We start from the raw sequence: 139,880 nt of genomic DNA on the forward strand, positions 1-139,880 counted from the left end.
GAAGTCCTCTTCGGCCGATGAAGACTGGACGGACGATGACGCCGACGACTCAGCCACGCAGTTCTCCACCGGACCGAGCATGAAGACCCCGCCTTCTCCAGCCCAGGACTAGATTGCCTTCCTTTTTGGTGTTTTGTTGCCAAAGGGGGAGATAGATAGGGGGAGTAGAGATAGGGGGAGCTTTGGTGGTTTGTGGTGTGTTTGGATCTTCATGGATTTTATGTATGGATATGTTATTTGGATATTGTGTATGCTCTGTGTTAACATGTCTATACATGTGTTTTATTTCAAATAATGCATGTTTGTTTATCGCTTTCAATTTTATATCTTTGTTTCTCTACTTTGTGTTGTCATCAATCACCAAAAAGAGGGAGATTGAAGCGCATCTAGGCCGATAGATGCTAATGGTAAGTTTCGGTGATTAATAACAACCGTATGCGACTAACGTATGTTTTGAAGGAAAAATCAATGATTGGTTTAGTCTCATATGAAATGTGAAAAGAGACTCCTAAATTCGAAACAATCATGCATGCCAAGGACTCAATTTCAAAAATTAAGGACCTTTCTAGTCTCAAGTGACACAAGGAGATAAAGGACACTTGATTTAGCTAGGTTTTATAGTTTCTAGTTCTTGACCGTACTATTAAGAGGGGTTCTTGAGTTAGTAGCTTGACTAAAATTGAGTTAGCCTTAGAAATCTTGCACACTCGCTCAAAAACAGCTCAAGATAGTCAAAACAAGTCAACACAACACTTGGAAGAAGAAACAATCGAAGTTCAAATCAAATCCAAGTCAATTCAGCTGAAAACAAAGAAAATTAGTAGCACCGATTTAACCGATGCCCTAGCATCGGTGCATCCGACGCTTGGAGGAAGTTCCGACGCCCCTATCGGTCTATCTTCTCTGGATGCAAGCAGAAAGCAAGTCAACAAACTCTATAGCACCGGTTGAATCGATGATCAAAAAGATAAGCACTGGTGCAATGGACGTACTTTGTTCCAGAAAGCATGTTTGGGTGGCTGTGATTCGCCTTCAGCACCGGTTGAACCGACGCTTCAGAATCAACCATCAGTGCATTGGACGTACTATGTTCCAGAAAGCTTGTTTGAGTTGATCAGTGAACCTCTTCAGCACCGGTTGAACCGAAGCCCCTTCGGAGCATGCACCGGTGCAATGACGCAAGTCTGGATACTGTGTCAAAACCCCCAACGGCTACTATTTGGACACAGAGAGACTGGTTGAACCGATTCCCTCGACTTCTAATCCGTCGGTTCTTTCGATGGTCACGATTTTTCTGCAATGGACTTCCAACGGCTATGTGACCCTCTCCTCTCTATATAAGGGCACTCCCTGGATCATTTGAGCTGTCTTTGACGCATTGAATACCTGAGGCCACCCTTGAGAAGAAGAGAGAGTGCATTGAGCAAAAGAGTGATGATCTAGAGCCCGATAGTGTTCAACACTTGAAGAATTCAACCTTTGCAAGTGTGGAAAGTGAAGGCTTAGGAGCTTGTTACTCTTGGTGTTTGATGGCACCTAGACGGTTTTGGTGATAGGAAGGTTTTTGGTGAGCTCTTGGAGTTTGTGGGAGCCCCAAGAAGTGAAGTTTGTATACAGTGTGAAGCTCGCCGTTCCGGAAATGGAGAAGCAGCATTCTTAGTGATCACCTGCTCCTTGGTGAAGCAAGGGAGCGATACCCTTATATGGGTGCTCCAACATGAATTAGGGGGGAGCGTCAACTCCTCGATACCACGAAAAAAATCCGGTTGTCTCGTGTCCTTTGCATTTACTTCAAACAATTAAATTATTGTGTTCTTGCTCTTGTTTGGTTGTAGTTTGACTAGGACAATTTGCATGGTAGTGTGAATCTTTGTTTAGGACTTGTTGTTGCTAGTGTGGTCTTCCCTAGACAAAATGAGCATGTTAGTGTGTTTTCCTACCTAAGGATCCTTTGGTAGTGTGCTCTAGTCATTAGATTTCAAATTTGTAGATTGGACAATACTAGTCTAGGTTAAGGACCTTCTAGAAATTTGAAAAAAGTCCCAATTCAACCCTCCCTTCTTGGGCCTCGATCCTTTCACCTTCTTGTCAGAATTTATCAACCCAGCTAACTTTTGGTAAAATATACTCCCATGGCCATGCACTTATCCGCGATAATTTAATCGATCAGCTTCAAAATTGCTCGCCCCTCTTGCGCAACGCAAGTATATCGTGGCCACAAACTCCTGTCCCTTGCCTCCCCTCATTCTGAAAGCGATCGGGTGCTCTAGCCTAAGAGGGGAAGGGGTGAATTAGGCTCTCTAAAAACCTTAATCTATGGCTCCAACTAGTTTGCACAAAACTTAAACTAAAACAAGTTATCTAGATGTGCAACTACGGTTCACCTTAGTGTAAAACCCTCATCCCAAAAGAGTTTAGCAACCTATAGCCAATCCTATCAAGATACTACTCTATGAAAGTAAAGGCACACAAGTTGCAATATGAAATGCGGAAGCTTAAGGAGAGGAATAAGAGGAAGCGAACTCTCGACACGAAGATTTATCCCGTGGTTCGGATTGCCACAAAGGCGCCCCTACGTCCACGTTGTTGAAGCACTCACGAAGAGTATCGCTTCCCGGCAATCAAGTCTCTTCCGTGAACACAATCACGGTCACCTTGATCCCGATCTTCACTAAAGAAGATTGCCCACGAAGGAGGGGCCTCCGTCCCCCGCACAAAGTTGTCGACGCCACTCCACATCAAACCGGAGGGTCGTAGACTTGCCGACGAGCCACCAAAGCTCCAAGGAGGCCGGCACACTGAGATACACTTTTGGTTCACTCTAGAACCAGCCACAAGGATCTAAACCTTGCTTGTACACTTACTCAAGAGCTAATCTATCACTTTATACTCACAAAGCTAGTCCTAAAACCTAAGAATATGATCACTATGCTCTTGTATGGCTTAGAGGTGTTCTAGGGTGTGTGTGGGATGTTCAGCAACTCCAGCAAACTCAAAATGGCCGGGATGAGGCGTACATATATAGGCCACCAAGTCGAACTAGCCGTTTGTAGCCGTTAGCAGTTTTTCTGCGTGTGCATCGGAACTTCCGGTGCTTCTGCATCGGTTCTTCTAGTCACTCACAAGCTGAAACTAGCCGTTGGCTTCTCTGACGCTTCTGCAGCTGAGTTGGCACCCGTCGGTTGAACCGATGCTATGGTGTCGGTTCAACCGGTGACTCTTGATCATCTTGTAGCCGTTGTCTTTGTTGATGTCATTGCTCTGACGTCTTGCTCCGACGCACCACCGGTTCAACCGGTGCTGAAGACTTCGCTTCTGCTCGCTTGACATCGTCTCTGAAACATAGTACGTTGAATGCACCGATGCTTGACTTAACACCGTGAAAGGCCCTTGTTTTGGTAATTGAGTGACAACTTAGGTGGACTAATAAGTGTTTTTGTTGAGATACACAGAAGATTAGTCCACACAAAGACACTAGTATGAGCAACATGTGTCATGGAGGAGAAATGGCTAAGGGTTGATGCTATGCTCATATAGTGTGATCGAGGAGCTCATTGCATATGAGACATGACATGGAGTTATGTGACCAAAGTGGAGAAGACCAAGACAAGGCTTGGCTTGATGGACCGGTTGCAATGGAGAAGGGTAAGTCAAGGCTTTGAAGCGAGGTACCGCGAGGCGGTGAAGCTTGGGCAAGATTTGGCGCTGATGGACCGAGACAACGGTGAAGAGCGAGCAAGGTCAAGATCGATGAACCAAAGAGGTCATGTGATGATATGGAGTGGATCATATCATTTAAGAAAGATCAAGCTAAGTGTTGACTCATGATGATGATCAAAGGGCTTGATGGAGTTTGGTGCTTGTGTGGCATCAACATTTGGGAAGATGAAATGGAATGCGCAAGGCAAAGGTATGACTTGTAGGGCATTTCATTTCACCGGTCAAAGGTTGTGTAGAGAAGTGCATGACCGGAATTAGGATAGATGGCCGTACTATCAAGAGGGGCAAACTTGTTTGCATATCGGTCATCTAGTGCCACTTGAGCGATCTAACATTGCGATGTTGCTAGGATCGAGTGGCGTGGTGAGATCAAGTGAAAGTTCTTTGAAAATGATTGTGAAATGCTAACACACATGCACATGGTGTTATTCACGTGGTGGTGTTGGCACATTTGCAAAGGAGAAAGAGTTGGAGTTGATGTTTATCAACTTGGGGAAGCAAGAAAGGTTTTTCGGTGTTCTTCGGAGATTAGGTTGGCTCTTGAAGTGAAATACTGCTTTGATCCATTGTGTTTTGGATCAAATATTCAGTTGGGTTGTGTAGCCCTCTGAATAAGCTTTCCATAGAGTCTAAGATCACCAAATTTGGACATCGGAGCTAAGAGTTATGGCCGTTTTACCGAGGTACATTTCTGCTGGAAATAGACCTGCGGACGGTCCGCTCCTGGGGGACGGACGGTCCGCCGTTATCTCGGTTGTGCTCGTGCAGAACCGTTTTTGGCTCTGTTGGTGGTCCAAAATGAACTGCGGACCGTCCGGTCCATGGGGGCGGACGGTCCGCCTTTAAAAGCTGAAATGGACGCAGAAACTTGGTAGTTCTGTCTAGGGTGTCCAAATTGTACTGCAGACGGTCCGGCCCTTGGGGGCGGACGGTCCGCCTCCTACTGAAAATTCTGAGACAGAAACACTGCGGTTTCTGTGTGTGCTGACCTTTTAAACGGCGGACGGTCCGCCCCTGGGGAGCGGACAGTCCGTCGGTCACTTCCAGATTTAGTCAGAGACGTTTGCGAATCGGTTGGTTCGAAGTTTTGAACCGCGGACGGTCCGCCCCAGGGGTGCGGACAGTCCGCCCGGGGCTCTAACGGTCGACTCTGACACATAATCATTGCAGTTCTAACCGTTGGTTTTGAATGGCGGACGGTCCGGTCTCTGTGAGGCGGACAGTCCGCGAAATCTCTGTTTTCACGGGATTTGAGTGTAACGGCTAGTTTGGGGCCTCCCTCTATAAATAGAGGGTGTGGCGGGCCATTTGAGGTTGCTGAGCACCTTGGGGACTTGGTGTCCATGTGTGAGAGTGCTTGAGAGCCATCTACTCACTCTAACTTGATAGTAATCATCCGATCGAGTGAGAGAGCGATTCTAGTGCGATTGTTTTGAGAGATTGCATCGAGTGGCACTAGGTGATCGTGTTGCAAGCCGGTGTGCTTGTTACTCTTGGAGGTTGCCACCTCCTAGACGGCTTGGTGGCAAGAGGCTCCGTTGAAGCCCGCAAGAAGATTGTGCGGTGCTCCGGAGAAGAGATTGTGAGGGGTATTGTGCTCACCCCGCGGGAGCCGCGAAGAGCAACTCTAGTTGAGCGAGACGTGAAGAGCAACAAGTGGTTAGGCCGGATCATATGCTAGAGCTCGGTGTGAGCACTCCCCGTGGGAGAGTGTGACTTGAGAGTCACCACTAGCAAGAGGATCGGCGGCAACCTTGGAGCTTCTCTCAACGGGGATTAGCTTGGTGGCAACCAAGTGAACCTCGGGATAAAAATCACCGTGTCAATTTTGTCTACTCTTCTCGGTGGTTTGCATTCTCCAAATCACAAGCCTTGTATTTACATTCATCTATATCTTGTGCTTGTGTAGTTGCTCTCTAGTGTAACTAGTTAGCTTGTGTAGCTTAATTAGTTGCTCTTGCTTAGATTGTGTAACTAAGCAAGTTGAGCTCTTGGATTTGGATTGAGTATCCTTGTCCTTGAGCATCGAGTGAGCTTAGGTTTGGCTTTGTGCTTTTGCTCATTAGAATTGTGTAGGAGCTCTCCCGGTTTGTGAAGTACTAGTGCTTAGGCTTGTGTGACTTGGCATTAGATTTGTTAGGAGAGCTCTTAGTAGCTTGGCACTCCATTCGCTTTGTGTAGGATCTTTTTGGAGGTGGCTTAGAGTCATAGTTAGAGGGGTGAAGTCTTGGCTAAGCGAATAGTTTCAATTCCGCATAAGTTTCGGTTAGCCGGCGCAATTAATTTTAGAAAGGACTATTCACCCCCCTCTAGTCCGCCATCTCGACCCTACACACCGTCGGTTCAACCGGTGCTTCACTTCTTTCTTCACTTGATATCCAGAGGCGCTCGGTCTTGCACCAATGCCAGGGCGTCGGATCTTCCGACAACCATTGGATGCACTGATGCTATAGGCATTGGTTTTTCTGGTGCTACTGATTTCAGTAGAACTCATTCAATTCAGCGTTTCTTTGAATTCTTTCTTCGTGTTTTGCTTTGCATGGGCTTTTTACTTCATCTCTGGGATCTAGAAATATTCACTTAACAAAACCATTAATCTCATTTATTGTGTTATCATACAATCACTAAAATCACTCGAAATGACATAAATAATGTCATATTCGTTACACATCCGCCACACGAAGCTAGGAGCCACACAGCAACAGCTAATACCGCAGTTACTTTCCATCGATTCCATGGCGATGGTGACACGACTCGAGACCGATCGAGAGCTCTAGCAGCAGGTACCAGTAACCAGACAGATGCTCGTCGCCACCTAACAAGCGACGACAGCTGATCGGCGAGTCCTGCTGATGCAGAGGAGCACCTGCGTGCTCTGATCGGTGAGGCCTGGCGTCAAGAATGGCGCCTGATACGCCTGCCATGCATGTGAGATGTTCCAAGGCAGTAACAGTATCGTACTATCGTTCACCGCCCCTGCAGCGCACCGCCACCGGCCGGTCGGAAAAGCGGCGAGCACCGACGTTCGCCGGACGGTTTGGATTCAGCCCGGATTCGACGGATAGAGGTGGAGTTCAATAATGGTTTCAGGCTTACGCTCTCGTCCGCGCGTCTGCCTGACAAAGCCAACGGCATAATTGAGCTCGAATCTGTACGAGATCTGTCGATCGGATGTGTAAGTCATACGAGCATGCACGAAAAGCGATTGCTAGTACATGGTGCGCCTAATTGCCGGTTGGGAATACATTGGACAATTGGAGCATAGAGGGACAAGTTTAGTGCGCTCCGTTTAGCCTAGCAACCGACTTCTCCTGCTATCAACTGTAGGTACGCTGAAGGACTGACTGCATGCTGTCTGGCAGTGCTATAGCTGCTTACCCTGACCGACAGTTGGTGAGTGGTGACTGGCGGCACACTTTGTCGAGAGATCGATCAAAACAGAGTTAATCTCTGCATGTACGCTGGTACTCCTTAGAATAGAGCAGAGCACATACGTATCGCTGCATATATGCAAACTTGGATAGACCGGGATGTCTAGATGTAAAGGCTCAGGACAAATACATCATGTCATTCCGAACAAAAAAAAAAAAACATTGGAGCACAGTGGAATCTGTTGACGTGGTCTGTACATAGCACTGGCGCGTACATCATTTCAGAAAATCTGCTCGGAACTCCGGAAAGCAACAATTTGTACATATACTCTAGTCATCAGGCTCCAAAACATGAAAAAAAAACATATAAAAACAAACAGAGGAACTGACCAATGCAAACGTAACTTCTCAATATGTTTATTCCTTTACGAACAAGATGAATAAGTAATTGTAAGCACACAACAAAGACTGTAGAGTTCAATTAAACATACAAGCATAATACTCAGTCATATATACTTAGTATTTATCTGCATCGCACTTCCTTTTAAGACCCGATGTATTGATGCATACGCCTCACCAGTGGCCACCACCAGCGCCACCGCCGAAACCTCCACCACCTCCACCACCCAAGCCAGCGCCTCCTCCCGCACCTCCGCCGAACCCTGCACCACCTCCGCCACCACTTCCGGCACCACCGCCAAACCCTCCCCCAGCACCGCCTCCTGCTGCACCACCAGCACCAAACCCATCGCCGCTACCACCACCAAAACCTTTGCCTCCCCCAAATCCGCCACCTACGTCGGAGCCACCACCTAGACCGCCACCACCTCCGGCACCACCGCCTCCTGCTCCACCACCAGCACCGAACCCTCCACCGCTACCTCCACCAAGGCCTCCGCCAAAACCTTTGCCTCCTCCGAATCCACCACCTATTCCAGAGCCGCCACCAGCACCGGCACCACCACCACCACCAAAACCACCACCTCCACCGGCACCAAGGCCACTCCCTCCACCGAGACCACTTCCAGCTCCACCGCCTAGCCCACCACCTGCACCGCCACCAAGGCCGCCCCCTCCACCTAGGCCACCTCCAGCACCACCTCCAAGCCCTCCTCCTGCACCACCACCGAGACCTCCTCCAGCACCACCACCTGCGCCAGCACCTCCACCAAGACCGCCTCCGCTGCCCAAACCACCACCCGCTCCACCGCCTAGGCCACCTCCACTACCAAGACCTCCGCCACCTCCGAGGCCACCACCATGTCCAAGCCCTCCACCGAGCCCGCCACCCGCTCCACCACCCCCGCCAAACCCACCTCCTCCTCCAAGACCACTGCCTACACCAAGACCTCCACCCTTCCCACCTCCAAATCCACCGCCAAGCCCCCCACCATGACCAAGCCCTCCGCCAAGCCCACCGCCCGCACCACCTCCTCCACCGAGTCCAGCACCACCGCCAAAACCGGCACCTCCGCCGAAGCCGCCGCCACCACCCAAATTCTGGGTCTCAAGGAACCGCGCCTGCACGGCCACCCCGAGAACCAGCGCCACGGCCAATACCGCGAGCGCCATTCCCCGCACACGCCTCGCCACCCTCCCCATGAGACACCGAATGGAAGTGAATTGATCTGTTGCTGCTGCTGTGTTGATGCTCGGAGCGAAGGACGCCGCACGCTTATATAGCGGGAACCCGACGGATCAAGTGAGCGAGTGGGCACTGGGCAGTGGAGAAAGCTAGCAGGCTGCATGTGTGCGTGACAGCGTGAGTCAATGCAGGTGGTTGGAGATCGACCAGGCTAACTAGGCTAGCGCTATATCAAAAGTCACGTCTCAACTGTCGCGGCCTCAGCTTCCAAAGGCAGCCAGCCAGCTAGCGATCAGAGGCGACGCGCTGCGCCGGTCGAGCGCGAAGCAGGAACGAAGAAGCCAGCCATGGCCTTGTTTGGATGAGCTAGAATTCTAACACGCACACATCTCGAAAAAAGAATCTCGCATGCATGAAGCACTAAATGAAGTCTATTTGCAAAACTTTTTTAGGGATGTGTGTAACTTTTCGCGACGAATCTAATGACGGTAATTAAACGGCGATTTCCTACAGTGATACTACAGTAACCATTCTCTAATCGCACGGTCAAATGCCTCGTTAGATTCTTTATAGTCACTAGCGCAGGGGTTCTGAAGTTGATTTTGTAAACTGACTTTGTTTGACACCGTAATTAGCGGTCAAAATTTTTACTATTCACTAGTGCTAGAAATCTAGCACCAACCAAACAAGAAGGCCATGGGCATGGAGCGACAGCGAGGGGCAGATCGAGCACGAGCATGCATGGGCGTTCGCAGCCAAGTTGATCTGGTTGGTGAGCTATGACTCTCCGATGGGCAGCCGGCGCGGCGCCGAGGCGGAACAGGGGGCGCCGCACCGGTGCATTTATGTTCACGCGCTTGACCGGGCGGGCCGGCAGACGGGCGCCGCTCAACAAACTAGGCGAGCCAGAGCGAGCGCCAGTGCGCGAGGGCAGATGCATGTTACTACCTCGCGCAACGGTGAACGAGTACAATGTTAGGGATGGGATACGGTGCCCACGCCACTGTGCTTGCTGCTGCCGCGGCGCTTTTCGTACACCGTAGAGACGCACAGGTTCGCGGTCGCAGTTGAGCGGTAAAACTGCGAGCAGTGTGCAGTCTTCACCATGTGACATTTAAGAATCACCAAGTTTTTCAAAAATAAGGTATCTCCACATGTTTTTAATCAAAATTTTATTCTATGGGTGTAAATTGGCAACTCTTCAAAATGGGACTCTATTTTAGAAAAGTAGTAAAATATTCAAACTAAATAGAGTTTTATTTAAGGATCACCAATTTGCACTCTATTTCGTTCTACAATATACTTCTTTGCTTATACCTTATATGTCTTTCCTGGAAAACATAATAGACTTCAAGCACGCCATGACGTCAGGATGATGAGATCGGAAACGTACTCTGGCGACTGGCCGGACCCAAAACATGCCTACCCACACATAGGTCCAGCCCACCGCCATCAATGAGTTGAGACTTCCAGAAGACGAAGACCACGACCAAAGTGCGAAAGGCGCCATGCATCGTGCATGCAAGATCATGGAAGCAGCGAGGCATGAGGGGCTTGCATACAGAGGGGGGGGAGGAAAGGTGCACCCCGTGTGCCCTGTCCACGCTGACGCAGCATTAAACCTCGCCACATGCAGCTGCTGCCCAGCTGCCGTATACCCTTGCGCAGTTGCATGATAGGAAGGATGCAGATGAACAACCAAATTGTCATCAAGGATGTACTCGAGTACAGTGTGGGTATGTCACTGGCCATATGCCTCGGTACGTAGTGGACATATTAGGTGCACGTCCATTACTCCATTCGATGAATTGTGAACATATGACAATATAGCCAATATATGTAGAGATGGTAAAGGGTCTTAAAATTTTAGCTTGGATAATCTAAGAATCAAACTTAAAAAGGATCAAGTTGAATAATGAAGAGAGCACTGAAATCGTAATTCATTACCACCCTAGATATATGCAGTTAAGGATCATATAGTAGCCAATTTTGAGTTCCCAACCCGAGCTAGCTAGTTTAGCAAAGTGGTCGAGTAGATTGCTACATCCTATTCAGCAGCCAAATAACGTACCACTCCAGTATTTTCAGAAGCAAGCTTATGTTTGATCTTTCCTAAGATTTGGCCAAACAATCGCTCCCATGTCTACCACTTACGTGGGACTAGAACATCTGGCGCCTTTTGGGCGCCCAGCTGGCCGCGCAGCCATCACCTGCTAGGCTGCTGCCTCCTCGCGCACCGCAGCAGTCGTCGCATCCGCCACGGCCACAGCTGAGAGGGTTAGGGTTGGGGGCCGCGAGGGGTGGGGTTATTGGAAAAGTGCCTCGGGGAGATTTTTTAATGACCCAAGCATTATCATTTTTTTCTTATTTATGTTAAAATAAACATTAGTTCGAGGTCCTTCGTGAAAAATATATGAACATTGGTAGGATGAGCTGGGCTTAGTAGTAATTTTTAGAAAATCAGAGGGTCTTTTTGCAAAATAACCAAAGGTTAGGGTTGGAGGCGTGAAGGGGTTATTGGAAAAGTGTATCGTGGGGGATTTTTGTAAAGACCCGGCATTATCAAACTTCTTGTTCTCTGTGTTGAAATAAATATTAGTTCAAGAATATATGAACATGGGAGTGTACTCTTAGGACGAGCTGGGTTTAGTTGTAATTTTAGAAAGTTGGGGGCCGTGAGGAGGGTTACTGGAAAAGTGCATCGTGAGGTGATTTTTGTAAAGATCCAAACATTATTGAATGTCTCCTTTGTGTCGAATAGTTTGAGGTTTGTGAAAAAATATATGAACGTGGAGATTGCACCATCAGGATGAGCTAGGTTTAGTTGTAGTTTTTAGAAAACTAGGAGGCCTTTTTGCAAAATAGCTAAAAGCTCACGTGTCCCTTTGCCTTCGTGAATCGTGGGAATGAGTGGAAAGGGGAGTGATTTTTACTCATTGTGATTCTGATTAGAGCAGGGCTGGTGGTTGCGCCTGCAGCCGGCGAAACAACATCCACCGTGCACAACAATTAATGCAGCACAGCATTGCGGCAGCTCGTTCAGTGCCTGTGACAATGACATGCAGCCAATCAAATTGAGAAACGATGCAGCACAGGGCTCTTCGCCCACTTTTCCGCCGGTGCCTCACGAGTCGGTCACTCCACTCTCTCTCTCCTATTTTCTTTCTCCTCCACGTAAGACCTCGCCGGCTACTCGCCGATTGTAATACTTGCTCTTATGGTCCCTGGCTGAAAAGGCTAACCTTTCGGCTGAAAAGACTAACCTTTGTTGTGCATAAAGATCACAGATTCAGAAAATGTGTCCCCTTCCAAATTGAGATTTTGTTTGGAAAAGTGCTAAACTTTAGTACTAACTCATCTAAACGGAAGTGCTAATAAGGTAAACTAAATTTTAGTCAAGATTTAAAATTTTTAGCATGTTTATTAATGCATGGTTCATCTCCAGCTTTTTTTTTTTAGAAAAAGGAGGAGATGAACCACGCTCGGTGCTCTCTGTATCCATCGGCCTGGATTCTGTTCCTTCGGCCTCCGACCGCCGCAGATTCAAGCCATCAAAGCAAAGCAAATGGGTCAACCCGCAGACCGCAGTTAGTACCTAGCAGCCCCAAGTCCCCAGCCCAATTCACACTGGAAAGCTCGTGTCTCTACTCACCAGCGCAACGATTCTGCAAGCTCTGTTCAGCACAAACGATTCAAGGCGACACGGCCCAGATCTGCAAAGCACAATTGCACAAGTCTGGTTGCTAGGGCCGGCATTCTCCGCACCACAACATCCAAGCGTCTCCCGAGGCGCAAACATACATGCCTTTTGCATGCACGCTGCCTGCGGTTTCGGTGCCTGCACATTGCACAAACGCCTCAGTCCTTGGGCGTCAGGATTGTAGCCACATTCATTCAGATTGTCAAACAGCATGCCAACAGATTGTGTTCAGAGTTTCAAGCATATGTTTTTTTTAAACAGAATGACAAAATTCCAAGGAAACCAAATGCTAGATTAAGCGCAGTAAGCCAGGGAAGGCCTGCAAAATACAACCGTGGGAGCTGATACAGCTCCTTATGCATATTATACACGACAGATTATATACATATAAGCTAATAACAAATTATGTACTACGTGGAGCTGGTTGTGGGTCTATCCTAAGAACCATATTGCTGCCAGGCGCCTGTATAAATTACTAGCCGCCATGAACTTGGATCTGTGGTCATCCAGACTTACAGTGGCGCACCGGAAACAGACTCTAGACACTGAGAATCATACATAGGATCACCGTGGCAGCTTTGATGTGCTTCATCAGAGTCATATTGGTGTTTCAAGGCTTCTCATAGATTAGGTTTCAAGGCTTCTCATAGATTAGGTTCCCTCTTATCAGGGGAGCTCAAGTCACCTAGTTGACCAAGTAGTTGGGTAAGGTCAGCGCTGAATTTAACATATCAGCTGATTTCTCTACTAGCTGCTGGCCGAGGTTTGGGGCAGCTCGAGGATGATGAGGAAGAAACTCCGCTCCGACTCCCTGATGTATTGGACTTCGCCGCCCATCAATTTGACGATCTTCCTGCATGTGCTTAGCCCAATGCCTTCATGGGTTGACCAGCAAGAATTGTTGAACATATCCTGTACAATGTCAGGGGGGAGGCCCTCACCAGGACATGCAAACCTACAGAAATATAGAGTTAAAAAGGAAATCACTTAGTTCCAGAATTTAGTGCAGCTGAGACAAGAGGCATTCAGTTTTTTTTAATTGTTGTTAACATTTGGAAACTACTGTTTCAGCAGAATCATCTAACAAACCTCTGTTTGCCTAAACGGCCGTTTAGTCCGTTTAAACAGCGTTTAAACGGTAAACAGAGGTCATCCGTGTCGTTTAGGTCCTAAACGGTGAATTAAACAGTTGGATCGTTTAAACCCATTAAAACTGTTAAAATCCGTCTAAATCATCTAAACAGAGTCGAGATAATCATGATTAAATGAGCTAAATGATCATTTAATTCATAATTTAGTCAATAGGGAGATTACAACTACCACAATCAATACCGAACCAAGTAGCACCGTAAGTATATGAAATATTGTGGGATTTAGATTTCTTCCAAAAAAAATTATTTGGCAGAATAATTACTTTTTACATGTGCAAAACGTAGACTTTCTAGCATATTTGACATTTACGTACATAAATATGCATATTTTAATGTTATTATGCCAAACCGTTTAGGCCGTTTAACTCTGTTTAAACACCGTTTAAACCGCCTAAACACTAAACAAAGGGTGACCGACTGTTTAACGTTTAGGAAAACATTGTAACAAACGTTGAAACAAATGTAGATTGTTAAAATAGCATGAGTTAAAGAAAGACTATCACATATTCACATTTGCCCAAGTTGAACAAGAACACTAAATTCATCTCATAGAACCAGATGAGTACAGTCCATGGCACCATTTCATAAGACAGTTTTGAACTTCAATAGGTAAGGTCATCAGAACTCAGTTTTCGCGCCAAGGTAAAAGGACCACCCAAAGAACAAGCCAGATAGATAAGAATTTTCATCTGCTTAGGTTAATATATATTTATATTAGTGGAACAGAGGTAGGTTACTTGCAAACTGTTTGGATGATGGGTATAGGTACAAGAATCTTATGATTTAGTTTAAATTGAAAATATAAAAATATCCTAGGGACTTGAGTCCAAATCCTCATCCAAACAGTCAGTTCGTCCTAATAGCTCAGCAAAGATAAATTCTCTCAGTTCTTTGATTCAGTGCAAACTAGATGTGATCTAGAGCACCGGACAACTTAAAGAACCCATGATACGAACAAGAAGATTCTGTCAAATTCATCACGACCGTATATTTGAAAGGTACCAAACCATATATGCAACTAACCAGCTAAAATTGAAGTAATTCCTGTACTTGTTCCCTACCAAATTCCTTGAAGGGGAAAATTCATTCTATGATAGATTTATAATCAAAGAGTAACCAGCTAACCTGAAGATGAAAAGCGCTGAATCTGTTCCGTCAGAATTTTGTTTTACATTTAGTCTAACTTGTATTTCTACCCAGCCATTTTCGGTTGGAGCAAACTGCACCATGCTTAGCAAGAAGTCAGACAAAACTTGCTGAATTCTATATTGATCACCATATGCAGATGCTTCCTTGATTTCATCAGGGATATCCCGAATAAGCTGTATATCCCTCTCTCTCAACAATACCATTGCTTGGCTGACAACAGCATTCATGACACTTCCAAGAGAAAATTCACCTTTCTCAAGCACCAAAGAGCTGTTACAAAAAGAGAAACAAAATCAACAAATTTTCAGCTAATCAATTGTGCAAATAACAATAGCTGTTCAAACTTAAGATCAAAGTAAAACAGTGTCTTAGATTACAAAGAAAGTACATTAAGCAAATAATGCAACAATAATATTATATGATGGCGTACTTAGCTATTCCAACTGATATCTTGTTGAAGGAATTCTAAATTCCTGTGCAGGCAAATAAAATATAACATCTCCTAATAACATACAAAGTCCATCAAACAAGACCGCGGGCATTTTAGACTACACAGTTCATAGGCAATTTTCTTAATTCTAATAAAATTCCATGATATACCATTTAGGGTGCAAAGGTTCACAATGCTGGTAGCAATCAATATAAAAACCGGTAAGCAGAAAACTCAAGTGTGCGCAACTTTTTGTTTGTTAAAAAATAGCATTTTTAATATAATCGTGACCCGTTCAATATACATACTCCCTCCTTCCATGTTTATAAGGCATGGTGGAACATGGCACGGTCTTCTAAACAACACTTTGACCATTTATTTATCATATATTATATCACTTTTGATTATAAGCTTATAATCATTGTAAACTAATATATTTGATTACGAATCCAATCATATAACATTTGCATTATAAAAATAAAAAATTGATAGTCAAATTATTGGTCAAAGATGGGAAGGTTTGAATCTTGATATGCGTGTATGCCTTATAAACATGGAAGGAGGGAGTAGTAATTAGTGCATGTACTGGTATAGTATTCCGGTATCCTAAAAATATAGACAAACCAATACCATTTTCACCAGTTCCTTTGGGAACTGTAGAAACCATCAATTTCTGACTTGGTACCGGTTGAGTGCCATATCTTGTCAACCATTAGTTAGTGATTACAGCCATAATGGCATACTTACAGCCAGAAACAAACCCCATCATCATTTAGTAAGTTGGTACTTAGTTTAAACTTTAAAATAAAAGATGGTTTCCAACCCCACAGAAGTCTTAAGTGCAGTAATCTGGATTATTGGGGTTTCAGGAACACCAATGCAGCTTTTGAAGTAGATTAATCAGGACTGGCTTCATCTTTGCAATGGCATGCCTACAATATGCAGTGTTCTACCATGAAATGCTTGCAGGTCTTAGATATTTTCAGACGTTGCCAAAGCAAGAGCAGTGGACAGATACCATGAATGATAATATAAAACTGTCTTAAAGGGTAATACCAAAAAGTAATAATCTTCATCTAATGTTGACAATAACTTAGGCGCAAGGGACAGTTAATTCAAAGAAACAGCAAAAGCAGCAAAACAGAACTGAGTCTGATGACTGATGAACTTCTCTAATTCCTACTACTGAGAGAAAGATTAGTGCCACTGAAGTTCAGATTATGGTTACTCTTGGGCGCAGTTAAACAAACGTAAATGAATCAAACGTAATTATTCAATGCAAACATTAGAGTATGAGTGAGAGAAGGGTAAGATTAGAATGCCTACCCATCCTCAATACTTTGAAGACTGGCGTCCTTTACAATCTTGGACATCTGTTTCTCACAAGCAGAGCTAGTTTCAAGGAACTGCCTCTGGTCATCATTTAAATCAGTCATCTGCAACAGAGAGTTGGTAAATCGGATACCACTAAGAGGATTCTTTATCTCCTGGCAAATATAGGCCGACTCTTTCATCCTTGCATAACACTTCTTTTCTTGTTGCCTCTGAATCTCAAGGGCTTGCTGTAATTCGGCACTTGCAATCTGCAAGAAACAAAAGGCCCCAATGGACTTACCATCCATTTTGCTCCTTGTGTTGGCGGTCAATAAGGACTGCACATACTTCCCATTCTTATCGAAAAATGAAAAGGGGAACTTTTCATAATCCTGTCCCCCTATAGCATTGTGAAGGACAACCATGAACTTTGTCAATGCATCTGGGCCCTTAAGTTGACAAATGTTTCCAAATACCTCTCCAATAAGCAGCTTACCAATTACTTCACTTCTCGACCATCCTGTAAGTTTTTCCATAGCTGTGTTCCATTCTGAACAACAAGTATTCTCATCTGATGCAAAAATTGGGGGTATTAGAGGATTTGGATTGTGTACAATAGCCTTATAATCCCCTTGTATGTTGACAAATTTATCCATGGCCACCTTTTCTCCTGTGACATCTTGTCCAACAAAACAGACACCAACAATATTTTTTGTGTAATCTCTACTGGAACAAGCATTGACAATAACAAATATTGGTCCCTTCGATTGCTCTGGCCCAAATGTCTTCAACTTTATCTCCACATTTTTGTCTTCCTCACCTGTACGAGCAGCAAGTTCATAAATCAGGGCTCACCTCTGGTACAGGTTTGATGCACATACTTTTCACATTTGAGCATGGCTGTCTACTAGTTCTAAGCACTGGTTCTAAGATGCTTCGATGAAAATGGTTGAGAAGAATTAATAGTAGTTTCTAGCTGGCCCCCATTTTCTATACTTATTCATGCTATGCACAAAAAATGAAGTAAGCGTATGAAACTGAGTGCATCTATTTTCAAGGAGTATATATATCATAGATTTCAATACTTGATACAATAAATATGTATACATCATATTTATACACTTCTATGATTGTATATACATTTACAATTCTTTTTTCCTTGACTGCAGTGGGTGATTCCAGCAGACATAATACAAAAGAAAGAGCGGTTATATAAGAAAGAGAAATGATATATACCTCTTAAAGCTCGTGACAGTAGCTTTTCAACTATCTCCTCAGATTCCTTGAAGATAAGATAATTTACTAGCGATTTTCCCATTGCCTCCTCAATTGAAAGGCCTGTCAACTCAGCAATCTTTGCATTCCAACCATTTATACATCCATCAGTATCTACTGCAAATATAGGGACTGTTGCTGTCTCAATCAAGCGAACCATCTCTCTTGCTACGGAGCTGAGCTCATTTATACCCCGCAATTCTAGCTCCCCAAGCTGAACTTGTCCATTGACAATGGCTTTTGAGTTACTAGTGCCCTCTGCAACATCTCTGAAGGAGTCGCGCAATATGAGTTGCAAGGAATGTATTGCATCCATTTCTGCATTCTCCCATGGTAGGCTTCTGCTTTTAACTACTTCAAGAAATGCCTTGAATGATGATCGTGGGTGCATCCTCTGACCATCATCCTTATCCTCTGGGTGATGCTTCGCACCACCCCATTTGATTTCTTTAGCGGTGTGTGACCGGAACCAAAACAAGTAATCACTTGGCGTAATATAGGCTACTGCCATGCCACATACAGCATCCCCTAATGCAGCAGCACCATGGTAGCCTGCATCAGCCAGGCTATCTGTGCTGAGCCCAGTTGAGTCCCCATGACACACTGTCAACCACTCGATGATATCTTTAATTTGGGACTCAGTGGGGGTGACACCCAATGGATAGTACTTCCCATGATAATAGAGTGCAGCGCCATCACACTTCACAAGATCCATGATGCTAGGGCTCTGTGTGACAATGCCAGTTGGTGAATCTCGCAGTAACATGTCACACAACAGAGTCTGTGTTCGCAAAATGTGCTTCTCCGACAGCTGATGTGCAAGCTGCAACTCCATATTGAGCTGCAGCCCAAAAGCCTGCATGAGAAACTCACAAGCATACCTCAATGGAAAAGGGATAAACCGTGGTGATGTATGGTGGCACACTACCAACCCCCACAACTTCATAGCCGACGAGATGCCACCGCGTGCTGTTTGCTCATCATCACCACCACTGCTGATGATGACCGCCATAACAAGCGATGCTATGGAACCCATGTTTGCCATGTACTGCGCATGACACCCGTGCGGGGCGCGCAGTGTAGAGCCAACCAAACACAGTGGCTGTGACAGCCCAGGATCTTGTATGACTCTCACCGGCGTGGCATGACAATCGGCAATCATTCTCACCCGGTTCTGCCGGAACAGGAAGCGGGATGCCTGGGGGATATCTGTGGCGGGATAATGCAACCCGAGGTAGGGCTCAAGGTTATTGAGCCGGCACTCAGCAACAACTTCCCCGTGCTCGTCTTCATGGAACCTGTACACCATGACACGGTCGTAACCCGTGAGCTCGCGGACGTGTTCCACGACTGTGTCGCAGAGCAGCTTGACATCACCGCCGGGCAGCGCCTGGAGGCGGGAGATGGCGCGGACAGCGAGCTTCTGGGACTGGACTGCACCGGCGATGGAGAGCGCGGGGTCCTCGGTGCGGGCGGGCTCGAGGTCGATGACGACGCCGACGTCGATGCGGTGGAGGATGGCGTAGAACGGCTTGGAAGAGACCCTGGAGTGGATCCATAGCGGGTTTAGCAGCGAGATCTCGCGCGCGGCGAAGGCGCGCTCCAGGAGGACTGCGGACGAGGGGGAGAAGAGGAGGCGCGCGTCGGCACCCAGGGAGACAGGGGGCGGCGCCGCGGAGTCGAGCGAGGGGACGGAGTGGTGCGGCGACAGGTCGAGCAGGTCGGCGGCGTTCTCGGAGAAGGCGAGGAGGCGGAAGGAGGAGTCGTCGGCGACGGCGAGCGTGCAGCCGAAGGGCTGGATGTGGCCGCCGCGCTGGATGCGGGAGAGGTAGGCGGCGATCTGCTGCTCGGAGGACGGGGTGGGCAGCGAATGCGCTCGCAGCGACTGGGAGTAGTCGAAGCTGCGGCCCGAGGCGCCCGACTGCTCGAACACCGCGTGGAGGCGCGCGTCCAGGTTGTACTGCGCCACGGCCTTGGAGACCGACTCCGTGGCCGCGCCTCCCCCGCCTCCGCCTCCCCCACCCCCGCCCGCGCGGGACGTGCTCCCGCCCGACGACTGCGAGTGGTGGTGGTGGTGCGCGTGACGCGGCGCCGCGGGCCGCGCGGAGGAGGGGGAGCGCGTGGGCGTGGCGCGGCTGCCCGACGCCATGGCGAGGGGGGGGGGAGGGGGCCGGGGCTCGGGATTGGGCGGCCCGTCCGTCCTCTTGTGCGCTCGTCTCGTCGGCTCGCTCGCCCACTCGATCGGGGTTCGTCGTCCGATTGCTCCACCGCTCCGGGCTGCGCATATTGAGTCATCTCGAGGATAAAATAAGAAGTGGGGGCAGGTACAGTGGAGGAAGGATATTACGCGCAAGGCGATGAGCCGATGACGACGGCATGGCTGGGATAGGGACGGGTAGTGGGGAGGATTGAGGCAGGGTGGAAAATCTATTTATCGGATTCGGGGCGGGTGGAAAATCTTTTTATCCTATATGTGATTTTCTCTCGATCCATCACAGAAGAAGGCGCCGTGGCTCCTGTTCATCTTTTCTGTTGACGTAAGCGACGGCCGGAGCTTGGGGAGGAGGAGGTGGTGGTTGGGGAGGGGTGGTAGGTGGGGGAGCGGCCGCCGGCGAGGTCGCCGGCGGCCGGAGTGGTGGAGGGCGGCGGCGGAGCTTTAGGGTTCCGGGTTATTTGGGTTCGGTGAGCTCTATGGCCGCCGGCGATAGAAGAGGAGAGGGCGAGGCGGTGGAGGATGGGCGGCGGCGATAGTTCGGTCGGCGGAGGGCAAGGCGGCGCGGGAGCGCCGCCGTCCGGCCGGGGTAGGACCCCCGGTGGGTGGCGGCCGGCGGCAGGGGCGACAAGAAGCCGGCAGCGCGGTGGCAACGAGCTTGGTTAAAGTTGGTAGCACTGGAGGGCGGCGGCGGCGGAGACGCCTAGGGCGGCGCCGGAGCCAGGAGAGGCGGAGATGGCGGGGGAGCGGCGGCGGAAGCCTTGTATAATGTGTTTGTCGCCCCTCCATATGCGGGGAATAGAATCCCCGCGCAGGGTTCAGGTTTTGGATTGCGCTCGCGCTCTGGGGACGACGACGAGCTTCCAGCTGAAATGACCGTGGATGCTTTCACCCTGCACGCTTGCAGCCATTTCTCTTTTTAGCACTGAAAACGGGGAATATGGTTCGTCTCTTTATTTGCAACAGATAAGCCTTGGTGCATAAATTTGGTGATGCTGCTGTATTTTTCGTACGCCTGAAATTTCAGATTTTATCATGGGACTAACAGAATACATACGTAGAGGTGGTAATGGATCAGAAGCTAATGCTCTCTTCACAATCCTAGTTGGCCCTCAATTTTTTTTAGCTTAAAATTAAATAAAATTAGAGCCCGATTTTTTTAGAACCCGATCCTTAAATTATCTAGATAAAAAATTAAGGCCCTTTACCACGGCTGCCACACCAACCGTTAGAACTTTAGGTCGATCCGTGGTTCTTTAGTAATCGGTCTCTCCTTTCTCGGGATAGCACTCGACTTCATCACATATATTCAGCTGTCAATGGCTGATATTTATTTGTTGTGAGAAAAAAATACTATTTACTGACTAATACTCCCTCCTTCCCTGTTTATAAGGCATACACGTATATCAAGATTCAAACCTTATCATCTTTGACCAATAATTTGACTATTAAATTTTTATTTTTATAATGCAAATTTCATATGATTGGATTCATAATCAAATATATTTTACAATGATTATAAATTTATAATCAAAAGTGATATAATATATGATAAATAAATGGTCAAAGTGTTGTTTAGAAGACCGTGTCATGTTCCACCATGCCTTATAAACGGGGAAGGAGGGAGTAGCTAGTAGCTGATTTAGTGTGAAAAAAAAACACAGAATCTTCATAAACACAAAACAATCCCCCCTCAACACACACATCCATCCCTTGAACTTCAGTGACTCAACAATAACAAAATACGCTTTATGATATTGGCGTAAAAAATCTTGGAGACGTGCATAACTTTTTAAACGCATGGTATTGCTATATTTTTATTCTTTGCACTTGATTTTTTTTACCATGAGTAAGACCTTGTTTAGATTCAAAATTCAAACTTTTAAAAGTATTACATCGAATATTGCGGCATTTGCATGGAGAATTAAATATATATAATGAATAATTAATTATACAGTTTGCTTGTAAATTGCAAGATGAACCTAATGAGCCCAATTAGATTGTGATTAGACACTAAACTGCTATAATAACACATGCTATAATAATAAATTAATTAGTTTATGTAATTTATTTTGCAATTAGTCTACGTTTAATGTTTTGAATGTGCCGGAATATCTGATGTGACATTTTATATCAAAACTTTACACCATCTAAACAAGGCCTAAGCTAATGGTTTGACTTGGTCTTTCAATCGAGGCAGTATCAATCGTTCACTAATTGCAATTATAATGAACAAAAGAAAAATGAGACGGGCTGTATTCCCTTGCTATAGGCAAGCGGCGAGAGCTCGCTTGAAGTTTAAACTACCCGCCCGGAGTTCCTTCGCGTTATCGTCCAAATCTGAATCATGGCCACCCTGCGCCCTTGGACGATTTTGTAGGAACCACGTGACATTTGGATTCTTTTCCTCAGCACCCATCCAATTAGCATGGCACCGTGCCATTGTTCCGTCTCATCCACTGGGTCCGAAACACCGATCAAAGTAAAACTGTGTATTCTTAGGCCCCCTCCCCCCGCGTCGCTCCCGCAAGGCGACCGATTCTAGCCTCCGCCGCCTCCATCCCCCCACCTCGCCGTCGCCCAAGTAGGTCACCGGAAATTCGGCAGTCGGCGAGGAAGGCGACGGCGGGGCGAATCAGCCCCGTGGGGAGCTCGGGCGCCGGGGCGGCACGGCGCTACGGGCCTCGACTTGGCGGTGCGCCGGAGCATCGTCGGCGCAGATCCGGCCTGGCGACGGGTGGATCCGGCCCTTGCACCGCCGGATCTGCTAGTCCCGGCCTCTGCGAGGCGGCCGGTGAGGTGTCACGGCAGGTCCTGCTGCGGTGCGGCGCGCGGAGGCGGCATGAGGGGCTGGCAGCGGCGGCCTAGGGCACCTGCTCTGGCGGCCCGTCGGCGCGCTGAGAGCCGGGTGCTCCTGGGTCCGGCGACGGCCGTGCGCTCGCGAGGGTGCGGCCCAGGAGGAGGAAGAGTCTGCCGACGTTGGCGCGGCGGGCTGCTTCGGCCGGCGGGCGCTGTGGGTCTGGCCCACGATCGCGGAGGCAGCAGGTGCGGCAGTCCTCGTCGCGAGGCTGCTTTTTTGGTCTAGGACGACGGCGGTGCATGACTTCGAGGCAACGCGAGGAGCTGCGGTTGGACAACTTCGTTTCGGCGCGGCACGATGTTGGCACCGCCCTCGATGGTCCGCCAAGCTGGGTTTTCCCGTGCGTTCCAGTTCCAGGCTGGACGCGCGCAGTGGCTTGGGCTTGTGATTCTCTGGACGAAAGTCCTTGCCGTCAGTCCTGCTGACGGTGGCGGCGGCGGTGCTTTCGGGCGTCGTTCTCCCCGTTGGAGGCGTCATCTTCGAGCTCCACCCACCTCTATTTGGGTCTCTGGGCGAAAGCCCCGTCTAGTTTCTGGACGAGCGATGGCGGCGCCACTGGCGTCGTAACCTTCTTGGAGGCGCCGCTCTTTGAGATCCAACTCAGCTTAGGAGGTCGGCGACCGAGGGTGGTGACAGATACGTGCAGGAGGTTGAGCTTCAACAGGGTTGACAAGCTTACGCGGTGGTATCTTGCTTGTTGTGGTGTCGACCAGAGATTGCAGCATGTCTATTGACTTGGCTGCTTGTAGTGGACCGCGGCGGCGGCTGGCGCTGCTTAGCGGCTGTTAGTTCGGCGTGGCACAACATCTGAGGGCGGCGCTTGTGGCAACGACAACATGGAGCAACTAGGTTTACAGCGGATTGCGGCGGGTGGATTGCTAAATGAATTAAATGTTTAGTGGTCTAGATGCAATCCAATTATTTTTAAATTTAATTATTCTATAAACACGTACTATTTTTAAATAAAATTACTTTTAAACACATGCTGCCATTAGTACTATAATAAAAGTTGAAATAATTGAAACTCTTTCTCACCAAGATTAGTCTCACCGTACCCCTCACGGAGGTCCCACTTGCCAGGCCAAAAAGTTTGACGAAAGAGGGTGGAGACCCAATTTTTAATAGAAGGAAAATATTTCTACCAAAAAGCTAATATTTTTTACACCAAAAAATCTACCATACCCACCCACCCTACCCGCATAACTTTTTCCAATTGTTTGGATTGGCAATTCCTACCTTTTAGCAATCAGCGATGACTCCTTCTATTAGTTTTGATTGACAATCAAGGCTGACACCTCTCTTCCATTTGTTTTGGATTGGCAATGACACCTCTTTCCATTCATTTAGATTGATTATTCCTTTTTCTTGGCAATCACCGCAGGAACCTCTTTCCATTCATTTGGATTGAAGATACACGAATTCATGTACAAGATGTCACAATTTTATAAATAGACTTGAATGATCCTTGGACGTGCAGCTGTGGCTTCCGTTGGATCCTTAGACTTGAATGATTTTGATTCGTATAGTACAAGGGAGCTTTGCTTCGATTCAAGGTAGGCAAAATTTACTATGCTGCATGCTTTGCTTTGGGGTTTATTTGCACGCAAGGAATCATACATGGTGTGATAGTACTTCATTTTATATAAGTGAATAAGTGATACTTATGTAAGTTGGACCTTTTATATCCATAAATATAATATAAATATAAAAGTATAAATATATGCATGTCAGATACACCCAATGAATACATCAGAAAAAAATACCAATCTTTCCTCCAAAACTCATTTTTTTTTCATCTAGCCTTCTACGTGTACCCACATAGTGTACGTGCCTTCTTGATGCACTTTGCGGTCCGTAATTAGTTTTATTAGTAGAATTTAGTTGATTTAGTAATCGATCGATGTAATACAACTTTACTTGTTGTATCATCAATTTTGAGTCTAATGTTATTTTTAAACATAACTACTCTTTAAACTTGTGCTATTTTTAATATAATTGTTCTTTAAACACGTGCCACAGGCACGTGCACCTCTACTAGTATAATTTAAAAAAACAACCAATTGCACAGTTTATCTGTAAATAATGAGATAAATCTTTTGAGCCTAATTAATTTATGATTGGTTACCAAATAAAAACGAAAATGCTACAGTAGCCGAACCCAAAAAATTACGCGACCTAAACACTTCCGGATTTAGGGTTTAGTTGCCCTGGTAAAATTGTAAAAATAGAATCTTTACACATTTAAAGTATTAAACATAGACTAATCACAAAGCTAATTACATAACTCGTCCGTAAACTAGGAGAAAAATCTAATGAGCCTAATTAATCCATCATTAGAGCATGTGTACTGTAGCAATTATTGTAGCAATTTAGTGTCTAATCAATAATCATAGCCTAGTTAGGCTCATTAGATTCATCTCGCAATTTACAAGCAAACTATGCAATTTATTTTTTATTTCATCTAGATTTAATACTCCATGCATGTAAGATTATCTTTTGATGTGATAGATTTGAAATTTTGAATTTCGCAACTAAACAAGGCCTGACGTTGCCATCTTGACATCTGCGTCTGCCAGTGGCGATAAACCGTTACAAACTACACCTAGATTGGACTGACATCCAAAATCTAATAGAAGGAATCCAATTAAACTCCAGCTAAAGTCAGACAACCATACATCCAATGCTACGAATTTGTATCTATGATCCAATCCAGTCCAATCCAAATCTATCCAACAAAATTCAAATTCCAAATATGCCAAGCTGGAAAAGTGGGAGGCACAGCGAGCCGTAAGGCCTAAACAAGCAGCGGTAAAAGTATCATTAACACTGATACAAGCAGCCGTAAAGCGAGCCGCATGCTTGGTGGTGCGAGCGGCGAGGTAATACGCGGAGAAGAGCTCAACGACAAGGAGCATGCGGAGGTTGCATCCGTGGTTAGCCGTCATTACCATATCGTGGTTGCAGTGCAGAGCGCCAAGGCTCCGAGGCTCTTGTTTATGTGTTCGGAGGAAGTGCAACGCATAAGTTGGATTACCCAATTGTTTTTATCCAATAGGATCCAACGCTAATGGATGTCCAAATCCAACTAAGACTAACTACTACTGAAGTTATTTGGACTTTGGTTTATATCCAATCCAATCCCAGTAGTATTACAAACCTGCATGTGTTAATTGTTATTCTGACAGGCAGATTGGTATTAATTGATGACATTTAAGTGCACTTCCAACCTGATTTGAAATTTTATACTATTTTTCTATAATGAGATTTTATTTTGAAAAATCAATACAAATTTAAGTTTGAAAAATTAGATACGCATCTAAAAATCACCCATTAACACGTCTGCAGGCTGCAGCGCACCGGTTGATGTAGCCAGTCGTCACCAGGGTTAAAATATCCGATCGGTTAGCGGTAACCGCCGGCCTCCGGTTCCGGTTTACCGGACCGGTTTGACCGGTTACCGGTAGAAACCGGTCAAATTCAAATTTGAATTCAAATGGCGCAGTTCAACCGGTTCGTACCGGTATACCGGCCGGTTTGACTGGTAACCGGTCAAATTCAATTTTTTTTTCTTTTTTGGTTTAAATTCAAATGCCCGCAAAGTATACTAAATAAATATTTGTATAACATATTTTAGTCTAAATGAACCCTCCAACCCTCTTTTGTACTACTTTTACATTGTATTTGTATATTTTTATATGCACGTTTTTTTTTATTTAACTTCAAATCCCCGCAAACTATACTAAATGAACGAATTTTGAAGAAAATTTGACACCATTGTCGCACCTTGAAGTATTTTTGGGAATTTTCATATTTTTGAATTCAAATTTAAATTTTGAATTTGGACCGGTTTCATACCGGACCAAACCGGAACCGGTCCGGACCGGTCAAACCGGACCTGTTACCGATGGTTTGGTGAACCCTGGTCGTCACACGTCCAATCCAGAACCCATCTGGCCGCTAGTCGGTTTCCGAACTGGATAACCACTGCGCGCATTCATTGGCGAAGTACAGGCGGCATCAGGATTGCTTTTGCTTTGGGGAAAGGGAGAGCAGCGGAGCGGGGGCCGGGGGCGGTACGTTCGAAAGCCGCCGGCCGCGGCCGCGGCGACGACGCGCGCGGCCGCGAGGCGGCAACTGTAACGACCCGACCTGAGATAACGGTCAAGATCTACTCTACACATTGAATAAACTATACCTGCTAAATAACTCTCTTGCGCTTTTGTCCTTACTTCGCGCAAAAGGTTCGAACCGGAGTTGTTAATTTCCCAGAGACCGGCTATTTAAACTGGTTCGGCTCTCTTCTCGTTTCCAGTATAGACTAAAGCACCACTGTGTCGCGGCGCTACATTAACGACAAGCTACAGTAACCCGCGCGTCCCACTGGCCCATGAGCTGTGACAATCACCCCGTTAGGATTCGACGTCCTCGTCGAACCAGCTTACCCATACGGGACAAAGGAGCAGGATCACCTCTCTTGGACCACGTCCCATATGTCTAGTGCTAACGATGCCATGTGCCACGTTCATGGGTTCACTGCCAGCAGCCCATGTGTGTTCGTCCACCTTCCCGTTTCCAGTTACGTCTAGTGCTAACGATCTCATTTGCCACGTCCATGGGTTCACTGCCAGCAGCCCATGTGTGTTCGTCCACCTTCCCGTTTCCAGTATGGGACTAACACACCACTGTGCCGCGGCGCTACAGTAACCCGCGCGTCCCATTGGCCCATGGCTGTGACAATCACCCCCGTTAGTATTCGACGTCCTCGTCGAACCAGCTTTACCCATACGGGACAAAGGAGCAGGATCACCTCTCTTGGGCCACGTCCCATACGTCTAGTGCTAACGATCTCATGTGCCACGTCCGTGAGTTCACTACTAGCAGCCCATGTGTGTTCATGGGCTGTGACAATCACCCCGTTAGAATTCGACGTCGTCGTCGAACCAGCTTACCCATATGGGACAAAGGAGCAGGATTAACTCTCTTGGGCCACGTCCTATACGTCTAGTGCTAACGATCTCATGTGCCACGTCCGTGAGTTCACTGCTAGCAGCCCATATGTGTTCGTCCACATGCTGTTGGCATCTGTGTGCGCGTCCACATGCTGTTGGCATCCGTGTGCACGTACGTGGCGTGAAAACGCGAGAGTATGGCTCTGATACCCCTGTAACGACCCGGCCCGGGATAACGACTAAGATATACTCTACACGTTGAGTAAACCACACCTAATAAATAACTCTCTTGCGTTTTCGTCCTCGTTTCGCGCAAAAATTTCGAACCGGAGTTATTAACTTCCCAGCACCGGCTATTTAAATTTGTTCGGCTCCGTTCTGTTTCCAGTACGAGAGTAAAGCACCACTGTGCCTCGGCGCTAAAGTAGCGACAAGGTACTGATACAGTGCCCCACGCGGCCCACTGGCCCCTGCGCTTGTGACAGCAACCAACCATCCCCCGTCAGCCGTCGTCCTTGGAGCACCGAGCCGGGGCCTCACGCTACACCGCACCGGGGGGCGGCCTTTGCGCGCCCACGTGCGGCCGCGCGGCCGGGCCAATCGCCGGCCGCGGCCCATGTGGCGCCTCTCACTGTCGGCCGCCAGGCCGTACGTGGCGCTGCCGGCTGCCCTTTGCAGGACAAGAATATACGGCGGTTGAAGAAAGAGCGTAGCGTACCTGCATGAAGGCTGTGTTGACTTTCAAAATTTCTCTATTCAAATTTTACTATTCACCTATCACATCAAATTATTTTATCTTATGAATGAAGTATTAAATGTAAATAAATAAAAAAATTAATTGCATAGTTTTGATGTACACGACGAGACGAATCTTTTGAGCCTAATTAGATCATAGTAGGACAATAATTACCATAACAAATGAAAAATTCTACAGTGTACCATAGTATCTGATGTGACCCTTTTTACCACTAATTTTAATGATCTAAACACAGCCGAAGAAAAAGCCGCACAGGCTTTTCAGCCGGGCCGTCCCATGGCCCGTCGCGTGGGCTCCCGGTCCCGGCTAGACCTGGGCAAATGTCGGGTCGGGTCGGGTTCGGGTCGGGTCAAGGCTGGGTCACGGGTCGCATAGGACGGCCCGCGCCCGACCCGTACCTATCACCGGGTCGGGTCGGGTTGGCCCGTGCACCCTGCGCGGGCGTGTCGGGTCGGGTTTTTTTCGGGTTGGGTCGGGTTTTTTGGCATTTGGGTCGGGTTTTTCGGGTTGGGTCGGGTTTTGGGTCAAAAATCACGGCCCGTGTCCGGCCCGTTGATTGTTGCGGGTCAAAAAATACGGCCCGCGCCCACCCGCCACGTAGCTCGGGTCGGGTCGGGTCGGGTTTTTTCGGGCGGGTTGGGTCGGGTTGTTCGGATCGGGTGACCCATGCCCAGGTCTAGTCCCGGCGGCGCCTGGCGCCATGGCACGGAGAGGCGCCCGCCTTGGCCCTTGGCGGTATTTTCAAATAAAAAAAAACTTTGCGTGCGGGGCGAGAGTAGTGGACCCGCGTGTCTGGTGTGCTGCATGCCTGCATGTCACGAGGTCTGGGTTCTCAACTTCTCATTCAGCCTCCGTATGCCTATGCGCTGTCGAGTACTCGGCGGCGTGTGCAAACTGAAGTGTGCTCGGCGAATGCATGTCCTTTATGGTGGAATCTTTACTACTATTACCGGATGAGATCCTTGGTTTCCATCAGCTTTATTTCAGCATCTATCGCATCATAAGAAATCTTACTATTTAGATATATCAAATAAAATTTATTTATAAAATCTTTTTGACAGATGAGTGCTAATTTGCAAGATGAATTTAATAAACTTAATTAATTCAAGATTTGCTACAGTGATACTATATTAACAATCTGCTAATATGAATTAATATATCCCATTAGATTCATCTTGCAGTTTAGCTCCAGGTTTCTGCAGTTAGTTTGGTAATCAAATTTTATTTAATACTAATAAATATCAAGATTCTCTTTGATGTGATATTGTCTAAAATTTAGCACCTGGAACCAAACAATTCCTAGTACCGACTCAAGTCGGGTTGTCGTTACTGTAGATGCTATTTCTGTCAACAATGAGATGTTCGTAGTGACTTTTTCAATCTCAATAATCTGCCGGCTCAGTTTCTCGAAGGTGTTGGAGTTTGTTTATATGAGTATGATTACATGCTGTCCAGACGACTAAAATCCATCTTTCAGTTACCATCATCAACCGTTGCTTTTCAGGCTGCGGTTGCCGTCGAGATGGCTACAATCCATCTTTCAGGCACTGTCAATTGCTGTCCTTCATTTATGTATGTATTTTCTGGTTTTTGCTGAATTTCTAGTTTTAAACTGTAAACTACAGGCATACATGGAATGCAAGAACAATGGGGCACGGGAACTCATGTAGAAGATTGAAATCTCTTGGTACAAAAGAGGAAAAATGAAGAATAATCTTTTGGACATGGAACTAGACCGGTCAATTACTGCATTTCCTTTGCTTGCGGGCTGTACCGAAGCCACATCATAAGAGCGGCTTGTTGAGATTTATTCTCAACCAAGTCAAGAACGGCTCATATTGATTGATGCTATATTTTCTCGGTATAAATTGGAATGGTGACACAGCATGCTGGTTTATTGATGGCGAACTGTGATCAATTTGGTGACAATAGGAGCTGATTATCAGTGCACATTTTCCTGTGTCACGCTATGCCACTGAATTCGGTCCTTATTATGCCTTTCTACCTTTGCTTAGAAAAACTTGACATTCAAACAAGGAGTGGCAGTAGAAAAATGAGCTGCTTTGTTAGTCCGAAACATCATGTTTGGATCATCGGATGTAATATAGTCAAGAATTCCTATTTGAAGGAACCACCGCACTGAATTTTTTATGTTTACTCCATGGATCTCTTACATTTTCTCATTTCAAAAGATTCTTATGTAGCATGACCATATTCTGGCTTTTTGTCAGTGTTTCCCATAACTACAAATTTAACATCATAATACTTTGTCGTGTGTATAAGTATGTGTTAGCTTCGCTAAATACCACATATTTCTCTCATCTCTCTTTCCTCCGCATCATCTTGACATTGCTGCAAGACGTATTCTCATTTTATATTGGTCACGGTTTCTATGGTTACTAGTATAGTGCCCATGCATTGCTACATGTAATATAATAAATCTATATAATGTTACTAATAAAATAATATCACCAACTTTGTGCTCGTTCTCCGTGTGCAGATCATTTTGTGATCATATGAGACATTTATTGTCTGAGATCCGATTAGTATTCCGATTGATTTATCTGGATTCCTATTACGATTATGATTGATTTGTCCAAGTTAAAATTAGAATTCCAATTGGTGAAAGGCTAGTTCGACTCATATATAGTGCTCGTGCGTTACTACGGGTAATATAATAGATCTACATAATATCACCAATTTTATGTTCGTTCACTTCATGTACAGGCCATACGAGGCATTGATTTTCTAGATCCAATTGGGATTCCAAACGATTTGTCCGAATTTCAATTATGATTTCGACTGATTTATCTGGATTCCAATTAAATTTTGATTGATGAAAGGCTAATCGGACTCGCATACGGGATGGACTAATATCCATGTGTAAATGATACAAGGCAGATTAAACCAAAATTTGAGGTAGAAACCTTACTCATTTTAGTAAGTAGATACAGATACAAGAAATTTTACATTTTTACATTATGCCTTCACATTTGGCACTCCGCGTGGGATTAGTCTCCTCGGGTGTACTTGTCTCACTAAGTCCCTCTTTGGCATGGCTTAAGATAGCTTCGGCTTCGTGCTGTAGCGACCTTAGACCACTATAGCAAAAAGCCACGTGAAACATCCAAAATCTAGTTTCACCGGCTTCTCACCCCCTCGCACTGACTGTAGACCGAAGCTGATGGGAGAGCTTCGATGAACAGCATCGTAACAGTGTAGACCGAAGCTGGATGGAAGAGTTTCGATGAACAACACCATAACAGGGCAATACAGTGCCCATGACTCTGAAGCTAAAGCTGGCCTAGCCCCTGTTTAGTTCGCGAAAATTTTTAGGTTTTGGAACTGTATCACTTTTATTGTATTTGGTAATTAGTGTCTAATTATTGACTAATTAGACTTAAAAGATTCATCTCATCATTTACAGCTAAACTGTGCAATTGATTATTTTTCTTAACTATATTTAATTCTCTATGCATGTGTCTAAAAATTCAATGTGACAGAGAATTTTGAAAATTTTTGGGAACTAAATATGCACAACAACTCCAACAAATTGATTTTCCTCTTTTTCCTTTCTCATCTTATAGGAGAATTCACCATCACAATTTTAGTTTATTGGTGAGATGTGCTCCAGCAAATTTGTTTTTTCCTTTTTCCTTTAATTCATGAGTGGTCAGAATCTTCTTATGCATGTGGATCTTGTGGATAGAAAAGAATGGATAGAAATGAGTGGTCAGAATCTTCTTATGCATGTGGATCTTGTGGCTAGGAAATAATGGATAGAAAGGAGAAGGTAGATCAATCGTGTGCTCCTGTCCGCGCCTCCCAAATCCCCGATCAACCCTCCCATTCTATACTCCCCGCGGCTATGGAGCAATTCGAAAGCAGAGGGGTAATCTCGTCAACTCATTCCGTTCACGGGCAGATGCGAAATTTCCAGGCCTCAACCAGGCCGGCGACGGACGCCTCCTCGTTCCACGCCGCCGCAGCCGTGTGGCTGACTTGACGAACCTTGAGGCTCTCGCTGTCCCCGACCACGGAAAGGGCCTCCGGCTCCGCACGACCACGAAGCCTCTATCCGCGGGTCCCGGCATGACGAGGCTCCTGGTCGTCCTGGCCGCCGTGGCGGCCCTTCTCCCGGCCGCCGCCGCGCACGAGCACCACGGCGAGGCGCCCACGTGCTCCAGCGGCGGTGGGCGCGTTCTCGCGGAGTTCCGCCCCGGGGAGGTGACCGTGGACGGCCACAGTGACGACTGGGACAGAGTGGAGGCCTCGGAGTTCGCCCTGCTGCCGGCGCTCGACCCAGACGAAGACAAGGCCTACTCCGGTGGCAAGGTCGCTGTCAAGGTTCGTCTCTTCCAAGCTCTCTTCTTCAATATCTCGTCCCCGCTCGCCCATGGGGAAACATTGTGGATCTCGAGGAGTTAGGTTGAACGCAGTTGGATTTAGAACTGATTGTGTTGTCGAAATCAAAATGGTGATCCATGAGCTGAATCATGGACTTCGATCTTACGCTGTAGCATTTTGACTGTTAGGCGTAGTTAGATCTTTGGATTTATCTGGAGTAGCTTGATGATCGAGTTCGATTTTCAACTGAAGAATTGATTCATGTGTTTGATACTTTGAAACCTTGATGTCTCCAAAATGGTGCTTTTGTTTAACTTTTGGACTGGGTTGTGCAGGCTGTGCATGATGGCGTCAACGTCTTCTTCATGCTGCAGGTTGATGGGGCTTACGCTTACAGTAAAGGGTACTTTCGCCACCTTCTGTGTTACATCTGTACTAGTGCGGATACAATGATAGTGGAAGCTGCAGTGCTCTTTATGGCCACTCATTTAGTCCAGATCCAGAGAGATGTTATACTGGATGTCTGGATTGGAGATGTTAGACAACCAGTCTGCTATTTTGTCTTGCTGCACAAACCATCTCAATTTTTTTCTTTGTGAACATTGACCTTGCCATTTGACGGATGCCTACAGATTTATGCATGATTCTCAATTGTTCTATTAAATGGTAGTATCACAACAGTTTTTTTTACTGCATTGATCTGCTTTAAGGTCTGATTCTGTTTTAGTTGGATCAAATGTGCCTTGGCTTGACATTTCCCCCATTGCCTTGGACTTTGAAGGCATGTTGGTGGTTAGATTTGATTTGATTTATTGTGCCTTGTGAAAATGATTTAATTCTGAAGAGGATGTTCGCCTTCCACCATTAGTTTGAAATATACCCCTGCTTCATCAAGTAACCTGTGGTTTTGGTTGACTTGTTGATCAACACAGAAATAGTAGCAAGTGCCCTTCTGTTGCTCTGATGTTCCAAGTTGGAGATAATGCCACATATTACAATGTAAGTTTGAATCTCTCCCAACTATTAAACATTACAAGTGTTGCTGTTGACTCATGCATTTTGCTTTTCCTTGTTATGTATGATGAACTCCCTTTTGCATTTCAGTTTTATTTTTTTGTACTGCTTCTTATTGGTTATTGTCATGTGTATCAAACATGACCCTGTTTGACTATTTAGATGGGAGGATGCAAAGATCTGCGAGGCTCTTGCACGAGTAAAAGTTGTAGAGGTCATGAGGTTGACATTATGCACTTCGAAATTGGAAATGCTATTCCCGGACGTCTTTATGGTGGCAATCACATAGATAATGCTGTTGGAAATGGAGGCGACAGGTAACTCTGTTCTACCTGTCAAATGTTGGCTGTGTTTGTATGATGTAGATACTTACTGTTAAAAATTTCGTTTGTTTAGATTTGGTCACCTTGTTGATGTCTATGCATGGAATCCGCATTGCCGATACCTTGATGGAGTCGGCCCTAAAGGTAACCCATGCTTATAAAATTCAGAAATTATCTTATTGTAAGTTTGGTTATTTTTGTACGAACCTTTTGTGATCGAACTTTGTTTTGGACAATTCTTATTTCAGAGAACAATTCAAATGCTCAAAATGATTGGCATGGGGCTTGGTGGCACAGTTCACTGACTGTGCATTCAGGTAAAACCATCAGACTCTTCTTTTTATCTTTACTTGGCTTGTTTATGGGTTCAAAAACACATAATGTTCGGAGACCATCTTCTGAGAATTGAGAACTTGAGATTGCACGCTTTCATCTTCTCAATGTCCCTTTTTTTCCCCAACTGCTAGCAACTATGTGAATTAATAAACTAGCAATGAGCTTCCGCTACCATCTAGATCTAGAAAGTCATCAATATATTTTTGTTTCATTGTTTGTTACTATATAAATTTGGACCAAAAGAAAAATACTTCCAAGTTAAACTTTATCATCTGATTATCATATGAAATTTCCAGGCTTTGTTGATGATGATAATCCTTATGGAAAACAAGATGAGAAGGGCACATATTATTTTGAGTTCTCAAGATCCTTAAGAACAATGGATCAATTTCAGCAGGTACTTGTCTACTATTACATTTCATGTAAGGCACTGTAGCACGAACACCAGCTACTCATGAATATATAGTGGCAAAATAAAAGGAGAACAGCTACTGGATCTTCAATTATCACATGTACTAATCATATTTCAGATAATCTCACAAATCTGTATTTTGTTGTAAACTACGCCTAAAAGACATTAACACTTTTTGTGGATAGACAACAGTGCAACATATAATTGGGTGATTTCCTGATTGTCTGACTTCTTCTGGGCATGCATGCCATTATCACTTGTTCATGGAATACCTTTAATGGGCCAGTGCGTGCGTATCTATTGTAAGCATGTGGACTGGCAAATTTGATACCCATTTATTAATTTTACAAACTGCTTGAAGTTCTATAGCATCATTTCTTGACAAAATACAGTACTGAAATGTTCCTTTGGCGATGCAGGATGCACAGTTCACAATAGGCCAGCCCAGCAATATGGCCGTAGCCTTCTGGTACCCAACTGACGGCAAAGAATGGAGCGATTCTGAGCATTACTCAGCCAGCTGCAACTGGTTAATTTTGGATATACAGCCTTCGTCCGAAGCTGCATATTACAGCCCTGCGCCTAATCGGTCTTGGGATGCTGCAACCGCCTTTGCTTTGCTCCTTTCGGTGGTAGCCATTTGCCTGTCTATCTTTGTCGGCTACCGGGTTTCTAAGAATAGGAGCACCGCACAGTTTACGCCTCTTGAACAGATCCAGTTTGCTGAAGAACGCCATTGATTGGCCTTGATATTACACGAGGCTGCAAGCGATACTGTTTCATCTGTATGTGTAGAATCCTTTGTACGATTCCAAGTTGTCAGATTGCTGCATTGTAGTTCTGAACCTGCGGTTGATGTGATCTAGTGTAGGACACATTGAAAGCATAAGCGATACAAAAATTACAGACTGCCAAATTTTGATTGTAAGAAGCGATTTCTGTAAATGCTCTATGTAACTTCGGGCTACTGCTACGAAATTTAAGTGGCTTTGGTTCGAATGGTGAAGCAAACATATTTAGGAAAATAGGCCGACAGTCTCTCGAGCCCTCGGTTATCAGTTGGCCTGAACCTGCATTTCTAGGAATGTAAGCTACTAATTCGAATTTCCTTTCCGTCATTTAACAAACAATGAACTAAATTGAGTTCCAATCTAGTGCAAAATTTTAAAAATGCCATGCTATACGTTCAGTTCTCCAAAAATCTGCAGAATCCTGTAGCATATTTATAGCAGAGAAAATATCCCAACGAGTGCGATCTCCCGTATGCTATATACTATACACCATGGAGAGGGGGGCCTGGGAGCACCCGGCTGCCCACGGAGTGACATGTGTCCCCGGAGAAAGGTAGCGCAACGCTGGCCGTTCGATTCATCGTTGGAGATCGATCCACTCGCGTTCCTTGGTTTTTTCGCAAATAGACCCTTCAAGTTTTTTAATTCGAACCCGCCGTCCACATTTTTTTGCAAACTATCCCGACCGAGCCACCCACCTAACCGCCCCATTCCCCGCCACACCCCTCCCCCCCTCAACCCGTGGCGCACCCTCCCCGGCCTCCCCCGCCCCTTTCCCTAACCCTAGCATCCCCCGTCGCCGCCCCGCTGCCCTCCACCCCTGTCGACGGCCGCCGCCCCGCTGCTCTCCGCCGCCGGTCGCCGCCCTTTGCCCCTCGCCCTCCTCCACCACCATCGGTCGCCGTCCTTGGCCGCCGCCCCCTCCCGGGCTCCCTACGTCTCGACCCCCCCCCGCCGCCATTGCCGCCCCTCCGACCCCCGCCATCCGCTCTGCCCCTCCGACCCGCGGCGTGCCGGTGGCGGATCTGGTCCGTTCCGCCCTCTGGCGCCGTCGTTCGCCGATCTAGGCTGGTGACGTCGAGGCGAAGCAATGGGCGGCAGATCTGGTCCAGTGGCATCGAGGTGGATCGGCGGGCAGTGGCATCGAGGCGGTGCAGCGGCCGGCAGATTCGGGCGGCGGATCTGAACGCTGGTGTCGAGGCGTCAGAGTGAACAGCGACAGGAGCGAGACGGACGGAGGCGACATCTAGGCAGAGGCGCGGGCGATGGGAACACCGGAGACGTCCACCGTCCTGCAGTGCCGTGTTTTCTTTTTTCTCTCTCTCAATTTTCCTTTTCTTCCTCAATTTTTTTCCCTTTTCAGTTTTGTTCCACGTTTTCTTTCTACGCCCGGCGGAGCGCGTTTTCACCTAGTTTCCTACAGCGGAGGTTCTATTGCGAACCAGTGACCACTGTCCTCATTCTAGGGTTTTAGGCTAATTGGGCAGCGGCGCTCCAAGGTTTTTGCGCCGACCTGCATCGCCACCTATGGCTTAGCAGGTAGGACCTCACTCGTGTTCCTTCTGCTGCGCCGCCGCCCCATGGCCGACCCAATAGAGGACGCCGCCGCCGCCGTATCCGCGGCCAGCAACAACGATGACGACGACGTCGAGGACCTTTACGCGGACCTCGATGAGCAGGTCACGGCCGCGCTCGCCGCCGCGGGGGAGAGCGGCGGCTCCAATGCGAGGGACTCCGACCCGGCCACCGACGGCGAGGAGGTACCGGAGGTGGACGCGAACGAGGCGGTGGATTTGGGGGACGGGACCGCGGGCTACAGCAGCAGCGACGAGGAGAGCGATGATGGCCTCCACATCGTACTCAACGAGGACGCTGGCGAGCCGCTGCCGCCTCCTCCTGTGGGTCGAGGTGAGGAGTGCCTGGCTGAAGAGGGGGAGGATTCGGGCTGCCGTGTGAAGGGTTCACCTGTAAACGATGGCGGCTGGGCAACGGTATGCGGTGAATTGGCTGAAATTGGTAGTATTAAGATTCTTATTGGTGCTGTAGTGGGTTAGAACTTTCAATACTGTAGGTGTATTTTATTCAGGGGAGGTTCTAGATTCTCCAATACTGATCTGCAGCACATTGCATGAATTATGTGGGTTCCTGCCATTCCTATGCATACCTCTTGAGAGCTTTAAGTCAAATTCACTCTCTATTCCGGTTCTTCTGTGCGGTTACATGTAGATTGAAGCTGCTGTTTTGCATTTGTATGTATTCCTAAGCAAACCAATTTGGATGATAGTTCTTGTGTTGGACTATGCTGTTCCAGGTTGGTGGGCTCCAGTGCAAGGGACTTCTTGAGAAAATGACGTTACCTATCATGGCGGAAGTTGATCGAGGTCGCCAGCATATGTTTCAACGCGATTCTAATTTATTCTTGACAAGAAACAGGTGCCGTTTGGCTTTTTTGTTATTATAGGCATCAGAAGAGAGAAAAAGTGGAATTTCCTGTTGCTTGTTGGGTTATTAGTAACTGAAAGCTGCATAAATTGGCTGGCCTGTCTATATGGCTTCCTGTCATGAACTGATAGTTAAGATGCACTATCTTGAGTGCAGATCCTAACACTGCATTATATTATTTCAGCACAATTTTCGACATAGACATTGAAGCATTTCAACACAAGCCTTGGAGACAACAAGGAGTGGATCTTCGTGACTACTTCAATTTTAATCTGGATGAAGAAGGCTGGATAAAATATTGGTGCAGCATGGTACTCTGGTCATGTTATTTCCTGTTGACATTTGTATAGCAGTTTCTATGTTGTCAAATGAAAATTGGGCTAAATGCACAACTTTTTTGTGCAGAATCAATTAAGGTTAGGGACCAGATCACATGCAAATGAAGCATCAGGACTGGATCAAGTAAGGCATTAGCCTTTGGCGCATAATTTTTTTTTGTTGAGCAAAACCTTATGATCTCTGTATTCAGGAATCGTTGAAACTAAAATCTGTCAAAGCAATGTCAAAGGTAGCAAATTATTCTGGATTTGAAGGAAGAAATGGCCTCGCCAAGGTAATATGAAGTCATTTTTTAGTGTATTTGAATTATCATATGTGGTGTAATCTAACAGGGCTAACTTAGTTTGTTAATCTAGCCAAAAGGTAGAGCAATCCATGTTGAAGGCAGTGCACACGAACGAGTTCCGACAGCAGACTTGTGGCGTCCAATACAAAGGGATTCAGATGTTGTGATTCAAGTATGTTTCATCGAGGCCTTTTATATGGTTCAGCAATATCTTCTGGCTATATTCTAACAAGTAATCTGATTGTGCAGGTAAACATGACACTTTCACCCTCAAATCAGTCCACTTCAGATGACAGCTCAAAATTAAATCACAAGTGTGTGACTACTGAAAGGTATGCATAGTTGAAGGTCATTTTGAGGGTGGTTACCATGTGTTTCTCAAGGTGATCCCTGAGCTGATTGCCTTTTCAATTGCACTGCATGCAGAATGTCCATTGACCATCCTGGTGCCCGACATTTGAAGAGTTCCAGCCTTGTGGTGGACAGGGTGGTTGATAAGGAAGTGCATGGTGGAGGTTCCTCGGAGTGCAATGGCAGCAAACTGGATAGAAGAGATTCTTCTTGTGAAAGGGGCCAATCTTCTAGTCCTGATTATTCTGATACGCTTTCTGGAGAATCAAAAGGAGATTTCTATTTCAAGAGAGCCACTAGACATTCAGATTCCAGGGTCTTCCTTGAAGGCACCAAACTTCAGGATGAGCATGTCAAATCTGACTTTTCCCGCCATTCAAGTAAGTCAGACAGAGAAAACACTGAAAGTCGCAGTCATAGTTATACCCCTTCACCTACTGATGATAGAAATCATAAGGCAACTAAACCTTTTTGGAGGGGTGAAGCTCCTTTTGCTGAACGGGGCAAGTCCAGTGATTCTTTTGTTGTCTGCAAAAGTGATGACAACCTCCTTAAATCTGGACATAAAACAAGAAAAAAACTGAGGCAAAGCGTAGATGGAGGGAAGTATGCTACACTTGCTGAAAAAGAAAAATCAACAGATAGCTACCCTAGTAGGTATAATAAGAGAAAATCTAGCTCATCTTTCCTGAGGACCAACTATCGCAATGCTGTTCACAATCAATGTTATGAGAAGCAAGGTTATTCACCTCTGGAAAGAGTAGCCCTGAAACATGACAAGCATTACTTTAGCAATTCTAGTCACCACCATAGGCGATCTTCACATGAATTCAGTGAAGGAGAAGATGTTGAGAAGTGCTTCTCTTCAGCCAAGGAGTGGCAGGAACATCATGATCATGTATACCATTCAATGCTGAATTCTGATATGTCTGACGCCGATGACGGACAAATGTACAGAGAAAGGCATTGTCAGGAAAAGAGAAGAGCCAGGCATGACCATAGTGTGGATGAATTTCCCCATTACACTGACTATGGATTTTGCGAATGGCATGGTCCTGAGGTCAGAGCGAGATACAGAGACAAAGGAAGATTTGCTGAAAGCAATGATGAGCGTTGCAGACTTGCTAACCATCTTGAGTTGTATCCTAGCCTCAAGAATTCTGGGAGGGACTTGCCTGCTACCGGCTTCCCTTTTAAGAGCTCAAGAAACAGATGTATAGATAACAAAAGAATCCGCAATGCTAAGATGGTACAATATCATTGTGATGTGTATCATCAAAAGAACAATGGCAGCATTCCTCAATCTGCTTTGCGCAGTGATACTGTTGCTGAAACAGGTCGTTTTATTCTGCCAGTTAAGAGGAAGCTTCATGCTGATCTGGGTTCCATGAACCAAAAAAATCTTGCTGATTTTTCACTTCTGAAAGGAAGAAGAGTGATGGATGATCAATCCATGGTCAGTGATAGGAGGATTTATGCTTTGAAGCTGCATAAGTTTTCAGAGGAAATTGGTACAAAAGCCATTTGTAATTTTGGTGATATGAGAAATAGTAATACTGTTTCAAACATTTGTGTTGGGAGAAGGCATGAGCTGGAGAATTCTGATAACTTCAGATTGAATGATAGGAAAATAAAGGTAAACTTTGAGGAGGAAAAAATCCAACAAATTGTACATGCCAACTTTCTACCAATCTGCTGCTTTACTTTTACATTCTTATATCTGGCATGATGATGTATTCTGCTAGCACACATATGCACACACACAAAACAAAATTGTGTCACGCTTTTAGGTATCCTAAACTAGATTGCACAGATCATAAAGTGATATGGGGATTAGTGGAGTATTGACTATCTGGGCATTGCTAACCATGACCCCGGTTTTCTTAAATGCAAGCATTTTGGATAGCATTAAAGCACTTCCTCATCAATATTTGCCAATTCTATTTTAATCTGTTGAATTTCTTGTTTAAGCTGTTCAATTTGTTGGGATACATGTGTTGCATTTCAAATCCGTCTTCAAATGCCAGCAAACAATAGTTAATATTTTCTGACGAAGACCTGAGTAACCCTCCATGGGATTCTGGACTTGTAGCTTTAGCCTTGGTCCAAATTGGTCCAGTTCTGTGATATTTCTGAGTTCTGACATTCTTTGCTTGATATCAAATAGCCTTCTTTGTGTCAATAGGAGTTAAGGGATTCTTGCTGTGAAGCATATCCAAAATCCAAATAATTGTTAATAGGAATGCTTGGAACTTAGCAATCCATGCATCACAACTATGACCTACGGACCAAGTTCTTTTGCTGATATGTGACTACAAGTAATATATTACTATTTTTTTATAACATTATTGCTTGGTCTGTGTGGCTTTTGTCTCTAGATTACCCTAACTAGGTTGGGAGTTGGGACTAAAGGCTCTTTTGGTGTTAATAATCTTGTTTGACTTTCAGTAAGTTTGACGTGTTTGTCCATCTTTACTGTGTAGGTTGTCTTCTATGAGTCACATGCGAATTGTTAGGTTCTCTATTAGTTAGTATCAATTTTCTAAAATGTGGTAGCCAAGCTGCTAACTCACCGCTTAGTGATTAAGCAGTATGATAGAGCTTAAGAAGGCCTTGTAGCCTTGTAGGTGAGCTCCTTGTTTAGATTCAGAGAAGGTCAGATCTTAGCTATTGGATATTATTTTAAAGGGACCATTATTGACCATGAAATATTTATTCTTTCTGGCTTTGCACATCATTCAAACTAAAACATGTCTATCATACAAAGTACAAACTAATGCATCTATCATCCATGTCTCCATTCATTATTCCTTTGTTTAGAAGTTTTTTTAGTCCATAATAAAAATCTTATATCATTAGGTAGATGTTACATGTTTATCTTTTTGGCAATTGCAAACAAAGGGATAAAAACTCAAATATTGCACTGGAACCTGCAGCTAGCAAGCACACTGCACTAGGGACTTGGCCATATCATCTTTTCAGTGCCTAAACCAGGCCTGGAGGCTAGAGCAAGCCCTCTCTTGCTTGTATAAATCAGGCCCAGAGGCTAGAGCTAGTCCTCTCTTGCTTGTATCTGTTTAGATAACTGCATATGCATCTATGCGGATGGTTACACTGTTTGGTCAAAAGGTTGTGTGCAGGGCCAGGGGCACTACTTATGCCTACGCCAGTGCATAATAGACCATAATCCATAATAGCTGCTCATGGTGTTAAGAGGCTAAATTAGTTTTGAATACACCAATGTGGATTTTTGTGGAGGTTTTTGTGTTTATCTTTCTGTGTAATATTGAATCAACATGTGGTGAGATATGACATTATGGCTCTAATTCTTGTTGATGTGTTTGCCGTCCATTGTGTCTTAAAGACCAACAAAACTACTTTCTTAATGTGCTGCTGCTCCCTGGAGTTGAGCTCTTTCTATTGTATCTGGTTGAATGTACAACTGTGGTCAGTGCTAAGGATGCTAGGTAAAGTATGCTTAGCTCTGGCAGTCTCTACTGGTCAATCTTTATGTGATAGTGCTTCGATGCTATCCAACACAATTTTTCATTAAAAAATATTCATGTTTTATACTATCTTACAACATAATGGCCTCCTCCCATGTCTCACTCCAAACTGTCCTAAAAAAAATACACAGGAGGGGAAGGATGCACGAGGGTAGGAGAGGTAGAAGATAGAGAGAGGAGATACAGTTAATACAGCAATATTTAACACCCTGACTTTGCCAAACAGGATATTTAACACCCTAAACTTACAAAGCTAGGTCAGTTTACACCTTTTAAGCTGCTTTGGAGGATGGTTTTGCTGATGTGGCCTAAAATACTAGAGGATTTTTGTCACATGGGCATCACATTTCCAACCATGTTTGAAATTTGAACCATGTCCACACAAAACAACATTTTCTTTCTAACTCGAAACCTAAACAAATAAAAATTAAGATTAGTTGCTTATCTCTGCCCCAGGAGTGGGATTTGTGTGATAGGGTATGTGCACTCCTGTATGACTATCTCATATTTGGGCTGATCTAATTTGCTATGCTATACACTTTTGGTTCATGTTCCTTTTTCCCTACCGATGCAGATCTTCTGCCATTTAACAGAGGCATGCAACTTAAGATACACAATGTACCTGTCTTGTTACTTATTTTTTCCTTTGACTGATCTACCTTTTCTGTTTTTGTTCTATAGCCATTGATTTGGTGAGCTTCTGTAACTAAAAATGTTTAGCTTCTTTGTTTTTTAAATTGTAACAATACCACAGTAGGTCTTTATTTTAGTTCAGGTTCACCTATTCAAATGGAACTACTGGGCGAACTATTCTATTGTTAAAAAAAACTGTGATACTGTTACCTTAATCAAGATCTTTTTAAGGTATATCTTTTTGCTGATACTTTAGTCACACTAAGAGATGTTAGAGATCTATTATCCAAAAGTTCTCTCAACTTTTAAGCACCTAGCTACTTTATAGTGATCTTTGTACTTGAATATGCTTAACTCTAATGTTGTCATATGTTCAATAAACATTTAGTTTTCAGGAATTCAGTAGGTTGACTAGAATGTTTAAACTTGTGTTGTACTTTACTTTTCCTTTGGACTATCATTTTAACGGTAGTGCTACAGTACGGACATCCAGAATTTTAATAAAATCGGACGCTCCGACATATATTGCAATAGTTAAGCATCAAAGTTGTAACCATTGTTTCTACATGTTTCACAATGGATGTTGCATGAAACATAGTTTTCATGTTGCGGCGGGAATTTTCTATCCTAGAGTCGAACGACATAGTTATTTTTAACATATCATTTTTTTCATGTTATAAATAGTGATCTCTGATGTTGCACTAGTTAATTTTCAATGTTTCGTCGGAGTGTCCGCTGGATCGGACATCCGGGCGCTAGCGGCGGCGTCATTTTAATTTGATTGTTTTATACATTCAATATACTACCTTTTAATATGGCTAACCATCAATTTATTTGATTAATAGCATCTCTTGATGCTTGCTGGCCTTATCACCATACTGTTTCATTGATTCTTATTCCATTATAACTTGCGCATGTAAGAGTCCCCTCAATAGTGGCTTGGGTTAGTGCTGTGTGATTATGTTATGAACTTATGATTGCGCACCAGTGTATTCTGGCTTGTTTCATTTATTTCTGTCCTAAAGCTTATATTTGCTTACCTGCAATTCATTCATGCTTAGGTATTTTAATTATATCAATATTTCTGTCTAACTAATCATATAGGTTATTCTAAGAACATCTCACCTGAAGTTTCCAACGGACATGAAAATATGTAGCGAGACTGAGCTTTTAACAACTGAAATTCTCACCAAAAAAAAGGAGGTTTGACTGGTGGCCATCTTATGCTGCTTAGGCTCCTAGCTTCTTCCAACAAAAATGATATAGGTCAGATCAAATACTTGATGGGATGCACTAATTAGTGCTCAGAAGTACTCTCGTTCTCTGATTTCTTCACGTTTCAGAATTCAGAGACCACATTCAGTCCAAGTCACGCCACATTTTCTTTTAGAGACATAATTTAACTCTAAAAATACTCTCTGGCGTCCTTTGATATAATATCATGGTTTTGCTAGAATGTTTTTTGGGTTTCTGTTGCAACATTAGTTACATCAACAATATAATCGATTGGTTTCTGCTTCAATGCTGCTATCTTCTTTTTTTCCTAATCTTACTCGTCAAATGTTAGGCAAGACAAGTGGATAACTACTCGAAGGTTGGTAGGTTGCATGCTTGCTTCTTAATATATCTTTAGATCAGCTTGGCTGTTTTGGTCTTTTGGAGAACTCCCACACGGAGCGAGGCAATGCCTTGCAGATTTTCATTGTGTTTCTGCCTTTTATCTTGATAAGCAGTAGTTCTAAAACCTCACAGCACATGCATGTTCTAGGGTGTAACACAAATGTCTGTATTCATTGCATTTTTAGTTTGTATTTGCTATTTTAGTGAAAGGTGGTAGTTTGTACCATATCCTTGCATATATTCTCCTCATCGACTGGACTTCTATTCCTCAATGCTATACTGTCATTTTTTGCAGTTTGAGAGGCGAGGCAATGAGTTAAGGCGTGTGATTGAAGATGACCGAAAGGGACATCTTCCTGCGGGCAAGTATTTGTGCAGTTCCAAACAGAAGCATGTACATCAGAACGCACGGAAACAGGATATGGGCTACCACCACTTGGGCAATCAGTATTCAAAGAAATCAGCGCACCAAAATCAGCAAAATGAAGAAGATGGGGAGATTGAGGAGGGAGAACTGATCGAACAGGACCAGCATGATATCATTTCTAAAAGCAAGATTAAACCAAGAGAAGTTCTGAAATCAGTTATTGAAACAAGTTCAGCAGAGCAGTTACAGTTGAATGATGCAATGGCGAAAGATGCTGCCCGCATCAACGGAGTTACAAGAGAATGTGACAAACACATACTTGAGGTAATGGAAAAGATGCAAAAAAGAAGGGAAAGGTTCAAAGAGGCTATTGCTCCAAAAAAAGAGGATGGTGGCATGAAAGAGCTATCAGCTGTAGCATGTAATACAGATCATATCCAGAATCAGCGACCTGCAAGGAAACGGCGGTGGGGTGGTAACAGTTAGATACTGGAAATGTCTTGAGAGCTTGACTATGATGGTTTCTTCATCAAGATGTTCCTGCCTATGGTGCTCAAATTCTTATACAGATACTTTTGTTTATTTTGATGGTCGGGGTTGAGAAACAAAATATAAGAAGAATTCACTTGAGGTTATTTTATAGTATAGTATCCTACATAGTTTCAGAGCAATAGATTACAAGGCAATCAGACTTCAAAATGAAATGTGTTTGTACTGGGGCGTTTTCACCACTCTGGATGATTTACTATCCCCTGGGATTTTTAACTTCACTTTTATACATGCAGGCAAATAATTTCGTGTTTTCGGATGCAGGCAACTGTGTATGGTTTTGCTGTATTGTATAAGCCGTAGAGAACATCATCCCTTTGTGCTCTGAGTACCGTCAACTCCCGATGTCATGGTTCTGCAGCAATTATGTATTTTTTTTCTTCTCAGATGAATTCATAGTAGAGCTTGCTGCTGCTTCTTTTGTTTATACATATGCTTCTGCTTCTGTGCTGCTTCCTATTTTTATTTGTTCATCACGGCTGTACTGAACCTTGGGGATTTGTTGTGTTAGATGTATTGATAGACTCCAAGCATTTTTCTGCTCAATGCATTGATTGCTATGATTTGTTGTGTTAGATGTATTGATAGACTCCATGCGTTTTTCTGCTCAATGCATTGATTGCTATGAGCATCTCCCGTTACAATCACATATATACAACTAGAGGTCTGCGGTTTCTCCTTTCACTTTGCCAAGTTAATTTGTCTTAAAAAGTGACGGGCATTTGGCCTCGTATAACGTTGGAGCGCGGGACACGCGAGTAACTTCATTACCAGAAGATACTGAAGAAAGTCTCGGGGAAAAAAAGATACTGAAGAAAGTGACACTCACAAGTCACAAGCACACGGCTACACTAGACTATACGCCATCTGGGCTTCTCCTTTCTCGTTCTTTCCAGGCGCTACAGTAAAGAGCGAGGCGATAAGGGCGGCGAATCATTCCGGCGTCGATCTGGCCGGTTCTCCCTCCTCCTGTAGCCTTTCCGGCACCGGAGGGGTAGGGGAACCGGAGCCTCCTCGTCGTCCGGTGTATAGTCCTTTCTAGTAGCTTCTAGTAGGTTCTAGATAGGGTAGGTCTCCCACGCCGATTAGTCGGTGATGGGTAGTAGCTGTTCCCCTCCTCTTTTTCGGTGACCGCGTCATTCTTGATGCTGGATCCGGCGAGGGGTAGTGGTGATTTTGTTTCTCCAGCAGACCCCGACGAGCATATCCTCGCTGATGTGCTTCTCGGTGGTAAGCTCGTGAGGATGGTGCTCGTTTGGAGGGCTGCGCTGCTGATGTCGTCTTCGTGGTCTGCTCCGGTGGCGGCATCTCCATGGCGGTTCCTCCTTGTGCTGCGATGGATTTGGGGGTGGAGGCGTCGGTAATGAGTCCAGGCTTCGATTTGGAGCGATGGATTTCTCCAGCTTCATTCGTCGACAGCAGAATAAGGTCAGTGTTTCCCGACGGCGCTTGGTTTGGGGAGACGGCGTCGTCTTCGTGGAATAAGATACTCCAGACTTCTCTCTTCTTCGTCGGCATGTGCTCCGGTGCCGGCGTCGGGTCTGTGAGATCCTGTACAGGAGCTGAGGTGGCTTACTGGTCATCTTGCTGTCGTTGCCTCTCGCGTGTGGAGCCACATAGGTATTACGACATGCCCGTCGTCTACGGAGTCTTCCGGTGATTTCAAGAAGGTCGCGGTTCTGGTCTGAATGTAGATGTAGATTTGTTTGTATGTGTGGTGTGGTGTGAGTGTGTATACACATGTACGAACAGATACTACAGCTGCATGAAGCCAGATGAGAGGCTTAAAAAAAGACTATACGCCATCTGTGTAGACAAAAATATCGCACGCCGGGCGCCGGCACATGCACAGCACAGGTCACGGCCGTCCGGCCGCCCAGATTTCAAGCTTTACAACTTGTTTAGTTGCGCCTGTAAAATTTTTTTAAATAAAATCTTTGCACATTTAAAATATTAAATATAGATTAATTACAAAATTAATTATAAAATTTGTCTGTAAATTATACACCGCGTTCGGCAGGATGGAGTTGGAGGCTAGAACTGGAGTGGTGTGAGAGAAAAACACTGTTACCTGGCTGGAGCTGGAGCGATGCGAGAGCCGCACCCCCATCCCGTTCTCCCGCTTCTGCCCCTCCAACGTCCGCTACGGCAAAAAAAATTGCAATATTAGGACTGCAAACACTGACCACTCGTGAATTTGCCACTCCCAGTGAATGACACGGTGGGACTATCTGTACCTATGAAATGTGGGGCCAATGGCAAAATTGCAAAGGGCAATGTTTGCGGTCCCCGTTTTTGCAAATTTCTCGCTGCGGCATTAGCGGCACCGCATCCGCGAGGGCAGTCCCGTCAATCCAACCCCCTCCTCTCCTTCCCTCTCTCGCGAAGGCGCGCCCCGCTCAGTTCGCTGCAGCCAGACTCCGATTGTGCTCATGGCGATGCGGCTCCTGTCCCCCTCCACGCCGCCCCCACACTTTCCGAGCCCCGGCGCAAGGCCGCCCGCCTCGGCGGCCACAGCTTTGTCGTCTTCGTCGTCATCGTACTTCTCCCTCCGCCTCCGGCGCGCGCGCGCGGCTGCAGCGGCTGGCGCGGCCGCGGCTGCAGCGGGCGGGCCCGAGCGGGATGGGGGCCGCTTCGAGGGAGAGGCGATGGGCGGGGCGTTCGACAGGGGCCTCGCGGAGATCGCGAAGAAGGTGCCGCTGTTCGAGCCGGCGACGGACGGGGAGCTCGCTGCCGCTGCCGCGGCCGGCGAGCGGCCGCTGCCCATCAACCTCGAGCTCTGGCTCTACCGCGCCAAGGTGCACACCAGGAAATTTGAGTTCCCTGAAGCAGAGAAGCTCCTAGAAAAGGTGAGCGCGTAGAGAATTGTAGCATTACGCACTTGGAGTTCATACAGTACACGAGCACAAGGTTTCTACCTAGCGAATTAAGGCGAGATGAAACTAGAAGATGTGCATAAGTGCATTTATGTGCTCTAGTTGAGTAATTATACGTGGGGCTTAGCTGCTTATTGTTCTGAGCTGACGGATCTGATGCTCTGTTTCTGAACCAGTGTATCTCATTCTGGCCTGAAGACGGACGTCCATATGTGGCACTGGGGAAGCTTTACAGCAAGCAGTCGAGGTATGACAAAGCTAGAGCGGTGTATGAAAGGGGATGCCAGGCCACGCAAGGCGAAAACCCATACATTTGGCAGGTTTGTACGTGATCACCTCATATGATCAACTTTGTAGAGTACTACGCAAGATGTGGAACACGAGTTTCCTAGTACCTTTCGCACTTGGGATGTTACTATTAAGGTAAGGTAATCTTGGTATGTTAACTTGATATGTCTAGTTTGGGAGGCTCTCTAAAATTCCTTTTAAGTTTGAAGGTACATGAGCTCAGCATTATCCTAAATGTATGATTTTGTTGATTTGCACTTAATTCAGCAATCAGTGGTTTTCGTTGTTTGGGCTTCAGTCAGTGCATTGCATTCCATGAAGGTCTACTGCTTGTCTGCTTCTTTTCAAAATAGATGAAGAAGCACAGTACATTACTATGGACACTTTTTTTTTTTGTTAGGGACAACAGTGGTTCTCTGAGTTATATCCTTTCATAAAACTTTTTGACATTAAAAGGGACTGATATCTCGTATCAGGGTTGTTATTAAATTTATTTACACACCTGAAAATATAATCTCTTATCGTTTAATTATCATCATTTGTTCCTTATGACTAAATTATGCAACAAGCTGGAATCATTATCCATCAACAGGCCAATTTGTGTCGTTACAACCATAACCGTTTATATTTCATGCATCTATAATTCAAGCCATTTAAGAATAAATGAAAGCATGAGGCCATGTAGAATTCATCATTTATCCTATTTTTTTCTACTGCTGACAGTGTTGGGCAGTCCTAGAAAGCAAAGGTGGAAATATTCGAAGGGCACGAGAGCTGTTTGATGCTGCTACTGTGGCTGATGCAAAGCACATTGCTGCTTGGCATGGGTGGGCAATTTTAGAAATAAAGCAAGGAAACATAAAAAAGGCACGAAACCTACTTGGGAAAGCCCTAAAATATTGTGGAGGAAATGAATATATTTACCAAACTCTTGCTTTGCTTGAAGCTAAAGCAGAGCGCTTTGAACAAGCTCAGACTTTGTTCCAACAAGCCACTCAATCCAATCCGAAAAGTTGTGCAAGCTGGCTTGTAAGTATTTGATTCATAGTTATTCTTTTTTTTCCTGTGCAAAAGTGCAGAGCTGCCTTTTCTACCAAACTGCATTCATATATGATAACTTTCTAGTAGGCGTGGGCTCAGGTTGAAATGCGTGCAGGAAACAATACAATGGCCAGAAAGCTCTTCGAGGTAATAGTTTCTTTTCCCTTTCTAGGATAACCATTGTTGTCATTTTATGATTTTGTTGGTGTGATTTTGCGCATTCCAAAATGCATCTCACCATCTCCTCATGTTCATGTGTATTTAGAAGAATATAATGCTGTAGGAATAATTTGTGTAACTTATATTAAATTGTTGTTCTGATGCCCATTATTAACATATGAATGCAATGGTTCCTCACATGTGTAATATTTTTCTAAATTTTCCCAATCTTCGGAGTATAACTTCAATTTTCATGTGCAGAAAGCTGTCCAGGCTAGTCCAAAAAACCGGTTTTCATGGCATGTATGGGCATTATTCGAGGCAAATGAGGGTAACATTGACAAGGCAAGGAAGTTGCTCAAGATTGGACATGCTGTAAACCCCAGGGACCCAGTAATTCTCCAGTCACTTGCACTGCTGGAATACAACTATTTGTCAGCAAATGTTGCTCGTGTGTTATTCAGAAAAGCATCTCAGATTGACCCAAGGCATCAGCCTGTTTGGATAGTAAGACTTTTGTGCTTTATCTGATTATGCAACTTCCATGTAGTTTCCTTAAAAAAACTGTTTGAGGTTCCTTTATCTGCATGGATTTATAATTGCTTTCGGTTTCTGATGTCGCTTCTTGAACTTCTTACACTAGAGGTTCCTTTTCGGGAGAAACTTATTACCACTAGAGTTGCAAACTATAAGTGCTATAGTTGTTTATCTTCCCAGTCAAAAATGAATTCATACAATCCAATGGTTTGGGGGGTTGGAAAGTTCGGGGAATTCCCAGTTCTTGACTTATGCATCAGTATTTTTATTTCATCTGTTGAACCTTTGATTTTCTAGACACATTTTTGCTAAACTGTGAGCCTAAAGATCCCCAACAATAAAGTGATAAACTCTGAGATAAATTTTTCAGTGAAAAGTCTTGCAACTTCAAGTAAACTGCAGCTGATATATACAGCTAAATGGTTGTAAGTCCTAAAAGGATCAGATTTAGAAGCAGTTTTTGTACTGTTTTTAATTGTCGTAGTCGTGCTTTATATTAAAGCTACTTTATTTGAGGTATATCTGAAACTCAGCGGTAGATCACATTGTAGGCTTGGGGGTGGATGGAGTGGAAGGAAGGAAATGCAAGAACAGCAAGGGCCCTCTATCAGAGAGCTTTGTCAGTTAATTCGACGAATGAGTGTGCTGCTCGTTGTCTTCAGGTAAGGCATATCACTCAGTTCAAGTCTGGTACCTGTTAAACTGTCACCGACATGTAGAAGTTCACTTGAGGGCTTGATGAACTAATGTATCATGGTTGTCAAATATGAATGCTTGTAGTTGTATCAGTGTAGAATCTAGTTTACTGCAACTTTATATGCTTCACCGGACGGAAATCTTGCTGTCTTTGATTTGTAAGGCTCTCAAATTGCTGATTTTTGCAGCAAACTGAAGTTCTGGGTGCTGATTTCAGAACTGTTATGTACTTATGGGCCAGTGTTCCGTTTGCTATTCTGTAATAGTTTCTGCCTTGCTTTTGTAGGCTTGGGGAGTCCTAGAACAGCGTGCTGGTAATTACACTGCTGCCAGAAGATTTTTGAGATCGTCGCTGAGCATAAACTCTCAAAGTGAGGTGACATGGATGACATGGGCAGCACTAGAGGAGGAACAGGGGGATCCAGTTCGAGCTGAAGAAATTCGGAATCTATACTTTCAACAGGTTAGTTCTAGCTGTCTATGGAGTAACACCTTTGTGTGTAAATTTGTTCATATGTTGCATTGTTTTGTTATCCGCACAAGACTATTGACTGTGTCGATACAGTAGGCAAGAACTGTTTATGTTCAAGTTACCTGTGTCACTTAGTATGAGAAATTTAACAGTGTCACTGATCATTGTCCGTGCTGACAGCGTATCGAAGTTGTGGATGATGCATCCTGGGTCATGGGCTTCCTCGACATCATCGACCCTGCCTTAGACAGCGTGAAGAAGCTCCTAAACCTAGACCAGCCATCCGTGCCGGCAAGGCAGGACAGTGTTAAAAGCACAGCAGAACCGAGTCCTCCTACCACCAGGAGTTCAGCAGCTCAGCCTTCAGAAACTTCAGCGACTAGAGGTTCAGATACCTCTGGCCTTTCCAGCAATGATGCTGGTAACAGCGGCAGCGAAGCAGTTGAGGCTCCAGGAAGTGATTTTGATTTGGACGGTTTCATCAAAAAGAGGCTCGCCCTCGACCCCGCAGAGCTGGATGCGGTTCTTGAAGGTTCTGATCCGAGGGGAGTTGTTTCGCAGAGGAGGAAACGGCGGCTGCCCAGGAAGCCTCTCCCTCTTCTCCCTGTCCCGTAGCTTTTCCAGATCAATTTGTTCCATTCCACGGGTAAAAAATCACTAATGCCAATGCCATTACTGTAAGAAGAGAACGACACCCTGGGCCGCTGCCATTAGCAGTCACCTGTTAATTGTTATCGCCACAACGTGTACGTAGTTCTGCCACCATCTGTTCTAGTAGAAGTTTAGCCATGTACATAAATAAGACTGCCTACATAATTTGTTTGACTGGACTATTAATTTATTTGACTGAAATATCAAGTTATCCTTCCACCATTACTTCAATCCCCTTAAGATAAATGCTTAAAAATCCGTTAAGATATATAAAAGCCAGGATAGCACGACCTGAGGAATCTCAAAGAGGGAAAAAAGAGAGAATGCTAACTTAAGAGGAATCTCGAGAGGGATAGTACTTCTTCATTTCATCCGATTTGGCAGTATGTTCACAATTATATTTTTGGATACAGAAATGGTAAATACTCCTAAGTAAGGGGCAGAAAACAGAAGTCACAAACAGCTGTTAACCTTTCAGAGTTCAAACAACAAATAACCTGATTATCTTCAATTCACTATCCATGTGTCTGATCTCTGAACTTTAGCAACAATCAGAGAACCGGGAACGCCGGTCTACCCCAGGACACTCCTGGAGGTGGTGGTGTCTGAGGCAGTGTAGGAGGCGGCGGCTGCCCCTGCAAATGTGGCGGCGGGTGGCGCACCTGCATCTGCATAGGAGGTGGTGGTGTCTGAAGGAGAGCAGGAGGTGGATGCTGCCCGTAGAGATTTAGCGGTGGGTGGTGTTGCCTGGGAGGCGGCGGTGTCTGAGCAAGCGAAGGAGGCGGCTGCTGCCCCTGCAAATGCGGCTGTGGCCGGTGTAGCGGTAGGGAAAGTGGTGACCGCAGCAGGTGCATGGGCGGGGGCGCTGTTGGCGCCGGGGTGGGCGGCCAGCGCCAGGGCACATGCGGTGGCAATGTCGGCAGCACACTGGGTGTGCCCCAGAACAGCGCCGGGTAAGACGGCGGAACCCTGGGTACGCTCCATCCCGGCGCTGGCGGCAGCGGCAAGCCCCAGAAGAGTTGCGATGGATGCGGTAGCACCGTGGGCGTGCCCCCAAGCTGGTGGCGCGGGTATCGGCGTCAACGTAGGCTGAGGCTGGCACGGTGGCTAAGGCCGCGGCGCCACGTCCTGTGGAGGAGGCGGAGGAGATGGCGGCGGGGGCGGCGAAGCCGGTGGAGGCGGAGTGGGAGACCGCATCCAAAGCGGCGGTGGAGGCGGCGGCGGCGGCGGCGATAGCTCCACCTCCTCCTCCAGCTTCACGATCACGTTCGCCTTTTTCCGGGGCGCGCCCGCCTTCTCCTTCGTGGACGCGGCGACGTCACTGGCGATCCGTACGCGGAGCGGCGCGTCCGCCTGGACTGCGGGCGGCGCCCGGCGAGGACGAAGTCGGCGGGCCGGGGCACGCGCTCCACCGGCTCCGGCGCGTCGGCACCCTGCGCGCCGAACGCGGCGACACAGCCGATGGGGCACTCGACCCACCCGATCGCCGCGACGTCGTCCCTGGCCTGCGCCGCGGTGATGGCGGCCGCGGAAGGCGGGGACGCGGCGGACAGCGCCCCAGGGTGCAGCGTGGAGCGGCGCGGCGGCAGCAGGTCCACCTGCCCCACCAGGCACTCCATGATCCTGCCCTGTTCGGAGGGCCCATCGCAAGCACGGGCCCATGCGCGTCAATCACACGAAAACAACTCAGAAGTTAGAACAGGAGGTTTAATGGAGGTTTTGGGGGCCGGGGCGAGTTGGTTGGTGCGCGATTTACCTTTCTCCCATGGTGTTGCCTGATGAAGCCATGCATGAACAGGATCTGCAGGAGACGAGCGTTTGAATTTATTTAAAAGATGGGGTAAATAAGCTAAAATTGAGGGGATGAAGAACCGATCGAGCTCGACGAAGAGGAAATGCTAGGACACCGAAAATCAACATGCATGGAGGAGGAACCCTGAAGAGGGAGGAGAAATTGGAGGAAAGAACCGGATGAGAGGGAGATTTTACAGTACGTACCTCGTTGAGTTGCTCGATGGTGATGCGGGTGCCCCATGGGTCGAGGAAGAAGCGACGGTACTTCTCCAGCGTCAGGGGCTTTCCCTTCATCTCCCTCGCCGGTCGCCGCCTTCCTCGCCGCCCTAATCTCTTCCTCCGCCTCCGCCTCCCCCTCCCCCTCCCCCTTCCGCTGGTTCTCCCCCGATCTTCCTCGCCCCTCCGCTCCTGCGTGCCTGCCTTTGCCTGGTGCCTGCCGTCTCTCGGCAGTGCAGTGCAATGTAAACCACGTAGCCTGAACGAAAGCGTGGGCTAGCTCAGCCCTTTACCAGGTTTTTTTTTATTTGGGGCAATTGGGATCGTCGGAGGCTCGGAGCACACTGCACGCGAACTGCAAACGATGCTGGTCGTTGGATCGGGCGCGCGTCACGGCGTGGTCAAGGACTCAAGGTGATCCTACACGCTCCTGGCCAGGGTTTCCAAATCCGACCGGTCCGGTCAAACTGCCGCCCTCCGGTAGCGGTTTACCGGACCAGTTTGATCGAAAACCGGTTGAATTCAAAATCGTGTGTGCAACCGGTTCCGACCGGTTTACCGACCGGGATGACCGGTTTACCGGCCGGTATGATCGGTTTAGAAATTTTTTATTTTTTGAATTCAAATTTAAATTTTGAATTGGGCCGGTAGACCGGTACGACCGATTTGGAAATTTTTATTTTTTTAATTCAAATTTAAATTTTGAATTTGGGCCGGTTTGATACCGGCCCAAACCGTAGCCGGTCAAACCGGAACCATTCCACCGGTTTCCTTAACCCTGCTCCCGGCCTCCCCCTGGTCGTGGTTGGTTCGTGCGTAACGCCCGCCGGGCCGCGGGGCCGGCACCGGAGAGGCAGAGGGCAGAGCAGCTTTGTTTTCGCCAGAGCGGCGTGTGCGTCCTTCCCAACCCCTGGGCCAATACGGATGCACGACACCTCACATGCGATGCGCGAGATCCTCGGCGGTCGGCGCACTCCTCTGGCATCCAGTCCTCCGATCGCGTCGTTCCTCGGCTTCACTGCTCTTTTTTGCCTTCTCGGTGCATATGAGACACGATATTTGGAGAAAATGGTAGCCGGGGAAAAGGAGAAAGAGACGAGACGACCAGCGATCACAGGCAGCCGCGGAGGGACTCCAGAACTCGAGCAACGCAGGCGAGGAGGGATCGGGACTGCTACTGCTTGCAGCGTGTAGGCGTGTTGCTACTGCTCTCCGTAGTGCGGTCCACCAGGATTCAGAAACAGCCACTGCTGCGGATCAACAATCGGACTACCAGTACTACTCCAACACACACACACACACACACACTACCAGAAGCGAGAAAACGCTCGCCGGAAAAAGCATCTTTCAATGTCGCTAACTAAATAAATTTTAATTTGCTTTGAACCTTCATGGTGATCCCTCAACACCACCATAGTCTATCGATCACAACTCCTTTCAACTGAATAATAAAGCATTGATCCTTCACGCCCGATTCCACATCATCATCACCATCATAATTTACAGATCACTCATTCTAGTCTTTCTCTACCGAAAGGACGGAACAAGGTCTCACCGGAAACTGAAGCTAGTCCAACGACAACCGAACCCAACCTAACACCAGTGCATGTTGTTGTAGTACTGATGATCGAAAGCAGAAATCAAGCAGATGCCGGTGCCTGCTCGCCAGCAGACGGGCCGGTGAGCAGAGCTTGTGGGGGCGGCGGCGTCGCTAGGCCGGCGGCGGCGGCCATCTCGACGGACGGGAGCGTGAGCAGCTCCACCACGCGCCGCCGCCTGGTCCGAATCGCGGCCTTCCCCTTGCGCGTCAGGGAGCGCTTCTTCCTGGCCGCTGCCGGCAGCGCGGGGGGCAAGGGCGACGATGCGCTGAGCAGGCTCGGCGGGGAGATCTGCTCCGTGGAGCCGGGGGCGATCGCGGAGATGGGCAAGAGGGTTTCGGCGGCCGCCGCGGCGGGCGACCGCAGCCCGGCGCGGACGGAGAGGAGGGAGCCGACGGGGCACTCGCGCCAGCCGATGTCCTCGATGTCGCGCGTGGCCTCGCCCGCGGAGAGCGCGGCGGCCGCGGCCGAGGCGGCGCCCAGTGGCAGCGCGGTGGCGTTGAGGGGCACGGTGGAGCGGCGCGGGCGCATGAGCTCCACCGACCCGAGCGCGTCCACCAACGCCGACTGAGGTCAGGGGCACGAGAGGCGTCAGTGATGATCAAATACCCGAACAATTGAAGGCTGGATTGAGGACGAGAGGTGTGGTCTGTGGACGGGAGATGTGTACCTTCGGCACCCGGTGCAGCTTGGCGAACGCGTGCATGTAGATGATCTGCGACGAGGAGAAGGGAGAAGAGCCCATGTCAAACGCACGCGACCACGGACATGGGCTGATCTACGACGAGAGGGGAGGGAGGGGGGAGAGCTGGGACCTGGTTCAGGTGGTGGAGGCTGAGGCCGTTGCCGCTGCGGGTGGTGAAGAAGACGATGTAATCCTCGAGCGTCAGCCGCGGCCGCTCGGTAGCCGGGATCCTCGGCATCGCCGCAACCAGCCGCGCCTCGCCGCGCGCTCTCCCTCCCCCGTCCTTGCGTGGTAGTACGCCTCCGCGAGTGGGTGGGTTCTGAACTTCTGATTGGCGATTTGGCGTGGCCGCGGGGGAACTCCGAAATGGGCTTTTAGGTGGGGCCGCCCGTCGACCGTGCCAGCTCTGCAAAAGTAAGTGGCCCCAGTCGGGAATGGGCCCGCGCGTCAGGTGAATGTGAATACCCGGTTTCCCGCCGTGTCTGCTTGAAAAAAAAGGACCAGTGGCGGGCGCGTGTACGAAGATTTTTCCGTGAAAAGTGATAACGCCTGGTGCATTGCGAGTTTGCGGCACCACGACAAACTGGAGGGGTGTTTAGTCGGTGAAAAAGTTTGGATTTAGTTATTATAGCACATTTTGTTATTATTTGATAATTAATGTCCAATCATAGATTAATTAACATCATTAGATTCATCTCGTAGGAATCATTTAGACTATATAATTAGTTATTTTTTTAAACTACATTTAATGCTCCATGCATATGTCTAAAAATTCGATGTGACAATTACTGTGCAAACTTGTTTGGGAACTAAACGCAGCCTGGGCGGTGAAATGCTACTCCACCAGAAGACCTCCCTCGGGTTGTTGGGAAACCTGCTATTTTTTGAGAAAATTGACAGATCGGTCACCGGCCACCACTCACCGTGAAGTTCACCAACAGTTTCTACGTTCTAGATATGTCAAATGATCTGGCAGGCTACCAAAGTTTCTATAATCCAAGGATGTAAAATTTAATACATATAGAAAAGTATGCATAACTTTACAATGCCAACGATTAGACCATAGAACAATAGAGACGAATAGCATTCTTCTATAGTTCTATGCGTATAGACAAAAAGATCTTAGATAAGATATAATACGCATGCACTATTTTTGGTAAGTAATTGTGCAGGAAATAGCTTGTGGATCATGGATAGATCACCCGACCAGTTGCTTGTTGCTTGGTTGCGATGGTACATTTCGTGACCTTGCATGTTCATGGGCAAAGTAGAAGTATCTTGTACATCGAAAGAAAGAAAGTAGAATCATCCTTGCGGCACATCCGGACATGCAGCAGTTGCCAGGCTGCAAAACGCAGTTAATTGATCACAGCTGGGAAAACCGGGTGGCCCAACGGCCAGATACAACAGTTGTTGGACGAAGGATTGAGGGCAAACTAAAAAGTAAAAACAACACTTATCATTCACAATTTCACATCATGTGATCTATAGTGTACATCAATATGCTTTAACAAAGGGGGAAAAGATATCACAATTTGGTACATCATTTAACGGGGACTAGCGATCCCAACCCGATGGTCGTTTTCTCTCCCTGGACCGATCCCATGAACTGCAACTCATGCAAAACTGACTCATAAAACTGGATATTGAACGATAACACAAAATATAAACAGATGGATCCACAAGGAAATTACTCTGCAATGGCATATGATGCAAGTTACATACCTTTCTGGATTTTGGTTCCCATTTTCATTGCTATTTCCTGCAGGCTGGGATGCAGGAACGAAGGAGAGGGCCGACTGTGCTGGTTGGGATGCAGGGACGAAGGAGGGGGCTGATTGTGCTGGCCGCGCGTCCCCTCCTATGGTGCCCCCAGATACAAAGCCGCGAAGTGCTGGTCTTACAAAGGAAGGTGCACTGCTGCTTGGTGTATTCGAAGATCCAGATACAAAGCTGCTCTTAAATTGCTGCATCATCCCCGTCTTCAACGAATTTACAGCAGCGGTTCTCGGAGCAGGCACTTGTGAACCAGATTCAGCATTGTAACCTATGCCAAGGCCAAAATCAACTCCTCGCACACCACGACCGCGCCCAGCACCCCCACCCCCACCTTTTCCTTTGCCACCTTTTTTCCCACCTGATAAGCGTAATGACTTGTTAGTACATGTTTCCATAAAAGACTCATCCAGATGACCTGCTTCCTGCTCTGTAAATAAACAAAGACAGCCTACCTTTCCTGGAGTCCCGTTTTGCTCTAAATCTTCCATCCTGCAATTCAAATCACAATCATTTCAGAAATGGGATTATTTTAATTGCAAGAGTGACTACGTAAATTAACATGATAGTATCTACATTGCTGCAAACATCCAGTTTGCATAAAGTATTCAACTAGAATTCCATGCAAGTCTAGAACTTACTCCCTCCGTCCCACAAAGAGTGTAGTTATAGGATTCAAATGTTGTCCCACAAAGAGTGTAGTTTTAACTTGTAATGAGATCTATTTAATTGAAGTAACACCAAGTACCAAGAAAGTATTGTATAGAAAAACGCATAGAGCCCATCAAATATTTAGTAGATGTTAGTTTTCTAGTTTCAATGCATATGCATTCATTGAGAATCCAGAAAACCAAATAAATAGCACAGTTTTCAATCATAATTGGTAAAAGTAATTAGGGGAAACAAAGTCATTTCTTTGGATGAGTAACGTGTCTGAAATTTTCTAAAACTACATTCTTTTGCGGGACGGAGGGAGTCCATTATAAGCCACCAAATAAACAAAAATTATCGATAAGATAACTAACCTTCATAGCCAGATCCATGAGTTCATTGGGTACATCCTGACCAGCAGCAATCAAACTATGAACCAATTCACCAGCAAAGCGTGCCTCCTTCTGTGTAATCAGAGTGTATGCAGTGCCATCTTTATCCCCAGCACGGCCAGTTCTTCCAATACGGTGGATATGCATATCCATCTCCTTTGCAATATCAAAGTTAACAACTGTTTTAATTGACTTAATGTCAAGACCTCTTGCAGCAACATCAGTTGCAACCAGAACATGGTAGGTCCCAGATTTGAACTTCTGTAGGGTCTCCATACGAGAAGCTTGATCCTTGTCACCATGAAGTGCTGCAATTCTGAATCCTCTCTGATTCAACTCTTTCTCTATCTCATCCACTCTAGCCTTCTTAGATGCAAATACAAGAACGTCTCCATCATCAATCATCCCAGGCAATTTCTCCAAAAGCCAAGGCATTTTCTCAGCATCAGAAGGGAGTACGTTGACAACTTGTTTAATGTCTTCATTAGCACTGCCAACTTGACCAACTGTAACTCTAATAGGATCAGTCAATATTTCTCTTGCCAAACGCTCCACTTTGTATGGCATTGTTGCGGAAAAAAGTAAGGTTTGTCGGTCTGGTCTGATTTGACCAACAATGGATCTTATTTGTGGCTCAAATCCAAGATCAAACATGCGATCAGCTTCATCAAGAACCAAATAAGTTGCCCTGAACATCTTCAATGCCTTCATCTTCAGCAAGTCTATTAATCTCCCTGGGGTTGCAATGACTACTTCACAGCCTGCTTTCAGTTCTTTAAACTGGTCAAATTTGGAAACCCCACCATATACAGCGGCAACTCGAAGGTTGTAAGGTTTTGCAAACTTCTTAGCTTCGAGATATATCTGATGGGCCAGTTCTCTTGTTGGAGCACAAATCACTCCTATTGGTCCTTCTTCTTTCTCAAGTTCAGGCTGATCCATAATATGTACAATCATTGGGAGTACAAAAGCTGCAGTTTTGCCTGAACCAGTTTTTGCAATTCCAATGATATCTCTGCCTGAAAGTACGATAGGTAAAGCCTGGCACTGAATTGTTGTTGGTTTTTCATAAGCCTGCTTGGCAATAGCATGCATTAACGGTACAGGAAACCCACAATCCTCGAAGTTTTTTATTGGCCTTGGCACATCAAAACCAGAAACCCTAATTGCCAAACTTTTCATATAATCTGCCACTTCTTGGTCACTCATACCTATACGAAAAAAAGAAAGATTTCAATACATCATAACTCAGATCATGAAAGAATGAGAAACAACAATCTGTGCATGGTCAGCCACGAAGAAAAATACTTGCAACTTGCAAGGCTCCAGTTGAATTAGCTTAGTTCCTAAGTAATATTAATTAAGCTTTCTTTAAAAGCCAGGTGAATCCTTTCTCTAAAAAAAGTAAATATTAATTTAGGAAGGAAGGAAGAACCTAAACAAAACAAGTACATCCAATTGAAAATTTCTTCTTTGGAGTGGAATACAGATCAAAGTTCGGTGCTGACAGGGAAGGAAAACTTTTGCCTGAACACATATCGTGCAAGCCTCTGCAGATTTTTCTACTTTATCCCATGCTAAGAAATGACCACTAACGCATCTACTTTAATCTAGTTATGGGATAATTGTGTCATGAGCTTATGGGAAATAAGGATATCTATCATTTATTTTATTTTGATTACAGTTGCGCTGGCAAGATCAATCTTGTAACTGAGCTAGACAAGCCTTATATACTTGGAACACTAGTAGGTGCCTTCGCTAACCAGTAAGTGGAAATTAGCTTCAGTCCAAGATCGATAAGCATAATTCATTGCAACATGGCCTAATGGGGCCCAGAAAATAAAGCATAAACATAGACAAATGCTAATGTACTGAAAGCGAAATATTTCATGTACATACCATCACAATCAGGTGTTGTGGGATTTTGATTCCTAATTGAACAACCACCCAAGTGACGTGAAGTATTTGATGTTCTGGTTGTAATGAGTTACACAAAAGGGCATATGAAACGTTTCAAGTGCACAAGCATCAGAAGAGAAAGAAAGTAATTGCCTGACTATGGACCTTTTTCTAAAAAAAACACATAAAATTTAATCTCTAACACAGCACTACAAGCACGCCATAAAACAAGAGTGGTCCAGGTCTCCCGGAACAGGGCATAGCTTCATTAGTTCATTTCCATGTCAAGACAGCAGAAGTTCAGATTGCATCATGGAGCAGAGCATCCAATCGAACTTACTTAGGCCTGGTTCATCACATATTTTTCCTAAGCTAAGTATGAATTCCTAGCATTTGCTGCGTAGTAGGATTTAAGTAGCTTAGGCACGTAAGCTGCAATAAACACTTAGTTAACAGCTAACATTACATTACATGTGCCAAACTAAATAGTATCTCAGATTCACAATTCAGACAAGATTGAAAGGCACAAAATGCTTCACCTGAAATTGACGGCTTCTCCTCATAGAAATCTTTGGTGAAGGCATCGTACTCGATGGTCGAGTGGTCCAGTGCTGGTATGGGCTCGATTTTCTTCTTGTCCACGACTATGGGGTTGTCGGAGTCGTACTCCATCATGCCGGCGTCGACGGCCTTGGCAGCGGCGTAGACCTCCTCGTCGGAGTCGTAACCGGCGCGCATAGCGTCGGCGGCGAGCGCGAGCCCGGCGTCTTTCTTTGCCCGCAGGAAGCTCTCGACGGGGTCATCCTCGTCATCGTCAGAGTCTGCTCGGCGAAGCGCCTCCGGCTTGGGCGGCGGGGGCGGCGCGCGGATCTCCTCCTGGATCTCCGCCATGAAGGCGTCGAGCGGGTCGATCTCCTCCCCATCCTCCGACTTGCTGGCTGCCGCAGCGGAGGCGGGGGCGTCTGTGGGAGCGTCGTCGGAGAAGGCGATGTCGTCGAGGTCCGGGTCGTCAGTAGGACGGTAGAGCCGAGGTACGGGCTGCGAGCGCTCGAAACTGTAGGAGGTAGGCCGCGGGATGCTGAACCCCTCGAGCTTTGGCCGCTTCGACATGGCGCCGCGGCGTGACGGAGCTAGGGTTTGCGAGGCCCGGGGGTGATGGAGGGGTACCCGTGATGGAGGACGGAGACGATGACAGCGGAGAATTGGCTGGATCACGCGTCTTTTTTATTTTTACATTTTTCAAAAAAAATTACAGAAATATATTTTCGATTTTAAAATTTACAGTTTTATACCCCTATCGCCCGGCAGGCAGGCAGGCAGAGGCCTGTGAGCGCTCGAAACTGTAGGAGGTAGGCCGCGGGATGCTGAACCCCTCGAGCTTTGGCCGCTTCGACATGGCGCCGCGGCGTGACGGAGCTAGGGTTTGCGAGGCCCGGGGGTGATGGAGGGGTACCCGTGATGGAGGACGGAGACGATGACAACGGAGAATTGGCTGGATCACGCGTCTTTTTTATTTTTACATTTTTCAAAAAAAATTACAGAAATATATTTTCGATTTCAAAATTTATAATTTTATACCCCTACCGCCCGGCAGGCAGAGGCCTGCCGCCCGGCAGGCAGAGGCCTGCCGCCCGGCGGGGCGGCGGCAGGCTCCCCTCCCCGCAAAATTGCAGCAGTGAGCCATTAGATGTGGTTTTATATATTTTGGATATAAATAAAAACCATTAGTAAAGTACATGAATATGAAAAATATAAGTTAGCAATTCATACACATACACAAATGAGAACGAAATAGGTGATGCATGAGAACGAAATAAGTATAACATGACGATATGTCCATAACAAAAATACAGAAAGAGCTAGAAGCACCTCCTAACCACCCCGGCCATGTCGATCTCTTTTATGCTGAGCGTGGACGTGGTCTGTAGAGTAGGTGTGTCGCTCTGGAGGCCCTACGTCTCTACCTGGACGTCTGGTGGACACAGGTGTATGGAAGGTAGGATCGGTCTGCTGGTTAGGTGTAGAAAATAACCGAGTCCAATCTTCGAAGTTCGCCTCAAAGGTATCCTGTGTGGGCCATATACAGTAGCAATTAAGATATCTTAATCATCGTTTTATAAGTCATATATTTGGGTACATATTCATCATACGTACCTGTTGGTGGTGGATACGAAGAATGACCCATATCAGGAAGCTGGTGGTGCGATCATGTTAACTGTTCAAATTATTTAGAATATCCATAGAAATAAGAAGAACATGATAAATTCGGGTTACGGATTAGATATTTATCTTGCGTTCCTTCTGCGGTCGCCGTAGGGTAATACGAAGAAGATCCCGCATCATATAACTGTTGTGATCCTATATGTAAATACAAAAGGAATTAGATTTCATACCACAATTAATTGAAATTAAGATATGGACTATAAGTTTACCAAAAGGTCGTAGTGGTGCCTGTGTTGGTTGAAATAACATTCCTGCAGCTGGTGCCATGGTACTAAACTGAGTCCCTCCGTGTGGTTGCTAAGGTGCGTGTGCATCACCTGTATGGACTGAGAATTAATTGTTGACTTCAAAATAGGAAGTCAGTAAGTATCCTCACGTACCTGGATAATGCTACTGAGACCAATAAAGTGCTTGGGAAAGCTGCTGTTGTGGTTGCATGTCAGCATATATCAAGCGGCAACGAGTCTGAGGCTGGTACCAGCTCAGGTACGCCCTGTACGAAGCCTCCGTGTGTGCAGGGGTCGCAAGCGCCACATTCTCTTCTGCCTGGTCCCAGCCATCGACCCAAGGCTGCACCCTTGTGACCCACATGTTGGAGAAGGGTTGACCAGTCCTCGACAAACTAAATATTGAAAATAATTTAGTCAAATATGATTGGTTAACTATACAATGCATAGCCATTGAAAAGACATATGAATTGTTATCTGTGGGCATGGCATTCGACCCGATCCAATACTGACGGCACATGATACAACTGTATTTGACCGAACTGTCTCCTAACTCTATCCGGACAGTGAGCCTCAATGTAAACGTCGTACACCAATATTGTAGTTGTCATCCAAAAGGCCTGATCCTGAAAGCAAACCAAAGATATCCCGATCGGTGCACGAGTGTTTATAGCCAACTCGGAGTAGGGCTCCCACACGACGTCTTCAGGTGTCAACCGATCAAACCCAGCCACAAATTCAGGATAGGCCCGACGAGACTGTACGTGAGCCCAACTCTTCTGCACAAAATTAATAATAATATGTATCAATAAGAAATACAAAGAGAGTCAAACAAAGCAACAAAATTAACAACAGAATAGTACGAGTAGCAGTCAATTCCGTACCTGACGAGCGTAGCAGAGAGTCCCCATGGTGGGCCTATCGTCATCGGTGTCACCGTACATATCCAACTCATACGGTGAGTGGTCGACAAGCGGGCGACCAATTGCTATCCTCTCGTACGACCAAAGCTGTAGCAGAATCGGACATCCTGTTAGAATTGCATTGTGCTTATTTTGCACCGATGCCTTGCAGAGGCCACGGTACGTGGCTGCAAGTACCGCTGAACCCCAACTGTATTGAGCCATTTCCTCTATAGCTGCCTCTGCGATCTCCTGTGCGTAAGGCACAAGCACCATATCCACATAGGCCCCGTGTGAGTTGTTGAACATTATGTATCTAAACAACCACAACAGGTATGCCTCAAGGGATCGAGTGACGGTATCCTCATCAGCATCATGTGTCAAATTGTCGGGCTGCATAGAAAAGATGAACATTTATAAGTAGGGGTATAAAACTGTAAAATTTGAAATCGAAAATATATTTATGTAATTTTTTTTTTGAAAATGTAAAAATAAAAAAGACGCCTGGATCACTGACTCGGGTGATGTGGGCCGTGTAGGCCGTGGCTGCTGGATTGGACCAGACGCGTGACGCTCGTGGGTCGTCGTCGAGGCCTCCAGAGGAATCTGTCGGTATGGGTCGTTTGCGTGCCATTTTTGGACGATGAGATGAGGCCTTGTTTTTGAATGCAGGATTCCAGGCCCGGATCCATGGTTTCCCAAATCATTACAAAAATGTATAGCATCCCTTTGATTAATTCTAAAGTCATTGGATGATTGCGAAAAAGCTTGTAGTCTAGTGGTTATAAGAGCCTCGGTATCATTTAAGGTCCTGGGTTCGACTCCTCTTGGGAGCGAATATTCTGTGATTTAACGGCATTGTGCATTCAGTGGTAGGCGACGTTCCCGTCGACAGCTTGTTGACTCGGTCTTCGAAGATACTCATAGGGGTACGGTTTGCCTACGTGTGTTCATAGGGGTGTGAGTGTCTGAGTTGTACCGTGTAATCTCAAAAAAGTCAAAAAAAATCATTAGATGATTTTTGCAACAGCTTGGTGATGTTTTATCGAAACATGTTACAAATACGAACACTCACATACTCACACCATCATATGTATACTCATCTATACTATAAAGATCGAAAACAATTGAAAACATTTCTCACCTAAATTAGGTCCACCATACCCCTCACACTGGACCCACCTGTCAGGTCCGAGGGAGGTGGGAGGAAGTGGAAACCCATAAAAATGGCATGTTAAAGAATGTTTCTGTCCAAAACTTAGGCCCTATTTGGCTCGCCGGTAAAACTTAGGATAGGAATAGGAAGGAGCCGGCACAGGAATAGGAAGACACCCGTTTCCTTTCCTCTTCCTTTTCTTTCCTCGTGCCTCCGCCGCCGGGCACTCGTTTCCTTCCCCAGGCGCGGAACATGAAGTCGCCGTTGATTTTTTCGTTTCCTGCGTGTACAGTGAGAGCCAATCCTTTCCCTCTGCGATTCCTCCGGAACGTTTGCTGCCCTCCCAAAGGGATGATGACGTCAGCTCGTTCCTGTCCTGAGGAAATTTTCCTTCGCTCTCCCTGCGGTTCACCCACCAACCAAAGGACCCCTTAATCTTTTTCTCACCCGCCTCGATCCTGGAGCCGGATTCAGTACCTTTGCTCAATGAAGGCACGTTGCAACTTTCCCTCCATCTCCAGCGTCCATTTTCAATCCAACGCCTCTATCCTTTCCCAGCAAAAGGGCCCAGCGGTCAGGGAGCATTCCTGACATTCATCTTCTTCCTCGCGTCGCTTCAACAAGCAGGTGGGATCCCGTTCCCCAATCTGCACGTGATCTGTACTGTTCCTCACGTCACTCCAGCAAGCAGCTAAGCTGCGCTTGACCCTGTACACCGTTCCTCCTGTTCCTTGCATCGCTCCAGCGAGCAGCTAAGCTATCGAGGCAAATGGCATCCACCATTTCATCCACGAGCCGATCCAGATACTCCGTGAGGAGCGCCTCCTCGATGTCGGATCAGATGAGGGCATGAGGCAGTACAGTGTGGTGTGCGGCGTGAATGCTATCGGGCACAACACCCTGGATTATTAGCGAATCGGCTATGAAACTGGAAGGACGATGGCCGGAGCTCACCAGATTCGGGGCGGATGGCGGCAAGGGGCTGTGCGAGCACCACGGCAGTCCGCGAGGAACACCTCGTTTTCCTGCCGGGGCTGGGGTCCGCAGCGCGCGAGCAAGCGCTTTTTTTTTTGAACTCAGCACGCGCAGATTAGGGAAGAGTATTGCCTACTTGCTGGAGCGAGGAAGAAGATGAATGCGAGGAATGCTCCCAGACCGCTGAGCCCTTTTGCTTGGGAAAGGATGGAGGCGTTGGATTGAAAATAGACGCTCGAGATGGAGGGAAAGTTGCAACGTGCCTTCATTGAGCAAAGGTACAATCCGGCTCCCTCGATCTTACCCGCCCGCGTACCCGCTCCCCGCGCGCCACCGCCGCCTCCCCACCTCCCGCTTGCCGCACCACCGCCTCCTCGCTCGCCGCCCGCGCGCACGCCGTCGCCTCCTCGCTCGCCGCCGCCTCCATGGGTGGCGGCAGGGGTATGCCCCTGTATGCCTTGGCATACCCATGATTTGAGATCAAATATTAATATGTATACATATTTATACGTATCATGTATATTCAGCACATGAAGGAACAAAGTCTACTAGCTCATCAAGGGAGAAACTAGCCCAATAAACTTCAAATAAGTCTCATTTCATCCAAACACATAGACTTATAAGCCCCTCCATAAACCCATAAGCTCCTTTAAAGGATGCTTACGAGGTTTATTTCATGTGGGCCGCATCAAGAAAATAACATTTTTTAACATGTACCACTCCACACCCCTATTATTCCGCCTCTACAAGAGGCTTATGTGCTTGAAGTAACCATACAGGTCTAGACTCGAGTACTCGCATCTCGCAAGCGGCGAGTCGCATTGTATCACCCCTTTCCCCGCTCGCCTCAGCACCGCATCCTGGAGGCCTCATCGGCGCATCCCCAACTCGGCAATTGGCGCTCGACGGCTCTCACACTTGGTCACTCTAGCGATAGGCGGGCAGCCCATCACTTCGCGCGCTCGCCCCCATCGGCTATCGCTCGCGGGCTGCGATTACATTTGCTTAGTTATATTTATTCAGAGAGAATTCTTCAGTCAAGTGAAAGATGAGGATATTATCAATCTCTTCGAACAGAAGGGGTCGTATGATTATATTGTAGTAGCCTTTATTGTTTTATAATATTATTTAATTATTACTTATACTTTGGTTATTATTATGAATTTGTTGTGGCCATTATAACTTATCGTCCATTGTATTGCGTATTTGCTTTGAAATTTTTTTATATGTGGCATACCCAGTCGCAAATTCCTAGCTCCACCACTGGCCGCCTCCTCGCTCACCGCCCACGCGCACGCCCGCGCCGCCCGCGCGCACGCCACCTCCACTCATCCCGCTCGCCACGCGCCCCGCGCGCTTCCCCACCCTCACCGTCGCCCGAGCCTCGCGGCAGCCCCCGCGGCCTCCTCCCCTACTCCGTCGTCGCCCGCAAGCGCTCCCGCTGCGCCGAGTGAGAGGTACGGTCTCCCCGGTTTGGATTCTCGGAGGATGGTGCCGTCGGGGCAGCCCAACCCGATTGTGCTCTCCTCCGCCGCTACGGCCGCCGCCACAGCCTCCTCCGCCTCCCACCTTATCCGGCCTCCTCCGTCTCTCCTCCCGCTCGCCGCTCGCAGCTACCTCCCCCTCCTGCCTCGTCCGGTCTCCCGTCTGCTCGCATCGTCCAAGTGGGCCCTGAGCTAAGCCACCGTCTTGCAAGCTCACGGGACACCAAGCTACGCTGCCTACCATGCACCGCCGGCCAGCGTCCCTGCGCCATGGCTCACATTAGCACATCGCCCAGCAGCACCTGGACCAGGCCATCGCTGCAGCCGATTTAGGACCATCCGGGCATCCGTGGGCAACTGGGCATGGTAGGGTGCCATGGTTGGACACTACGTGCTCGCTGGATGTTCGATATAATGCCTGACTAAACCTGGCGTCCTTCGTTACATATATAATGCCTGAGCTAAACTTGGCGTCCTTCAACACACTGGTGCAGGGATGCATTGCACAGGGAGTTCAAGGATGCCACGGTCCTGAAGCTTTTGGTTGCCATGGATAAGGACACAAGGTGATGCATTACTAGCCTGTCCTCTTATGAATTCAGTTTCTAAGTCACCTGCTCCTTTGACATGGTTCCAAATCCCATGCTCCTGTGATCACGTTTGTGTATTATCTTCGTCCTATATTATTCTCATGCTCGATAACATATGTTCCAAAAATACTCTTCTTTTCTTGGTCCTTTCATCTGATTAATATATATTTTTTGCGAAATCTGATTAATATGTTAATATAACAGATATTAAGTTCATATGCTCTGAGGTAGTTATTTGTCCAAATTTGTCGAGGCTTTGTTCCATTAATTAGAATAAATTATGCTTTATGCAATATCATAACTTTGTTGCGGAACTTATTTGTTTGCTCACTTATTCTGAAAGAAGCCACTGATTTCTATTGGCATGTCCTCGTGAAAACATTAAGCTAATATAAATGTTTATGCTTGTAGCAACACACGTACAACAGTTTCTAAATTTTTATCTATCAGATCTTAATTTGATGGTTAATAATGCTTTCTGGTATCACGCAATATACCTTGGATGCACTGGTTTTTGATGATGTTGGTGTTAAATCATTCCATTTGCTGTCCGACACAGCAAGAGATTTGGAGCAAACTTAATTTTTTTTATGTTTGTTCAATATTGTAGCTCGTTAATTTGTTGTTAAATACCTACCATTAGTCGTAGAATTTACTTGTCATGCCCACGTGCTGATATAGAGATGGAGAGTCTACAGGGAGTCAGGGTCAGGGATGGAAGGCCCTGGGAGAAAGGAGGGAGGTAGGGTCTGCTGCTCTATGCCATAGTGCTATGTGGCTTTCACAAGAGCTATTCATTTATTTTTCGAGTCTTGACAATTTTCAGGTGATATAGCAAAATACCAATGAAACATTTGTATAGGCAGTGATCACTGTTTAGTTTTGTAACTGAAATTTGTTATCCTGTAGATACATATCTGTAAATATACACTAGCAATTAATTATTGATTTCATAACTTGTTTATGATCAAGATATTTAATTTTATCCATATATAGTATTCTATTTGTTTCTAGGATGGTTGTATATTTACCTTTCCGTGTCACGCATACATCTTTGCTATAAATATATATTTTTATTATTTTTCTATTAATATATAATCCAAATACACCTTTGCTAAAAAGTAAAACTGATTATTTATAAAATTTGTTTCCAACGCAGAACACGTGCGTGCCGCACGTGCCACTCTACTAGTTAATATAAATAAACGATACATACACATCCCAACCTCTATAAACATATTCGAGAGACTGGACTAGCAGATCTCAAAATTAAGAAAATTCTATGAAGCCGCAGCTGTTGGCGGGCATGTTGCCTACTACTGAAAGAAAAAAGTCGGGGTAAACACCTTGGTTATCTGTCCCTTTATCATTAGGTGTTTTTAAGACCAAATAGAGTTCCTTCGCTACACAACACATTTGAAAATATCTTTTTTTTTTCAAGCAAAGCTATATAAGCGTGTTCTGCTTGTCTGCTTTTAGCTTATTTCGACTTATTCTCTCTCACATAACACTATTGAAATAGCCGAAATCAACTGGCTTATTACTAGCCAAAATCAGCTATGAATTTTGTATGCAATAACAACATTAGTGTGGGTGGTGGAATCGTGGATGCAGGACTTCAACCGCCGAGGTTCAGCTCATGGTGTCCAATCTATGTAGATGTTTTTGGGTCAATGGTTGATCTCCACATATAAATGTGCTTCTCTTGCGGAACTAAATTCTACATACCTGACATTAAAAGTATCAAAGTTTTGACTTATTGAATTAAACAGATGTAGTCGTCTTTGTCCTCTCCCTATTATCTTTTTTCCCTTCAGAATTTGATCATGTGACCTGCTAAGTGTCTTAGTTGACGTTTAATCGAGACAAAGCGTTAATACAACCTTCACACCCCGTCAACACACCTAGTTAAGTTTCCCTCCTTCCCTCCCTCCCCCACCCCACTCTCTCTCAAAAATCCTTTCAAATTTTCAAAATGCAAACATAATCAATGAAGCTGCGAGAATTGTGACAAGTTCATTAGTTGTACTTGTTCTCACGATCTTTGAGGTGTTCGCTCACAAAGTAATACTTCATATTTTTAAATCATAGGTTATTTTATTTTTTCTAGATATATAGTTTCTAATAAGGTGAATCAACCTATAATTTGGAATGAACATTGTCGCGGGCTTTTTAGGGTACCCAAGGGTGGCGGATTGCACCCGCCTAATCTCCGAGGGGGAGTACTCGGGAAAGCGCTAAGCGATTAGGCCGATAACTTGGGGGCAAGAACGCAAGAACACTCGGGTTTAGAGTGGTTCGGGCCGCCGGAGCGTAATACCCTACATCCACTGTGTGATGTATTACTCTTAGTATGAATGAGTCTATCCTCTGCCCCCGGGCTTGAGTCCTTCTCTAGCGAGCGCCCCGCTTTTATAGAGCAAGAGGATGCGTACACAGGCGTTGGACCCCGACATGTGGGCCCAACAATGATGTATATTAAACTAATGGTGCTACAGTGATGGAGAATCTCTTGCCGGATATGCTTCTCCGTCCTGTAGACTCTCTGAGGGGGTCTTCTCCTTTCCCATCAGTGAGGCGCCCATTGAGGCAGTGTAGGTTGCGGCGTAGACTGTTGGGTCTACCGCGTAGCCGTTATGATACTCCGTCGCCGAGTTGTCGTGTCTAACTGGCGTAGCAGACTGACGCGCGTGGCACAAGTGGCGCCAGCGGCTGTACTGTGCTCTTGGTAACGCGCGACCAACAGTACAGACTGGCAAAAGTCTCATCGGGCTTTGCTGCGACAGAGCACTTCTGAACAACCCGCATTGAATGCGGTAGGTGGGCAAGTCTTCCAGAGGAAGCTTGGCAGCCGCGCGCGTACCTGCGCCTGCGGACACGTGGTGGCTCCGAACCCCCCTAGGCGGGGTGTCTGTTCCCTCCCTGCTGAGGGGTCCGGATAGCATATGGAGTCCGGAGCCGGCAGGGGTCCGGGACTCCCTGGGAGGTCTGGGGGCCCCAGCCGTTTTGGCTGAGGGCTACCTCCTCCGGGCTACGTGGCGTCACCGGACCCTCCCCAAGCGGGGAGCGGGTCCGGGGCCGTCCTGCCGGGAGAGCAGGGCCCAGGACCACAGGGATCCGGCTGCTCAGCCATCAGGGCGTAGTTAAGAATAACTACGAGACTTTTGCCTAGACACAGGAAGAGGGGGTACCACAGTCCTGGGGTACCGACAGTGGTCCCCGGGCCCACCTCGGGAGAGGTACGAACCCGTGGGTGGGACCACCACCATGATGTGTTTCCACGCAACTTGGCTGTGTCGGTATGCTCATGTCGAGAGCGGGTGCTCCGGACCCCTTTAAGGCCGTAGCGCTTGTTGCCAGGTTCAGGTACTAGAGTGCGCTCTCCGTAGAGCGGCGAAGGTGCAGGCTTAGGGTACGGAACCGAGCTAAGCGGCTGCACGGACCTTGATCTGCCCAGGGAGCAAGCACTACTTCACCGGACCTGGCTCTAGGCGACCGTGGCGAGCGGTCTCCGCCGGAGCGGGCCACCGGAGTGGACTTGGAGCGACCGTGGCGAGCGGTCTCCGCCGGAGCGGGCCACCGGAGTGGACTTGGAGCGACCGTGGCGAGCGGTCTCCGCTGGAGCGGGCCACCGGAGTGGACTTGGAGCGTTGTTGACGATCCCGTGAATTACGCCACCGGACCTTGCAGCAAGGTGTAGGAAACCAGGCCTTATACTAGAAGGGAGCCGGGACCTCTTCGGATAGCAGTCTCGGATACTAGGGGACTCATACAGGGCAGTGAAGTACGTAGGCTTAGTGTACATTACCAGGCTAATCTACGCAGAGCTTCCCTACCCCAGGATACGAGCACCACTTCTCCTGAGCAGGTCCCTAGAGGTCCGAACTGCACTCCAGCTAGAAGGGGTGTCCCTACCTGACCACAAGCCAACAACTCAAATTGGATTGTTAGCGATAAAAGAAAAGACTCCGGAAGGAAGAAAACATGCACGCTGAACGGCAAGTACTATCAGGTTAATGTAAAGATATGACTGAGAAAGTAAATCTCCTTCATTGCTTGATTCGTGGTGTACATCAGAGGTCGGGAGTACGAGGGAGGACCTCCACCGCTCTGGACCACTTGCTGGTGTCGCCTGTTTGTGCGATGAAGCCGGAGGTCGGGTTTACAAGGGCGGACCTTTACTGCTCTGGACCACACGTAGGCACCGAATCATTACAAAGGAGAAACACACTTAATCCTATCTAGTGATAACCTACAGTCGCTGCCATTCGTAAGGCATGCACTTCCCAGCCGAAGTGGAACAGCCACCTTGGGGGGTTCTTCATGATCGTCGGAGGCGAAGGCGTCCTGGGTGTGCTTGCACAGCATCATCCAGCATCACATCGGGAGCTCGTAGGGCTCTTCCCAGCACAAGAATTGTCCCATGTTCAGATAGCATGAGGACAAATTCTTTGGCTTTGAATGGGAGTGGCCCAACCGTCTCCGTTTGTCGCCGGAAGCCAGCCCGATGACCGCTCGTCATGAGCTGGGTGCTCGTTTGGATGAGCACGAAGCGTGGAGAAGGGCGGCCGTTCGCCGACTTGACCTTGGTGCTGGTTCAGGGGCCCCGTGCCTTGCGGTGGGGGATGACGCCTGTCTGCAGCAGCTCCAAGGGAGGCTTGCGCCAGGCGAGGGAGAAGGCGACAGACATCCTTCCGGCTCCAGGCTCCATCTTGAGAGGAAACCTCGAGCCGACGCAGTGCCACCGCAGGAGACCCCGGGTGGTTGCTTGAGAGAAAACCGTGAGCCGACGCTACGGTGTCGCAGGGTGATGTGAAGCAGGCGTCGCCCCCGCGCGCCACCGCGCCGGCTCTGAGGTGTCGCAGTGGTGACGCATAGCAGGCGCCGCTGCCGTGCGCCACTGCACCGAGGGCATTGCTGCCTCGGTGTCAGGGCATGCGGCGTAGGTGACGCCGCGCTACCCTTCATCTTCTCTTCTTCGTTGCAGAGGATAAGCTCAACCTCAGAAGCAGGATATGAGCGAAGATCCGGCCAACGCTTGCGCTCCCCATGGATAGCGCCAAATGTCGCGGGTTTTTTAGGGTACCCACAGCCGGGTGGCGGAATGCACCCGCCTAATCCCCGAGGGGGAGTACTCGGGAAAGCGCTAAGCGATTAAGCCGATCTAGCTTGGGGGCAAGAACACAAGAACACTCGGGTTTAGAGTGGTTCGGGCCGCCGGAGCGTAATACCCTACATCCACTGTGTGATGTATTACTCTTAGTACGAATGAGTCTATCCTCTACCCCCGGGCTTGAGTCCTTCTCTAGCGAGCGCCCCCCTTTTATAGAGCAAGGAGGATGCGTACACAGGCGTTGGACTCCGACAGGTGAGCCCAACAATGATGTATATTAAACTAATGGTGCTACAGTGATGGAGAATCTCTTGCCGGATATGCTTCTCCGTCCTGTAGACTCTCTGAGGGGGTCTTCTCCTTTCCCATCGGTGAGGCGCCCGTTGAGGCAGTGTAGGTTGCGGCGTAGACTGTTGGGTCTACCGCGTAGCCGTTATGATACTCCGTCGCCGAGTTGTCGTGTCTAACTGGCATAGCAGACTGACGCGCGTGGCACCAGCGGCTGTACTGTGCTCCTTGGTAACGCGCGACCAACAGTACAGACTGGCAAAAGTCTCCTCGGGCTTTGCTGCGGCAGAGCACTTCTGAACCACCTGCATTGAATGCGGTAGGTGGGTAAGTCTTCCAGAGGAAGATTGGCAGCCGCGCGCGTACCTGCGCCTGCGGACACGTGGCGGCTCCGGACCCCCCTAGGCGGGGTGTCTGTTCCCTCCCTGCTGAGGGGTCCGGATAGCATATGGGGTCCGGAGCCGGCAGGGGTCCGGGACTCCCTGGGAGGTCCGGGGGCCCCAGCCGTTTTGGCTGAGGGCTATCTCCTCCGGGCTACGTGGCGTCACCGGACCCTCCCCAAGCGGGGAGCGGGTCCGGGGCCGTCCTGCCGGGAGAGCAGGGCCCAGGACCACAGGGGTCCGGCTAAGAATAACTACGAGACTTTTGCCTAGACACAGCAAGAAGGGGTACCCCAGTCCTAGGGTACCGACATACATATTATATCTTTTGTCCTTGGACATTCTTGAGAACTTGTCAAGAACCACCGTACTAAAAGGTCAGTATGGACTTTGTTTACCATGAGATGGATTCACTACTTGTTTACTAATCCGTACGAACGCTGAAGTTTTGTAGCCTGAATTTGTCAAACACTGCAGTAGATTAAAATCCTAAACTTTTCTGGAATTGGTGGCTTGAGAGGAATCGTATGAGAGAAAGACAGAGGAGAATGGAGCCAGTTCACTTGGCTTGTATTGTCAGGAAAACCTCTGATAAAATTCTGGCAATAGGAAGCTAGCGGCCTGTTTCAGCAGCAAGAAGAATGAAAAGATAGTGAGGCAACTGAAGATGTGCTAAAAATAAATTGCGGTGGGCATACAGGAGTGCGACCTTGACTGGTGGCTGGGGTTTCGTGATCCGAGATTGTGACGGGCAAGTGATCAAGGCTGGTGCTGGCCAGTGTTCACATTTGCTGGAAGCTTTACACGCCGAACTGCTAGCTTGCTTGGCTTGTGTCCGGGCGGCAGGTGAGTTGGGAATAATCAAGGTGTGATTCTATGGTATCGCAAAAAAAAAGGTGTGATTCTATGGTGGTATCTTTTTGCCATAGCGAATGTAATAGAGCTGCGCACACTGTGGCGGCACTTGGATTTAGGCCGTGGTCAGATGAAACACAAAACCTTTTTCGATGTAATCTTGCTAATTTGAAGTACTAAATGAAGTCTATTTACAATTTTTTTTTACAGATGGGTTGTAAATCACGAGACGAATCTAATGATACTAATTAATTCATAATTAGCGGATGGTTACTGTAGCATCACTTTTGAAAATCATGGATTAAGTAGGCTCATTAGATTCGTCTCGCGATTTACAACCCATTCATGAAAAAAAGTTTTGTAAATAGACTTTATTTAGTACTTCATGCATGTATCCAAACATTCAGTGTGATTTTTTTTTGTGTTTACGGGTTTACCGATTGTGATATAAACAACAGAGCCTTAAATGTCCTCAAGATACAGTTCTATCTTGGGATGGCGTGCCGATTGCCATCAAGGACTATGTGACCAGTGCGTCTCTAGTTTAATGGAATGCAAAGATCCTTGAATAAAATAAAATAAAATAAAATAGAAAGGGAAAAGTCCTATTTTCAACCCTAAACTATCCCGAGAGTCCGATTTTCAACCTCGAACTCCAAAACCAGACATAATGCATCCTTGAACTAACGAAACCGGACAAATTTCCCCCTGAGCCGAATCCACCGCGGTTTTTGCCTCGTCACCCGTCCGACGTGGACTTCGTCGCCCAGTCAGCCACTTCAATGGGCTCCTTAACCCCGCGCGGCCCACTCAGAATTTGCCCACCCGCTCCAGAACCCTAACCCTAGAGGCGGCGGCGACCACCACGGCGGCGGCGCCCTCGGCGGCGAGCACGGGGCGACGGCGGCCTTGATGGCGACATCCAGGAGCTCGAGGAACTCAAGCACCTCCTCCCGAGCATGGAGCGGCTACAACATCGAGGATTACTCCTCGCCCATCCCTTACCGCGAGCGACCTCTGGAGTATGAGCCGGCGGTGAACTGCAAGTGCGGAGCCAAGGCGGCAAGGTGGATTTCATGGAGTGACGAGAATCCAGGACGAAGGTACCTAAAGTGCTTCTTTGCACGGGTGAGTTGATATACCAGTAGTTTCAGTGTGTATTTGTAGTTGTTTTGCATCAATTTGTTATGTGATTTTAGGCTGGTGGATGTGATTTCTGGAGGTGGTATGAGAACAACATGACGACTCCATTCATAGCCCAGCTGCTCAGAGATTTGCGCGATGCTGTCAGGTCACTGAAGAAGGAGAAGAAGGAGATGGAAGAAGGGTTTGCGACTGCTCAGAATGCTGCTGAGAATGCTCTGCAGGGTCAATATGAACAGATTGGCCATCTGAACAGGCTGCTAGCTGAAAAAAAAGCTGCAAATGCTGAACTGAAGACAACCGTGGAAATGTTACAGAAGGAGAGAGTTGTGCTTAGGCTTGTAATTGGTGTTTGCATTGCTGTCGTGGTAGCTCTAATCTGTAGGAAGTGATTGCTATGTAATGTCTGTGTCGACTCTATGTAATGTAGTGGAGTAATGGTATGCAAGGCATTGTTCAAAGTAATAAAGTTCAGAGATAACATAAGTAAGCCAACAGTCTTGGCAGTACATCAAATTCACACACAACACAAATAAGCCAACAGTCTTGGCATTACATGAAGTTCACACATAACACAAATAAGGCAGCAGTCTTGGCATTACATGAAGTTCACACATAACACAAATAAGCCAGCAGTTTTGGCATTGCATAAAGTTCATACAGAACTAAGTTGAGACACATAAATAAGCTTGCACTCTTGCATTACTTAGTACCAGCAGAAGGTAGCATCAAATATTCACTGAACTTGGCAGGTTTTGTTGTCTTTCTCCTCCCTGATGGTTCCTGGGCTTTGGCCTTAGTAAATGCTGATCCTGAGGATACATTAACAGTTACACTGGAGCTGGCTTGAGATAGGGGAACTTGTGCATGGAGCTTGATAGAAGCATCACCACCTCTTGCTGTGGACACCTTGGCCATGGCTGATGTCTTAGTAACATCTACCTTTGCCTTCTGATGCAAGACAACAATTTTTAAGTAAACTGGCTGAAATAAAATGTTAAGTGAAATAAATTGTTAAGTAAATAAACAATTTTCATACCTTTGATTTTGATGGAGCCTTACTCCTTTTCCTTTTGCTTGTACCACCTGCTGCACTAGAAGAGCTGTACTTGGTACTTGACATGATGAGCTTGGCACTTGGACCTGATGCTGGAGCTGCACCTGAAGCTGCTGGTCCTGATGCTGAAGCTGCTGGTCCTGAAGCTGATGGTGGACCATTTCTCTTACTACAAGTTGCTCTGTTGTGGCCAACACCTTTGCAAGTCCTGCATCTTATGACTGTCCCAGCCTTGCACATTCTTGTACTCTTTGGTTTTTCAGTTGAGTCCCTTCTCCTTTCTTTCTTTGGCCTTCCTGGCATCCTGACATATGGTGGAGCTATAGGCTTCGGTTTATCTGAGATGGGCCAGCTATGCATTCCCTCTAATGGTTAAAGGTAGTGACTGTATGTTTTCTTGAACTCTGATACTGAATAGCATGATGCAATGTATTCTTCAAGTGAATTTGTCCTAAAATAGATGCAACTGATTGCATGAGGACATGGGAGACCTGATAATTGCCAGTACCTACAAGAACAGGTTTTCTCCAACAGATTCATTGTGAATCTGTGGTCCCAGTGCACCACTTCAAAGCACTCAGCACCATTGCAAACTGCATGACAAAATCCAGACTGAGTGATATATGCATTGACTTTCTTCAAGATGTTGGGACAGATCATAGTACCCCACCTTTCCACCTTGGTACTATTTTCTTGGATCCTAACCATTACCTTCCTCCTTATGGTCTCAAGCATGGTAATAATTGGAAAGAACCTGGCTTCCACAATCCATTTGTTGAAAGACTCACATAAATTATTATCCACAGAGTCACAGTTGGACCCTATTTTGAACCATGCCCTGCTCCAGTGACTTGGGTCTGTATTAAGTACTGCTTGTGCTCCCTCTCTAGTTGCCTGTGCAAGTTTTGCCCTAGCCAAGTTGAACAGCATTGGGCATGGGGCCTTGGCACATCTCCACCATTTCTTCTGCCACTCCTTCTTTTTAAACTTTTTCTTCCAGTTGGCATATATGTGTCTAGCACAGTTTCTATGCTCAGCATTTGGTGCCCATTTCTCAACAGCATTTAGAATGCCCTTCTGTTGATCACTGATGAAAACCCATCCATCTCCTGAACCAACATGTATATCTCTAAATAATATGTCACAGAACCAATCCCATGTGTCATTGTTCTCTTTCTCAACCACTGCCCAAGCAAGGGGATACATGTAGTTGTTGGCATCCCTGCCCACAGCACAAAGAAGTTCACCAGTTGTTGATCCTTTGAAGAAACATTCATCCAGACCAACAACTCTCCTACAGCCATTAACAAATCCTCTTTTGCATGCATCAAGACATATATACATCCTATTGAATATGCAGGAAACCTCATCAGTTAACTGAACTATAACTGTGCTCCCCGGGTTACTCCTAAGCAGCTCAAGTTGGTAGTCAAACAACCTCTGATATTGCCCCTTTGTGGCATCGAACAACTTCTGCATAACCATTCCTTTGGCCCTCTTCAATTTTGGTATAGTCACATCTGCAAACATTTCTTTCTGCACAGTACTCTTCATACTATCAAGCCTCCAACTTGGGTTAGCCATGATCATCTTCTCATACTTTTCTGCTATTCTTCTTGCAGTTACCAGACGGTTGTCCCTTCTAGGTGGGCAGGTGTGCTCATTTTTTAAGGTTGCTATCTGCCAGCTATTAGTGTTTGAGTGTGTTGACAACAAACAATGCCAACTGCATGTGGGCCAATCACACTTTACCCTAACCCTGTCACCTTCATCTTTGACAAACTTAATCACCTTCCTCTCAGCTAACCCATATTTGATTATGGCTTTCTTGAATTGTTTCTTGCCATTGAACTTCATCCCCAAAGCAAATTTAGGTACTGCATCCTTTTTGCTAAACCTTTGGTACTGGCTAGCTCTTCTTTCCCCCTCATCATCAAATGACTCATTCTCATCATCACTACTATCAGCATAAGGAGTGACATGACCATCATCTTCTATCACACTGCAGTCACCAACTTGAGTCTTGGGTCCATCAACAAACAGATCATCTAACTGTGCAGCTCTACCTGATCTAACCTTCTTCTTGAACACCTTAAAATTCCTGAGAATCTCTTTGGCCTCATCATCCTCACCTGATGTGCAGCTATCTCCAGGCAAGTACTCACTGTCAGAGCTAGACTTGTCACCAATCATAGGTCCACTATCACAAACTTTTGCCTTACCCTTGCTAGGGCTATAAAACTCCTTGACAAACTGAATCTGCTTATCAATTTTCTCTCTGCTTTCAGTATTTAATCGCTTCACAGCTGCTGAACCAGCTCCCATGTCAACATCTTCAGGCACTGCCTCTTCCTCCATGCTGCCTTCTTCTTCTGAGCCTGTATCACAGCCTAACTCAGCTTCATATTCACTATCTTCTTCTGAGCCTGATTCAGATTTATCATGTGTAGCTGGGGCCTCAACAAATACATCTGCAACGCAACATTCTTCTGTGCTATTTGCCATCTCAATGCAAGTATTGTCATCCACAATAGCTCGCAGACCAGACTTAAGCTCCTTCCCAGGTACAAGCCAGTGCAAAAGGGTTCCATCGAGTACTACACAATGATCTTTCAAATGACCTACAAGCTCTGGAAGTGAAACTTTATCTCGATCTATGTATGCCATTGCAACATTTCCACCACAATACTGCAGATCAGACCCAGACTTTATGAACTCCCCGTTGAAATGAAACCTAACTGGGAGAGTTCCGAACACATCCATGTCGCTGCTGTGCACAGGAGAAGCAAAAACCCATAAAAACCGGCAATCCCGACCTTGTATAACTCTAATCCCTAAGATCTAGCCCATCTCCTACACTGGAATCGGTTTGCAGCACTCACCGGTTTGGTGCAGCCCTCAGATCTCGAGCAGCATCACCAGCCAATCGCGGATTCGATGAAGATCAGGGCCGCCGTCGCCGTGCTCGCCGCCGGAGGCGCCGCCGCCGTGGTGGTCGCCGCCGCCTCTAGGGTTAAGGTTCTGGAGCGGGTGGGGAAATGAGTGGGGAGGGACCACAGTGGCCGCGCAGAGACAAAAGCCCATTGAAGTGGCTGACTGGGCGACGAAATCCACGTCGGACGGGTGACGAGGCAAAAACCGCGGTGGATTCGGCTCAGGGGGGAAATTTGTCCGGTTTCGCTAGTTCAAGGATGCATTATGTCTGGTTTTGGAGTTCGAGGTTGAAAATCGGACTCTCGGGATAGTTTAGGGTTGAAAATAGGACTTTTCCCAAATAGAAACCCTAAAGTTTCCTGATCGCTCGTATTATATTGCTGAATGACAAAAGAGTGATCCATTAGTCCACGAGATTACCCACGGCCGTATTAAAGAAAACCCAGCTACTAAAGAGAATCCAATGTCCTGACAAAACACTGACCAACATGATTAAACAGGCGTGGCATCATCTAGGGCGCACCAAACCTGGAGCGACCGGCAACTAATTAACTACTGCCCTAGTCCTAGGTTGCATCAACGACGTCTTAATCTAACGGATGGACGAATAAACTATGCCAATTTCCAATACTGCTACGAGAAGATTCTATCAAGAGCACCAGGAATTTCAACTCTACCAGTAATCTAATAACGGATGAGCTCACGGTCTTCTCTTTCTCTGATTTTGTTTGGAGATCGAAATCGAATGCTTCTCATTTCTCAATACTCTCCTTCATGCTCCCAAGTTCCACTTTCCATAGAAGACGTTGCCTTTTGTGTCGAGCACAGCTCTGGGGGCGCACTCATCAACGTTCAAAACGCAAGTCCCTGTCGCCGTGTCGCGTCGCGCCCGTCACGAGCTCGCAACTCGCAATTGCGTGGCGTGGGCACCGGGCAAAGCCCCGAGGGTCTCCGCACTCGTCACTCTCTAAATTCACCCACTAAAAAAATATTTCTATCTGTTCATCAAGATTCTCCTCTCTATATTCAGTTTCTCCGCATTCATTCACTCTCTAAATTTCTACTCTATACTAACTACCACGAGTGGGGCCCACGTGTCATAATTATTTTTCCTTTTTTACCACCCCTCCCTCCCCACTCTCTCTCCCACCGCGGCCCCTCTCTCTCTCCCTCCGCCACCGCGCCCCTCCTCCCCCGACCACCACCGCCGGCCACCTCTTCCGGCCTCTGCCGCCGTCCACCTCCTTCTCCGGCGGCGGGCCTCGCGACGCAGCGGCGAGATCCGGGCGCGGAGGCCGAGGCCCGCGCGGCCGGTGCCCGAGCGGGCCCGTGCTCCGCCCCTGCCCCCCGTGGCCATGGCGGCGGCGCTCCCCGACTGCCGGCGCCGGCCTCAGGGCGGGACGGCGCTCCCCGACTGCCTTCCTCCCTTCCTCCCTCCGTCGCGGTGCACGCGTGGCGCTCGCGGCCGCCGCGTCGGCTTCATGTCGCGCGAGCAGGGCTCACCCGCGTCGGCGACCCACGCGGCGCGGCGGCTCGGCAATGGCGCGGCGCGGCGGGGCGGCCTCCGCCGGCACCCCTCCTACCTCCCTCCCTCCTCCCACGCCGGCCGAGCGCACCGCGGCGGCCATGGCGAGGCGCCGCAGCGTTCGCCCCCCTCCCTCCCTATCCGGCGGTGCAGGGGCGGGGGGAGGAACGCGCGGCGAGGCCCGCGCCGGCGAATCGAATGGTGCCGCCCGCTCGGCCTCCGCTCCCTGGCGCGGGGCCGGCGGAGCTCGCCGCGGTCCCCGCTCGCCGCCGCGTCCCTGACTGCCGGCGCCGGCCTCAGGGCGGGACGGCGTGAGGTCGGCCACGGCGGGGACACGCGCGTGCCCCTCCTCCCTCCCTACCTCGACGCGCGGCGAGCCGGAGCTGGGCATGCACGGAGGGACAGGGCCGAGCGGCGCGAGGAGGCGACCTGTGCCCTCGAGCTCGGCGGCGGCGGCCATGGCACCCCTGCGCGCGGGGCGGGGCGCCGAGCAGGGTCGGCCAACGAGCACCCCTATGACCGGGGCGGGGCGCGGAGCAGGGGAGGCCGGCGAGCACCTCTGCGCGCTGCCCATTCCTCCCTCCGCGCCGCCATGGCCACCGGCGGCCCTCGCCAGGCGGGGCTCGGAGCAGGGACGCGCTGGTGACGGCGACGAGGCGGGGATGGTGGCCCTCCCGCGTGCGCCCATGACCGGCTTGGGGTGGCGGCCGTGCTCCTCCGACGTGGATCGTCGACGGGGACGGTGGCGGCTCCTTCCGGTCCGAGCCGCGGCGCGAAGGCAGGGTGGTTGGGCCGGACGGCGATAGCGCGCTGTCCGTACCCGTGCTGAAAGTTGCGAACAGGAGGAGCCGCGCTAACTTACCGCAGCATTTAGAGAATCCCGCTGCGGCAGTTCTCTCCAAACTCCAACTGTAAAATGCATAGACAGTGGGATAGAGATCCCAGTGCGGACCGCCTCATGCGCTCTGCGGCGCGTGTGGAAAGCGCTCGTCGCTCCGCGCGAGGAACACAGGGAAAGGCTGCTGCAATTGGCGCTGCCACCGAGGCCTCTCCCTCTGTCTCTCCCTCCCTCTCTCTCTCACTCACGTGGTCTCGCTCTCCACTCCTGCGCCCGTCCTCGCGGCCCCTCCCTCCCACCCCAAATTCCCCCTCCCACTGAATCTCAATCCTTCCTTCCGTAGCGCCTCTCCTGGTTGGGTTTTGGGGGGAGTCTCCGGGTTGGGGTTGGGGTTTGGTCGGCGGCGGAGTTGGAGTTGGGAGGGCGGCTGCGATACCGGCGAGCAGGCGGAGTTCGGGCGCGCGCTCTGTGGTCGGAGGACGGAGGGGCGCGGGTGAGATCTACGCGTGCTGCTGCGGCGTTCTCGCCGGTCCGGCGGGGCAGATGGGGTTCCTCTCGGCGAAGCTCCTGCCGTCCTGCGAGAGCATGTGCGTTTGTTGCCCCGCGCTGCGCCCGAGCTCCCGACGCCCTGTCAAGCGCTACAAGAAGCTGCTCGCCGAGATATTCCCCAAGACGCCGGTGAGTGCCGCCCCCTCGGTTCTCTTCTCGCTCCGGTCCGGTCGGCGAGGGTCTACTGTAAGAGTTTCGGTAGCGGCATTGGTTGATTTGTTCTGTCGCTCGACGCATTGTTCTATTTTGGATCTGCAACTAGTCGGTAACTACCTTCCTTATAAAATGCTTTGTGGAATATTTTCTCTGTCAGGTGTGTCGTATTCTATTGCTCCTAAATTCTGTGGGTAATAATGCAGATTTTGATGTTGATTGTAGACGGCATTGTTACCCGTACTGAAGTTAGCAGTCAAGTGTACTGCTGCTGCTTAGTATTTTGCTGTTTTTCTTTTGCAGGATGGTGCTCCAAATGAGAGGAAAATTATGAAGCTGTGTGAGTATGCCGCGAAGAACCCCCTGCGCATACCAAAGGCATGTGATGTTGCCATTTTGACGATTTTTTTGCCCCTACAGGATTCCTTTGAAGTATGTGGTTAATCATTGCTTGTTTCCCCTTCACTGCTTGCCTGTCAGATTGCCAAGTTTCTAGAACAGAGGACTCACAAGGAGCTGCGCGGGGCACAAGTGAGCTTTGTCAGAATCATCACTGAAGCTTACAGCAAGCTGCTCCTCATTTGTAAAGAGCAGATGTGAGTTTGCAAAGTTCTTGGCCAGCACTTATGTACCATTCATTGCAATACTAATAGCTTCCCATGAGTTTTCTGTGGCTCAATTTTTATGTGTGCTACTGCAGGGCATATTTTGCCATTAGCCTAGTGAATGTCCTTACTGAGCTTCTGGAAAGCAAACAAGAGAATATTCACATCCTTGGGTGCCAAACTTTAGCAAACTTTATCAACAGCCAGGTGGGGTATTGGCAATTAGACATGTTTGTTTGGTGCTTTAAAATTTCATATTCTTGGCCATTATGATTTTCTTTTGTGGTATGCATTAGGATTCATTTTCTTTGGCATAATATCAGGTAGACAACACTTATGCACGCAATATTGAAAGCTTGGTTCGCAAAGTATCTGCACTTTCACATCAACAGGGAGAGGAGCACAGGCTTCTGAGGGCAGCAAGCTTGCAGTGTTTGTCAGCAATGGTGATGCATAGTTTGCTTTTCACTTTTTCACCCCACACTCTCCCCTCCTTTACGTCCTTGGTGGTTTCTAGCTATTTTGTTTGGAAGTTCAAGTCTACTTATTATCACAATATTTGTACAGATCTGGTTCATGAAGGAGCATTCACACATATTTGCTGATTTTAATGAGGTAGTTATTGTCAGATTCTTTTACAGCATTGATCCTGTCATCATTGCTTAGTTTTCGTGAGTTATAAAGTGCTTCTGTTTGCATTTACATTAGCTTGCTTGACTGTACAAGGTTATTGCATGCCTAGTAATAATTAGGTTGTCTGATTGGACTTGCTTCGTTTCAGTCCCACATCAGAGTTGCTTTGTCTGCTGTTCTGCACCAAGTTTTACCAACCATTTCAACAACAACAACAACAACATAGCCTTTTTTCCCAAGCAAGTTGGGGTAGGCTAGAGATGAAACCCGAAAGAAATAAGTTCAAGGTTCAGGCACATTGATAGCTAGTCTCCAAGCGCTCCTATCCAAAGCTATCTCTTTAGAGATATTCCAATCCTTAAGGTCTCTCTTAACCGACTCATCCCACGTCAGTTTAGGTCTACCTCTACCCCTCTTTACATTATCGACCCGCTCAAGAACCCCATTACGCACCGGCGCCTCAGGAGGCCTTCGTTGGACATGTCCAAACCATCTCAGCCGATGCTGGGTAAGTTTCTCCTCAATTGGTGCCACTACGACCCTATCCCGAATAACTTCGTTCCGGACTCTATCCCTCCTTGTGTGCCCGCAAAACCACCGCAACATCCGCATCTCTGCTACACTCAGTTGCTGGACATGTCGCCTTTTTGTAGGCCAACATTCAGCACCGTATAGCATCGCCGGACGAATTGCTGTCCTATAGAATTTGCCTTTTAGCTTTTGTGGCACCCTCTTGTCACAAAGGATGCCAGAAGCTTGTCGCCATTTCAACCAGCCAGCTGAAATTCTATGCCTAACATCTTCATCAATGTCGCCATCCTTTTGTAGCACCGATCCTAAATACCGAAAAGTATCCTTCTGGACCACCACTTGTCCATCTAGACTAACGTCTCCCCCCTCATGCCTAATCGCGCTGAAATCGCACATCATGTACTCGGTCTTGGTCCTACTAAGTCTGAACCCTTTCGACTCTAATGTGCGTCTCCACAGCTCTAACTTCCTATTAACCCCTGCCCTACTCTCGTCAACTAGCACCACATCATCAGCAAAGAGCATACACCAAGGGATCTCACCTTGTATATCCCTTGTACCAACCATTTCAAGCTGCAAAATATAGCTTTGTTTTTCTTGTTTGATACATGGAGATTATAAGCTTAATGTATCCTTTTATTGTTTATCATTTCTTTTTCAACCTCTGCCTAAATGATTATAGCATGATATATTAAAAATCAAATTGGTTCTTTGATTCAGCCTTGTTTGCCTTTTTATATGGTCACTGAAGTTGATTCACATAGAAATTAGAAAACCTTTTTTTTTTCCGGAAAACTACTATTGATACATGCTAAGTTGATTTTGTGCCATGTGTGGAAATCCAAACTGGCCAAGTGACCAACTTTGTTGATGCTCTTCTTCTTGATACACAAGCTTTTTGTGTGTTCCTGAAAGTTTTTTGGGTGCCAATAGGACTTTTGGCTTGTTCTTGAAATTCTGTTTGAAACTTTTTGAGTGGTTCAATGCAATGATGGCAGTTCATGATTTAACTTCATTTGGATTTGGCAGATAGTGAAATCAGTCTTGGAAAATTATAGGACGGAGGAATCTGTTGGTGGTGGTGGTGGCAGACATGCATCACAGCATAATTGGGTTGATGAAATAGCAAGATCTGAGGGTAGACCTGGCTTAGGTGGTGGTAATGATGTGAATATCAGCAGTACAACCGTTAGGCTGCGGCCAGCAAGGAATCCCTCAGCTCTTACCAGGTCTTTATGCATGCTTCTTTATCTCCTTTCTTGAACTTTGTGCTGAAAATGTATGCTGTTGCATGCCATGCTGTTGAACTTTGGGTCATGCCCTTCTACTTTTCTTTTTTATTTGTCACATGTAATCATGAAACTCCATTTTCACCTGATCCATTATAGTTTACACAATAGATTGTGATATCCTTTAATGAAAATGCAGGGATGAACGCGAGTCTCCAGAAGTGTGGTCACATATTTGTGTGCAGAAGCTTGCAGAGTTGGCCAAAGAGAGTACAACTATGCGACGCATCCTAGATCCAATGCTTTCATATTTTGATACAAAGAAACAGTGGACCCCTCGACGTGGATTGGCTTTGCTTGTTTTGTCTGATATGGCTTATCCGGAGAAGAGTTCAGGTATTTTGTTTATTTCCCAAAAGAGTTGCTTCAGAAATTAGAATTGCTTGCATAACAAAAATACCAACCAACATTACTACCAATATGAAATTTCTTCCAACCATTTTTACATGAATTTCGTATTTTTTATTCTGGTACTTGTACTTTAGATTATGTTTCTGGTTTCCTTTGTTTCTTACAATGGCAACCTGCAATCATCTTTCCGAGAGTACAACTTAATTATTATTTATTGGAATGGGTTATCTATCTCGTTACAAATTGGCTTTATGGAAGATGTGGAGCATCAGCATTCCGTATCACATTATCCTCAAAACCCTGCATGCTGTGACCTTATATCAAATACATTATTAATCGGCACCACACATTCTTTTCCTATGCTCTGTTTTTCATGGTATTATCTCTGCTTGCTAATGTGTTCTTTTCTTGCAGGCAACGAGCAATTGATTTTAACTGCTGTCATCCGGCATTTGGATCACAAAAATGTTTCAAGTGATGCGCAGTCAAAATCAGATATTATTCAGACAGCCACATCCTTGGCACGACAGCTGCGATCCCGAGGATATGCTGCTGAACTTGTAGTAGCAGGTGACTTGTGCAAGCACTTAAGGAAAACACTAGAGGCTGTGGAGTTAGGCAGTGTTGAAGATCTGAATTTGAATGAATCTCTTCAGCATTTATTGGAGGACTGTCTCATGGAAGTTGTCAGAGGAGTATGTCCTTATTATTCCGCTCAATTTCTTTATTGGTATCTATGCTTCCCATTTCTATCATAAAATTTTCCCATCTCTTATTTACTTCTTTATTTCCTGGAATTTCTACTAGATCAATAATGTGCGGCCACTCTATGACATGATGGCAATCACATTGGAGAATTTGCCTTCAATACCAACTGTTGCCAGAGCAACACTTGGAAGTTTGCTGATCCTTTCACACATAGTTTCGTTGACATCAGTATCATCTAACACTCCTATGGTCAGTTGACAAGTTCTAAATTTATGGTACCATCTTTAAGTATCCACTTTTTTAAGATTCTTGATATGTCTCAGAATAAAAAGGGAATGTGATAGTTCATAACTGTGTATATATTTTACTATGGCTCAACCCCCCACCCCCGCCTAATCTCCTTTTCTATCTTATGCGGAATCCTGCCTTTTGAAGATCTTTGCTGATAATTTTCGTTCTGCTTGTTTTATAGGTATTTCCAGAAGCACTCCTCCAGCAGATACTGAAGTCCATGGTACATCCTGATATTGACACTCGTGTGGGAGCACACCACATGTTTTCTGCTATTATTGTCCGAGGACCAAGCCATCTGAGGAGTGAATCAGAGTACCTATATGAAACAAAAAAACAGTCTCGCAATACATCTGTGTTTGCTTCTGCTACAGCTCTACTGGAGAAGCTAAGAAGGGAAAAGGATATTTTGAGTTCAGATAAGCCGCGAAATATGATGCATGATGATGTGAAGGAAAGGAACACACATGAAGAGGATAACAAATATGTTTGGTCGCAGAAAAATTCAGCTTATTTCTCAAAGTTGATTTTCTCTATCATTGAAAGATATGCAAAGCTAAGCAGCTCTGTAGAGGTATACTTTAGATTAAAGTGGTCATCCCTAGTTTCTTTACCTTCCTTACAAATTTTTCCCTTGGCCATCAGCTTTATTAAGGTGTACCACCAACTTTTTCCTCGCACAAATGTTTCAGGAGGCCAATATAGCCATGTTAACTGAAGATCAAACCAACCAATTGCTGTCTGCATTCTGGATTCAGGCCAATCAAACAGATAATACTCCTTTCAATTATGAGGCGATTGGTCATTCATACAGCCTCACAGTTCTTTCTTCCCGCCTTAAGGTATGAATTCATTGGAATAAAAATATCCTTTTGAAGTTAATGGACATAAAATTTTTCACAAAGACACAAACTTGACATCTATCTTCTCTCTTCACATTTTTGGGTACCAATTTTGTTTTATTAGAGAGTTGATAGGCTTGTTAGTGATTCATTTTAGAACCGCAATAAGCATCCTTGCATTTGTTTTCAAAATCCTCATAATTCTGACCAAGTTATTTTATATTTTTCTTGATGCTGCAGAATTCAAGCAACAGTAATATCATCCAGTTTTTCCAGTTGCCACTATCGCTTCGAAGTATTGCTTTAACCCCAAGTGGTATGATCTGGTTTATAAAATTTATGGATTTCTTAACCCTGCTTATTTGTCTTTCTCATGCAAAGTCACATGCCTTTCTTTGTGCAATATGTCCAGGAGTCCTACCTGCTTCTTGCCAACGCTCTATTTTTATCCTATCAACAAGTATGCTGGCTTTCACTGGAAAAGTTTGTCACATAACTGAACTGTCAGACTTGCTAAGGTGTTTTACATTTCCCAAAGTAAGTTCTAGTGCAGAGAATAGTAACATGTCCTTTCACACGAAACACTTCATGCTGTATTTATCTTATGTTTTTTTTTCTCGAACGCGCAGGAGAACTGCGCGTCGTTGTATTAATAGGAAGAAAGAACGGTCCGAAATACAATGCCGAATCCACGGCCTGGGTTAGTTCTTTGTTACAATCGCGCCAGCTGAAAAAGGGTACAGCCACACACTCCTCGCTGCAGCACACCACTACGGCAGCAGCTCCCCCAACGCCTTTGCCCCCGCCATCTTCCACAGTGTTGCTTGCTCAGCTATCTCCAGCATGATGAGTCGGATGTCCGGGTGGCAGCCATCGAAGACACAACGATTGCGGAGTTTCCAGATCGACTAAGATGTGAGGATGACCAAGGAGTTCAGCCCTTTCCTAGCAGCTTTAGGCGCCCTGCGCGCAGCCCATCTCCACCAATCTTTGAAAATGTCAAAGTCCAAAGATGGGGCCAGGTGCAGCAGGCCGATCTTTCCAAGAACGGCTGCCCATACCTGTCTGGTGAAGACACAAGAAGTGAGGATGTGCTGAATTGTCTCCTCTTGATCGCAGAGAAGGCAACTGTCCGGGTGTTGTAGCCCGCGACGTTCCAGTCGATCCGCCGTCCAGCATCTGTTGAGCATGGCCAACCAAAGGAATATCTTACATCTAAGGGGCGCCCACGACTTCCAAAGACGTTTGCTCGGCTCAAAAGTGGTTGAGCCCACGAAGAACCTGGCGTAAGCCGAATGTGCGGAGTAAGAACCCGAGCTCTTTGGCGTCCAAAGATGTTGGTCCGGCTGGTCTTCAAGCAACTGGACATTCTCCAAAGCATCCCAAAGCTTGAGATAGTCCACGATTGCTGGCACAGACAACCCACCGCCAATGTCGCTCACCCAGTGCAAGTCCTGCATGGCCTCATGAACCGTCCTCCTAGAGCGTGCCCGCTTGCTCACGAAGGGAACCAGCGCTGGAGCCAGGTCCTCGATGGGCTTGCCGTGAAGCCACCGATCCTTCCAGAAGAGGGTCGATTGTCCATCGCCCACCAAGGAGGAAACAGAGATGGCAAACATGGCTGTAACATTAGGGTGCACCTTGATGTTGAATGCGGCTCATGGCCGCTCCGGGTCCGTCTTACTAAGCCAGAGCCACCGCATCTGGAGTGCCCACCCGAGGGTCTCCAGGTTGTGAATTCCCAGGCCACCGAGCTCAACTGGACGGCAAGCCCGTTCCCACGCCACAGGACAATGCTCGCCGTTCACCTGACGACGTCCCTTCCAAAGGAAGGCTCGGCGCATCTTGTCAATTGCACGGAGAAGCCACTTGGGTACATCCAGGGTAATAAGCAAGTAAACCGGGACCGCCGTCAGCACCGCTTTCACCAGAACCGCACGCCCCGCCGTGGACATTAACGCCGCCTTCCAGCCTGGGAGCATGTCGGTGATCTTGTCCACGATGGGCTGGAGGTCTGTCTTGGTGAGCTTTCGGATCGAGAGCGGCAAACCTAAGTACTTGCAAGGGAAGTCAATCACCTCGCAAGGCAAGACTCTTGAGACGACCGCGAGCTGCTCGGGGCCACAACGGATTGGCATGATCGAACTCTTCTATACATTTGTGTGTAGCCCACTCGCCTCCCCAAAGAGTTGCAGAATCCCCTTGGTTGTGGAAAGATCTTCGGGTGAGGGGTGGATGAAAAGCGCCACATCATCCGCGTAAAGCGAGACGCGGTGCCTCACTCGGGCGGTAGCCAGCGGTTGGAGAAGCGCCTCCGCGTCAGCCTTCCCAATCATGGCATTCAGCACATCCATGATGAGGATGAAGAGCATAGGCGACAACGGGTCTCCTTGTCGTAGACCCCTCCGATGCGAGATCCATTGACCCGACTGCCCATTGAGCAGAACCCTGGTGGAAGCTGTGCGAAGTAGGCAGCAGATGATCTCGCGCCAGCGCCTCCCGAAGCCCAAGTAGGACAGGACTTCGAGCAGAAACGGCCAGGAGACTGAGTCGAAGGCCTTGGTAATGTCCAACTTGAGCAGAAGACGTGGTTCCCTCCGGTTGTGTTTACCTAGCCATCTGTTGCACCAAAAGGAAGTTATCGTGGATGCATCTTCCCTGGACAAATGCACTTTGGTTGGCCGACACCATCGAGTTTAACCTCGGGGCCAAACGGTTGGCAAGGATCTTGGTCACCAGCTTGGCGAAGCTGTGCACAAGGCTAATCGGGCGAAAATCCTTCACCTGGACCGCATCCGGCTTCTTAGGAATGAGGATCAGGAATGCCGAATTGAGGAGGTGCAGCTTCCTCCCATCACCCTCCTGGACCACCCGCAACGCCGTCATGATGTCATCCTTGATCACCGGCCAGCATTCTTTGTAGAAGCGGCCAGTGAAGCCGTCCGGCCCCGGCGCCTTGTCGGACGGCAGCGACTTGATGGTCGCCCATACCTCCTCAGTGAACGGCAGGTCAAGGGAGGACAGATCATGGGAAGGAAGGCCTAGGGCGCTCAGCTCAATCGTGGTGGTATGCGGAGCATGAGTCCCTAAGAGTCCATTGTAGAAATCCCACACTGCCTGTTCCTTCTCCTCATGGGAGAGGAACACATTGTCATCCACCTGGAGTTTGGCAATGAAGTTTTTCCTCTTCCGGTATCGGGCATGTGCGTGGAAGAAAGCGGTGTTGGCATCTCCCTCCTGGAGACAACCGATGGAGCTACGCACACGCGCAATGGTGCGCTGAAGGGAAGCGAGTGCCAAGTAATGCTGCTTAAGGCGCCTGCGCAACCAGGCTTCCAGATCCGAGAGGGGTCTGTTATCCTGTGCGATATCCAGCTGATGGAGCAACTCCCTGGCCTGGTACAGTTTGGTGTTGACGTTGCCCACCATCTTCTGGCTCCATGACTGGAGGGCTGTAGTGAGCCCTTTGAACTTCGCCGCCAGTCGCTCGATCGGGCACATCCCCAGAACAGGGGCCGCCCAGGCGTTAGCCACTACCTCCTTGAAACCATCAAGGGATGGCCAGAAGCTCTCGAAGTGGAAGCGTCCTCGACAAGGGGCATTGTCGCGCAGGCCGAGGATCAGGGGGCAGTGATTGGAGATCCCCGCCGCAGTGCTCTGAAGCAAGGATTCCGGGAACAGCTGCTCCCAGGATGAAGAGCAGAGTACCCGATCAAGACGAACCAGTGTAGGGGAGTCTCTCTCGTTGGACCAGGTGAAACGGCGGCCGAGCAACTCCAGCTCCTGCAATTCAAGCTCGTTGATGAGCCTCCTGAATCTCCCCATCATGGCCCGGTCAACGTACGGGTTCTTGTCGGCAGAGTGGTAGATGAGGTTGAAATCGCCCCCGGTGAGCCAAGGACCCGGGCAGGCAGAACGGATGTCCCAGAGCTCCTGCAAGAACTGCAGATTGTCGGTGTCGAGGTGCGGGCCGTAGACCCCAGTAAACCACCACTCATTGCCGTCCTCCAAAACAAACTTCACGGAGGCCGAATAGGTATCCACTCGTGTTGACTCCGCTTGGCAGGACCCCGTGCGCCAAGCAACCAGGACTCCACCGCGGGTACCTAAATCGCCAGTAGCTGGCACAAAGATGTACTGATCAAAGTCAGCCCCCAGCGTGGCCAACACTGTCGAAGCCGAAATGTCCGGCATCTTTGTCTCCTGGAGGCAGACTATGTCGGGCTTGGAGGAAGCCACCAATTCGCGGACACAATCGCGACGGGCCCGCTGATTCAACCCCCAGACGTTCCAATAGAGAATACTAGATATATTCATTGGATAAACCATTTTGAACTCCCAATACAAACGCCATCGGTGTGTCACACCCACACACACAGGTCCACACATCGGACCTCAGCATCGTCCGGCACTGTCCAGCCAAAGAGGGCTGCCAATGCCACGACGTTAGACCAGGAGAGGTCATGCAAGAAAAGTCGAGCGTAGTCATCCTGTGCCTCAATGTCGATGTGCTCCGATTCTCCAATGATGCCCAGCTTCCGCATCAGGACAGCCTGCGCCCTACGAATAGCATTGGCCTCCGTCTTGCGAGCAGTATTGGATGTTTTTTTTTGTTTGGCGTGTTCCTCATTTTCTAGCTATCTGGATGCCAGTCTATGCTTCTGTGCTATTTAGCAACACTTTTCATGTCTGATTAGTGAAAATGTGTCATTGAATGTGTTGCAGGTTGACCCTTACCTGAGGATTGGTGAAGACTTGCAACTCTATGTAAGGTTGCAATCAGATCTAGGCAGCTATGGTTCTGAAAGTGACCAGGAGGTTGCCAAATCCATACTTTCTGACTGCAGGACGAAAGTAGGGATTAATGATCAGCGAGTGCTTGATGTTATTGCTTCTGCACTTTCTAGTTTCACTGAGGTTAGTCTTGTACGTGAGTGGTGTGATTTTCCCAATTTTCCATATGTTTACTGTTGGGTTCTAGTCTTAATGCGGTTGCATGCTATTGAAAACAAAGTCAAATGCACTATTTCCTTTGTGTTACCAGATGGACAGGGATGTACTAGCAAAGGAGATCTCTGAGATGTTCACACCTGAAGAAATGCCTTTGTTTGGGTCAAATTCAGCACTGGACTGGGCAAACTTCAATGGGCAGGCATTTTCTGATGAATCCCTTTCTTTTGATGAGGTAGGTTGCTTACATTAAATGTTTACCTTATGATTCACTGGATAAAGGCATTGCATAAGTCAGAAATGATCCAATGTTACATTTTCTTATTGTTTTGTGTCATGAAAATTGTTTTTAGATCACCTCACAGGTCCTTTTCAATTGCAGGAGTGTTCAAGAACCTCTTCAGTAGATTGTGGCTTGCACGAATCACCAATTACCAACACAGCTAGCTCCATCTCAAAGATTACATTACCACAGTCTGTTCCACATGTTTTAGGTGTTGGTCAATTGCTGGAATCAGTAAGTACTTCTAGTTCAGTTTACTTGTTAGCTAGTTCACATTTGCACTTTTTTTTGAAGCATAGGTGATTAGGCATCATTGTATATTTTATTATATTGCTTTTTCCTTTCTGCCTCTTATCGTGCCATCACAGTAGCGTATTATTATTATATCACTCAGCTAAGCTGTATGTAACTATTGCAAGGATTTGTTCTTCGAATTTTTGTACCAGTTTCTGAATATCACTCTGTTACCAGGCGTTGCATGTGGCTGGCCAGGTTGCAGGTGCATCTGTTTCAACCTCCCCCCTTCCATACGATACAATGACTAGTCAGTGTGAAGCCCTTGGATTGGGCACGAGGAAGAAGCTATCAAGCTGGCTTGTCAATGGCCATGAATCGACTCCCGACAATCCTATGCCAAGTCTTCCCACTGCCCATCATTCCATCATTCCCAAGGTATTGAGATGGACGTATTCTAAACATGTCCACAAGAATGATGTCTTCCTGTATCTTGTTCTCACACAATCTATGTCCAGGTAAACTCTTGTGGCATCGAGAGCATCCACCGCATGTCATCAGAGCCAAGTTCCATGGTGAAGCTTCCACCAGCCAGCCCCTTCGATAACTTCCTGAAGGCCGCCTATCGCACCCAGCCGGAGCTGTGATCAGGCCTTGCAGCACCTAACCAACCCTGTTCATGAGGGCTAGACTGCAGTACCAAAGCATAGTACACTAGGTCATCTAATGGAACATCTGGCCACTCTGGGCCTAACTATCTGTAGCGTCGTTTTAGCAGTAGTAGTGTATGTATTTGCTTATTTATGGGTACCAAATGCTGTAGTGTATGCGTATCTATGATCATCTGTACCTCTGTAGTTGTCAATCGCAAGATCTCTCGTTGTTCAGACTGAGATCTAGGAGAACACTGAATCGTTATGCTTGTGTAGTGTTCTGTCATGCCTTTTTTTCTTCTAAAAAAAGCAATGTCGTTGTGCTGTGAGGTCCATGAAAGAGGTGTTCCACCGGCCTAACAAAACAAGCAGTTAGACTCGTTATTTGATGATCTGCATGAAGCCTAAGCCGCTAGTTTTTGTCACTGAAGTACTTAAATGGAGTCATAAGCTTTGCATACAATGTTGTAATTGCAACGCTTCAGTGAGCTCATCCTTTCCAAACCATGAATCTCCCTCGAGTCGTCTACTAATAATGGCCTTATTTAGTTGTGCCCGTAAATTTTTTGAAATAGAATCTTTGCACATTTGAAGTATTAAATATACACTAATTATAAAACTAATTACAGAATTTATCTGTAAATTACGAGACGAATCTAATGAGTCTAATTAATCCATTAGAATATGTGTACTGTAGCAATTTAGTATATAATCATAATATAATTAGACTCATTAGATTCGTCTCGCAATTTACAAGCAAACTATGCAATTTATTTTTTATTTCATCTAGATTTAATACTTCATGCATGGAAAATTCTTTTTGGATGTAATATATTTGGAATTTTGAATTTTGCAAAATCTTATAACAGGCCTCGGCCTCCGCCGAGTGAGAAAGGTCGAAGCCCATATATAGCTAAGCCATTCTCTCACTTCCACAGTGATTCCACCCATCGTCTCCTTTACCACTCTTGCAGTCTCGCTCGCGGATAAGACGAGGCGCTACCAAACCAAAGCCCCCCTCCGCCCAAAAACCCCACTCGTGCTCCTACCCCCATCCATGGCGACCGCCACCGCCGCCTCTTCCTCCTCGCTGACCGCGCCTCTCCTCCGCCCGAACCCCAGCACCAACCCCGCCCCCAGATCCCTGCCTCTCCTCAGGTTCCCGTCCTCTCCCTTCGCCCTCCTCTTCCCGCCCTCTCTGCCGGCACTAACCCGTCTCCATCCGCGTCTCGCAGGAACAGGAGGTGCATTCGCGCCGTGACCGCCGCCGTCTCCGGGGGCGTGGGGGCGGACGGGGCTGCCCAGCGGTGCGGGATTTGGTCGATCAGGTGGGATTTGACATGAGCTTTGCGCCTTGTGCTAGGAATGGGCTTTATCAGGGCCGTGGGGTTTCTGATGCTGCTTTTGTCCGTGTGGTAGGGATGATTTGATGGTGCCGAGGTCGCCCTACTTCCCGGTGGATTACGCGGCGGGGCAGGAACGTGGGCCGTCGCCCATGGTGATGGAGCGGTTCCAGAGCGTCGTCAGCCAGCTTTTCCAGCATGTGCGATAGTACTATATTCTGTGCAAGTGTTTAGCCTCCTTTACTAGGGGTTTTACTGTATGCAATGTACCATCTGTATGACCATTGGCCATGTATCTGTGTTTGTGCAGAGGATTATCCGGTGCGGTGGCCCTGTGGAGGATGATATGGCTAACATCATTGTTGCACAGCTGCTCTATCTTGACGCCATCGACCCCACTAAGGTGAAATGAAGAATAAATCTGTTTCCTGGTCTAATTCCCATGTGAATATAGAGTAGGCTTGTGCTGAAATGAACCTTTGTTGATACCAGACAGCAAACCACCAATATACTTACTTTGTTAGTTCTAGTGTGCTTCCACCAACCTAGGTAGGTTTGTAATTTAGTTAGACAATTGTGACCACTGAACTTCTAAGTGGAGCAGATTTTCCATTTCATCTTGCAAGGGACTCAATTCCATGATATTATATATATATATATATATATATATATATATATATATATATATCCAAAATATGGTTTCTTACTTCCACTAGTGCTTGATTCTTGTCGATTTTAATGTAGGATATCATTATGTATGTGAATTCACCAGGAGGGTCAGTGACAGCTGGTAATGTATCATCTCACACATCTGTTACCATAAATATATCATATGCCTGCACCAGTTGTTTCAGTTAAATCATAAATGTCCTTTTTTTGGTTTTCCGTTAGGAATGGCTATATTTGATACAATGAAGCATATCAGGCCTGATGTTTCCACTGTTTGTATCGGATTAGCTGCAAGGTATGAAACCTATATCTCTGTTGAACGATCAGTAATTGATTCAAATTTGCGTGCTATAATCTTGATATTTATGTTCGATTACTCAAGTCTGGGTTTCAGTTCCTGTGTGGATCCCAATGTAATTCTGTACCCCTTTTCTGTGTAATTTTTCCTAAAATTCGGGAAGCACATTTAGCATTTTTGTGTTTGTGATAACTGGAATGTTCAATTAAGTTAACCTGCCTGGTCTGGAATTTTGGCTTGTGATACCTGGAATGTTTATGGCTTGTCTGTGCAAGTTTAAAACTTGTTTTTTTTTAAGATCTTGTTTGCAAAGCAAACTTACATGCTTTGAGTTTTTAAACTCATATAGTTTCAGTTTAGCTGATTGGAGTCTCAAATTGTATGATTGTCAACTCCCGATAGATTGAAAGCAGCGACCAGCTCATGCAACCTTTGTTGAAGCTATGGTATTCTGCAAATTGACCTTTTGTATTGAGCAGCTCAGTAATTATCTGCACAGAAATGCATACAAATTTAATTTGGTTCTAATTTTTAGTACACATACTTCTGCTATTAACAAAACTTAGGAGTGAGATATGCTCTCCTGAACTAGGCTTATTTTATATTGTATGATAAGAATCACAATTCCTAGTATTCACTATTCAGTTAGCTAGTTATAGGTATAGAATAATGGCTTCGATATAGTGGATACCAAACATGCCTATTATTCATTGCTGATATTCTGTGACCATGTCTTACTATTGGGCTTAGCTTCAAATGCCTCACATGATGTTGTTTTGCATTACCTAATTGAGATTCTTAAACACTCCTTTCTGCCTTTTCTATATTTGTTTTGGCAGTATGGGAGCTTTTCTACTTAGCGCTGGGACTAAAGGTAATATTAGTAATTGCTATTCAATATTTATTTGCATTACAAGTAACATCCATGCCTATTCAGAATGGGAGTTTAACTGGTGAATGTAATGCAGGAAAGCGATACAGCTTACCTAACTCAAGAATAATGATCCATCAACCTCTTGGAGGAGCCCAAGGACAAGAGACTGATCTTGAGATCCAGGTAAACTTGTGAAGTGGGATCATGCCCGTACTTTTTCTAGACCAGGACATCATCTTGAACAATGAAGATATTCCTGTTCCCATTTCTTGCAAAGAACTTTTTCCCATACTATTTCTCTTTTTCCTACCTAGCTGGTTTACGCCTGTTAAATGTTGCATAGTTTTACAAGTCAATGAGGCCCTCTTTTGGAAAACGGTTAATGCAAAACTGTTATTTCAATCACCAGCAGTTGCCAACCTTTTAGTTTCTGATTGTTTTCCTCAGGCTAATGAGATGCTGCACCACAAGGCTAACTTAAATGGATACCTGGCATACCACACTGGACAGCCCCTGGATAAGATCAACGTAGACACTGACCGTGATTACTTTATGAGTGCGAAAGAAGCCAAGGAGTATGGCCTCATTGATGGAGTAATTATGAATCCCCTCAAGGCCCTTCAACCCCTTCCAGCTTCCAGCTAGTCGTTAAGTGCTAGATCTCTGTCAAACACTTCTGTTGTATCCGTTAGAATTAAGGTTTCCACTGCGCTGTTTCTATTAGTCTGGCTAGATTATGTTGCAAAGTTTGCATCCCGAGGATTCAAAGGTTGTATTGTATAAAACAAGATCTACAGTCGGATGTCCATCTTTTGTAATAGCTATTGCAATTGAATTAACAGTAGCAGTACTAAATGTTGATTTACGCTTCATTTTACCCTACTTCGGCATGATGTAATGGCGTTGGCAACTGGAGATATAACCTTTTTTCGCCAACAGGCAACGGGGCCATCTGTATATTTCTTTTCCCTTCACAATGAAACGAGCTAGACATAGCTCTTACCCAGCACTATGGGTTTGCCAGGGTGTCTATTCCTCGTGCGTGTGACTGCCATCGGATCCTCCGCACAGTGCTTAGAGCATCGGATCCTCATCTCCAAGAGTTCCCAATATCCCTTCCCCATCCTCATATTTTTGGGAAAAGAGAAAAAAAATCATCTCCAATAATTCTCTATACATGTTTACCAGGTACTAACAATTGACAAATCAGCCTCCTTTGTGCCTAAAAATACGCATCCTTCCCCTCCTCCCGATCAGTGGCAGAGCCAGAAATTTGCGGCTGGGTATGCCAAACATAAAAAAAAATTCGAAGCTAATACACAGTATAGTTGACGATAAGTTGCATAACAAATTCATAATCGCACCGTTCGGCTACTGTTGCAGCTGCCACCGCCATTTTGCGCTGCCGCAACACGCGGTAGCTGCAGCCGAGCGTGCAACAATAGTGCAGTTGAACGGTGCGAATAACAACCGGTGGCGGCCTCCTTCGCACTGATGCTGGGGCGCTGGCACTGGGACGGTGAGGGGCTTGCGGCCTACCCCTGCCGGAGTTGTCGTTGCCGAGTTGGGGAGGTGATCAGGATGAGAGAGCCGGACGCCGGTCGCCGGAGTGCCGCCAGACGCCGATCCAGGGGACAGGCGAAAGGCCGCGGGCCGAAGGCGGAGGGCTCAGAGCCGAGGGCCGGAGGTGCACTGGGGCGAACACGGAGCCAGGGGGCTCAGGGCGAGCCGCGAGCAGAGACGGAGAGAATGATTCTTTTGCATTTGGGGCTTTCTTGCTAGGCTTTGTTGAATTTGGTCCATAAGTTGTATATGATACTCCCTCCATTCCAAAATAAGTATAGTTTTTGGCATTCAAATTTTGTCCCACAAAGAATGCAGTTTTAGCTTGTAATGAAATCCATCTAATTAAAGCAATATCAAGTATACCAAGAAAGCATTGCATAAAAGAATGTATAGAGCGAATCAAATATTTAGTAGATATTATTTTTTTAGTTTCAATGTCTATGCATTCATTAAGGATTCAGAAACCCAAATAAATAATACAGTTTTCAATCACAATTGGTAGAAATAATTATGGGTAACAAAGTCACTTTTTTGAATGAGTAATGTGTTTGAATTTTCTAAAACTATACTCTTTGTGCAATGAAGAGAGTATATACATCTATGAATATATGTTGATATTTTCCTCTAAATCTTGGGTATGCCTAGACATACAGCGGCATACCCCTGGCGCCGCCCCTACTCCCGATCGCCCCTCCCTCACATCGTTTTTCATCGCGTCTCTTCCTCCGTGCCATCGAGACGCCGCCGCCATTGGTTCAGGCCGCAGCTGGCCGTGGCAGGTCTCGGTGGCTGCGCCTGGCCGATTGGGGGCGCTACCGGCGGCGTGTCTCCCGCTCGCGTCCCGTTCGAGGGCGTAGCGAGATCCTGGCGGCGGCCGGCCCCGTGAGCACACAAGCCTCGCACAGCTAGCTAGTATGTATTTGCTTGGAGCAATCGACTAGGTTGCAGTGGCCATGCTGTATGTAGCTAGTGGCCATGTTGTTGTAGCGACTCGATCTTTCAATTCTAGCTAGGTCGCCCACGCTGTTGCCGCCTGCCATGGCCATGGGCTGTCCGCCGGCGGCTGTCATACTATTTTTTATGGTTAACTAATCTTTTTAATCTCATTTTTCGGTCAAACAAAATGCTGGAAGAATGGAGGAGAAGTATATTAGTACCTATCTTCAAAAACAAGGGCGATTTTCAAAGTTATAATAACTACCGTGGGATTAAGCTGATGAGCCATACGATGAAGCTTTGGGAGAGGGTTATCGAGCATCGCCTAAGAAGAGTGACAAGTGTGACCCAAAACCAATTTGGGTTCATGCCTGGAAGGTCAACCATGGAAGCGATTTTCTTAATACGATAATTGATGGAGAGATATATGGAGCAGAAGAAGAACTCGCACATGATCTTCATTGACCTTGAGAAGGCATATGACAAAGTACCGAGAAATATCATGTGGTGGGCCTTCGAGAAGCACAAAGTCCCAACTAAGTACATTACCCTCATTAAGGATATGTATAAGGATGCGACGATATTTGTCCGGACATGTGATGGCAACACCACTAACTTTCCTATTAACATAGGCCTACACCAGGGGTCAGCATTGAGCCCTTATTTATTTGCTTTAGTGATGAATGAGGTCACAAGGGATATACAAGGTGAGATCCCTTGGTGTATGCTCTTTGCTGATGATGTGGTGTTAGTTGACGAGAGTAGGGCAGTGATTAATAGGAAGTTAGAGCTGTGGAGACGCACGTTAGAGTCGAAAGGGTTCAGACTTAGTAGGACCAAGACCGAGTACATGATGTGCGATTTCAGCGCGACTAGGCATGAGGGAGGAGACATTAGTCTAGATGGGCAAGTGGTGGTCCAGAAGGATACTTTTCGGTATTTAGGATCGGTGCTACAAAAGGATGACGATATTGATGAAGATGTTAGGTATAGAATTTCAGCTGACTGGTTGAAATGGCGGCAAGCTTCTAGCATCCTTTGTGACAAGAGGGTGCCACAAAAGCTAAATGACAAATTCTATAGGACAACAATTCGTCCGGCGATGTTATACAATGCTGAATGTTGGCCTACAAAAAGACGATATGTCCAGCAACTGAGTGTAGCAGAGATGCGGATGTTGCGGTGGTTTTGCGGGCACACAAAGAGGGATAGAGTCATAAATGAAGTTATTCGGGATAGGGTCGGGGTGGCACCAATTGAGGATAAACTTACCCAGCATCGACTGAGATGGTTTGGACATGTCCAACGAAGGCCTCCTGAGGCGCCGGTGCGTAATGGGGTTCTTGAGCGGGTCGATAATGTAAAGATGGGGTAGAGTTAGACCTAAATTGACGTGTAATGAGTCGGTTAAGAGAGACCTTAAGGATCGGAATATCTCTAAAGAGATAGCTTTGGATAGGATCGCTTGGAGACTAGCTATCAATGTGCCTGAACCTTGAACTTATTTCTTTCGGGTTTCATCTCTAGTCTACCCCAATTTGCTTGGGAAAAAATACTATGTTGTTGTTGTTGTGCAATATATGATGATGTATTCTTCATTGTATTGTATATGGTTTTCCACATTGTTGATTTTATGACGTTTCTTGCACCACAATTCTTCTCTTTTGGGAGTAAAAATAGAAAATTATTGGAGATGAATTTCTTTTTACTTTCCCATACTTATTTGAGGAGTTAGTAAACAACAAGTTTGGAGAAGAAAATATATGAAACTCTTGGATAGATGGCTGTAAATTGGCTAAATTTTATGCGGAGAAGAGAGGAAAAATGAGAGAGAATAAAGTGGGCGATCCACTTACCACCGGCTCAAACGAGCGCTCGAATCTCTGCTTGTGCCTTGTGGGCCTCGAGGAAGTCAGCTGCTTGCTAGGAGTTTGCTGGCACCATTATTAGCTAAATTTTAGACTATATCAAATCAAAGAGAATCTTGATATTTATTAATATTAAATGAAGTCTGATTATAAAACTAACTGCAGAATCCTGAGACTAAACTTCGAGACAAATCTAATGAGATATATTAATTCATAATTAGCAGATGATTACTATAGCATCACCGTACAAAAATCATAAATTAATTAAGTTCATTAGATTCGTCTCGCGAATTAGCACTCATCTGTCAAAAAAATTTTATAAATAAATTTTATTTGATACCCCCTAAATGATAAGATTCACTTCGATGTGACAGGGACTAAAAAGAAGTCCCAAGAAACAAACAGGGTGTTCAGTCAGCTGCATCCCCGCCACCGCTGTTTCTGCCACCACCACCACCGGTCTTCCCTGCCGTCCCCAACTCCCTTTCACGCCGTGTTTAGTAAAATTTTACACAAAAAGACGAATGCATGCATGTAGTGCTAAATGAAGTTTATTTGCGAAACATTTTCATGAATGAGTATAACTTTTCGAGTCGAATCTAATAAGCCAAGTTCCACCATGATTGGCTACAGTGATACTACAGTAACCGCGCCTAATAATCCTCTGATCGTACCGTCAAAGGCCTCATTAGCTATAGTACATAATTGTGGAGTTAATTTTGTAATTAGACTTCATTTAATACTTGGCCGAAAAGTTTTCATGAAAATTTTTATAAGGGCCAACCAAACACGCTGTAGTTCAGCCCCGGCGGTCCCCCTTCCCTAAACTCAGCAGCCACCAACATCACGAGCTCGAAGTAAAAATAGTGCGCGCAGACCCACCTGAAGCAACAAAATCCCTCGTCTATGTCGGCCTCCACTCCAAGATTCTAAATAGTGAATTATAGAATTTAGCGGTAAATAGTGGATTATAGGATTTAGTGGTAAGACACTAAATTCCTTCTATAGTCCATTGCAGTGACCCTCTTCAGGCACTATAGCACCGCAATAACTGGGCTATAACCTGCTATTTAGAACTATACTCCACTCGCACGCACGATAAATAGACTCCACCGGTTTGCCTGGCTCATTTGGCAAAAAGGGACCATGGCTATAGACTCCACCGGTTTGCCTGGCTCATTTGGTGAAAAGGGACCATGGCTATACAGACCTTCTAGATAGAGTGAGAATATAATGACTTCTTATGAAGTCAAATGGAAAACCACACCGCAGCCAAACAAAATGCACAATATAAACAAGCCATACTACAGTATACACCAACAGATGATGCAAAGCCTCAGCAATTTTCAATCAGTGTACTACATACAATGGGGTATTGATAGTACCATCCCACTTTGATTTCATCTATAACTAGAAAACAGCCATTTACAAACCTGAAGGGGTTATATAAATTATAGCAGCGGATAGTATAGCCACTCACAAGGAATGGGGCATCTCTTATCCAACGTATGCACAAACCTACTCAGAACTTGCCCTCGATGAAACCTGCCAGGCCATTGATTTTCAAGAACTTCTTAATCACGAGGGCCATAATAGCAAGGGTAAGCCCAAATGCGGCCAAGGTCAACAGCCTGTCATGCTTTGGCTTCTGGATTGCTACAACAGGATTCTGCGGCGCCAAAGGAACTCTTGGACTGTTTTCTCTGTGGCTCGCTTCAGGCAGATGAGGGTTGGTAACCTCAGCAACTGGGGGTTCAACAGTGTTTTCTGCAACTCCCATTTCAGATTCAGGCCCAGTAAGGTCATTCAAGGAGCCTGACACAGACCCCACTGTGTTGCCACCTTCATCTGCCCTGTCTGCATTCTCAACGAAAGAGTCAGGTGCGGGTAAATGGTTAGACTCCTCATTTGTCCCATTCGGTAGCACTTGGGGAACAGGAGGAGCCTTACTGAGCATTTGCTCATGGATCTGTGGATGAAAAAGTACATTGTCAGAGATGCAAAAAATGGCATGCATTCTCGAGCTTGAGGTTGGGCAGGGAACTTTACCTCGTCAATTAGTTTTTGGCGTTCTGGGGAGCCAAATTTCGGTGGTGCTTCACGTGATTTTATAGCAAGTGCTTGCCTATCTTCCTTTTTGTAGTCCAGAGAGCCCAGCGCCCCACCAGGGTTTGTTGGCATGAATGCAATCAGGGCTACTAGTGCAGTGCGCACTGCAAAAAGAATTGTTTACTTTTAGCAATGAATTACTAAACACAAAACCATGAAAGAAAGAAAAAACACATGGAAAACCATTTTCAGCATTGGGCAACCAAAAGCGATTCCACAATTATCATCGATTGGTTTGCAAATATGATGCCAACCTCATCTACTAACAAGCATGCAAAATTCACACATATTTAACTATTCAGCCTATTTCTTTACTTAATAAGAGAAGACGTTCCAATGGGATGCAAATAAAACTAAGCACAATTGCAAACAGAACGTAAAAAACAAAGAGTGCTTGTACAGTGTTCCTAATCAGGGTTATACTAATTTAGGGAATTTACAGCATACTCCAGCATGCATTTATCTTCCAACTAACGAGTAAACATAGCACACATAGTAAGAAAATGATCCTCCTTTGGTCTGGTCATGCGGATAAATACTTGCCATAGGACAATTCCCCAAAGAACCAAAGAATCATTTGCTTTTGCACCATGCTCGTATAGTGCACATAAATATGCATGTGCACTATGAAAAAAATGGTGCCAACATATGAAGGAGAAGCAAAACACTGCTGTGTTGTCTTAACTCGTGACCACAAGAAATGTTCAAATGCATACATAAATGAGTAGACAAAAGAAAGACTACAAAACAGTCCATTGTTTTGTTGAGACACAGATACACCCCTGGCCTCATGTGTTGGCTTCACGTAATGTCCGCATATTAGCGTTACAAACTTCTATGCACACAAGCAAACAAAACCTTAAGAATGAAGAAATCTGTGTTCACTTTTGGCCTAGCCATAGGGTGAGTACTTGCCCCATGGGAATTCCATAGACCAAAAGAAAAACAAAGTAATTTGTTTTGCACCATGCTCGTATAGCCCACAAAACTCTACTAGAGTGGACTATGAATAAAGGTGCTTTTCAGCAGTCCTTTGGGAACCTGCCATAGTACTTCAGCAGTCATTTACAAGAAATGCCTAAGGCTACTCACCACTCCATGATGGTTGCCAGTGCTCAGGGTGGTAATTGGATATGCTCAAACAAATCTTCTTCTTAATCTCAAAGCGTCCACTTGGCTGCATCACATAGATTAAAAAACATAGAAGATTAGCAATATGTCACAAACATGGTGAGATAACAGAAGGATCTTAGAACACTGAGATTACATACTGTGAGCAGCATGAAGGAAGGTGGCTTGAACGGATAGTCAGAGGGCAGCTGGATCCTGCCGTGGTAGATTCCACCCTCAAACTCACTGTCGCGAGGACCCAGGATAGCAAATTGCCACTCGAAGATGTCCTCCTGCTCAAATGCAATTATGTTACAGCTAACTTATGAGTGCCAAAGAAACGGTTATATTTAATCTCCTAATTTGGAGATAAAATGCATAATAACCTTAATCTCCTAATTTGGAGATAAAATGTATTACCTACTACACTTGATCCCCACCCAACCCCTCCAAAATGCTCGGAATGTACACAATAACTACACCTCCTACTACTGCTACAACGGCAAGGACCAAACAGGGATCGATCTACGGCTGATTGGTGAGATTAGCATGTAAATTATTAAAGCTAACAGATCTAGAACAAAAATGTATGTAAAACTCACATTCAACCAATTTATCGAGACCCTAAAGCACCGAATTACCACAATACGAGGATAACGATCGAATTTACGTTCAATTAAGGCCGAGATAAGATCAGATCGGAAAAATCTTGAGGATAAGGTCAGCGATGGGGTTGAGATTGGGACCTCGAGGGGGAGGGCCATGAAGTCGGGGGAGGGGTTGGACTGCATCTCCTTGACCTCCTGCAGGATCCGCTTCACCGCCGGGTTGCTACGGTTGTACTTCGCCGTGGCCGCCATCGCTGCCGCCTCAGGGGAACCCTCTAGCCTCGGCGCCGCCGCCTACCGGCGCAGGTTGGGTATAGCCTTCGAATTGGGAATCGAAGAGAGGAGAGAGAGGTTCCCAAAAAAAAAAAAGAAGAGAGGAGAGAGAGGACGAGAGGTAGTGGATGCGCGTGGGCGATATTAATGGAGGCGGGGTAGGTCTCTGGCCCGTGGGACAGGCAAGTAATTTGGGCCCACTTATCGGTGACGGATGAGGTGAGAGATGTGTACGTGGCGTGTTACTATTGGTTGGAGAGGCGTGGGCGAATTGGGTCGGAAACCATGCGAAGTGCCCGTCGGTCTAGCGGGTTACTGGGCTGGAATTCGTTGTGCCTGCCGTTTGTGTTGCGCTACAAAACAACACATTCATAAATGTGTGCTGAAAATGTCCCTAAAATCATCCATTTATTGTTTGCAGATGATAGCATACTATTCTTCAAAGCAAATGCAACTGCTGCTCATCGAGTTAAATAAATTACTTGCTGCTTATTGTAATACATCAGGACAAAGGATCAACTATGACAAATCATTAGTATTTTTTTAGCAAAAAATGCAATGAGAACTTAAAAGAGATTGTCAAATGAAAGGTATGTGTGTGTAATGTGGCTCTTACTTAGCGCTATCTGGGTTTATCTACTGACGTGGGCAGATCAAAAAATGGTGTCTTCACATTTTTAAAAGATCGAAGTGTAAGGTTGGATGAAGCAATGCCTATCGGCGGAGGGGGGGGGGGGGTGTGGGGAGGTAAAGAAATCTTGATTAAAGCTGTAGCTCAGGCAGTTCCTACCTATTCCATGGGTTGCTTTAGACTACCAAAAGGCCTTTGTCAAGCAATTAATGTGATGATAAGAAAATTCTGGTGGGGCAGTAAGGAAGGGAAGAGGAAAACCTCCTGAGTCTCATGGAAAAAGATGACTCAGCCTAAATACCTTGGTGGAATTGGGTTCAAAAATATTGAGATGTTTAATTTAGCTCTACTTGCCCGACAGGCATGACGGATTATGCAGAATTCAGAGTCCCTGAGTGCCAAACTGTTGAAAGCATTATATTTTCCTAATGTGCATTTTCTTGATGCGGCACTGGGGAGCAGGCCATCACAAATTTGGAGAGCTATCATTGATGCACAAGAGGTTCTTTGACAAGTCTTGATCAGAAGAATTGGAAATGGTGACAGTACATACATTTGGAAGCATAATTGGCTCCCAAGGAATGCTGGTTTGCGGCCAATTGCAGCTATAGCACCAATTCTCTGTTAGATCTGCTTATAGAATGCTTGTTCATACTAGGAATCAATGACAAGATTGGCTTGGTTCTAGAACTGAGAACTTGGATATTGAAGGAGCCATGAGAACGTGGAAAATATTCTAGAAGGTCAAGGTACCATCAAAAATTCAGATCTTTGCTTGGAGACTAGCCCATAATTCCTTACCATTTGGGGAAGTTCTAAAAGAAAGGTCTATGAGTGAACAAAGTGGATGCAAATTATGTGATGTCGAAATCGACTCATGGCAATATGTGTATGGTCGAGATGGCGGACTATAGGGGTGAATAGTCCTTTCTAAAACATAAAACATTGCCGGCTATCTGAAACTAAGACTGAACTAAACTAATCGGTCTAGCTAAGACTATACCCCTCTATCTATTACTTGCACCTTACAAAACTATCCTAATTAAGCAACTAAGGTGCTAGACTAGGTAGAGCTCACCTAAGAAAAATTAAGTTGTAAGATTACACAAATCTATGCACTAGTACTCAAGCAAAGAAGGAGCTTCTACTCATACTAGTATGCAAAAGCGTACAAAGCCTAAGCACAACTAGAGATTCTCAACTAGCAAAGCTACACAACCTAAACTAGAGAAATTACAACTATTTAGTGTAAGTGCATTTGGCCCCGTAAGTGGGTTTTGATGATAATGACACACACAATTAAGGAGCTAATGCATTTATTGAGTTATGAGCAGGATCTAAAATCATTGAATTTGAAAAGACCAAGTATCGACGCTGAATTCGCTAAAGGAACGGTGCATGAGCTACTTTGACGAGTTTTATTAATTTCTATTTTGAATTTGAGTATAGGAAGCACCGTACTATTAAGAGGGACGTGAAACTATGGTCTGGAGATGCTATAGTGTCTAGAAAAGAAATCTTCAAATTATTTCTCGACTCGATGCACACACGGGCACTAAAACAGAAAAAACTTAGTAGGGGTCAGAAGTTCAAACCCTGGGTCGGAAGTTCCGACCCCCATCGGAAGTGTCCCATCTTGTCCGACAAAAGGTCCTCGGCCATCTGTTTTTGATTGGGTCGGAAGTTCCGACCTATGGTCGGAAGTTCCAACCCCCCTTCTCGGAGGTCCTGTGTAGTTTCCGAGAAACCCCTCTCGGCTGTTTGAAAATAAACTGGTCGGAAGTTCCGACCCTGGGTCGGAAGTTCCGATAAGCACATAAAATTTCAGCAATGGCTAGTTTTTGAGGTGGTGCTATAAATACCCCTTCACCCCCTCTATTCAGTGCTGCTGACTTCACATGAACTTCACTCTCTCTCAAGCTTCCAAAACACCTCCCCAACCCTTCCAAGTGCCAAATCCTTGAGTGGATCCAAGCAAGGGCTTGGGTGTGAGCTAGATTCGTGATTGAGCTTGAGTCCTTGACCTAGAGTGAGCAGCCACGTTCTTCTCAAGGCGCTAGAAGCATCTCCATCCGATGATTCGCGTTTGTTACTCTTGGAGCTTGCTCCTAGACGGTTCGGCGTCGCCCGCGGAGCGCCCTCTCGTGTGTGAGCGCCCCGGGAAGTTTGTATCACCCCGTCCTTTGTGGACAAGAGCTAGTGAGTACTCAATCCTCCTAAGTGGTGGATTGGGTGAGGATAAGAGTTATAGGGCAACCTGGCTCTTTGTGAGCTCCTCAACGGAGACGTAGCATCCTTTGTGGGTGTGAACTTCGGGAACAATTCTTTGTGTCATCTACTTTGCTTGTTCTTGCTTGTTCATACTTGTTCTTGTTGACTTAGAACTTAATTTGACCAGATCTACTCTCTTGAGTTGTTCTAGTGCACAAGATCACTTGCAGGGTGCTCTACTACGTACTGGTGAATTTTTTATTCATATAGTTTTTGCAATTTCATATTTAGTTTTGAAATTCATTCAATTCATAGTATAGGGGTCGGAACTTCCTACAGTGGGTCAGAAGTTCCGACAGGACTAATTTTTGCAAAGAATTTTTTAAGTTTTGCAGGTTCGCCTATTCACCCCCTCTAGGCATCACCAAAATCCTTTCAATTAGTATCAAAGCCTAATCTCTTGATTTAGGATTAACCGCCAAGGGATAACGATGTCTCGATGTGAGGACAGCACCAACGCCAACAGTTCCGCCACACAAGATGTGGCAATTGTTCCGCCGGTTGTCAACATCGGATCCACCGAGATCCCCTACAACCCCATCTCCGGAAGTCGGCCTCCCTCCATCCATGATGCGGCATCAAGCGATGAATCAAGCTCAAGTGATGATGAAGGCGAGATGTCAGAAGCAAGGAGAAGAAAAAAAGAGAAGATGAAAGAAAAGATTGAGAAGAAGGCAAGAAAGTTGATAATGATGATGATGGTGGACCAATTCAACCTTAATCACAAGTGTCACACCCAAGAGTCCACCAAAGCATTCAACGGGATCATCCCGTTGACAACATACTTGGGAGTATTCGAAGAGGGGTAACTACTCGTTCACGTTTAGCTATATTTTGTGAACATTACTCGTTTGTCTCCTTTTTGGAACCTCTTAAAGTAGATGAAGCACTTAATGATCCGGATTGGGTGATGTCAATGCAAGAAGAATTGAACAACTTCACAAGAAATGAAGTTTGGGAATTGGTTGAATGCCCCAAGCAAATCGTGATCGGCACCAAGTGGGTCTTTAGAAACAAACAAGATGAACATGGTGTCGTCACAAGAAACAAGACAAGGTAAGTTGCACAAGGTTTCACCCAAATTGAAGGTTTGGATTTTGGTGAAACCTATGCACCCATAGCTAGGCTTGAGTCAATTCGAATATTATTAGCCTATGCTACTCACCATAATTTCAAACTTTATCAAATGGACGTGAAGAGTGCATTTTTGAATGGCCCCCTATCCGAGTTGGTGTATGTTGAACAACCGCCAGGTTTTGAAGATCCTAAGCGTCCAAATCATGTGTACAAGCTCCATAAGGCGCTCTATGGGCTTAAACAAGTTCCTAAAGCATGGTATGAATGCCTTAAGGATTTTCTTCTCAAGAATGACTTTGAAATGGGCAAAGCCGATTCTACTCTCTTTACTCACAAAGTTGATAATGATATATTTGTGTGCCAAATATATGTCGATGACATTATATTTGGCTCAACTGACCAAAAGTTTTGTGAAGAGTTTAGTAGGATCATGACCAAGAGATTTGAAATATCTATGATGGGTGAATTGATGTTCTTCCTTGGGTTTCAAATCAAGCAAATGAAGGAAGGCACATTCATATGTCAAACCAAGTACATCAAGGATATGCTCAAGAAGTTTGACATGAGTGATGCAAAGCCAATCAAGACACCCATGGCAATAAATGGTCATCTTGATCTAAATGAAGAAGGGAAGTCGGTCGACCAAAAGGTATATCGCTACATGATTGGTTCTCTTCTTTATCTTTGTGCATCTAGACCCGATATTATGCTTAGTGTGTGCATGTGTGCAAGATTTCAAGCCAATCCTAAGGAATGTCACCTAGTGGCTGTTAAAAGAATTTTAAGATATTTGGTACACACTCCTAACCTTGGCTTGTTTTATCCCAAAGGCTCCACTTTCGATCTACTTGGCTATTCCAATTCGGATTATGCCAGTTGCAAAGTAGATAGAAAGAGTACAACGGGGATGTGCCAATTCTTGGTCGTTCCCTAGTATCTTGTGTGACACCTCTGGTGTCAGTTTAACCAAAGCCAGGCAATTAACATAACTCCACACACAAATGAGCTAAGAAAACTTAAATAAGAACCCTATGTCTAGTTCTTGCAAACTTGTGTGTGAATGTATGTGTGCATGTGTTTGAGTGCAATGTGTTTGAAAAACAATAATTGGTACCCTTTTAAACTTGACTTGACATGTGTGGTAATAAGGTAATAAAATACACCTTTCATAATGATCTATAAACTTTCTATGCAAATCAAATTCAAACTGGAAAACCATCACATGAAATGATTATTGGAACCATTCTTGGATTTGTGAAGAGCTACTAATTCAAACAAATTAAATAAACAAGAGTTCAATTTCTAGAAATAAGGAAGTTAAAAATAACTTTCAAACCAATGCACTTATGCATAGGAAAATGAATCTACATATTCACCATGTCATGTTCAACAAAAACCTAGTTGAAGCCTAGGAGTAAAAGTGCCAAAATTCACATGAAATGATAAGTACCTTAAATGGCAGTTTTTGGAAATAATTAAATAACTCTCAAACCATTGCTCTAATGAAAAAGTGCATAACACGAAAGTTGTAGATCTCGAAAAACTGAGCAAAAGTGGTATTCAACACTTTTTCATTTGGAGCCAAGAAGAGGGAGAAAAATTAAAATTACAGAATGGAGTTTTGAGCTTCGGTTTATTTACGAAACTGCCCCTGCCGTCTTCTCCTACCTCCAGCTTCCCTGCACCGTGCCCACGGCGACGCCGTACGCCGGCGCCGGCCACCTGGCCGCCCCACGCGTCGCGCCTCCGCCCAAAACCGCTCCCGCGCCCCTGGTATTGCCCCAACCCACCTTCTCGGGCGCCCCTGAGCTCGCCACGCCCCCCCCCTTCCTCTCCTGCGCGCGCCACGAGGATGGCCGCCGCGCCACGCGCCGAGCCCGCGTCCTCCCCTGGCTTCGCGCCCTGCCCCGGCTGCTCCCTCCCCAGTTCGCCCTCCCTCTCCTTGCCGCCTATAAAACGAGCCCCAGCCCCTCGCGCGTGCCCAGCAAGGCCGCCGGCCCTCGCCACCATTGCCGGACACCGCCGGAGCTCCGTGGAGCCGCCGTTCCGCCCCTCCTCGGCTCCAATAGAGCCCCTGAACGGGTTCCTCTCACCGCCCTGCACCTCACCGGCCCAGCCCCGCCGTCTTTCCCTCGCCGGAGTGGCGCCACCGGCGACCAGAACCTCCGCCGGCCGCCCCTCACCGTGGACCCGCCTCCTCAGACCCTCTCCCGACGAGCCACGGCCACCCAAAGGTAGCTCTCGAGCTCCTCATCCTTTTCCCCCACTTTCCCCTCGCCGCCGGCCAACCTCCTCGCCGGGAAACGCCGCGCCAAACCTCCCCTGTTCTGTGAACTTCCGCCAGGGACCTTGTTTGAGAAGAACCAAAACTTCCAGGGGTCCAACTGCAAAATGTACATGAACCTCAAAACAGCAAACTTCAAAAATTCCTAGAAAATCGTAGAAAAATCGTAAAAATTCAAACTCAACTGTTCTGGAATCCATAGAATAAGAACTACAACTTTTGTTACAGTCACATGTTCATATTTTGCTCACATTTTAATCTATGAAAAAGATTAAAGTAAATGGCACTTAAATGTTCTAGGAGTTTGGTTCAGCAACTATGCTTGATTTTTGGATATGTTGAACTTAGTACTGTTAGAAGAACCTGGTAAAAATATGGGCTCTTTTTGAAGTTGTTTGCTTGCTCAAATGATCAAGATTCCTAAATCTACTAGTATTGCTCATATATTAATTCTGGTAGAAATGTTAGTGATCTATGTATGAAACTTTTTCTGTGTATGAATGTTACTAAATCATTACTGTTGTGCAAGTTTGAGAAATTATTGAACTAATTAACTATATATTTGAGTTAATGCTTGATAAGTAGGCTTTATTTGTGATATATAGTTTCTGTGCTTAGAAAAATCTAGGTTTATTTATGAAACCTTGGTTTAGTCATATAAACATTCCTACAAAGTTTGAGCACCATTTACTGAATAGTATTACAGTTATAATCCATGCTTGAGATATCATGTTTAGTTTTGCTATTTTTGTTCTGGAAGAAATATGTCATTTTTGGCCTTCAACTTTGGACATGTTACTAGTTATAATGATAAGTAGCTATGGTAAAAGTTTCATATGCAGTACTAGTCATGTTAAAGTCCAAATGAATATGCATGTTCATATCTAGTTTAATGCATGAGTAATTCATCTTCTAAAAATAATGGCTGAAAATTTTACTGAAGCATGCTTAGTCCATTTTTAGGCTCTGGTAAAAATTTGAGACCCATATTCCTAGTATGACTCTCTGTGGAAGTAATCTTAGTTAATGGTTTGCTAAATTTGTTCATTTTGTCACCTCTGCTGTATAAGTGTATAAAATCTGGAAAAATTTTAGTGCTGAGTATATGCTTGGTAGATACTCCCATAAAATTTGTAGCACCAGAACCGATGTCAAACTTGCTGTGCCAAAAGGTGAAGCAACTAGAGTAATCTACTTACATGCTTTGTATGGTTAATTACTTTATGGTTAGATGCTGAAAACTATACCATAAATGCTAAAGTACCTGATCTGAGTTACTTTAGTTTTTCATCACTAGCTCATGAGTAAATTGGTTGCTATGAAATAGTGAAAGTCTGCTATGTTTTAATGATAAGAATGAAAATCAAAACACACAGCTCTTTTATGAAGTAAAGTGAAATTAAGAACTACTCTATAAACGATTGCCCAGAAAATAAAGTTAACTAAGACCACCACAACAAACACGTGCCATTCTGGACTACAACTTTATAGTGAAGGAAAGAAATATGTTATATCATGTTGTAACAATATCATTTCTGCATGCATATAGAAACGGTAAATCTACTCGACGGTGATTACGAGTTGGTGCCCGCGAATACTACCACTCCGGAGAGTGTCTCCCTTAGTTGTACTGGCTTGAATCAAGACCCGAACCAATGTTCGGAAGAGCCCAAGGCTACTTTTGAACAGTGCCCAAGAAGGCAAGCCCCGGTGCATAATCCCATTATTTTACGCCTTATATTCATCTTACTGTTTGTATATGTTGTAATAATTTTTATTGCGCATTTACGTTTTCTAGGAGTTGATCAAAAACCTTAGGTGCATGATCCCTAAGTACCTATGTTTGATACCCGGATCTTTTTATCGACTAGTTGCCATGCTAATTAGGTACGGTAGAAGTCGAGGGGTTTCCTGCCTCTCGCGAGCATATAGGAATTTTACTGACTTTAATTCCTGCTGAAATATAAGGACAACGGGCGGGGTTGTGTAGTTGTGATACCCCGCTGGTGTAGTAAAAAAATGGCTAAGGTCGCGGGGTGTGGCTCATTTCGTTAAGCGTTTGAAAGTACTAGCCACATGCCGAGAAATATGGTAATCGGTAAGCTGAAGTACCTGATTGGACCAGCGAGTGGAACGATCTCGCACCCTCTTGGTAGAAGTAGGTTTTATTTTTGTCCGGACGTACGGGTGCAGAGACGTCGGGCTCTGTAGTCGGGGAGGGTGTGCCGGATCCACGGACTGGAAAGAAAGGGGAAATGTTGTGTGGGTGACTTGGTTCCCATACGTGTGGTCTAGGTTCCCCTGGCCAGGTTGAAATCCGATTCAGAATCGTCCGCCTCTCACGGCATGAGACTGTTTAATGTTTTCGGTCACACAGAGTAACAAGTGGAACATGATGATGATAATACTGCTGGTTGATTAAATGATTGCTCTACCATGTTTGTGTAGAGTTAGTTGCAAATTAGAATGGTTAATCCAACTAGAAGATGGCTAGATAAAATCTGAAAATAAGGACCAACTCTTAGTGGCATTTTTGGCAAACAAACCCCACAAACCAAAAAGCCTTGCATGTCTAGTTATCGGACTATGTTATATCCGGTGACGGGTCAGTCTTGCTGAGTATTAGTATACTCAGCCTTGCTTGTGGCACTGTTTTTCAGGTACTAACTTCGAAGATCTGTTTGCAAGTCTTACTTGGCCGTGTACCTTGCCTCCGGGCTGGTCTGTTGAGTGGGACGGCCCTTCAGCTGGTGCTGACCACCCTCCCACTGAGTGACGCTTTTCGTATGGGCTTTATTGATACGTCACTTCCTTTCGTTAGATGTTTTATTGCTTCCGCTGAGACTATAACACTTGAATAATTTGTGTAGTTCGGACTTCTGTAGTACCTTGCTCCTCTGAACATGGTTTGTAATAAATTTTCCTTTCCGCTGCAAACTCTGAGATGTATGAAATGTTCTGTGTTGTAATCTCTGGGCTCACCCTCGTGTGAGTGTTGTCTGCTGATCCTGGAAGAGCGTGGCTTTTATCGAGGCTTCACTCGAGGAACTACCGGTGAGTGCCAATTTGGGTCAGAGTTGCTTAGCAACAAAGATTAGTGCACCCGGGCCCAGTAGTTTTGGGTGGTTCCGCCACAGCTGGCATCAGAGCTCGCAGACAGCCTACCAGAGATGGCAACCATTGTTTTCTAACAACAAACCTTAAAACTTGACTTCAAAACTACTAAAGTTTTTGAAAGAGTTTAGAATCTCCAATGACAAGTCTAGGACGTAAAGCCCTAGGGGATCTTATGGGTATAATCAGGTGGCTTATTTTGTATGGCTAACTTCCAGCACATTACTTTCTAGTATTTAAATTCCGAAATTTAAATTCTGCAACTACATCGTCGCCGCGGAGGTATGCTTACTCAGTCAGCTGAGCGAGTCTGACCTTCCCGTCGGTGATGCGAGCCGAACGCTGAAGCTCAAGCAGTGGCCTACTTGAGCTGCTGCCCATATACCAACTTCGGTTGATTATATGGGGAGTAATGGTTCGAAATTAGAATTCAATTCCCCGTCAAAGACGGTACACAGTCAATACGTTATTTCGATGACGTATGCTTAACGTTGTCCATACGGCGGTAATTGTATGGATGCCGGTTCTATAGTGATCGGTAATGGATGGGAACGCTTTCGTGAGTGCTGGCACGAAAGGTTCATTTATATAGTATCAATTTTCTGCAGGTACGCTAACTCGAAATCGAATTTTAGGCTATCTAGCTATATCGAGTAGCTACATAGTGAGAGACGTAATATGTATACCACCAAAGTCATTTGCGTAAGACCAAGGTTACTTGGCGATTCTTTTTCTTGGTGAGGACGGTTAAGATCTGCATTCATCCTCAAATCATCAGCAAAGAAACTTTTGAAAGAAATCAGAATCGAGAAGTTTAAAACCCGGTCTTAAGGATCGTCTAGGTAATCTGTGAAATCTGGAATTCTGGATTCCTTGAATCTTTAAATGATGAAGATAACCTCAAATAAAGTTTGGTCTGTAAGATGAAATATAGCTACATAAAATTCAAATCTGATGTAAAAATTTGAGAATTTTTGAAGCTTCCTACCTTAGTGTTTTCGAATTTATAGTAACCTTCTGCAAATCTGTCAAGTTGGAACAGTCTGTCTAAACTGAATTTTTCGACAATCTTAAGTTGCTCATCTGAAAAATCGTTCAACACAAGAGTTGTAGGTAACTTAATAGAGAACTCACTGTAAAATTTTGACTTATCTTTGCCAACTGGTTTGGGAGATATGGTCAATTTACTCACTCTCTGGACAATCTGTTTTCTGGTTTCACATCACTTCAAAACCTTGAGCATATCACCTTGTTAGGATCTGAACTGGCCTTAGTGTTGACAAGATGAAATGTTCCTCACTACCTTGGGCATCTTCTGTAAAATTTTGAGAATTTTATGCCAAGTAGATTGTCCCTGGTGAACAAAACACTAGCCCTCTGGTTGCTGAGTTTTCTGGGTAGACAGCAAGTTGAGAACTTGAGAACATGACCACCTTAAAATCTAATTTGGACCTAGGCTTGGTTAGACAAAGTTGTGTACGAAATATTAGGAATGCCCAAGAAATATTTGAAAATTTTTGGACCTCTAAATCTATTGTTAACTCTAAAGTTACATCTAGAACAAATGAACCCCGATTGTCCAATTTATATCCCACGAGATATTGCTGAAATTTTCACCCTTGTAGATGACTTTTCTTGGATGTGAGTTGAATAACCAAGTGGTCACAAATTTCACGATCTAGGTTCTCACAAATTTACAAATCCATGAAGCTAATATACTCCGAGCTATAGGCGAAACACTATTGCCGACCTGCTGAAAACAGCCAGAACAGAGAAGCAAAGACCGAATATTTCAACCATCTTAACCATTGTTTTAGCCTTGGGGTTGAATACCAAAGTTGCTCCAAACAACCTAAGCTACATGTCTAAAAAAAATTTCAACTTCATTAGATGTATATAGTAGGAGTTATGGCCTTAATACAGAGACTCTGTTCAGAAAACCAGAGGTGTAGTAATGGACAATTTCAACCATCTTACTCTTAGAATTAGCCTCTGAGTTGACTACCAAAGATGTAGCACGTGAAATTATCTAGTCGCTTTCAAAATTTTAGAAAGTTTCGATGAACCAAAAGAAAGTTACAAATTTCTTTGTAACGACTAATGCTGCACAAACTGGTTACACAGCATTTGTTGTGTTCTATTATGTTGCACACTTGTTCATTGCATCTTGGAAGCTATACGAATCCTATCACTGATGCTTGAACTCATATATTTCAGATGGTGAGAGCAACCCATAGTACTCTAGATAATTTCGGTGCCAGTGGTAGCGGATCGCAGCCACCACCACCCGGCCTTGAGGAATTACTTGCCACCCAAAATGAGTTGCTTCGACAACTTGTTCAGGGACAGCAAGCGATTTCTCATTTTCTACAGCAACAACACTTTCAACTAGATGGGCACAAGGTCCACCAATCTCCAGTTGCAGACTATCAAGAGCTCCATGAAGACACACAAGAAATAAAGGATGTTCACTCGGACTCTCTAATGCCACCATCACAACTTCCGATGAAACTTAAGGATGACCAAGTAAAGTGTCTGACCCCCAAGCATGGCTCAAGCAATATGGACTTGACTGGATGGGAAATTACGTGCACAAATTTCGTTCCCCGTGGTAAAAGGCAAACCCGCAATGCTATTGCTGCCAACACAGTCCTAAGAGCAAGAACTCGCTCGCCTGTCCGTGAAACCATGGACCCAACTAGGTGCACTATACCCGAGAATGGTTCAGTAGATATGCCAGTGATGACATCCTTACGATGCAAACAGCACAATGGTCCGAGTGAGACGAACCGTTGTTTCATCTGTAGAAGTCCTACCCACTTCGCTCGAAGATGTCCTCAAGCCACACAACAAAATCAGGACCAAGGTTCTAGCCAAACAAATAAAAGCATGCGCAAAAGATTGCGGGATGAGCGCAAGAAACAGGCTGATCAGGTCGAACAAGGAAGGATCAATTTCACCACTCTTGAAGAAATTCATGAAGGTCAACAGAAATATAAGGAACTTGCATAACTTTCTTGGTCAGTACACTGCATTGCAACATGTGCAACGCATGCCCACGCACTTACTCAGCACACTTGTGTGTACCACATTATGTGCATAAACCATGTGTACCATCACACCATGAACCGCACATCCACTAGCTTACCTCAGGACAAATGCACCAATCCGTGTGCATATTTCTTAGGAGTATGGGTCGTTGTATCAGTATATTACATCGACACAAACTTATCTGCCATGGGTTCTTTAACTGATTTAACCACATATCTGCATTGCCACAATACAAAAAAAAATGATATGTTGGTATTTCCACAATACGTCACGACTTTGAACAATGGTGCATCTCTCTCAAATCAAGTACCAACTCAATCGAATAAAATCCACCTTGCACAAGAATATCTTGAGAAAAGTTTGCTGCTACCGAAGAATAAGATCTCCATACTAGAAAGCTGTCAGATATAAGTGGACCAGCAGGTACAGAAGAGAAACCCAAATTTTTAGACCTGATCAACTACCTCAAAATAAGTTGAGCCTGTGGAACAAAATGTAGTAAAACAAATCTCCTTACTTCTGTAAAATTTTGAAAATTTTTGGAGAATTGTAACCCTCAAAATCCAGTCTTTTGGTAAACCCCTATGATTCTGTCAACTTGTAGCAGTCTGGCCACATGAATTTTTCGACACACTTAAACGCCTTTCCTGAGAAAACGTTCAACATGAATGTTGTGGAGAACTGAGTCTTGAAGCCACTGAAAATTTTTGAGAATTTGTTTTCAAGTGGTTTGGTACTTACAGTCAAAATACTAGCCCTCTGTTTAGTCTGAAATCTGGGTCAACCTTCCTGCAAACACTTAAGGATTTGACTATCTTAAGCTCTGTTTCTGAGTTAGAGTTGACTAGAGGAAATGATCACAATTATCTTAGGCACCCCCAATAAAAATTTGACAATTTTTCGACCTTGGATTCATCAGTTATGCTAAATTCTATCAGCTACTCAGAATCTGTCCTGCGAAAATCGTCAAGCACAAGCTCTTTTAAAGAATGGAGAAGCCTAAATGTTTTACTGCGACAAGGATAGAGTTGTATGGTTTGAATCATTATCTCTGAAAACCAATTCTTGATAGGTCATCTCTCTCCAAAGCTTTCCAATCACTTGGGTATTAACAAAGTATATCAAGACCCTAGGCAAATTTCTCGCTGAATATATCTCCTAATGCTATACCGAGACCACTTATAAATACCGTTACACTCCAATTTTTGCCAATTATGGATTTCATGATTGCTTTGCCAAGCACCTCTCCAAGGCCAAATTCCATTTGGATCATTATCGACAATCGACACCTTTTCTTCAATTACACCCTATTCATACTACCAAGAAGTGAGCCAGTATTCCTCTTGATCATATTGTGGTCTACATATCACACCACATACAATTAAATTCAATAGTGGTGCTCAACTCCTAGCGCATTTTTGGAAAACCAATTGCAATCTTCTCCCGGTACCAAATTGATCCGAAAGTTCAACTTATCATCCTGGAACCGACGTCAAACTAAAAAGTGGACCGAATCTTAAAAGTCATGCTAAGATCTTACATCATGACAACCATGAAGACAAATGCCCGTTTTTAGCAGAGTTCTCACCCAGCTATCAAGCAAGCTTGAAAATGGCACTATTTAAAGCATCGTATGATCAAAGGTGTCGAACTCCTTTGAGTTGGTCACAAACCAAAGACCATAACATTTTGGACCAGACTTGATCATTAGGCAGAATAACAACCAAAGATAATACCAGAAAATCTTAGAGCTGAACACTCTAGCCAAATGAGTTATTTGGATAAAAAGAAGAAAATCTTTGCAACTCGAAGTCGGTAATAATGTCTACCTTCTGGTTTCACCAATCAAAGGCACGCACACTGTCCACACTTAGTTTATTCACCTGAATCTCGGGGCGAGATTCTTTTTAAGGGGGGTAGGCTGTGACACCTCTGGTGTCAGTTTAACCAAAGCCAGGCAATTAACATAACTCCACACACAAATGAGCTAAGAAAACTTAAATAAGAACCCTATGTCTAGTTCTTGCAAACTTGTGTGTGAATGTATGTGTGCATGTGTTTGAGTGCAATGTGTTTGAAAAACAATAATTGGTACCCTTTTAAACTTGACTTGACATGTGTGGTAATAAGGTAATAAAATACACCTTTCATAATGATCTATAAACTTTCTATGCAAATCAAATTCAAACTGGAAAACCATCACATGAAATGATTATTGGAACCATTCTTGGATTTGTGAAGAGCTACTAATTCAAACAAATTAAATAAACAAGAGTTCAATTTCTAGAAATAAGGAAGTTAAAAATAACTTTCAAACCAATGCACTTATGCATAGGAAAATGAATCTACATATTCACCATGTCATGTTCAACAAAAACCTAGTTGAAGCCTAGGAGTAAAAGTGCCAAAATTCACATGAAATGATAAGTACCTTAAATGGCAGTTTTTGGAAATAATTAAATAACTCTCAAACCATTGCTCTAATGAAAAAGTGCATAACACGAAAGTTGTAGATCTCGAAAAACTGAGCAAAAGTGGTATTCAACACTTTTTCATTTGGAGCCAAGAAGAGGGAGAAAAATTAAAATTACAGAATGGAGTTTTGAACTTCGGTTTATTTACGAAACTGCCCCTGCCGTCTTCTCCTACCTCCAGCTTCCCTGCACCGTGCCCACGGCGACGCCGTACGCCGGCGCCGGCCACCTGGCCGCCCCACGCGTCGCGCCTCCGCCCAAAACCGCTCCCGCGCCCCTGGTATTGCCCCAACCCACCTTCTCGGGCGCCCCTGAGCTCGCCACGCCCCCCCTTCCTCTCCTGCGCGCGCCACGAGGATGGCCGCCGCGCCACGCGCCGAGCCCGCGTCCTCCCCTGGCTTCGCGCCCTGCCCCGGCTGCTCCCTCCCCAGTTCGCCCTCCCTCTCCTTGCCGCCTATAAAACGAGCCCCAGCCCCTCGCGCGTGCCCAGCAAGGCCGCCGGCCCTCGCCACCATTGCCGGACACCGCCGGAGCTCCGTGGAGCCGCCGTTCCGCCCCTCCTCGGCTCCAATAGAGCCCCTGAACGGGTTCCTCTCACCGCCCTGCACCTCACCGGCCCAGCCCCGCCGTCTTTCCCTCGCCGGAGTGGCGCCACCGGCGACCAGAACCTCCGCCGGCCGCCCCTCACCGTGGACCCGCCTCCTCAGACCCTCTCCCGACGAGCCACGGCCACCCAAAGGTAGCTCTCGAGCTCCTCATCCTTTTCCCCCACTTTCCCCTCGCCGCCGGCCAACCTCCTCGCCGGGAAACGCCGCGCCAAACCTCCCCTGTTCTGTGAACTTCCGCCAGGGACCTTGTTTGAGAAGAACCAAAACTTCCAGGGGTCCAACTGCAAAATGTACATGAACCTCAAAACAGCAAACTTCAAAAATTCCTAGAAAATCGTAGAAAAATCGTAAAAATTCAAACTCAACTGTTCTGGAATCCATAGAATAAGAACTACAACTTTTGTTACAGTCACATGTTCATATTTTGCTCACATTTTAATCTATGAAAAAGATTAAAGTAAATGGCACTTAAATGTTCTAGGAGTTTGGTTCAGCAACTATGCTTGATTTTTGGATATGTTGAACTTAGTACTGTTAGAAGAACCTGGTAAAAATATGGGCTCTTTTTGAAGTTGTTTGCTTGCTCAAATGATCAAGATTCCTAAATCTACTAGTATTGCTCATATATTAATTCTGGTAGAAATGTTAGTGATCTATGTATGAAACTTTTTCTGTGTATGAATGTTACTAAATCATTACTGTTGTGCAAGTTTGAGAAATTATTGAACTAATTAACTATATATTTGAGTTAATGCTTGATAAGTAGGCTTTATTTGTGATATATAGTTTCTGTGCTTAGAAAAATCTAGGTTTATTTATGAAACCTTGGTTTAGTCATATAAACATTCCTACAAAGTTTGAGCACCATTTACTGAATAGTATTATAGTTATAATCCATGCTTGAGATATCATGTTTAGTTTTGCTATTTTTGTTCTGGAAGAAATATGTCATTTTTGGCCTTCAACTTTGGACATGTTACTAGTTATAATGATAAGTAGCTATGGTAAAAGTTTCATATGCAGTACTAGTCATGTTAAAGTCCAAATGAATATGCATGTTCATATCTAGTTTAATGCATGAGTAATTCATCTTCTAAAAATAATGGCTGAAAATTTTACTGAAGCATGCTTAGTCCATTTTTAGGCTCTGGTAAAAATTTGAGACCCATATTCCTAGTATGACTCTCTGTGGAAGTAATCTTAGTTAATGGTTTGCTAAATTTGTTCATTTTGTCACCTCTGCTGTATAAGTGTATAAAATCTGGAAAAATTTTAGTGCTGAGTATATGCTTGGTAGATACTCCCATAAAATTTGTAGCACCAGAACCGATGTCAAACTTGCTGTGCCAAAAGGTGAAGCAACTAGAGTAATCTACTTACATGCTTTGTATGGTTAATTACTTTATGGTTAGATGCTGAAAACTATACCATAAATGCTAAAGTACCTGATCTGAGTTACTTTAGTTTTTCATCACTAGCTCATGAGTAAATTGGTTGCTATGAAATAGTGAAAGTCTGCTATGTTTTAATGATAAGAATGAAAATCAAAACACACAGCTCTTTTATGAAGTAAAGTGAAATTAAGAACTACTCTATAAACGATTGCCCAGAAAATAAAGTTAACTAAGACCACCACAACAAACACGTGCCATTCTGGACTACAACTTTATAGTGAAGGAAAGAAATATGTTATATCATGTTGTAACAATATCATTTCTGCATGCATATAGAAACGGTAAATCTACTCGACGGTGATTACGAGTTGGTGCCCGCGAATACTACCACTCCGGAGAGTGTCTCCCTTAGTTGTACTGGCTTGAATCAAGACCCGAACCAATGTTCGGAAGAGCCCAAGGCTACTTTTGAACAGTGCCCAAGAAGGCAAGCCCCGGTGCATAATCCCATTATTTTACGCCTTATATTCATCTTACTGTTTGTATATGTTGTAATAATTTTTATTGCGCATTTACGTTTTCTAGGAGTTGATCAAAAACCTTAGGTGCATGATCCCTAAGTACCTATGTTTGATACCCGGATCTTTTTATCGACTAGTTGCCATGCTAATTAGGTACGGTAGAAGTCGAGGGGTTTCCTGCCTCTCGCGAGCATATAGGAATTTTACTGACTTTAATTCCTGCTGAAATATAAGGACAACGGGCGGGGTTGTGTAGTTGTGATACCCCGCTGGTGTAGTAAAAAAATGGCTAAGGTCGCGGGGTGTGGCTCATTTCGTTAAGCGTTTGAAAGTACTAGCCACATGCCGAGAAATATGGTAATCGGTAAGCTGAAGTACCTGATTGGACCAGCGAGTGGAACGATCTCGCACCCTCTTGGTAGAAGTAGGTTTTATTTTTGTCCGGACGTACGGGTGCAGAGACGTCGGGCTCTGTAGTCGGGGAGGGTGTGCCGGATCCACGGACTGGAAAGAAAGGGGAAATGTTGTGTGGGTGACTTGGTTCCCATACGTGTGGTCTAGGTTCCCCTGGCCAGGTTGAAATCCGATTCAGAATCGTCCGCCTCTCACGGCATGAGACTGTTTAATGTTTTCGGTCACACAGAGTAACAAGTGGAACATGATGATGATAATACTGCTGGTTGATTAAATGATTGCTCTACCATGTTTGTGTAGAGTTAGTTGCAAATTAGAATGGTTAATCCAACTAGAAGATGGCTAGATAAAATCTGAAAATAAGGACCAACTCTTAGTGGCATTTTTGGCAAACAAACCCCACAAACCAAAAAGCCTTGCATGTCTAGTTATCGGACTATGTTATATCCGGTGACGGGTCAGTCTTGCTGAGTATTAGTATACTCAGCCTTGCTTGTGGCACTGTTTTTCAGGTACTAACTTCGAAGATCTGTTTGCAAGTCTTACTTGGCCGTGTACCTTGCCTCCGGGCTGGTCTGTTGAGTGGGACGGCCCTTCAGCTGGTGCTGACCACCCTCCCACTGAGTGACGCTTTTTGTATGGGCTTTATTGATACGTCACTTCCTTTCGTTAGATGTTTTATTGCTTCCGCTGAGACTATAACACTTGAATAATTTGTGTAGTTCGGACTTCTGTAGTACCTTGCTCCTCTGAACATGGTTTGTAATAAATTTTCCTTTCCGCTGCAAACTCTGAGATGTATGAAATGTTCTGTGTTGTAATCTCTGGGCTCACCCTCGTGTGAGTGTTGTCTGCTGATCCTGGAAGAGCGTGGCTTTTATCGAGGCTTCACTCGAGGAACTACCGGTGAGTGCCAATTTGGGTCAGAGTTGCTTAGCAACAAAGATTAGTGCACCCGGGCCCAGTAGTTTTGGGTGGTTCCGCCACATCTTGGTGTTCCAAAAAACAGAATTCGGTGGCTTTATCCACCGCCGAAGCCGAATATGTGGCAGCGGGTGCTTGTTGTGCCCAACTTTTGTGGATGAAGCGTACCTTGAGTGACTTTGGTTGTGAGTTTAGTAAGATTCCACTCTTGTGTGACAATGAGAGTGCCATCAAGCTAGCTAACAATCCGGTGCAACACTCTAGAACAAAGCACATAGATATAAGACATCATTTCTTATGGGATCATGAGGCTAAGAGAGATATTGCTTTACGTCATGTGAACACCAAACGGCAACTTGCCGATATCTTCACCAAGCCTTTAGATGAGCAAAGGTTTTGTGCTTTGAGGAGTGAACTAAATATCTTGGATTCTCTTAACTTGGCTTGACCTGTTGCACATATTTGACTGTTGCCTAGACTAGGAAAAACAATTTTATTTGAGTGAGTTTTATGAAAATCTTGGATATTGATATTTGGATCAAATCTTGATTCATGTGACTATTGTTATGTATTGTTGTTTGTGCCTAGTCACACTTGAATCAAGATGTCTTACATGTCTACAAGCAATTTCCATCTAATTCTCCGCTCTCAAAACTCTCTCCAAAATAATTTCTTTTGGGCTGTTTTTCAACTCATCGGAACTTCCGATCCATGATTGGAACTTCCGACAAGGGTCGGAAGTTTCTGGTTACTTCCGACCGAACCTTTTCGTTCGCCCAAAAATAACCCATCGGAACTTCCGATGGAGTGGCGGAAGTTCCGACCCTGCCCGTCGGAAGTCCCAAGTCTCCTCCGATAAAATGCCCTCGGGAAAATCTTGCTAGCCTCATCGGAACTTCCGACCTACCGTCGGAACTTTCGACAAAAGGCTTTTCTATATATACCTTGTGAACCGTTGCTCAAACCCTAACCCCACTTCTTCACCGCCGCCCACTCTTTTTCTTCTCCCCATTGCGGCGATTTGGAGTTTTGGCCGTGGGTTTTTGAAGCTTGGAGGTTCTTTGGATTCCCTATCCATCGGACCGGTATGAATTCAAATCTTCTCATTGCCTGATCTATCAATGCTTAAGGAGTTAGAAGGATTCTTTTTAGGTTTAGGTTCCTAGAGTCTAGTAGAACATGCCTCTGAAGTATCGTTTCGATTAGAAAACATTCGATCAAATTCATGTTCTAGGGTTCTTGATAGACCCCGTCGGAAGTTCCGACCCTAGGTCGGAAGTTCCGATAGGTGTCTGTCAGAACTGACCTGCCTCTTTAAATTCAATCCTTTCCGTTCAAACTCTCGATCCATCTTAGATGTTCACATATACACTATCTTTTCTCAGATGGCTCGTGACAAAAAGGGCAAGGGCCGGGCTTCGACTCCAGAGATTGAGTCACCGGTTTCCTCCGACTCCGAGGAGACTCGTGAAGACACACCTCCCCGTGCTCATGCCAAGAGGAAGGCCATGGCTACCATGGTGCCGAAGAGGGCACAGGGCCGTGGTAGGCCTAACCCAGATGCACATGCCAGGCCAAGGATGAAGCGTGCTTCTTTGCTCGGTACTCAAGGAGATGAAAATGATCTAAGCTATCTGGAGCACCGCATCATAAGGATGTCAAAACCAGTGAACAGGACTAGAGCTCAGTACAATGGCCATAGGATGGTCAATTACATGAAAGGCAAGCACAAGTTTGAAGAGCTGAGGTTCCAGAACTACAATAGATATGATAAGGAGTAGCAGTGAAAGAGCATCTAGGCCCTAGTGGGTTTTGGAGCATTGATTGACAACGCGATTAAAGGACTAACTTGTTTACATGAGATTATGAACATGTATTTAATTATGAAATGTGTATTGAAAGAGATGGCTCATGTGTTGCAAGCAAGCGTGTTTATCCCATTGGTATAATGTGTATGTGACAAGCAAAACAAGAAAAGGAAAATAGATCAAAGTATTCATGATTGATATAAATGCTCTAATATTTGCGAAGGCTTGTTTCGATATATGATGGGATTCAAAGTGACAAGTAAAGATTTTGTGAATGAGATGTGATATGCTTATGCATAGTCTCAAATATAGAAGATCTTGTCACATGTGATAAATGGTTATTAAATAAAGAAGCAAGCAAGACAAAAGAGAATGAGACATGAGTTGATGCATATATGATGTCTCAAATTGGAAAGCTTGCATATAAGATTGAATTGAGAATTCGAATTGACAATGAAGATTTCATGCATGACACAAATCAATATGAGTTCAAGATGGACGGTTAGGATAAAGGTAGAGGACCGAGATGCGTGTTTCAAGAGGCTACGCAAGCGATGGCTTGGGGGGAGCAAAGAAACCGATACGGGTCAAAGTCCGGAGATCCTAGAGTCATGGAGAGCTCTATGTTGAAGAGTGTCATTATTCAAGTAAAGAAAGTGACTTGTGAATCAAGTTGGATTTCACTCCTATGCAAATCAAAGATTCAAAGTCACTAGGTCAAAGCGGGTATGCTCAAAAGAAAGAAGATGTTGATGCCCTCACGGTTTTGATCAAAGAAAAGTCGGCATGATCATATTATGAAGAAACTCAAGTAATCGTGGAAATTATATATTTCATTTGTGCACTTGAATATAGGTATGCCGTACTATCAAGAGGGATGCAACATCAGTAGGTTTAGACAATACCAAAAGTGCTCAAACCAGTCCCTAGAGAGTTTAGCCTAAGGAGTGAGAGCTAACTGCAGAAAACAGAGAGGGACCGGTCTGAGCAGGGTGAGCCTCCAACGGCTAGTTTTCAAAACAGACCGGTATGACCGGTCTAACACTGACAGGGCAACGGCTAGTTTTGTGAGAAGGGGTATTTATACCCCATGACTTCACCCATTCGAGGGTGCTGATGCTAGAACATTTCAGAACATCTTGAGAGCCTTGTGAGCACTTGGAGAGTCCTCCCCAACCTCTCTTTGTGAGAGTTGCTTGATTCAAGGTGAATCTTTAAGTTGGGTTGAGTGAATCCATTCCTTGAGAGCCATTTGAGCTGGAGAGAAACATCCCGAGCTTTGAGCACTTGAGATTGCGTCGGCCAACTCGATTGAAGCATTTGTTACTCTTGGAGCATCGGCTCCTAGACGGCTAGGCATTGCCGGCTAGCTCCCAAAGTTGTGGTGAGCAACGACAAGTTTGTTGCGGTTTCGATCGTGTGCCAAGAGGGCGCATGGTCATATAGTGGAGAAGAGGAGATAGCTTGACCTTGAGGTCACTACGAGCTTCCTCAATGGAGAGTAGGATTCACACGTGGGTGCACTGGGTGAATCCGAACTTCGGTCAAACAAATCACCGTGTCTTCATTGCATCATCTCTATTTTGGTTTGATTTACTTACCTTGCATTTATAGTTTTGAGTTTAAATTGTGCTTCTGCTCGATCTTCTTGGGTGTGCTCTATTTGTGTGTAGGGACTTGTTTATATTGTTAGAAATACTCTGCAAGACATATATCCCAAGTTTCTTATAGGTTCAAGCTCGAGAGGGTACTTGTTCCTGCTGACTGGACTGTCTGCCTGCATAGACCGGTCTGACCGGTCTGGTAAACCGGTCTGACCGGTCCAGGCAGTTCCAGTAGGGATTAAGCGCCAAATTTTGAAGAAACGCCTATTCACCCCCCTCTAGGCTACGACATCGCGTGATCAAGATCCTTTCAATTGGTATCAGAGCTTTGGTCTCCTGATTAAAACCTCACCGCTTGGAGAATCACCATGTCGACATTTTGCGAGGTACCGTTTGAGCCCCTTGGTATAAATGGCTCAAACTATATTTCTTGGTCAGCTCATATTCGGAATATGCTAAGGAACATGAGTTCTTCTTTTGAGCAAGCCATAAAGACTAGCATTCTACCTAAAGGATTTAAAAACTTGTCAAATGAAGAAAATGAATGCTTGTTGTGTAATCGTCGTGTAATTGACCTCTTGTTGGAAAGCATGGACAAAGATTTTGCAGATTCTATACAAGAGGAGAAGAAATTTGCAAAGATACGTCTTGATGCATATAGTCTTTGGAAACTTCTAGAGGCAATATGCGAAGAAGATAGTAACGTCGAAGATCAAGAAGAAGGTGAAGGGTCACTAGATGAGTATATTACTTCAGAGAATCATACTCATCCTCCTGTGGTTTCGTTCGATGATCAAGGAAGAAAAGGAGCAAAGTCTGCTGGTTCCCTGTTGGAACCGGTCAGACCGGTATGTGTGATCGGTCAGACCGGTCTGACCAGGGGACAGCGCAAAGAGAGCAAAAAATGCTCCCGACGGCGATCAAGGCAAGCAAGAGCTTCATATGAGTCAACATCTTCGAGTGATGTTGATCACAAGTGCTTGACAGCCGAAATCAAGAAAGTAGATAACCAAGGAGTTGATCAAGCAATGAAATTCAAAGAAGAGTTTGACAAGCTCAAGATCATCTATGCCTCCTTGGTAAGAAAATTAGAGAATTTATCTACTAACTCCTTGTGTCGGATTGACTCTTTAGAGAAGGAGAATCAAGTGCTCAAGGCAAGGTTGGAGAAGCTCACTAGTGAGCATGTGGCTTTGCAAGGAACTCATACGGAGCTTGAAAAATCCTATGAGATGCTTGTGAACTCACATGTCTCACTTGAAGTGGCTCATGAGGTTATGGCTGCAACGGTAAAATCCTATGAACCTCTATTCCACACTTGCACATGCTCACAAGTTCAATTTGACTTGACTTGCACTAAACCATGTTGTTCTCAAGCAAGCCAATCTAGTATTGAGCAAGTATTTGTAGAATCTTGTGATGACTTCATTGCACAAGAAAATGAAGAACTTATGAAAGAAGTAAAAAGACTCAAAGAACAAGTGATTAAGTTGGAGGGCAAGGAGAAAGTGAGACCTTCTCAAGATAACCGCGACTCCGTGGTGAAGAAGCTTGAGAAGGGTTCAAACATCACTAGATCAACTCTTCAACAAGATCAAAGGAGTATCAAGCACAAGATTTCAAGAAAGAAGTCTCTAGGACACATCAAGTGCTATAGATGCCTAGAGAAAGGGCATTATGCAAGAAATTGTCAAATCAAGCCCCGATGAGGAAGAGCAACTTTCAAGAAGTCAAAGAAAGCTTCCAGAAAATAGAGTGTGCTTTGGATGCAGGAAAAAGGGGCATATGACCCACTGCTGTCCTCAGCAGTTCATGTCTGACCAGACCGGTCAGACCGGTAACTCCCGACCGGTCAGACCGGTCCAAGCCAGAGCTGCTGCAGGACCCGTCAAGAAGCCCACTCTTCCACTCAAGAAGACTTGTGATGCTCAGAAGTATAATAATAAAGTCAAGAGCACCTTCGTCAAGCTTAAGCACCGAATTTGCTACACTTGTCGAGCAAAAGGGCATATGAGCAAGGATTGCCGAAACGGTAATTTGCTTAACACAAAACTTGTTCAATATGATATTGCTAAGCTTGGGAAGGACAAGATGAATACTCATGCTACTAAGGTGATCAAATCACCCAATGTTAGCATAAAAGCTGTTTGGGTCCCCAAGTCTATTGTGGCTAACGTTGTAGGGCCCAACAACATTTGGGAACCAAAGAAAGCTTAAAAGGTTGCAGGTACATGGAGATGCATTAGAGAGCTTGGTTCTTTGAAGTTTATTGTGTATTCATGTCATTGACCAAGTTCAAGGAATAATCTTGCATATCTTCATCCAATGCTATCTCGGTAACTCGTTTTTTAATTTCAAATTGCATTAGTCACTTAACTCTTGGTGAGTACTAGTGTGTCACTTGTGTTGAGTTTGGGACATTCTAAATAAGTGACTAAAACATTTTCCTTTGAATTACTCCTCATTTGCCGTGAGATGCGTTTAATGGCTCGTGTGTAGAGCAATGTCTTGTTTTAGTTGAGGTAAGCAAATATATCTAGTAGACATTCCTTGAAGCAAGACATGAACAAATTGAAGGTTACTGCAGTTTGACTGGTCTGACCGGTCCATCAGACCGGTCTGACCGGTCTAGACCAGAAAACTGTAGCAAACTGAAGAAACGAGAAAGAAGCTATGTGCAAAAAGGGTCCTTCTCAGTGCATATGCTTTATAGGCATATCTTGGGGTCATGTAATTTAGGCAGTAAGAGAATCTAGCACAATTTCAATTAATTATCTTTTTATGTGCTTTATGACCAACTTGTTAAAGTAGTCTCTCCTAGTCTCTTAATATGGATAAAGTGCATATAAAAGAAATTCAAAACTCTTATGAACTTATTTAGGGGGAGATCACTTTACAATTTGTGTCTTTGGGACTAACATTTTCCTCGAGTGAATGTGTAGTCTCTTATAGTTTTGATTATGCTCTTTATGGATCCAATGAGAGTTAATATAAGTATACCCATCCAACAGATCAAATATTGATTGACAAAGCATAATCATGAAGTACTTGTGCTACATTGAACACTATATCTTATTCTCAAGAGCTAGTGTTGTTTGAAATTCTTATGCACAAGTTTAAGTGGCTAAATGGCAAAGGTATGTCTTCTACTCATTATGCTTTACCTTTGAGCATCTAGGCCACATATTAGTGCTAGTGTGTGCATTTGTATGGATCAAGATCAAGAAATCTTGTCACCTAGATATTTAGATAAAACCTTGCTAATTGTGACTAAGTGTCAATCTTGCGTAAAAAAAAATTTGAGTAAGGTTTGTGCTAAGCTCTCTAGTGTGGTGATAGCTTGACTTGTTACATGCCATGAGTGTTATAGGATAGATTTTTTTTAAAAAACTCAACTAACATGATAGGTTGTGTGTCAAATTTGAAAAACTTTGGATCTTGGTCCTTGTGACTGTATCAAGCTACATGTGACTATTGTTCTCTTTGATTGGCTGATGGCTAGTCACAAGTAGTGAGGTTTTCTCGAGTCCATAGATTCCTATCTATATTATTTCTCTCATCCAAGGAGTGTTTATATTGGAAAATCATCTCTTCCTTGGAAGTGACAAGGAGCTCTTGTTTCGAAAAAATGTGTTCATCAAAATACTCCTTACTTAGTCATCCACCTATCCAATTCATGGTTAGCACATAAGGTCAGAAAATATGAATTTTTGGAAGTGCTTAACCATTTGATCAAGGAGTTATCATTCTAAAACTTCTTTGTGATCAATGTCCCGGATTCTCTGGATATTTTCCCGGATACTCTGGGCTACACCCGGATACTCTGGATATTCACCCGGATAGTCTGGAAGGCAACTTTTTCTTGCACTTCAGGTGCGACCGGTCTGACCGGTCCAACCTGGTAACTGCCTTTTTACCCCCTGCGCGGGGTAAAACAATCAATTTCACTTCTTTTCACCTGTTAGACACTCACTCCTACCTCCTCTCACCCGTGCGTCGCCCCTCCTCCACTCTTCTCTCCATCTTCACTCCATTGGAGATTTGGAGTTCTAGCCCTTGTTTTGGTTGCTTCATCACATGCATTGGGGCTAGAAGGGGGAAATCAATCAGTGGTGAAGCTGGTTTTGAAGTTCCTCACGAGTTCATCTCTCTTCCAAGGTATCACATGTTTCCCTCCCCCGATCTCTTAGCTTAGCACATATCTTTTCAATCCCTTTGGTCCAGTAAGTTCTGCTAGGCCTAGGAACTATTCCCTAAGAGATCGAGAAGTTTCGTGGCTCGCATTGCTCGGAATCAAATCCTAGGGTTCGGGCGCCACCCGACCGGTCTGACCGGTCCGCCCGAGCGGTCTGACTGGTCGGTCTGGCCAGAACCCAAAACCATCAGCTTAAGCCACACTTTGCTTTGTAAAGTGCTAGATAATCTTAACATTGTTTATCAAAGTTCTCTAGCATTTTTCCTGAACAAAGATCATCAAAACCGAGTCTTTCTCCAGTTTCTGTCAGGGACCGGTCTGACCGGTCCATCCGACCGGTCTGTGACTGACAGAACCCAGTTTCCAGTTTTCTAGTGCAGTTCAAATACTTTCTATCCAGATCTTGTGGGTTGCTTCTCATGATCTAATTTCAGCTCAATATTTCTCCATCTCAGATTGGAAATCATGTATAAGAGAAACCGTTAGAAGAGGAGCAAACTCAATGAGGATCGAGTTGCACGAGCAGCTGGAGTGGGTTCAAGCAGTGGTGGTACCAAGGCAGCTACAGTTGTGTCCGCTTCACAGCCTCTTGCAGCAGCTCCTAGTCAGCGTCAGTTGATGCCTAGAAGGAGCAAGACAGGGGCACAGCAGATGGACATTGACGAATCATCCGGCAATGACACAGAGGAGGATGCACCCTACTTGAGAGATCCTCATGATGATGAGGACACTGAGACAGATGCAGATGATGCTAATGATGATGATGATGATGTTGACAGCGATGATGGGTCAGAGGAGAGTGCAGCAGGCAGCTCAGACTTGGAGGGTCCTGTGGTGACCCCAGCTATTCAGATTCCTGTCAGGCAGGCCGGTGTAGAGATTGTCAGCTACTACAACACCGGGATGACAGCGGCTGCACGTTTGCTGAGGTGTCAGAGTCCTTTGGATGTCCCAAAGGACACCGTGGACTACAAGTTTCACACTCGGTTTCAGCAGGACTTCTATCAGACTGTCATTCTTGTTAAGGCAGGGATTGCTTCAGAGGCCCAGTGGGTTCATTGGACACATATGGCAAACTTGGGTCATGAAATATGTGATGAGGTGGCTCAGATGTGTGAGGACAGGCACATCAAGGACATTATGGGGTTCCAGCATGATTGAAACAAGGAGGTGATAGCCCAGTTCTACGCGACCGTATATTTTGGGCATGATCCAGAGAATGGCAATGAGAGGACTATCTACTGGATGACAGAGGGACATCACTACCAGTGTTCCTACACTTCTTTCTGCCGTTACTTGAGACTTGATGATCAGGACGTGAATCGTCCTAAGCTTCACTATGATTTACCTCTGTCAGCTGATCAGGTGAGATTCATGTATCCGAGGGATAGGGTTGGCCATGCAGGCAAGATCACGGGGTTGTACACTTACTATTCCATCATGAAAAGGCTGTTCAGGAAGACACTTACACCCCGGGATGGGAATCCCAGTGACATCTCAGCGCATGCCAAGAATCTTATGAGCATGATGCAGCCAGACCCTCGAGGCGGTGACTTCAGTGTTGGTGACTTCATTTGGGAGGAAATCAAGCATATTTCTGAGACTCCCTTGAAGACATGTGGCTATGCACCGTATATCATGAGGGTGATACTGAAGGTCACCAGGAGAAATTTTGGGATGGATGTGAAGCATGAGCCACTTAGGATCAAGCATCCTAAGCATGTGAGAGTTCCTTCTGAGGGCAGATATGACGAGATTCAGGAGGAGGATCAGAAGGATCATGGTCCACTACCTGATCAGGATGCAGATGCACAGCAGCACGCTCAGGACGTGCCTCAGCAGGAGGAGCCAGCTGGAGGCTTTGTGCCTCATGAGGGTAGATATGCTTCCCCTCCTCGCAGGTCTTCCTCTTCCTTCAGGTGGCTGTTCAGGACATTTGCAGGCATGATCAAGAACCAGAGAGATATTCTGGTTAATCAGGAGAGGGAGAGGAAGAACAACAAGAAGTTGAGGGATAATTAGAAGAGGATGTACACTGCCATGCAGCTCCATCCACCTCTCTCGCCTATCTCACCAGAGCTAGAGGCAGCAGAGATCCCCTCACTTGACCAGATGATTGAAAGCTTCCAGGGGATGGACTTTGGGCAGTATGACCACCTGGGCGAGTAGATGTTCTTTGGTCAGGAGAGTCAGCCAGGTGGATCGTCTTCAGCTCAGCAGTCCGGACACGGATCTCCACTTTTTGCACCTCAGTTCCGTTCAAGTCCACAACTTTTCACCACAGGCCGACAGATGTTCGCAGGATAGTTTGTGGGATCTCAGTTCGCTGGACCATACTCAGGGCCCCTGCCGTTCACTTCCAGTTTCATGGGGCCAATTCCATCTTTCAGTGCAGGACCTCAGTTTGGGACACACGTCAATTCGTCGACAGTTCCAGGGTCGTCGGCGACGTTTCTATAGCTTCTGCACCCCCTTCACTTCACTTTGGTCTTGGAGGGACTTTTTCTTCACCAGATACGGGATATGCAGGGACTACAGCTTCACTTTCTCCAGCTCCTGACTCAGTTGAGGCGACAGTGGCTAGCTGGAGTGACTCACTATTTGCTTATCCGGGCAGTACTGGTGGATTCTCTACAGGTGGGCAGTGATTTCAGATTGGCAGCACACTCTTCTCCTCTTGTACGCTTTTTGTTGATGGATGACAAAGGGGGAGAAGTTTGGAGGATTAAAGCTTATCTTGTGTATATATGTGTGCCATGTTGAGAGTAGATGGGATATGTATCTTGAGATCATCTTGTATCATCTAGCTCTTATTATATATCATGTATGGATGATGGGTGTATGGACATCATGATTTGGATATGTTTGGATATTCTTGTCTCATCTTGTAAAATCATATCCATCTCTTTCGTATTAAGGATTTGTGCGGACTTGAGAACACTTGTATTGAATGCTATTGGGTGTATTTATCATGTTTTAAATACATAAGGAATGTTTATGATAGTGTGAAATTTTTGAGTGATGTGATGTCTTTTGTTTCAGCCTTGGGCTATTCTGGCAGTCTATGACAGGTCTGACCAGTCAGAGGGGACCGGCCTGACCGGTCCCAGCACGTGCTGGCTTGTGTGGACCGGTCTGACCGGTCTGTGGCAGCGGCATTGCTCTTGTGTTTGCTTGTGTGCGTTACATGACATATTGCATCACAGATTTATTTATGTTGTTCACACACACCTGTTACACCCGACGGATGCTGAGATTTAGGTGGAGTCTCATTTGTGCTCAATATGTATATTATGGCATGTGAGGCCAATTTGAGATGAATTCCATTCATATGCACATATTGAGGGGGAGCGCTAACTAAATCTGAGAATTCAAAAGCTTTATTGAATATCTTTTTGTAAGTTTTAATCGGGTTGTCATCAATCACCAAAAAGGGGGAGATTAAAAGAGCATCTAGGCCCTAGTGGGTTTTGGAGCATTGATTGACAACACGATTAAAGGACTAACTTGTTTGCATGAGATTATGAACAAATATTTAATTATGAAATGTGTATTGAAAGAGATGGCTCATGTGTTGCAAGCAAGCGTGTTTATCCCATTGGTATAATGTGTATGTGACAAACAAAACAAGAAAAGAAAAATAGAGCAAAGTATTCATGATTGATATAAAGGCTCTAATATTTGCGAAGGCTTGTTTCGATCTATGATGGGATTCAAAGTGACAAGTAAAGATTTTGTGAATGAGATGTGATATGCTTATGCATAGTCTCAAATATAGAAGATCTTGTCACATGTGATAAATGGTTATTAAATAAAGAAGCAAGCAAGACAAAAGAGAATGAGACATGAGTTGATGCATATATGATGTCTCAAATTGGAAAGCTTGCATATAAGATTGAATTGAGAATTCGAATTGACAATGAAGATTTCATGCATGACACAAAGCAATATGAGTTCAAGATGGACGGTTAGGATAAAGGTAGAGGACCGAGAGGCGTGTTTCAAGTGGCTACGCAAGCGACGGCTTGGGGGGAGCAAAGAAATCGATACGTGTCAAAGGCCGGAGATCCTAGAGTCATGGAGAGCTTTATGTTGAAGAGCGTCATTATTCAAGTAAAAAAAGTGACTTGTGAATCAAGTTGGATTTCACTCCTATGCAAATCAAAGATTCAAAGTCACTAGCTCAAAGCGGGTATGCTCAAAAGAAAGAAGATGTTGATGCCCTCACAGTTTTGATCAAAGAAAAGTCGGAATGATCATATTATGAAGAAACTCAAGTAATCATGGAAATTGTATATTTCATTTGTGCACTTGAATATAGGTATGCCGTACTATCAAGAGGGATGCAACATCAGTAGGTTTAGACAATACCAAAAGTGCTCAAATCAGTCCCTAGAGAGTTTAGCCAAAGGAGTGAGAGCTAACTGCAGAAAACAGAGAGGGACCGGTCTGACCGGTCCAAGGGACCGGTCTGAGCAGGGTGAGCCTCCAACGGCTAGTTTTCAAAACAGACCGGTCTGACTGGTCTAGGGGACCGGTCTGACCGGTCTAACATTGACAGGACAACGGTTAGTTTTGTGAGAAGGGGTATTTATACCCCATGACTTCACCCATTCGAGGGTGCTGATGCTAGAACATTTCAGAACATCTATAGAGCCTTGTGAGCACTTGGAGAATCCTCCCCAACCTCTCTTTGTGGGAGTTGCTTGATTCAAGGTGAATCTTTAAGTTGGGTTGAGTGAATCCATTCCTTGAGAGCCATTTGAGCAAGAGAGAAACATCCCGAGCTTTGAGCACTTGAGGTTGCGTCGACCAACTCGATTGAATCATTTGTTACTCTTGGAGCATCGGCTCCTAGACGGCTAGGCGTCGCCGGCTAGCTCCCAAAGTTGTGGTGAGCATCTACAAGTTTGTTGCGGCTTCGATCGTGTGCCAAGAGGGCGCATGGTCATATAGTGGAGAAGAGGAGATAGCTTGACCTTGAGGTCACTACGAGCTTCCTCAACGGAGAGTAGGATTCACACGTGGGTGCACGGGGTGAATCCGAACTTCGGTCAAACAAATCACCGTGTCTTCATTGCATCATCTCTATTTTGGTTTGATTTACTTACCTTGCATTTATAGTTTTGAGTTTAAATTGTGCTTCCGCTCGATCTTCTTGGGTGTGCTCTATTTGTGTGTAGGGACTTGTTTATATTGTTAGAAATACTCTGCAAGACATATATCCAAGTTTCTTATAGGTTCAAGCTCGAGAGGGGACTTGTTCCTGCTGACTCGACTGACTACCTGCATAGACCGGTCTGACTGGTTTGGTAGACCAGTCCAGGCAGTTCCAGCAGGGATTAAGCGCCAAATTTTGAAGAAACGCCTATTCACCCCCCTCTAGGCTACGACATCGCGTGATCAAGATCCTTTCAAGCAGGGAGACTTCAGGTTTTGGATGTGGTTTCACGCTGACTGGTATGAGACTGTCATCATGACCAAGACTCATCCTACCATTGAGATGAAGTCTATGGATTGGGGTCACCTGAATGAGTTGGATGCTCAGGTGGTTACTCAGGCAGTGGACATATGTCAGCACATGCATTTGCAAGCCATCATGTCCTTCAACTGTCACTGGAATGAGGAGGTAGTGACTCAGTTTTATGCTACTCTGTATGTTGATCGTCCAGGCAAGAAATTTTATTGGATGCTTCAGGGTGAGAAATACTCTGTCACTTATCGCCAATTTGTTGATATGTTTGGATTTCCTGATGCTGATCTTGAGAGACCCAAGATTCATGATGAGAATGCCATTGACAATGCGGAGATGCACTTTTTGTACGACGAGGCATATGGAGATGTGAAGTTTGGGGAGACCTCTGGACTCATTCCATATTACAAGTTCATGAATCAGATTCTCCGGTACACTCTTTCTCCCAAGGCCGGAAACTCAGACAGAATCTCAAATATGTCAAGGAACTTGTTGGCCAAGATGACCCCTGGTTCTTCTGAGTTTAGTGTGTTTGACTTTCTATGGGAGGAGATTATTTGCACCTCCATCTCGCCCAAGAGGGGCTGTCACTATGCTCCAAACATATTTCACATGATCAAGGAAGTGACAGGCATCAACAGCCTGGCAGATCAGAACCACCTTGTCTACAGGCCAAACAAGGGAACCGTGGACCGACTCCTGAAGATTGGCACTCATGCTCGCCCTAAGCGTCGGGGTCAGTCCAGCTCTCAGGCACCATGCTCTTCTGTTGATCCATCCGAGCCCGGTCCCTCTAGTTCCCGTGGCCCATCCCGTGGTCTAGGCAAGAATAAGGGTATGCTTAACTTCATATCTTGTGGACTCTTTGCTTGCTTCAACATTGGGAAGCACAACGCCGAGGAGATTCGTGCTCATAAGCAGCATGTGGATGAGCAGCTCTTGAAGATTGAGACAAGGCAGCAGGCCCTCATGGCCAAAAATGACATGGAGCACTCTCCAGTACGGGCTCCCATGGAGTTTCCTCCCCCGCCGGTTTTCTACAACCCGTGGGGTGAGATGGGGGACTTCTCTTCGATGTATGGAGGCCCTCTGTTGTTTGAT

The 139,880-nt window shown here is 45.8% G+C and overlaps 13 protein-coding genes across 17 annotated transcripts; 5 read left to right on the forward strand and 8 right to left on the reverse strand.

Moving 5' to 3' along the window:
* Nucleotides 1–7,477: 7,477 nt before the first annotated feature.
* LOC120691372 (glycine-rich cell wall structural protein-like) lies at nt 7,478–8,889 on the reverse strand. Its single transcript, XM_039974419.1, has one exon. It carries the CDS (start codon nt 8,691–8,693, stop codon nt 7,665–7,667), a length of 1,029 nt encoding a protein of 342 aa, XP_039830353.1. The 5' UTR covers nt 8,694–8,889; the 3' UTR covers nt 7,478–7,664.
* A 3,709-nt stretch (nt 8,890–12,598) lies between these two features.
* On the reverse strand, nt 12,599–19,934 carry LOC120692606 (phytochrome B). Its single transcript, XM_039975973.1, has 4 exons — nt 17,657–19,934; nt 16,433–17,240; nt 14,653–14,946; nt 12,599–13,331 (listed from the first exon to the last, which is right to left on the reverse strand). The coding sequence occupies exons 1-4, from the start codon at nt 19,842–19,844 to the stop codon at nt 13,124–13,126; spliced, it is 3,498 nt and encodes a 1,165-aa protein (XP_039831907.1). The 5' UTR covers nt 19,845–19,934; the 3' UTR covers nt 12,599–13,123.
* Nucleotides 19,935–32,355: 12,421 nt separating this feature from the next.
* Nucleotides 32,356–46,175, forward strand: LOC120687565 (FIP1[V]-like protein). Its single transcript, XM_039969579.1, has 17 exons — nt 32,356–32,820; nt 33,156–33,223; nt 33,753–33,819; nt 33,997–34,151; nt 34,231–34,301; nt 34,406–34,474; nt 34,790–34,890; nt 35,325–35,537; nt 37,376–37,687; nt 38,008–38,129; nt 38,323–38,449; nt 38,544–38,600; nt 38,668–38,751; nt 38,834–38,935; nt 39,013–39,095; nt 39,190–40,750; nt 45,169–46,175. Exons 1-17 carry the CDS (start codon nt 32,566–32,568, stop codon nt 45,724–45,726), a joined length of 4,005 nt encoding a protein of 1,334 aa, XP_039825513.1. The 5' UTR covers nt 32,356–32,565; the 3' UTR covers nt 45,727–46,175.
* A 1,961-nt stretch (nt 46,176–48,136) lies between these two features.
* Nucleotides 48,137–52,734, forward strand: LOC120690854 (protein high chlorophyll fluorescent 107-like). 3 transcript variants are annotated; one of them, XM_039973705.1, is made up of 8 exons: nt 48,143–48,587; nt 48,842–48,985; nt 49,677–49,982; nt 50,082–50,141; nt 50,415–50,660; nt 51,242–51,352; nt 51,673–51,849; nt 52,039–52,716. In XM_039973705.1, exons 1-8 carry the CDS (start codon nt 48,222–48,224, stop codon nt 52,471–52,473), a joined length of 1,845 nt encoding a protein of 614 aa, XP_039829639.1. In that variant the 5' UTR covers nt 48,143–48,221; the 3' UTR covers nt 52,474–52,716. The 3 variants fall into 3 exon arrangements, with proteins under 3 accessions (XP_039829640.1, XP_039829639.1, XP_039829638.1); XM_039973704.1 differs by having other exon boundaries at nt 48,144–48,638; nt 52,039–52,734; XM_039973706.1 differs by lacking the exon at nt 50,082–50,141 and having other exon boundaries at nt 48,137–48,638; nt 52,039–52,734.
* A 106-nt stretch (nt 52,735–52,840) lies between these two features.
* LOC120687314 (formin-like protein 5) lies at nt 52,841–54,764 on the reverse strand. The gene is made up of 3 exons (XM_039969293.1): nt 54,508–54,764; nt 54,266–54,310; nt 52,841–54,137 (listed from the first exon to the last, which is right to left on the reverse strand). Exons 1-3 carry the CDS (start codon nt 54,542–54,544, stop codon nt 53,617–53,619), a joined length of 603 nt encoding a protein of 200 aa, XP_039825227.1. The 5' UTR covers nt 54,545–54,764; the 3' UTR covers nt 52,841–53,616.
* Nucleotides 53,083–53,493, reverse strand: LOC120689280 (myc-associated zinc finger protein-like). Its single transcript, XM_039971586.1, has one exon. It carries the CDS (start codon nt 53,491–53,493, stop codon nt 53,083–53,085), a length of 411 nt encoding a protein of 136 aa, XP_039827520.1.
* Nucleotides 54,765–55,864: 1,100 nt separating the features above from the next.
* LOC120687193 lies at nt 55,865–57,157 on the reverse strand. The gene is made up of 3 exons (XM_039969181.1): nt 56,933–57,157; nt 56,788–56,832; nt 55,865–56,684 (listed from the first exon to the last, which is right to left on the reverse strand). The coding sequence occupies exons 1-3, from the start codon at nt 57,038–57,040 to the stop codon at nt 56,160–56,162; spliced, it is 678 nt and encodes a 225-aa protein (XP_039825115.1). The 5' UTR covers nt 57,041–57,157; the 3' UTR covers nt 55,865–56,159.
* A 652-nt stretch (nt 57,158–57,809) lies between these two features.
* On the reverse strand, nt 57,810–62,723 carry LOC120688638 (DEAD-box ATP-dependent RNA helicase 24-like). 3 transcript variants are annotated; one of them, XM_039971033.1, is made up of 6 exons: nt 62,060–62,630; nt 59,604–60,832; nt 59,034–59,070; nt 58,528–58,939; nt 58,345–58,411; nt 57,810–58,147 (listed from the first exon to the last, which is right to left on the reverse strand). In XM_039971033.1, the coding sequence occupies exons 1-5, from the start codon at nt 62,628–62,630 to the stop codon at nt 58,360–58,362; spliced, it is 2,301 nt and encodes a 766-aa protein (XP_039826967.1). In that variant the 3' UTR covers nt 57,810–58,147; nt 58,345–58,359. The 3 variants fall into 3 exon arrangements, with proteins under 3 accessions (XP_039826967.1, XP_039826968.1, XP_039826966.1); XM_039971034.1 differs by lacking the exon at nt 58,345–58,411 and having other exon boundaries at nt 62,060–62,723; XM_039971032.1 differs by lacking the exon at nt 57,810–58,147 and having other exon boundaries at nt 58,228–58,411; nt 62,060–62,722.
* A 13,590-nt stretch (nt 62,724–76,313) lies between these two features.
* On the forward strand, nt 76,314–77,365 carry LOC120693100. Its single transcript, XM_039976503.1, has 2 exons — nt 76,314–76,841; nt 76,913–77,365. The coding sequence occupies exons 1-2, from the start codon at nt 76,626–76,628 to the stop codon at nt 77,246–77,248; spliced, it is 552 nt and encodes a 183-aa protein (XP_039832437.1). The 5' UTR covers nt 76,314–76,625; the 3' UTR covers nt 77,249–77,365.
* A 193-nt stretch (nt 77,366–77,558) lies between these two features.
* LOC120689281 (uncharacterized protein DDB_G0284671-like) lies at nt 77,559–78,273 on the reverse strand. The gene is made up of 2 exons (XM_039971587.1): nt 77,896–78,273; nt 77,559–77,807 (listed from the first exon to the last, which is right to left on the reverse strand). The coding sequence occupies exons 1-2, from the start codon at nt 78,271–78,273 to the stop codon at nt 77,559–77,561; spliced, it is 627 nt and encodes a 208-aa protein (XP_039827521.1).
* Nucleotides 78,274–83,330: 5,057 nt separating this feature from the next.
* LOC120687954 (protein SEMI-ROLLED LEAF 2-like) lies at nt 83,331–95,617 on the forward strand. Its single transcript, XM_039970060.1, has 19 exons — nt 83,331–83,888; nt 84,216–84,290; nt 84,393–84,508; nt 84,613–84,724; nt 84,841–84,963; nt 85,085–85,132; nt 86,711–86,910; nt 87,110–87,306; nt 87,736–88,016; nt 88,129–88,278; nt 88,502–88,894; nt 89,013–89,162; nt 89,403–89,478; nt 89,575–89,699; nt 93,888–94,079; nt 94,207–94,347; nt 94,495–94,629; nt 94,867–95,067; nt 95,148–95,617. The coding sequence occupies exons 1-19, from the start codon at nt 83,754–83,756 to the stop codon at nt 95,274–95,276; spliced, it is 2,979 nt and encodes a 992-aa protein (XP_039825994.1). The 5' UTR covers nt 83,331–83,753; the 3' UTR covers nt 95,277–95,617.
* Nucleotides 95,618–96,218: 601 nt separating this feature from the next.
* Nucleotides 96,219–99,348, forward strand: LOC120690811 (ATP-dependent Clp protease proteolytic subunit 5, chloroplastic-like). Its single transcript, XM_039973639.1, has 9 exons — nt 96,219–96,440; nt 96,518–96,610; nt 96,702–96,825; nt 96,936–97,028; nt 97,370–97,415; nt 97,517–97,589; nt 98,432–98,466; nt 98,561–98,649; nt 98,914–99,348. Exons 1-9 carry the CDS (start codon nt 96,340–96,342, stop codon nt 99,109–99,111), a joined length of 852 nt encoding a protein of 283 aa, XP_039829573.1. The 5' UTR covers nt 96,219–96,339; the 3' UTR covers nt 99,112–99,348.
* Nucleotides 99,349–104,109: 4,761 nt separating this feature from the next.
* LOC120690507 (ubiquitin-conjugating enzyme E2 32-like) lies at nt 104,110–107,070 on the reverse strand. The gene is made up of 5 exons (XM_039973181.1): nt 106,802–107,070; nt 106,217–106,348; nt 106,038–106,122; nt 104,886–105,049; nt 104,110–104,805 (listed from the first exon to the last, which is right to left on the reverse strand). The coding sequence occupies exons 1-5, from the start codon at nt 106,913–106,915 to the stop codon at nt 104,359–104,361; spliced, it is 942 nt and encodes a 313-aa protein (XP_039829115.1). The 5' UTR covers nt 106,916–107,070; the 3' UTR covers nt 104,110–104,358.
* Nucleotides 107,071–139,880: the final 32,810 nt, after the last annotated feature.

The sequence above is a fragment of the Panicum virgatum genome, chromosome 9N (genome assembly GCF_016808335.1).
Source record: "Panicum virgatum strain AP13 chromosome 9N, P.virgatum_v5, whole genome shotgun sequence".
NCBI classification, from domain to species: Eukaryota; Viridiplantae; Streptophyta; class Magnoliopsida; order Poales; family Poaceae; genus Panicum; species Panicum virgatum.

Coding starts and splice junctions, on each gene's coding strand:
- LOC120690811 (XM_039973639.1), top strand. CDS start 96,340: ATGGCGACCGCCACCGCCGCCTCTTCCTCCTCGCTGACCGCGCCTCTC. Junction 96,441..96,517: donor AGATCCCTGCCTCTCCTCAG/GTTCCCGTCCTC, acceptor CGCGTCTCGCAG/GAACAGGAGGTGCATTCGCG. Junction 98,650..98,913: donor AGACTGATCTTGAGATCCAG/GTAAACTTGTGA, acceptor TGTTTTCCTCAG/GCTAATGAGATGCTGCACCA.
- LOC120693100 (XM_039976503.1), top strand. CDS start 76,626: ATGGCGACATCCAGGAGCTCGAGGAACTCAAGCACCTCCTCCCGAGCA. Junction 76,842..76,912: donor TAAAGTGCTTCTTTGCACGG/GTGAGTTGATAT, acceptor ATGTGATTTTAG/GCTGGTGGATGTGATTTCTG.
- LOC120691372 (XM_039974419.1), bottom strand. CDS start 8,693: ATGGGGAGGGTGGCGAGGCGTGTGCGGGGAATGGCGCTCGCGGTATTG.
- LOC120687565 (XM_039969579.1), top strand. CDS start 32,566: ATGACGAGGCTCCTGGTCGTCCTGGCCGCCGTGGCGGCCCTTCTCCCG. Junction 38,130..38,322: donor TTATTCTTGACAAGAAACAG/GTGCCGTTTGGC, acceptor ATATTATTTCAG/CACAATTTTCGACATAGACA. Junction 40,751..45,168: donor TGAATGATAGGAAAATAAAG/GTAAACTTTGAG, acceptor CATTTTTTGCAG/TTTGAGAGGCGAGGCAATGA.
- LOC120690854 (XM_039973704.1), top strand. CDS start 48,222: ATGGCGATGCGGCTCCTGTCCCCCTCCACGCCGCCCCCACACTTTCCG. Junction 48,639..48,841: donor CAGAGAAGCTCCTAGAAAAG/GTGAGCGCGTAG, acceptor TTTCTGAACCAG/TGTATCTCATTCTGGCCTGA. Junction 49,983..50,081: donor AAAGTTGTGCAAGCTGGCTT/GTAAGTATTTGA, acceptor ACTTTCTAGTAG/GCGTGGGCTCAGGTTGAAAT.
- LOC120690507 (XM_039973181.1), bottom strand. CDS start 106,915: ATGGCGGCCACGGCGAAGTACAACCGTAGCAACCCGGCGGTGAAGCGG. Junction 106,349..106,801: donor TCATGGCCCTCCCCCTCGAG/GTCCCAATCTCA, acceptor GCATTTGAGCAG/GAGGACATCTTCGAGTGGCA. Junction 104,806..104,885: donor GCCAAAAACTAATTGACGAG/GTAAAGTTCCCT, acceptor TTTCATCCACAG/ATCCATGAGCAAATGCTCAG.
- LOC120689281 (XM_039971587.1), bottom strand. CDS start 78,273: ATGCATAGCTGGCCCATCTCAGATAAACCGAAGCCTATAGCTCCACCA. Junction 77,808..77,895: donor AGGCTCCATCAAAATCAAAG/GTATGAAAATTG, acceptor GTCTTGCATCAG/AAGGCAAAGGTAGATGTTAC.
- LOC120687314 (XM_039969293.1), bottom strand. CDS start 54,544: ATGGGGCACCCGCATCACCATCGAGCAACTCAACGAG. Junction 54,311..54,507: donor CCATCGAGCAACTCAACGAG/GTACGTACTGTA, acceptor CGTCTCCTGCAG/ATCCTGTTCATGCATGGCTT. Junction 54,138..54,265: donor GGCAACACCATGGGAGAAAG/GTAAATCGCGCA, acceptor CCCTCCGAACAG/GGCAGGATCATGGAGTGCCT.
- LOC120687193 (XM_039969181.1), bottom strand. CDS start 57,040: ATGCCGAGGATCCCGGCTACCGAGCGGCCGCGGCTGACGCTCGAGGAT. Junction 56,833..56,932: donor GCCTCCACCACCTGAACCAG/GTCCCAGCTCTC, acceptor TCCTCGTCGCAG/ATCATCTACATGCACGCGTT. Junction 56,685..56,787: donor AGCTGCACCGGGTGCCGAAG/GTACACATCTCC, acceptor CCCTGACCTCAG/TCGGCGTTGGTGGACGCGCT.
- LOC120689280 (XM_039971586.1), bottom strand. CDS start 53,493: ATGGAGCGTACCCAGGGTTCCGCCGTCTTACCCGGCGCTGTTCTGGGG.
- LOC120688638 (XM_039971033.1), bottom strand. CDS start 62,630: ATGTCGAAGCGGCCAAAGCTCGAGGGGTTCAGCATCCCGCGGCCTACC. Junction 59,071..59,603: donor TCATGGATCTGGCTATGAAG/GTTAGTTATCTT, acceptor TTTGAATTGCAG/GATGGAAGATTTAGAGCAAA. Junction 58,412..58,527: donor GGGAACCAAAATCCAGAAAG/GTATGTAACTTG, acceptor CATGAGTTGCAG/TTCATGGGATCGGTCCAGGG.
- LOC120687954 (XM_039970060.1), top strand. CDS start 83,754: ATGGGGTTCCTCTCGGCGAAGCTCCTGCCGTCCTGCGAGAGCATGTGC. Junction 85,133..86,710: donor TATTTGCTGATTTTAATGAG/GTAGTTATTGTC, acceptor TGGATTTGGCAG/ATAGTGAAATCAGTCTTGGA. Junction 89,163..89,402: donor TTCTTTCTTCCCGCCTTAAG/GTATGAATTCAT, acceptor TTGATGCTGCAG/AATTCAAGCAACAGTAATAT.
- LOC120692606 (XM_039975973.1), bottom strand. CDS start 19,844: ATGGCGTCGGGCAGCCGCGCCACGCCCACGCGCTCCCCCTCCTCCGCG. Junction 17,241..17,656: donor ACTGTCACGAGCTTTAAGAG/GTATATATCATT, acceptor CTGCTCGTACAG/GTGAGGAAGACAAAAATGTG. Junction 14,947..16,432: donor CTTCAAAGTATTGAGGATGG/GTAGGCATTCTA, acceptor TTTTTGTAACAG/CTCTTTGGTGCTTGAGAAAG.